The sequence below is a fragment of the Doryrhamphus excisus genome, chromosome 4 (genome assembly GCF_030265055.1).
Source record: "Doryrhamphus excisus isolate RoL2022-K1 chromosome 4, RoL_Dexc_1.0, whole genome shotgun sequence".
Classification (NCBI taxonomy): Eukaryota; Metazoa; Chordata; class Actinopteri; order Syngnathiformes; family Syngnathidae; genus Doryrhamphus; species Doryrhamphus excisus.
Window position 1 is genome coordinate 16,247,284 of NC_080469.1, and position 144,179 is coordinate 16,391,462.

General features: G+C 41.2%; 5 protein-coding genes across 19 annotated transcripts in view; 3 read left to right on the forward strand and 2 right to left on the reverse strand.

The window, feature by feature from the left end:
* Nucleotides 1-21,854, reverse strand: part of sema6a (sema domain, transmembrane domain (TM), and cytoplasmic domain, (semaphorin) 6A) — a 126,719-nt gene extending 104,865 nt beyond the window's left edge. For 2 of the 3 annotated variants that reach the window (XM_058070581.1, XM_058070580.1), the window contains exon 1: nucleotides 21,471-21,854. The gene's annotated coding sequence lies outside the window, so the exon portion shown is untranslated. The remainder of the gene's footprint in view (nucleotides 1-21,470) is intronic. The other variant, XM_058070582.1, reaches the window with a different exon arrangement.
* Nucleotides 21,855-42,798: 20,944 nt separating this feature from the next.
* Nucleotides 42,799-84,082, forward strand: LOC131128811 (dmX-like protein 1). 6 transcript variants are annotated; one of them, XR_009129710.1, is made up of 53 exons: nucleotides 43,606-44,008; nucleotides 47,083-47,252; nucleotides 49,023-49,148; nucleotides 50,411-50,488; nucleotides 50,837-50,915; nucleotides 51,006-51,135; nucleotides 51,253-51,319; nucleotides 51,437-51,621; nucleotides 52,804-52,972; nucleotides 54,919-55,048; nucleotides 55,148-55,324; nucleotides 55,412-55,647; nucleotides 56,749-57,454; nucleotides 57,617-57,738; nucleotides 57,914-58,003; nucleotides 58,308-58,410; nucleotides 58,481-58,594; nucleotides 59,224-59,442; nucleotides 59,537-60,780; nucleotides 61,042-61,300; nucleotides 61,618-61,754; nucleotides 61,836-62,022; nucleotides 62,131-62,241; nucleotides 62,694-62,863; nucleotides 63,091-63,188; nucleotides 63,277-63,442; nucleotides 64,246-64,374; nucleotides 64,586-64,712; nucleotides 66,560-67,311; nucleotides 67,382-67,480; nucleotides 68,022-68,189; nucleotides 68,709-68,900; nucleotides 68,983-69,059; nucleotides 71,262-71,383; nucleotides 71,571-71,828; nucleotides 71,885-71,923; nucleotides 72,070-72,278; nucleotides 72,357-72,505; nucleotides 72,650-72,735; nucleotides 72,832-73,033; nucleotides 73,157-73,274; nucleotides 73,573-73,632; nucleotides 74,818-74,904; nucleotides 75,029-75,147; nucleotides 76,343-76,490; nucleotides 76,778-76,838; nucleotides 76,994-77,121; nucleotides 77,554-77,631; nucleotides 77,855-77,946; nucleotides 78,527-78,579; nucleotides 78,651-78,868; nucleotides 81,584-81,947; nucleotides 82,337-84,082. XR_009129710.1 is itself a non-coding variant. In XM_058072074.1 (52 exons), the coding sequence occupies exons 2-52, from the start codon at nucleotides 47,166-47,168 to the stop codon at nucleotides 81,824-81,826; spliced, it is 9,204 nt and encodes a 3,067-aa protein (XP_057928057.1). In that variant the 5' UTR covers nucleotides 42,799-42,891; nucleotides 47,083-47,165; the 3' UTR covers nucleotides 81,827-84,082. The 6 variants fall into 6 exon arrangements, 5 of the variants coding, with proteins under 5 accessions (XP_057928057.1, XP_057928056.1, XP_057928059.1 ...); XM_058072074.1 differs by lacking the exon at nucleotides 43,606-44,008 and adding an exon at nucleotides 42,799-42,891 and having other exon boundaries at nucleotides 81,584-84,082; XM_058072073.1 differs by having other exon boundaries at nucleotides 81,584-84,082.
* hsd17b4 (hydroxysteroid (17-beta) dehydrogenase 4) lies at nucleotides 83,021-99,882 on the reverse strand. Its single transcript, XM_058072078.1, has 25 exons — nucleotides 99,611-99,882; nucleotides 99,075-99,128; nucleotides 97,471-97,578; nucleotides 96,219-96,278; nucleotides 95,956-95,977; nucleotides 95,825-95,871; nucleotides 94,791-94,875; nucleotides 93,294-93,481; nucleotides 92,953-93,044; nucleotides 92,834-92,858; nucleotides 92,574-92,702; nucleotides 89,912-90,027; nucleotides 89,146-89,258; nucleotides 88,961-89,084; nucleotides 87,577-87,628; nucleotides 87,436-87,507; nucleotides 87,258-87,361; nucleotides 87,114-87,179; nucleotides 86,957-87,026; nucleotides 86,770-86,876; nucleotides 86,003-86,089; nucleotides 85,843-85,926; nucleotides 85,642-85,777; nucleotides 85,443-85,570; nucleotides 83,021-84,535 (listed from the first exon to the last, which is right to left on the reverse strand). The coding sequence occupies exons 1-25, from the start codon at nucleotides 99,660-99,662 to the stop codon at nucleotides 84,446-84,448; spliced, it is 2,211 nt and encodes a 736-aa protein (XP_057928061.1). The 5' UTR covers nucleotides 99,663-99,882; the 3' UTR covers nucleotides 83,021-84,445.
* Nucleotides 99,883-102,114: 2,232 nt separating this feature from the next.
* pheta1 (PH domain containing endocytic trafficking adaptor 1) lies at nucleotides 102,115-130,398 on the forward strand. 7 transcript variants are annotated; one of them, XR_009129712.1, is made up of 5 exons: nucleotides 102,115-102,998; nucleotides 107,729-108,779; nucleotides 122,096-123,766; nucleotides 128,253-128,531; nucleotides 128,901-128,965. XR_009129712.1 is itself a non-coding variant. In XM_058072081.1 (5 exons), the coding sequence occupies exon 5, from the start codon at nucleotides 129,420-129,422 to the stop codon at nucleotides 130,269-130,271; it is 852 nt and encodes a 283-aa protein (XP_057928064.1). In that variant the 5' UTR covers nucleotides 108,598-108,779; nucleotides 122,096-123,766; nucleotides 128,253-128,531; nucleotides 128,901-128,965; nucleotides 129,379-129,419; the 3' UTR covers nucleotides 130,272-130,398. The 7 variants fall into 7 exon arrangements, 4 of the variants coding, with proteins under 4 accessions (XP_057928062.1, XP_057928064.1, XP_057928065.1 ...); XR_009129711.1 differs by having other exon boundaries at nucleotides 102,115-102,435; nucleotides 102,680-102,998; nucleotides 128,253-128,965; XM_058072081.1 differs by lacking the exon at nucleotides 102,115-102,998 and adding an exon at nucleotides 129,379-130,398 and having other exon boundaries at nucleotides 108,598-108,779.
* A 5,056-nt stretch (nucleotides 130,399-135,454) lies between these two features.
* Nucleotides 135,455-144,179, forward strand: part of sh2b3 (SH2B adaptor protein 3) — a 44,489-nt gene continuing 35,764 nt past the window's right edge. The window contains exon 1 of one of the 2 annotated variants that reach the window (XM_058072067.1): nucleotides 135,455-135,782. The gene's annotated coding sequence lies outside the window, so the exon portion shown is untranslated. The remainder of the gene's footprint in view (nucleotides 135,783-144,179) is intronic. The other variant, XM_058072068.1, reaches the window with a different exon arrangement.

A 144,179-nucleotide genomic window follows, 5' to 3' on the forward strand; every position in this document is an offset into this window, starting at 1 on the left:
GAAGGAAATAGGACATCTCTGCTTGTCTTTGTCTGTGGCCTCTTTGGATCTTTGTTTGGGTTTGACGAAAGGAACATGGCGTCAGCAGCCCACACATCACTTGTGTGTGTGTGTGTGTGTGTGTGTGTGTGTGTGTTTGACTGGCTGACATTTCTATGAAACCATTAGCAGCAACACACTTAAACACTATCAGAGCCTACTTGTCACATTATGTTCCCTAAAATGTGAACAACATACTGTAGCACTCTGTAGGAATTGCAGCATTTCTCATGGATTTATTAGGATTAGATTACATCATCTTTGGATGTTATTTATGAAAGAACCTGTGAGTACACCTCTCACATTTTAGCATTTATTATACAGGTTACAGGTGCTGCATGAGTGCTTCTGACACTGGGGAGCTGCGGTTCACTGTATCGAGGTACACGTCTAAGTCAATTTAGCAGCATTTCAGGCACACTGTGATGTTTCACGGCTACAATATGTTTAAATGGAGCAACCCAAACAAAGCATTATCACCTTTGTCACCTGTAATGGCTCCCATAAGGACTGTACGCCACCACCTATTGTTGCAGCCAGTGACGCAGCCATCTATTTTTATTAGTTGCAAGCAGAGCTGGCTGACTGTATACGCCAAACTGCTTCTCACTCCAGACTGTTGCATTCATGTGGCTTAATGAGGTAAGACAAGCCTCAGCTTCTCCATGACCCAGAAAATTTAGAAAGAAGACTTGAAAAAGAAAGCGAAGGAGCGAGCTAGCAAAAAATAGCCAAACCATAAATGGAAGCATAAATATAAACAAATGAGAATGCTGATCATTTTGGACGTGCTGGCTCATTAGGAACTTGAGAAGAATTCATCGTATTCTGCCATGATGAAACCCTCTCTCTCCTCTCGCTCACCCTTCCTTCACTCCCACCCGTCGTTCTCAGGGTCAATTAAGCTACAGTAACTAAAACAGCGGTGCACCCTGTCGCATTCCATCCGCTCCTCCTCACTGAGCGACTTTCGCTAAAACAAACCGGCCTTAAAGAATCCCACTCCTGCGGTCCATTACCATATGAACAACTCACTTCCTGCATGCACAATCAAGCACCTTGACAGAGCCTTTCGTGGAAACGTATTCACAGGGGGTATAAAGAGGGGTCTGTGTGTACGCTCCTGATCCCGCTCCACCTCTCTGCTCAGGCCATGCTTGGATTAGACCCAGGCTCCCAGCGCTGCAATATTTACCTCGCAAGGTGGGGGGTTTGCACACCTAAGAACGCATAAGCTCACAGCAGGGTGGCCAGGAGTGTAGAGAAGAGAGCACACATGCTTTGGTTAACGTACTGGGCATCTGACACATTGGGAGTATTTCACATACTAGAGTGCATGCACACTAGGCGGTCATGCCACCAGGCATAGTTAAAATATAAAGAAAGACTCAAAATAAGCTACAAAGCAAAGGCCACAGTATGTTAGCTCACTCACAAGTACAGTACATGTAGCCGAGTCTTTTTGTTGAAAGGATTACTCCTGCTCGTTATGAATCATAAGTGCCATTGTGCATAATAGAAATACAGTAATCCATCATTTATAGCAATTAACTCCTCCAACCAGTCATTTTTCAAAAGACTACCACTTCAGTACCGGCCATTTTAGACAATGTTGACAGATTTTTCAAGGCACACAGAATATTGCGTTCCATGGTTACATAAACATGGAGCCTACCAAAAGAAAGATTAGACTTGGGTCTTTCATAAGAAAAAAAAAGTTGTTTCTACCTTTTCTGTTCTTTAGTAATCAGCAGTAGAACAGAGGTAAGTTTCAAGAAAATACCAGTTCCCAACTAAAAAAAACTTTCACTTTGACCCAAATTTTTTGCATAAAAACACCTGTTTCTGCCCTTCTAAATAAAGCCATCTTGACATAAAATAACACCCCCATAGTCACCTTGACACTCATATTACTCATAGTAAGAGTAAATGAGCCATCAATACAACTCATTCTCGTGCATGTAACCTTAGAGGAGCCGAATGGCTGGCCGACAGGAAGTGATGTTGGGCTTCAGAGTTGAGTTTCAGCCACTATTTTGGCTCGTGTTGTTCGGGTGATCACATCTGGTGTTTGTATGTCAGTAACATTACTGACACCTAGTGACCAGTGTGGATTACTCCATATCATTCACAGTTTCTTTGAATGCATCTTCTGAATTCCTATTTTTTTGTATTTTACTTTATTTAACCACTATTATGCTTAATTTCAGCAAAAAAATATGTGAAATTTACATCAGTATGCATTTTTTTACTTATAATATGCCATATTCAACCCCCTTGCACAGCAGAAGACAACAGAAAGACTGTCAGACAACAGAAAGTCAAAGCTGACAGTAAGCACACAGTCGAATCATCTCACAGGTACATGAATAAAAATGAATGAAGTATTGGTGCCTAACACTCCCAATTCCGAGTTCTCCTGAATGCCTCAAGGCGCAAGGAGAATGGAGCAGAAAACAGACACAGCATGAAGTTGTTCATTGCTCTGTGTGCATCATATGAACAAATAAGCCAGATGATTATTTTATGCATTAAGAGTGTCCATCGATTTTCTATGCCGCTTATCCTCACTAGGGTCATATGCTGGAGCCTATCCCAGCTGTCGAGAGGGTGGGCGAGAGGCGGGGTACAGCCTGGATAGTAAAATTGTATTAAAATGTAACCATGGAAAATACACATAACAAATACAAAATACATCAATCAATTCATGATGTTCAATATTTAGAGTTAATTAAGATTAAAAGGTGTGCTGGAGATCAAATGTGTGAAGGGGTACGCCACTGTAAAAAGATGTGATAAATGCGATCGCTCCTCCCTGACAATTAGCACCTAATGAATGACTGAAAATATGCCACAAAATCAATACATGACCTCCATACTGTGGAGCAGTGTGAGTGCATCCTTAACCACTTTCTGTTTTTTACTTGTTTCCTAAGTTAAGTGTATATTCCCTTATCCGATGAATGTTGCATAATCCTTGTCCATGGAAAAAGCGCAGAGCAGATTGAACTTTTTCCCCTACCTTTAGCTTGTGCTGAGGCCGCCACAAGCAGACTTATTTTTTAAACCGGATGCCCTTCCTGATGCAAACCAGACCGGGAATAGAACCCATGCACAATTGAAAAAGGCTCTGTCAATAGTATTGTAGACAACAAATACAGTCTTGCGGCTAGTGAGGAAGCACACTCATAATTCGATCATTTCCCCTGCTATTGACTGCTTGCTAACCTTCAGGGCGGGTGGAAGTGATGCATTGCAAAAAATAGCCTTATCGGCTGAAACATCAACGGAGGGGGTGGGGGGAAATATCATATGATACTGTGAGGGCCATCCGCCGCAAGTTTTGTTGTTATCTTTACATTCGATCCATTGGGGGGGGGGGGGACTTTTTTTTTTCAATGGCTCTTTGTGGCAGCCTGCAGGGTAGACGGGTGTGCAGCAACACAATCATATCAGCAACACAGGCAAACTTTTTTAAACAAGAAGGAAACCAAGCATACATTCTGGACTCTAACATATCCCAACACACTCTGTTCTGCCTGTCATCACTTGACAATAAAAGAAGGAGGATGCCAACATGCACTAAGATGCAGCTAGAAAACATGACTCACTGTCCTCTCCACTCTCTAATGTTCTAATGAAAAACATATTGTCATTGAAAGAATAATGAAGGAGAACAGATGTTTTAGCATGTATCGTTTTAGTGCTTCGAGAAGAATTGCGTGTCTTTGCAAAGTGTGTGACTTCAGCATGAACTCGACTACATTGCAGATGGCAGCACAGGCCTTTTATTCTCTTGGCATGGGATTATATGTCATTAAGGACGACCAATTTAGGAGTGATGAATGACTTTAATGTATCCGAACGAGCATCTACCACGTGAAATCCGTTTAAATGTTACAACTTCATCAAACTTTCCATCCATCCATCCATTATCAATGCCGCTTGTCCTCACGAGGGTCGCAGGCGTGCTGGAGCCTATCCCAGCTGACTTCGGGCGAGAGGCGGGGTACACCCTGGACTGGTCGCCAGCCAATCACAGGGCACATATAGACAAACAATCATTCACACTCACATTCATACCTATGGACAATTTGGAATCGCCAATTAACCTAGCAGGGCTGCACGGCGGTCGTGTGGTTAACGCGCAGACCTCACTGCTCAATTCCACCGGTTCAATCCCACCCTCGGCCATCTCTGTATGGAGTTTGCATGTTCTCCCCGTGCATGCGTGGGTTTTCTCCGGGTACTCCGGTTTCCTCCCACATTCCAAAAACATGCTAGGTTAATTGGCGACTCCAAATTCTCCATAGGTACGAATGTCAGTCCAGGGTGTACCCCGCCTCTCACCCAAAGACAGCTGGGATAGGCTCCAGCACACGCCGCGACTCTCGTGAGGACAAGCGGTAGAAAATGAATGAATGAATGAACCTAGCATGTTTTTGGAATGTGGGAGGAAACATAGATGCTAAAGCAACAGAAGCTTAAATATTTCGACCGGCCATCACCTAATGGCGGACCTCAGCCCTGATCAGGACCCAGTGATAACCTTTTGCGGACCCGTGACCAATTTAAAGTGAATGGGAAATATAATAACATATAATTATGCTCACGGACCGACCATTAAAACTCATGATCACAAACATTAGTGCGAGTTATTATAGGCATCCAAACAGCAATTTTCACATGGATACAATCTACATCCGACCACAATGTCATTAGACTCCCTGCACATATCTGATATCAGATAGCAGAGGGGAACATATACAATGTACGCAAACCAGCACTATGTATACGCTCTACTGGAGGCAATGTGTGCTTTACTGAACTCTGAAAATATGACTTCATTAAGAGCATTGACATTTACATATGCTTTATTTAAATAACACCATTGCGATGCACAGTTCCAGATCGGTTCCGTTTTAATGCCACATTGAACGCAACAAACAACGAGGGTCTGTTATATTTCCTCCTTTTATCCCGGAGGAGACTGCAAAGTGAAGACTATGGAACAACATATTGTACAATCCAGAGATAAGATACAACAGCTTCTTTAACTAATGTTAGCATTTGTAGCATATGACGCCATAATGATAAATCTGTTCTACCAATGAGTTTGTTTACATCACACATATAGTATCGGTTGACCGGGTACTAAACATGGCAGTACCAACATCCCTGTCTTTATGCTTTAGCCCTGGATGGAGCTAACAAACCCGAAAAACCTTGCAAACCAAAGATTCAACCCTTAAGATATTGCATACTATTGCTGATATGCTCACCTGTGTGCACATTCCTGCATGCTTTATGCACGTGCAGCAGCTAGCATCTAGCATTACCGTCTAACAGTTTCAGGGCCATTAAAGCTTGTCCAAAGCTTATTACAGCTCACGCGTATTTGCTCATCAAACAACACCGTAAGAGGCCTCGTAGGAGGATAACGTTTCATCACCCGCCCTCCTCCCCTCAGGTAATAAAGTATGCTATTTGTTCTCTTACAAATGACTGCAATAAGATTCTACGCTGAGTCCAGCGGTGAGATTGCTATCATTTAAAAGGTAACCAAAGCTTCACTCTGTGAGCTCCTCCTGCCTCCCTCCCTCGCTTTGAGAGATATATCTCCTTTAAGCTCTATTTGCACCAGATACTCTGACTTTCCTCTCTCTCATGGCCACATCGTATGTACAACTCACTCGTGAAGACGTGCGAAAACACAAAAAACATACAAAGCGACTATTGATTGTAATCTGGCCATCCAGAAACATTTCTAAAGGCTATAAAAAGCTCCTGAGAATGCAGCTAACATCTCATCCACGAAAATCAATAGCTTTCCCAACCACTATTTTATTTTATTTTATTTTATCTCACAGGAATTTAAAATAATAAAGAAATCCAAGAGAAGAGGTAATAACTTTTGGCATTGATTGTTAATTTAACAATGCATCATACTGAGAGATGTTTCTCATATATAGTTTACTCAATTTCACTATAGTGGATGGATAAACTGTGAGGAACACCTCGCGGTATGATGCATAACTGTCTTGTGTACATGTACCTTCCCTCGCTTCCCTCGGGTTTGAACATGGTGCCCTGAATGAATGAATCAATTCAGATATGATGATCCTTTCATGGTTGATTGGCTTAAATTAAGCATGTCAAGCATAAAAATTGTTGAATGAACTTCATGAAGTAAAATACAAATACACGGCAGAATAAGCATTCAATTGTGAATGTACTATTCTACTTCGGCCACTAGGTGTCAGGAATAGTTCAGTGAGAGAGGCACTAGACCTGACTGTCAATAGAGGCATTTATTGCAGGTTTAAATGATCTTGCAACAGGCACATAATAACAACACAAGCTACTGTTGGGGCCATAACCCACGAAAAGCTAAAACTCAACTCTGAACCTACGACATCAAATCTGTCCGCCTGCCATTAATGTCCCCTAGGGAACACATTTACTGCGACACACATGAGCAGGAATTTCATTTAAATGGCTTATTTTCATTCTTATTATTATTGGGTAATACGAGGGTAAAGCCATTTACAATACATTCATGAGACAAAAGTAAGCTGTCCATAAAAAACAACAACAAGGAACTGCTCAATGTTATTATTATTATATCTTATTTTCACTATATGTGCTATATTAGGTAATACAAATGTAATAGTAACTATAGGGGTATTATTTCATGTCTAGAGGGCTCTAATTAAGTTACAAAACTTGTTAAAAAACTGTATTTAGAAGATTGTAAACAGGTTTTCTATGCCGACTAAAGTTATATTAATATTTATTAATATTAATATGTATAATAAATACATATATATATTTTATAATAAATATAAATATATTAATATATTATTATCAATATTTATTAATATTGAACCCTACTTCGCCAAAATCGATTTATCGAGGTCAGGACTCAATTAACTGTGACAGGGAGGGGCATTTTACTACATTGTTTTGATCATCTATGGGGAAAAATAGCCACTCAATCAACAGTGCCTCTGCTGGTTACAGCCTAGTAGTGCACTCCATTTTGCCTCAATTTCTACAAGACAATTAAAATTAAAAGTGTATTATTACCGTAATGACCTGAATATCAGACAATATTTTTACCAGCTGGAAAAAAGTGTCTCACAGGTTGTTAGCAAGTTGGCAAACAACAGTGCCAATCAAAAGGCACATTTCCTGTATTTGATCTCTTGAGATTGTGTAGGTGTACCTAATGTTGCGGCCAGCCGAAGTGGAGCTGTACGATTCACTAAAACGTACAGAATTTGGCATTGCAAATAATCAATTATGTAAGTCATCTCCCTTATGCTCTCCCCATCCCCCTTTCACATTTCCCTCCATTGAAGCTGCAGCCACGGCTCAGGCTGTATTTACTCCATTAATTACCTTCGTCTTACAGGCCAGGAAATCACCGTGGTGAAGGAGTTCGCTATCTGACCGCCTCCGGGTGGCACGAGCAATGAGAGCGCTCCGATAGAAAGTCACGCTGCATTATGAGAACGGTGGAGGTATAAGGACGGTCGGTAATTGAGGCCATGTAGGCAGCCTCTCACAGACAATCAGTGGAGTGAGAGGCTGAAAAGTGGGAATGGAAATAGCAGGAACCCCGCAGTCATCACACCTCATCGTGCAGAATGAAATATTAACTATTGGGATAACAAAAAAGTACATCTCTATGAGATAGTACAAAGCATTGAATTTTCTTTTTATGTGAGTCCACTTTCTCAGCTCACTCTTTTACCCACAGAATGGATTTGGTACTATTAACTCCAATTGTAGGCACATATATTTGATATACTATAATCCCAGAGTATTATAATGCCAAATAAATTAAAGCCTCAAGTTTCAAATTAAGGGGAAAACAGGTTTTAGGTGGCCTCGTGCTTTAATGGAGTTGCTAAGGAGCTTGTGGTCATTTCATCATGTGTACAAATGGTTCCACTTCCTCATTCCTATCAGTGTGATCATGTGCTATCTTGGATTGCACATTTACCCAAGTCTGGCTCCACCACACACACTTAAGTCCTTCACCTGTTAATGTGTGAAGCAAATGACTGCTGCAGCGGCGCCAGCAAACAACACATGTCCCCGCTTATCGAGCAGCCGCATGAAAACATGTTTGTTCTTGATAGAGTCCGTCCGTGGGGAGTCAAGGGATGTGAAAAAGTGACGTTCGGAGACCAAACCTGCTATGATATCTAGGTCAGAGCTGCACCTCAAATCTCCAAGCATGCCACCCTCTGTGTGGTGATGTAAGCTACTGTAAATGCAGCGTGAGCTCCGAATGGAGTTTGGTTCAAAAACAAAGACTATGAGAACAAAGCACAACATTAGGTACACCTGAAACCTGATTTCCATCAAAAAGAATCTGTCGTGGTGCTCAATTTTGATTGACACTCTCAGAAAGGTATTTTATTATAGTGTTTGTTGTTAATATTTTCACTTCTTTGTAGCTAAATGAGCTAACACTATCACGAGGTAGGTTTATTATCAGTAGGAAAGACCAATACGAGCCAAATCATCTATTAATTGATGTAATATTATGAGGCATCGACTGTGGATTAATTGTATCTTGAAGCAACTGAGTCAAAATGCAGTGTACTACTTGGCTGCAACCAGCAGAGGCGCTGTTTGTTTTGATTTAAAAAAAATTGAGAAGTTCCTATGCACTTCATCTGGAAATGTTCACTCTCTAGCCCATCTCTAGTACTGTTATACAATTTTCCAATCCACTTCATTTGTTTGGCTGTTAATAAAGGGGGCCCATTACGCTCATTTTCGGCGCTTTGTATTGAGTTGTGGACTACTGTACAGCAGCTACCGCTTTCTAGATCTTTTAAATTTCTGTTTGGTCACACTCCCAAGTTCTCCCAATGATTTCGGGACAGGTAGGGCCATGTTTACTAAGTGCAGGCAATCTGCAGCCCATATAAGGAAGTCCGGATCAGAGCCAATTCTCAATGCGAGAATACAATTTTGTAACAACATTTATAGGTCGGAAAAGAGGAATATGCTTTAACAAAAACGTAACACTAGAAACCGCCACCCCAAAAGGACAATAGTGTAAAACCATTAACAGGAACGGACTACAAAAAAATGCACTGAGCAAAAACACAATACGTAGATCTGAGTAATGTTGTTCTGAAAATCATTGCGGTGGAGCTATAACTTTTACTAAGAAACCATAGAAAGTTTCCCAGAAGTCACCTTGCATTGGAAACCCGGAGAAATACAGTTGGTCAAAAACAGGAGCACCAATAGTAAATCATTAACGAATGCTGATCCTCCATTGCTCTCATATGCTGCTGTAATGTGTTACTATCTTGTTACCAGGCCAGCTAGCATTACAAGATCTCATGTAGTGTAAGAGTGTAAGATCACATGTTCTCCGACAAAATAGATGGATAGATTGACACACAGAAAGATAGCTAGGGGATCATGCTCACCCACAACCAGTCGGCAGCACTCGTGCAGCCCCATACCATGACACTACCACCAACATGCTTGACTGTAGACAAGACACAGTTATCATGCTACTCAATTATGTTGAGTCAATGTTCCCTTCAAGCTCCTTCCTTCATTAATTTTCTACCGCTTATCCTCACAAGGGTTGCGGGGGTGCTGGAGCCTATCCCAGCTGTCTTTGGGCGAGAGGCGGGGTACACCCTGGACTGGTCGCCAACCAGTCACAGGGCACATATAGTAGACAAACAACCATTCACACTCACATTCATACCTATGGACAATTTGGCTAGCATGTTTATGGAATGTGGGAGTACCCGGAGAAAACCCATGCAGGCACGGGAAGAACATGCTTCCACACAGAGATCAAATCCAAATCCAACCGAAACTGAAATGAACACATTTATTCTGTACCATTTTGCAATGCAACGCAATGACTGACAGCCAACAACAAGCGGTACCGATAACACAATGACCAATAATGTCCAGCCAATGATAAGATCCTGTTTGCATGTATTTACTTACACAGACAAATAATTCATGAATAATTCATTTACAGTTCCACAACTTCTCACCAAGACAAAGTAAAAAAAAAAGTGGGCTGGACAACCTCTGTCCTGAGGTGTGCACGTCTGATGGCATTTTAAGTTGGAAATATATCCCACTATGCAAGCTGTACACTGACTACTCGACAGTATATCCAGGTTTCATTGTTATAATATAGTCCCTTGAAATGTGAGGGGTGTATTCAATTGTGTAGTAGATAGCAGACAGGATTTTATAGTGAGAAAACTTCATAAATTGCGTTAATACGCTCCAAAATCAACAGTCATCCCTTGCGACAGTGTCTAATCATGTAATGTGTCTCTCATGAAAGAGGAGCCGGGCGTTTAGCCATGCTCAGCTTCCAAAGTCAATTAAAAAGGGTTGAATTGCTGTGTGATATATCAATGCATTTGAGAGAAATAAACCTGAAATGAATTTATCAGTGAAACAGATGAGACAATCCAAATGCATTGATTGAGTATGCAGATGCAAGGCTCCTCGCTCAAAGAGAACCACAGAGAAAAATACATAGAATCCCTATAGTCTATTCACATACACACACATTTTTCACACACCTTCAGAGCCACTGGTCTTGCTGAATAATCCAGCGGTCCACAGGTTTCGAAAGCCAAGCAAAGAGGCTTCTTAACAAATAAGCTAAAAGGGCCCCCAGTAGACTGTGATGAATGAGTCAAGCCGAGCGTGCTGTGAACATTATCAAGAGTGTAGGGAAGGGGGGGGGGGGTGAATGAAGAAATATATTATCATGCAAGACACTACTCCTCTCTTCTTCCATGCTTCAGCTTGTCACTCTTCCTGCTCGTCAAAGCCTGCCTCGCCTCGTTACCTGTCCACATGCAGTGCACAATGTGTATGCGTGAAATAACGGGCCGGGTGGAAGCAAAATGCTGTTTATCTTGGCTTAATCGTGCCGACTGTTTGCAGTGAATCCCCTCGCTTCCTTCTTCTGCTAACGCTTTCAATTAGTGGCTCTGACAGGCCTACCTTGATATCCAGAATGCTTCTCAATCTCTATAACACCTGCCGGTATGCTTTGCACTTGTTATCTATATCATTATCGCGGCTGTCTGTCATGCAGCTACTATTTTCTAGCCTTTCCTCATCTGTTGATTTCGTAAACTAGAACAATCTGGCTGATGTTTACTATCAATAAACTTCTTAATCAATAAGTTGCAGTTGATGCTGTTCCATTCCAATCCTGAGCAGGAGGCAGTAATGCAAAGTGTCAAACAAATCAAGGAAAGAAGGATCTATAAAGTCCACTATTTCCATCCATCCATCCATCAATCACCCAGGACATATGGTAGTATACCACATGCATACTTATACGTAGTTATTGCGTAGTTATACGATGGGAGAGAAATGTAACGCAGAGGGATTGTGAGGTGAGATATTTTTCGAGGAAGCATTTTTGTGACGCAAATGTATTACTCTTTTGAACGCATATTGTTTTGAGAAGGTAAAATATGTAAAGCTTTAGTAAAAAGTAAGTAAAGAATACTTAAGTGTCCTCATCACCGAAATCTGACCAGATCTCAGCTCAGTAACAAGGGGAGGGGGGGGGGGTAAGTCATTGTTGATGCACTACACTACCAATGGGGGATTGTAAGGTCTAATTTTTTCGAGGAAGCATTTTTGTGATGCAAATGTATTACTCAGGGGTCTCAAAGTCGCAGCCCGTGGGACGCTAGTTTGAGGCCCCCACCTTGATATGAAAGTTTAATGTTAGTGTGACCTGCACGAGTTTGATATGGATGCTGTATGGTATCATGTACCCAGAAATAACAGCTTAAAGCTGTGTGCACACCGGATACAATTTTCGCGATTTTGCAAGGTACGACGCTGCTCCCAGATGTAACGATGCTAACTTGCTAATTGGGTAAATGGTAACGTTTCATTAATGTTCATGTTAAAGGTTAAATAACTGTTAATACTGTTAATTTGAATCTGAAAAAAATAATAATTTCTCTACCCACCAACAAAATGTGGTTGCTTAAATTTTCCTTTTGCTGTTTTTATTATATTTATTTATTACTGATTGATTTATTTATGGCTGCATGGTGGATGAGTGGTTAGCACGCAGGCCTCACAGCTAGTAGGGGGCCTTCAATTCCTCCCTCGGCCATCTCTGTGTGGAGTTTGCATGTTCTCCCCATGCATGCGTGGGTTTTCTCCGAGTAGTCCGGTTTCCTCCCACATTCCAAAAACATGCTAGGTTAATTGGCGACTCCAATAGTTGATGGCCTCACCCAGACCCTAGCTCCAGTGGCCCCCAGATAAATTGAGTTTGAGACCCCTTTTGAATGGATATTGTTTTGAGAAGGTAAAGTAAGTAAAGTTTTAGTAAAAAGTAAGTAAAGAGTACCAGAACTCGGCTCAGAAACGAAGTGTGGGGGGGGTGGTAAGTCACTGTTGATGCACTACACTGCCGATGGGGGTGTCATACAACTTCATGTGAGAAAAAAAAAACTCGAACTATCCCTTTAATGTCAATTGTGATATTATAAGTGAATGCAACATCAAGTCTCCATGAATGAGCATCACACATCCTAAGCTGGAAAATAAGATGAATAAAAACTACAATTGAACATAATCCAGGTGACAGGTTGTTTTTCTTTTTTTACAAAGCACATTTAAACAAACAAGACTAAAGTATTTTGTAGGAGACGCAGGATTTCCCAACTGTCACAGCAGACAATGTCAGCCACCAAGCAGATCAGCAGCTGAGTGCTCATGCATGCATGTGTGTGTGTGTGTGTATATGTGTGAGATGTGAGTAAGCCTTTGTGAGGCCTCCACTCAGCAGAGTGATGATAAGTACTCCCAGCCCGGCGCTCCGCATGAGCTGATGGACAGACAGGCCGGGAACACTGGGGGCCTTGTGGTTGGCCCAGTGTGTGCCTGTGTGTGTGTGTGTGTATGTGTGGGCACTGTGGTGACAGGATGGGTGGTGGAGTGGGGGGGTTGCATAAGTCTGAGCGTGTTTCCACCGGCTACGCCACCAGACCGTGCCACATGGCTGCAATTTGTTCATTAACTATGTAATAAATGTACACACACACACTCACAGAGGTAATATTGTTTCGAGTTCTGGCTGATTGGATTGTGAAATAAGAGGATACTCCAGGGAATCACTTGTAGTCTGCCAGCCACTGTGACCAACACTGATTTTTTTAACAAGGTTTCAGATAGAGGAACACGTGTAGTTAATATTTTTCTGTTTGCTTTTAGGGCCACTATGAATATAAACTCAAATAAGAGGAGTTGTGGAAGGTGTCACATTTGAGTGACTGTTGCTTTTTTGTAAACAGTATTAAACGTGCATGACTTGTTACAGTTAAGTATACTAAAGTCCTGGGAGCCCCTGGACATTACAAATACAGGGGGTGAAAATGAAACATGAAGTTGATGGTGGCAGCTAACACCCGCCATTACTCTGGGAAGACTGCTATTTCTGTTCTATGTAATTCATCCCAGGGGTCAGCAATATTCCGTGGTTAAGGACTATTATTCTTATTTCATTCTTAGTACCTCAACAAATGGCAAGTGAAATCAATCATAAAGTCACATAGTCATGAATTGAAACAAGAGCAATATGTTTACACTAGCCAAAGATCCTCTATATGGCAGGATCAGCTGATTTTTAAAGACATACTGCAAAAAGTATCGTCAAAGATCCTGTGACAGGAGTACTTTGGTGATTGTAGGAATCTACTGCAAAAATGTCTGTCGCTCCCAAGTTTTAAACAGAACTCAAGGGACGTTTTGATGTCATTCATAGCCCTGACATAGGTGTTTGCTCTCAGGTTCCTTTACATCAAACTCCTCCGAGCATGCCTTAATAAACCAGCTTCCCCCTGACTTTTTCAACAAAAACAGAAGCATAAAATTGCCCAAAATGTCTTGGTAAAATTGAGACTTCAGTTAGAGGCATATCTAATGAGTCTAGGCCAACCATGGTGGAGAAATCAATTGATTAAGCAAATCTGTACGAATTCCAAAGTCATCAAAAGCCCATAATGATTTATGGGCTTGTTGTTGTGTTGATCTGTGCTGATCTGTGTCTGTGTGTACAGCACCAACTAGTAAATATATTAGACTGCATCATCATCCCAATTAAATAAACACCTCATATTCAATTCAGTTAAATTTGAAATATAAAAACCTATTGTCTGCAGCAGTGACTTGCTAGTATGTTAAACTAAAATATCATCTTTATTAAACAACTAATATAAATTATAATAAAACACATACAAAGGTGTAAATTAAATTAAATTAAATTAAATTAAATATTAAAAATTGCTTTAAACTAACAACACTCAAATAAATTTGATTAAATATGCAAACGTATCCTACAATAACTACAGATTTTTACTCTCCAGCTGCGAATGATTAATATTAGCCCAAGGCCAATCACCGGCCAATCTGTCATCATCATTAGGGCATTAGATGAGCCGAGGGAGGCTTGTTACAAATGACCCCATGGCTCGCTATAGGTTCCCATCCGGTTCAAGGGCAACTCTTGAGTGTTTGCATCACGGGATAGCAAGCACCATGACGACCGCCGTAGAGGGAATTGACACATGAATAATAAGAGGAAAGGCTTCCTTTCCTCCATGTTTGGTCCACATGTGGAAGACAGCAGTGTGTCTTGTGGGAGAAGCAGCAGCAGCATGGTCCACATTCAGTGAGGATTATAGCGTATGGGGGCTTTGCGATGAGCATACAGATCACCTTACACACTGGCTTTCCTCTGCTTTGAAGCACACACTCTCATGCATGCATGCCTGCATCCGCATCCGCAGATGCACTGTTGAACCACACACGCCTCCAGCATTAATTCACCTGCTGCACCTGGGAATGCGACCGCTGTGATGTCACCTTCTCTACAAAAGGTAAAAGAGCACCTCGGTGGCATCCACACAATGAGCCAACACACCCTCTCACTTCCTCCTTTGTGCTCAGAAGGTCCATACATGGAGGAGCGTGCAGAATTACACAAACAATCAGGTATTCTTGGGTTTCTGCCCACCGGCTGTCTACCTTTACAATGACAAACTGTGTAGCATGATAAAGATGGCTTCTATGTGTGAATATGTGTGAATATGTGTGCGCTTACAGGATATATGTGTGTGTGTGCTTGCGGCTGGGTGTGTGTGTGTGACACACATTCAAGTGCCTGCCAGTTGGCTCCGGCAACAAACACTCTCACCGGAGAGGCTCACAAGCCAGGCACGATGCGATGAGACGTGGTGATCATGCAACCACCACATTAGAGCTAGTTTAGCCACTAAAGCGCCCACATGATATGATCACGGGCACAAGGGACATTAAGAAAAGCCAAAATCCAAAAAAGGAGCAAGCCCTCTGGAAAACATAGCATGGTGTTGTTGAGTATTCATTCAGCACAAAGAGGACCATAAATGAAAATGAAAATATAGTGAAAAAGGCAGGAAAAAAGCCTGCAAGCTTGCAAGGGATGGAGGAAGCAATAGAAGAATGGATGGGCGTGGTTTGGGATGTTTGGGTAGGTGGGATGGACAGTATGTGGATGGATAGATGGATGGACAGACTGATTAACTAATGAACAGACTTAGCGACCACCGACTGACACACAAATGAATAGTCAGACCAATCAATTCCCAAAATAATAGACGCACCAGAGTACCTGAAGATCAACAGACAGACAGGTTGAAGGATGGACTGACACACCAATGAAAAGAAAGATGGACTGACCAGGTGACAGATCAATACACAGATAGATAGACCGACCAATGGGCAGACAAATGGACCATTGGCCATTGGGACCAACAAACAACAAACCGACAATGGACATACAGGCAGATTGGCCAACGGACAGACAAATGAACCAACTCACTGTCCTACCGACTAATGGACTGACAGACAAACTAACTGATAGATGGATAGACTGACCAATCGACCAACCAAGTGACAGACCAATGGACTGGTCAGACAACCAGACTAATGTACAGATCAGATAATAAACCGGACAACCCACCAGTCATCACACCACTGGACAGATGGACCGACAGACAAACAGAAGCTGGGGCCTACCAACAGACCAATGGACTGAAGGCAGTGTGGTACAACCCGAAACAGGTACTCCTGGCATTGTAAACGTCCTTCCTTCTAATACGTCAGAGAGTAGAATGTGATTTCTGCATGATTTACTATCAAAGAGTGCAGCTGAGCATGAAACAGGAAGCAGAGGCCCATCAACATCTATTGCTCTGCTTGTAAACATGGAGAAATAAGCAGCAGTTTACTGTGCTGAAACACACTGGAGGAGCACCAGCACGACTACACGATTGCTAAGGCTGACAGTGAAAATATTCCACTCTCTTTTGGAGGCAAAGAGCAAAGCAGTAGCAGGGTGGTGCATGTGTGTGTATGTACGTGTGTGTGCTGTGTGAAGCACATTTGCGAGGGAGAGCATGAAAAGATGCACACGCAGAAGAGAAGAAGCGACTGAGGGTTCACCACTGAGATAAAAATGGAATCCATTTTGGTTCCTGAAGCACACTCATGCACAGCGCCAGGACCTGCTCAGGGTGTTCAAGCGCTTCCCCTCTTCCCTGCTCGTGCTCTGTTTCAATTGTTCTGCCTTCCCCTCACTTATCATTTCCTCCTCTCCTCTACGGTCACACCTCTTTCCTTGAATTCCTCTTCCTCTCTGGAGGCAGCTGGGCCCCCCAACACTGTCACAGGTCGTGAAACTATGGCAACGGAACGACAGAGAGAGAGAGAGAGAGGGACAGAGAGAGAGAGAGGGAGGAAAGCGCTTTCTATGATTAATAGATGAGAGATGCAGTGCCAATCGCGGGAGCCTGGGGAGGAGGGACGGATACACTCCAGCAACACCGTTCAAACATGTATGCACAAGAACAAGAACACGCACAATAGCCGGGAGACCCGCACTTGCCATTAGAAGCTCTTGGTATCCTCCTGGAAATTCAAAACCCAGCCACACCCGGGTCTGCAGAGGTGACAATTTCATTTCCTAAAGATTCCTTTTCAATTCGGCTATATCTACCCCATACCACCACTGGAATTGGTTGGAATTTCAACAGTTTGAAAATGCTTTGAGATAACCCTACTGGGAAAATGTCTGTCGCTTTAATGCTAATGAGCTGTGTTTCGTCTCGCCTGTCTCCGACAAGAGCGTCCGGATCTAAGAAGTGTGCACACTTTTTACATATGTATACACTGTAATTCTGCACTCGTCCAACGTAATAGTTTAGCATTTGGAATTGAGGGGACACAAGTGTTAGCAACACTGTTAGTATATATGTGAGCTACAACGGCAACATTATAGTCACGTTTTATAGCCACATCATGCTTATTTGCTGACATTTTTTGTTTGTTTCTTTCAGCTTTTTCCAAATAATCATACTTATAGCTCAAACTCTGCAGCTGAGTGACAGATCGTTCCCGATGGATGTATACAAAACACGAGGCAGGCTCATCTAGCAGTCAGAGGTCAGAGGTATCATGTCCGAAAAAGAAAAAGAAGAAGTCCGTTGTATTTAAGGGGTCGCCATAGATCCAGCACATATGGTGACACGGTATGGTTGGTTGGCATACACTGATGTCAATGAGAATTTCCCCTTCTGTCTTAACATAACCTTTAATATCATAACATGAATTTTAAAGTTGTACCTGAACCACTTGAGGACTAAACTGACAACCACTGTGTTCACAAACAAATAAACTACATACCTCAGTTAGCATTATCCACTGTATACAACACGTTTCCTTTCAAGGCCCACTTATTCATCCACAGTCACACAAAGCCCTCCTGCTTCTGTTGCTTCTGTTTCTGCTTCTGCATTCTGGATTATCTCTGTTAATGCTAATGCATTCCCTCCCCTCCATTCCATTTGACTAATGACAGACAACCAAACTCAGCTGTGACAAAAGCATTTCCACATGTTACATGGACCAGTGCGGTATTAAAGTACAACAATTCCATAAGGGAGCTGATGTTTTAAGCTGATTTGTAAATGCTCCGTGATGTGGATGTTTTTTTTATTCCAAGTTTGGCCTACAAAACATTTCTCCTACTCATTCTAATTCACTTTGTTTCAAACAACAATAAAAGCCTTGCCAAGGACGATCAGCCAAAACACCAAGAAGACACCCGGCCAATTCTGTCATTAACTTGCAATGCGTGAGTCCAGTATAATAACTGTTTTGCCTCGTCCTTCATGCTTCTGGCACTTCTGGCAACTGGCTCATTCCCTTATGCTAATGAAACAAGGATGCCCGTTGTTTGTTTTTTGTACATGGACTTGTATTCATTGTCTGAGTCGTTGTGAGGAACAACGCAATGAAGTCCTGTATGAGTACTCAACATGGATAACATTTCATGGCAAGAGATTAGCAACTGATTACATTGTCAGTGAATAGAGTCACTGTATGTATTCCCTATGTTCACAAAGCTAGCAGTATTGATTCGTGTTAGACTCGCTGTATATAAATCAAGTGACAAACATCATAGTTTTCTAATGCCATGCAAGAGACCCACATTATGTTCAAGATACAACAACAACAAGGAACTTGCCCAATGCTATTATGTCTTAATATTGCTTATCATGTTTACTGTAGGCTGTGGAGTTAGCATGTTCGAGCACTCCGAGTACTCCAGTTTCCTCCCACATTCCAAAAACATGCTAGGTTAATTGGCGACTCCAAATTGTCCATAGGTATGAATGGGAGTGTGAATGGTTGTTTGTCTATATGTGCCCTGTGATTGGCTGGCGACCAGTCCAGGGTGTACCCCGCCTCTCGCCTGAAGACAGCTGGGATAGGCTCCAGCACCCCTGCAACCTTCGTGAGGATAAGCGGTAGAAAATGAATGAATGTTTACTATATTAGATAAAGGTAGTATAAAGGTGACTATGGGGGTGTTATGTCATGTCTAATGAACTCTAATAATATTAAAATATTCATTTAGAAGGTCAAAAACAGGTTTTCTATGCTCTAACTACCCAAAAATAATTATCTAATTATTCTGTTGTGGTCCGGGCTGGGAACAAGGGAAGACTGTATCATGATTTGATAAACGGTCAGTGACATTTGGGAAAGCCCCGCCCATTTTCCCGTAAAGACATTTTGGTTGATAACAGCCATGTTTGTCAACCAATCTTTGCTCAAATTTTAAACACCCGTAAGCAGTGCTTCTCAAACAGCGTCATCATGTGTATCATGGTGTATTTGATAGACAAATAATAGCACAAACAACACAGTATTGAGGCATGTTTTGAATCATTTTCACAGGAGTAGAAGCGCCCCACCGTGAGGTTTCTGAATGTTTGACAGTATTTGCTCCAACACTTTCTCTTCTGTTATGATGTGTCATTTATTTTTCAGCCACTATTAACTGCACAGTACATTATTACAATATGATGGGAAACTGCAACGGAATGAGGCACACAAGCGAATGGAGAACAATAATACTATATTTTTGTTTTCATTGACAACAGTGATTTTACAGTCATTTACATTTTTGTCATTTCCCAACCAATAACAAAGCAATACTACCTCATGCTTTTGCCAATGGAAATGTGTCAACGTCAATGTTGAACCAATCTTTTCCACCTGTTCAAGTCTATTTGACAAAGTCAAATTCAACCTGAAATACTGTACAAGACAAAATTGTAACCTAGCGCCATGACTGAAACGGCCCGTTACCAGCCCGCAACCCAGAGATTGGAAACTTCTGCTCTGTAGTTTGACGCTCTCCTAACAAAACAAAAAAACATACCGAGCCCACACACACACCGACACAGACCGCATTAATAAAACATGCCTTTTATGAAATATGCATCAATGCACATACTATGGTATTGACTCTATAGTGAATGGGCAATGACAGACTGGCCTCATTGTTTAAAGAAAAGGAGGCCAATTCATTTGAAAAGGAGCAAAGCCGTTTATCAATTATTCAAAGGCACTGTATTCAGGCAGCATCTTTCCTCGAGTGGCATGTTTAAATACCAACTCTCTCGCTTACAGACACACACACATACACAGACGTGCAGAGTGTGACCAATTCACATCAGTCACACACAATGCCATCCCCATTACTGTTGTTAGGGGGATCGGCGGAGCCTAAATACAACACTGTGGTCAGACTTACTGTAATCATATCACAACATGTCAGAGTATTCATTGTTTGTTTTGGAGCCTCTCAAATATAGCATTTGAGTGCCTGGAGGGGAGTGCTTCGGAAAAAATCCTGCAATTCTTCAATCAAAATATGAATAAGAAGCAAATAGAAAAAGAAAAGAAAATACAAACAATCATGTCAGTATTTACATGTGAGTCCACTTTATAACCTGCTCAGAAGTTGAAAAAAAAAACAAAAAAACACTGGGAGTGTCCAGGATAGAAGAGGTTTTGGAAAGCGATACAATATCACGTAATCTGAATGAGAGTGAAAATAATAAAAACAAACATATTAAGCATGACATGATTATGTGATTATTTGCTTTATATTTCCCATGTTTACCATTATCCCTGTCCACTTCATAACCTGCTAACCAGGGAGTGTCTGGGTGTTGCCATTCAAGGCCACCATACCCCCACCCAGACCCCCCCACCCCCATCTCCCCTCCCCCTCCAGGCTCGGTTAAACATATAAAAATCTAACATTTCACCATATGACCGCAACTTTTAAGAAGTGTGCATATGCGCTTCTTAGTCAGAAATGTGCAACACTGGAGATCAGACATTGTGGACTAACTAGAGCAATAGTGACCACTAATGGTTTCAATGCATGATGCACTTGCAGGTCTCTGAACACACCCCATCTGCCCTGCAGCCACACTAACTCAATAAAGGACAATAAATGATCTATATATTTACATATCACACTGGCATTAATATTTCTAGTACCAGTGCAATGCAATACATAACATAAACACATCGCCTTGTTCACTGTTGACTCAATGAACACTGGTATATACAATAAGAGTTCAAACACCCAATCTATTATGAATATAGAGAGATTATATACCGTATTAATGTTGTTTTCTGTATTTATTCTCAAATCCTGTCTATAATAGTTTCCAGGAGACTGACTTATTTATTCTATATGGATAAACAACAAGAAGGATTAGGCTGAAGGTTTATGTCTGTAGAATACATTTCAACATAACATAGCCACCATTTGACCTATGCGTGTACATTTTAAAACTTTAACATGTTTGTATAAATGCAGCAAATACAAGCAGAAAGTGAGCTGGGTGCACTTGACGCCCGGCAAAAGACAACCAAAATCTTCCTCCCGTATTTCAGGCAGCAAAAAAGAGCGATACAAAGGGTGTATTAAAGTTAAAGAAAAAGCACACAATTCTTACCTTCAGCTCATGAATGGCCAGATCTTGAAATAATGAGTCGATTCTTGTCTATTTAGTAATCCATCCAGACGCGATTGTTAACGCAGTTCTCACCGAGTCACAACAATACGAGCGCTACTTTTGCTCTTGCGCGTCTCACCTTTTTGTGTGTGTGTGTGTGTGTTACATGCCGTGCTTAAATCGGAATATCCATCGCGAAATCCACACTAGATGATATAAAAAAATTACTAGATTGTTGAAAAAAATTTAAAAAAAGTCACCAGAAGAAGAAGCGGGAGTCCCGGCACTAGAGACGGGGGTGCGCGCAGCCGCCGACGGTCATCCTATTTGGGGATGAAGCTTCTTAGCAGACAAGAGCAGGAGCGCAGGCGAGCCCAGCTGTCACACACACACACACACGCAGACACACGCACACACATGCACTGGGAGGAGCTATGGCTGCAGAACGGGGGGCTATTGTGTCAATGGGTGCCAGTTATGGACAAGTGTATTTCTATTTTTACGCAGCGGCATTTCACAGGCAAGGAGAAAGCCAAGCTGCTAATAATAGTTTGGACTCTGGGAAGAAGAGCAAGGTGTGTTTAAAAATGGACTAGAATTAGCAGTCATGTACAAGTAGCAACACAAGATGCATACAAGAAGATATAGGATGAAAAAAAGTTATTAATATCAGCATTTGGGCTTTTTCTCATTTTTTAAATGTTATGTCTCCAATGTGCCACAGGCCCAGGCCACAAATGGCCCTCGGACCAAAACTGCTCTATGGTCAAATACAATCCCTGATGTAGTTCAACCCATTTGAAATCATGGAAATGCAAATAATCTGTTCCAAGCTTAAAATGTGACCTAACAAAGCCTCTAAGGAAAATGTTAACTTCCCGAAACTGACTTTTTAATAATGCTCTAAGACATTTGATAGAAAAAACATTAGATTTGATTCCCTTGATTTACTATCAATTCATTATTTTCATATAACACCGTCCCTCGTTTATTGTGGCTAATTGATTCCAGACACAACTGCGACAAGTGAATTTCCGCAAAGTAGGAATCACTATTGAATGAATATTTATGCAGTTACAGCATAGAAAACCTGTTTATGACTTTCTAAATACACTTTTTGACATTATTAGAGCCCTTGAGACAAACTGTGATGAAATGACACACAAGTCACTTTTCACGCTCCGGTTATTATTTGTTTACGTCACATTGCCCAGGCTACAGGATCGCTGCAGGGACATAACAGTCGGCTGCCGCTAGCATAGCAAATTACCATGCTAACTAGTTTACCTCTCCAATTTACTCATTCTAAACTTAAGAAATTGTTTGAAATGGAGTGGGGAAGAAGGACAAAGAAGCCAAAACTTACTACTTCCACTTGTAATGTTAGCACTGTAGCTCAAGAGCTATGCTAGTGATGGTAATGTTGCCAACAGGCTTCACTACACATCTTTAACTGGAACTCTGCTTACGATTCATCAGTCACCCACACAAGCGTAAGTTTGATCATTTTGTTTTCGTCAGTGAATAAGCTAACCTAGCATGCTCTTAAAGTGTGCCTGTAATGTTAGCACTGCATGTAGCTCAAGAGCTATGCTACTGTTGGTAATGTTGCCAACAGGCTTCACTACACATCTTTAAACGGAATGCTGCCTACGATTCATCAGTCACCCACACAAGCGTAAGTTTGATCATTTTGTTTTCGTCAGTGAATAAGCTAACCTAGCATGCTCTTAAAATGTGCCTGTAATGTTAGCACTGTAGCTCAAGAGCTATGCTAGTGTTGGTAATGTTGCCAACAGGCTTCACTACACATCTTTAAACGGAACTCTGCCTACGATTCATCAGTTACCCACACAAGTGTAAGTTTGATCATTTTGTTTTCGTTAGTGAATAAGCTAACCTAGCATGCTCTTAAAGTGTGCCTGTAATGTTAGCACTGCATGTAGCTCAAGAGCTATGCTACTGTTGGTAATGTTGCCAACAGGCTTCACTACACATCTTTAAACAGAATGCTGCCTACGATTCATCAGTCACCCACACAAGCGTAAGTTTGATCATTTTGTTTTCTTCAGTAAATAAGCTAACCTAGCATGCTCTTAAAGTGTGCCTGTAATGTTAGCACTGTAGTTCAAGAGCTATGCTAGTGTCGGTAATGTTGCTAACCATTAATATCAAAACTCTGAAATAATATAATGCTCAGTCTTAACTTTAATAATTAATGACAAAGCAAAATCAAAGATGAATTGTGTCAACTGATTTTTTTTTAACATTCTCAACTGTGAAAGTGTCAACAGCAAAGGCAGATATTGGGAAGACGTGTGAGGAAACGTAGCAGTCAGGGTAGGGATTCTAAGCGTTGGCACAATGAAAGGAAAGGGTAGGGTTGAAGAAAAATAGATATACTGTGTGTCCAAGTTACCAGATCAGATGATCAGAAGTTGGCAACCATCAAATGCCATCAAAAAAAGCCATTTTGCCTCCTTGCTTCCTTTTTTTTGCCAATTCTGGCCACTTTACAAACCCTCTTGGCGAATTATTTTCTCAAATGTTCTTCTGGTATTTGGAGACTTAAAAGTGAAAGCACGTACTGTTTTACTGTTACTGCCGAGAGGTCCACCCCGCCTCAAAGCTGTCACAAAGTCAGAGAATTGGTGATTGCAAAGTGTTGACATGAGATGGCAGAGAGTGATAGTATGTAGGATGGAGGATACTCTTCTTGTGCAAACGAGGAATACAACAGAGGACCAAATGGAAGATGAGGAACAAGAACTGCTGTGAGGCCTTTTGAGTTGAGACAGGCTCTTGGTGACAGTGGCTATATGCTAGGTGATTGAGCAAACTCAGCATAAGTGATCAGGGAAACAGACAGGAAGGTGTTAGGTGTGTCATCTACACAGAAGAAAGATGATAAGAGAACTTGGCGGTGGAAAAAAAAAGAACTCCAAGAATGTATAGCTCAAAAAAGACGAGCAAAGAAGAACTGGGATAGCTGTCAAGTTATTTTAGACAGTCTGCACTTGAAAAGGCTAAGAAGATCCTAAAGGATGCTTGATTAACTCTAGATTTTCTTGAGTGTTGTTTCACACCTCGACTATTTACAGGAGTAGGAAGGAATACAAAGATATGAGACTGAGGGTGAAACAGGGCATGAAGCTGATGAGCCACACAATGAAGCTCTGAGAAACAGCAGGAAGCAGAAGCAAGGCTAAGGAAATGGCTACAAATTAGTGAGCAGCAGTATGGTTTCATGCCCATAAAAAGTCCTGATGGAAAATAACAGAAGGAGTTCCTGTACATTGTGTCTTTGTGGATTTAGAAAGCATATGATAGCGTGTTGGGGATAAAATCTGGGGTGACAGAAAAGTGTGTTAAAGTTGTACATGATATGTATTAGGGCAACAGGTGTCACAGTTCCAGGTGGAGGTCTGAATGCATCAAGGATTGACCCTCAGCCCCCTTTTGTTTGCTATAGTGATGGACGGATAGACCTCTGCAGTGAGAGCAAAAAACAGTTTGCAGAAAACCCGGCGAGGTGGAGGAATGAGCTGGAAAATCAACAAATGAAGGTCAGTCATGTGTCTCAATGTAGTATCGGGTGGAACTGATAGGAAGGTGGAGGAGTTTAAGTACTTAGAGTGAACCCTTCAGCGCAACACAGAGTCTGGAAAAGAGATGAAGAAGTGAATGCAGGCAGGGTGGACTGAGCAGAGAAGAGTGTCAGGAGTCCTTTGTGACCAAAGAGCATCAGCAAAAGTGAAGAGATTTACAGGGTGATAGTGAGACGGTTCGGGTTAGGGCTGCTCTGACCAACAGACAGTCTAGACCAGGGGTCTCAAACTAAATTTACTTCAGGGCCACTGGAGCTAGGGTCTGGGTGAGACTGGGCCACATCAGGTTTTAAAAAAAAAAACGCATTTATTAAAAACAGAAAAATATACAAACTTTTTCAGTGCTTTGGTTCCGATTTTCTACAATAAAAGCTCTGATAAAACATTCCACTGTTCTCAAATATCTTAATTTTTATTTTTTCTGCACAAAATAAGATGAAAAATAAATAAACAAATCAAGAATAAAGAAAATCAATCAATCAGTAATAAATAAATATAATAATAATAATAAAACAGCAAGAAACCACATATAGTTGGTGGGTAGACAGATTATTTTTTTCAGATTAAAATTAACAAAGCATTATTAGAGCCCTGTAGACATGACAAAACACGACTATAGTCACATTTATACTCTTTTTATTTACAACATATTGCGCAACTGCAGGGTCTTGAGACACATGCTAACTCGCAAACTAGAGAGCTAGCGACCTAAACGGTAGCCTCCAAGTTATTTCCTTTAAACTTAAAACAGCCAAAAACCTACCACTTCCACACGGATAGGGAGGATAACTATTAACAGTTATTTAACCTTTAACATGAACATTGATCAAACGTAATAATTTTTTCTGGGTACATGATACCATACAGCATCCATATCAAACTTGCGTGGGCCGCACTAACATTAAACTTTCATATCAAGGCGGGGGCCTCAAACTAGTGTCCTGCGGGCCAAATGCGGCGTGTTTGAGACCCCTGGTCCAGACGGTCGTTTTGCTTGGATTTCATTGGTGAGTTTCAAAATTCGGTGTACTTTTTTTTCAGCCATGGCAGAAGCCCCCTTATTTGTCTGGAAGCTGAGAGTCATAAACAGGTTCAAGCCAGACAAAGAGGAGTTGCTGTAAGAGCTTGTAGGGGATGCAAAGCTGTGAAATAGGATAGTAATTGTTGGGATTGTGGGGTTGATTTAGAGCAGGGGTGCTCATTAAGTCGATCGCGAGCTCCCGGTGGATCGCGGAGGTGGTACTGGTCGATCGCTGGTCGATCGCGGCGTGACATTAAAAAAATATCATCCTAGCATCAATGCCGTCACTTGATTGATATACAGGGCAGCCATTCAGATGACAACAGAATGTTGCCCTTCGGGCGACCAATCAAATCAAACAACGTCTCTAAGTGCAGCAGAACTTACGATGTCAGCCTATCATTCATCCCCGTTACTTGATTGACATACAGAACAACCAATCAGATGACAACTGAATTTTGACCTTTAGGTCACCGCTCATGCGTAAACAACGATGCAAAGTGCTAAGCTAGTCGGCGAATTGCGAGATTTTAACGCCCTCGCTAAAGTTTATGGTCACTAAAATGAGTGAAGGAGCTGGACCAAGTAAAAAGGCAAAAACTGGACCAAGTAAAAAGGCAAAAAACATATCACTTCCATACGGATATGGAATATTATACGGATATTATGATACGGATATTATCCATGACTGATAAACATTTGGAAGTGTGCTTGAGGCTGGCTATCAGCAGCTACTGTCCGGACTATGCATCCCTGGCTGGTTCAATTCAGTGCAAGTCACAAAAAATTTTAATAGTTAATTATGTGTGTTTCGCAATATTGGCTCATTTGGTTATGTAAGGTACATCAACATACATTGTACGTAGAAATAATCCTCAATACATTTGAAAATAAATAGATGTTTTGCATTTTTGTAGTGGGTAGATCATTTTGACTCGGTCATTTTAAAAGTAGCTCGCATGCTGAAAAAGTGTGAGCACCCCTGATTTAGAGTGTGGACTGGCGAAGGAAGAAGGTGAAGTAGAAACTGCGGATCCATTCTATGCATTCGGGATCCGGATCTTTGGTGGAATGTTGTCAGGTCCTTGGGCTTTTCCCATTTTCAGCTGTTTAATAGCTGAAGAAAGCTACAAGGGTGGGTGAAGTCAATGCCTTGGACTGTTTCCTCCCATAGCTCCTTTCACTTGCAGGACAAGCCGAAAACTGTGAAAGTGTAAAAAGCAGTTCATGTATTTGGACTGTGAGTGGAAGGAGAGCACGCAAACGTTCTTGCTCTGAATCCCAAAAGGTCCCAACCTCCAAATTTCGCTTCACAGCGAAGTCCCCGACCAACTAACCTCACAGCATGGTGCCTCAATTCGCCTATTTTTTTTGTTCTTTATTTAAGTCATTGATTGCAAACTGGATTATGATTGAAAGCATCTGTCGTATGTTTTTAAAGTCTCACGTCTGTCAGCTCTCCTATGTTGTAGGTCAACCCCCTCCCTCCCAATCCTGCACCCCCCTCCATGCCAGCCACCTCACACACACATTGCTTGCGGTCGTATTGTCTAATCATCTGCTCCGATCTCTTAAGAACGACCATAAAATAAAAAGCCAGCAATGTTCAATAGTTTTCATGGTACATTACGTCTACAATCGAATGTCAAGCCTCTGAACAAATCAAAAGCAGCAGCAATTTGTCTGATACGTAACAAGCATGCTAAACACAACACATGCTCCCCATTTGCAGACAAAACAAAACACCCACCTGGAGACATCTATATTCCTTTTTTTTTTTTTTTGCGAAATAACAAGCCACCTGAATAAAAGAAATTCATGCATTCTGTCAGGCACCGCTGGCATCTTGTTACTGTTCCAGCTCAGTACAGTACAGTGCCTCCACATGGCCCCGTGCCAGACATTCTAGTCGACTCTACCATAGGACACTAATGAGCTCATGCCCGCAAGTCCTTTCTTCATCATTTCATTTGGTTTGAATACAATGCCCCAAAACAGGGTGACGTCAACATGTTTGTATTATGACACATCATTGACTGTAATGTATTAGGTAAAAAAACATTAATATGATATTGTTTTACAGCTTTTGGGGGGAGGCAGAAATTTGTTGGCATGAGGGAAAAGTAGGATATTTATAGTAGAATCTCTTAAAGGTTAAGTGAGTGTGAATGCATGCTTAAATCTTCTATGGCACTCCATTATTCATTCATTCATTCATTTTCTACCGCTTCATGAGGGTTGCGGGGGTGCTGGAGCCTATCCCAGCTGTCTTCGGGCGAGAGGCGGGGTACACCCGCATTACCATACCAAATGTAATACAGTTATCATCAAAGTTATACAATCATTAGACAAATGGTCATTGACTTATGGCCAATTAGTCGCTAAGTCCCACCATTGGCCCTGCAGTTTTGCTTGATGGAGACCATGTTTTTGAACATGTGCATGTTGGTGCCCTTAAAGTGTGTGCCAAATTCCATGATGATTTGACTAAACACTCTGAAGTTATACTTTGTGTTTTATTGAGCTGTGTGAGAAACGTCCAGTCAACCTGACTTATGGGGGTGAAATATTGGGCTTTCATAACAGCTCTACCATGTGGTGTATTTGCCAGAATCCAATTTATGTGCAGTGGTCCGGTAGCAGAAGAGTAGCTTAAACAAATACATACAGTCATGTAGAAAAAAAATGTTTATGTTCTTTGCTTAAGAGATACTATTATAATTGTGCTACCTGTATGTTAAGATCCCTCAGAAATATGTTTTGATCATTCTAGACTTCCTTCCACAGAACATAAACAAGTGGAAATGTGAAGTCAAACACCAGTCCAAGGCTAGAAAGGACTATTGTGGAGCCATGATACTTTCCTGTGGGGACAGAAGCCACATATGGAACGTTTTAGCAGTCAGGTGTGCAGGGTAGCCACAAATTGTAGATGTTTACCATTTTTTCCACTTTATACCTTGTGGCTAACATAAACTGACTCCAGTCTTCATTGATGTAGAAAGAGAAGAGGTATACCAGACTGACAGATTCATGCCCCGCAGCAGTGCTTTCAATACATGCCTGTGTTGTTATTATATTAAAGCTCAACACAACAGCATCTGAGCTTTATGTAGCCATGGTTATAATCACATGATGACAGAGGCAAAAGTAAAGTTGCAGAAAGAAGAATGTTGGGTGAGTTGTCAGGAAATGTGGAAGGAAGCAGCGTTTTGGAGGAATCCCTAGTGTGTGCTTGCTGTCTATCCCATTCCGGCTCATGAAGGTAGCTCTATTTCAAACGCCTCATCCCCACAAGGAGCCCCAAAATGTGCCTGGGACCACTTGTGTCCAAGGCATGTAAGGTGCTTGCATATTTTCCTGAATTCCAACTAAGCGGTCTTGCAAGATTAAAAACGTGAAAAAAGCGAGAAAAGATATCTCGTCACATAGACACTAGGACAGTATTAAGTAACTAACTGGACAATAGTTGAAAATGAACTGGATAATTTTGCCAGCCTCAATATACAGTATTGCCATGTGCATGCGTGTCTGTTTTCCTCATCGCTCGCCTCCAGGCAGGAAGAGGATTCATTCAATAACGCCATGAACGAGGTGAGCCTTTTTGTCAGGCATACAGTCTGTTTGTCTGAATGGGTGGAGGTGGGGCTGATAGCATACACACAGTGCTGAACAGTGTATCCTTATGAGGACAATGCAAGATAACAAAGTAGAAATGTAGAGTGTTATTCTCTCTGCCCACCTCCAACACTTTGCAACATTTTTCCACTGTAAAGTGTTGCCATTCTAGTATAAAACTCAATAAAATGACTAAACTGGCAACTAAAGTGAAATAACAAACAAAAGGGTTGCCACAGTGTGGCAAACGGCACTGTCCACAATCAGCAGTGTGTGCTCTGGCAAGAATGACGCAGTCGATGGCAATGAATGACCTTTATTGTGAAGCCACACTGTTAAGTTGTGGTACAGCTTTGTCCTTAATAACAACAGAAGTCAAAACATGACTAAGTTCATTCATTCATTCATTTTCCTATCCTCACGAGGGTCGCAAGGGTGCTGGAGCCTATCCCAGCTGTCTTTGGGCGACAGGCGGTTCACACCCTGGACTGGTCACCAGCCAATCACAGGGCACATATAGACAAACAACCATTCACACTCCGATTCATACCTATGGACAATTTGGAGTCGCCTTGCCCTCTGACCCCCAACCCTTCATCACCCACACCAGGGGACCTCTGTGAAAAGAGAGCCAGCTAAAGTAGATTGCATTATACTGTACTGTATGTCAGGTGTCTGTTTTTTTGGAAAACGAGCGGCGGGGTACACCCTGGACTGGTCGCCAGCCAATCGCAGGCCACATATAGACAAACAACCATTCACACTCACATTCATACCTATGGACAATTTGAAGTTGCCAATTAACCTAGCATGTTTTTAGAATGTGGAAGGAAACTGCAGTACCCGTAGAAAACCCACACATGCACGGGGAGAACATGCAAACTCCACACAGAGATGGCCGAGGGTGGAATTTAACTCCCGTCTCCTAGCTGTGAGGCCTGCGCGCTAACCACTCGATTGCCGTGCAGCCTCTTATCCTATTTAAAACCCCCAAATCTTCAATCTTGTATCATTAAACGTCATTGAAAGGTTGCTGCCAGACAACATACACCATCCTGTGATTGAGTACTTAGCAGAAGCCGCCCTATTTTCTATACCTCACCTCCTCTCCATGTGGAGGAGGCGTCAAAACAGTCACAATCAACAGCAATAAACACCTGATCCTGCATGACAGAGTGCCACATTTGTCAGGAAGTCAGTTGTATATGTAACACAGAAATAGCTGCAATACTGTTGCCCTGCAGCATTAATAGCTGACAGTAATCTCGGCGAGGTGTCACTCACACCAGCACAGGTTAGTATGTGATACATGTATGTACACGCACGCACACGCTCTCACAGACGTAGACATAGATCATCGCAGACACATCCGCTCACAGTGCACCCACAGTTCTTTGCAGCTCTTGGAACGAAGCGTACCAGAGAGTGATTGAGTGGGATGCCCCAGTTAGGAATTTAATGATGCCAAGATCCCTCGCCTACACACATACACACACAAGCGTGTAGCGCAAACACAGGCTCAGTGGTTTGTAGGTGTTGATTGGTAAACAATGGTAAATATTACTGTACGTACAATCATCCAGCATTGCATAGGGAACTTTGTAGTGCCATCCAATTGGCATGTAACATTCTTACACCATGTCAATTGGGAAGACAACAAAATATTTTTAATCATGCTTCTGTACTGCTAACAACAATGTTGCACAACTGGTAAAAGAAGTTTGTGAAGTTTTTTTTTTCTTATGCCGCTTATCCTCACGAGGGCCAAGCGGGTATGCTGGAGCCTATCCCAGCTCTCTTTGGGCAAGAGGCGGTGTAAAACCTCAACTGGTCGCCAGCCAATCACAGTGATGATGTAACTATGTTAATGATGGTGGATGTATGGGTGTAAATGAAATGTATTTCATAATAAATGTTTTAATTATAATCCAACACTATTTTTCTATTCACTCCTAGTTATTAATTAATTAACGGTTTACCAAAAATGTTGATGATGATTCATGTAATAGGACGTTAGTATGCATTAAATCTGTAAATAAAACTATTTGTGGGGAACCAAATTTCAAATGTCATCCCTAGACAAAGTAAATTATAAAATATAATACAAATATATTAAATATCATTTGCTGTTTATAATAATTAGGGATGTTAGAGAATTATCGGTATCGAAAATCTATATAAAAAAATGCTGTATACAACACATGTGTTCATTCCACCAATGGAGATACGTCATGTTACCCATATTGGTATTGGTATTGGCTGATATCGGTATCGGAAATATCGGCATATCGGCAACAAAAGCAAATATCGGACATTCCTTATAACAATAATAACAATAATAATAATAATAATAAAGTGAAAAGAAACACAGTCCCATCATGTAGACTTCTGTACCTTCATATTAATATTAATAATAATCAATATTATTATTATTATTATTATTATTATTATTATTATTATTATTATTATTATTATTATTATTATTATTATTATTATTATTATGAACTAGTATTAACTATAACTATTATTATTATTGTTATTATTATTGTCTAATTTTTATTATTATATGTTGTAATTGTACAATATTCTAACTTTGTCCTGGTAGTTGAATGTTTTCTTATAGTGAGTTGCATTTAAGGTTAGGGTTTGTAGTGGTGATACAGTTTTTATAATATAAAAATAATATATAAATGGAAAAATATATTACCGCCTATGCTGAAAAATGAACAAAAAACAACAACAAAAATTTATTGAATCTATTCAATAAGACCCAAATCAAAGTGCAGGTGTAACAATGTACGTATTGTTATCAAACAAGTCAAGATTGACATATTCAGGATTGTTAGGCCTTGTGGGAGGTTTGTGATCTACCGAAGACTCTTTGAGTGACATACTGTATCTGTTTGGCTTAAAATATCGAATATACATTAAGAAATACTAGTGTGGCTGGGCATAGGTGTGTGTTGGCTCTAATGGCAAAATGATGTAATGCATCATCCATACTGTATGGTACAGTGCACACGCGCACACACAGGCATGCACACACATGTGCAGACACACAGCTTGTCCCATCTGAGATTCCAAGTTGCAATGCTCTCTAACTGTCACTGCTAGTTACAGACCTATCATGCAGAAATGCTGACTTATTTATGGCTTTCATGCAAACGTGGGGAAACAGAGGAAACTGAGGCTGGCTGCCTGGCTGGCTGTATGTGTGTGTGTGTGTGTGTGTGTGTGTGTGTGTGTGTGTGTGTGTGTGTGTGTGTGTGTGTGTGTGTGTGTGTGTGTGTGTGTGTGTGTGTGTGTGTGTGTGTTTGTGCATGCAGGTAGTTGGGTGGGTTGAGTGCCTGAGCATGGGATCTCATGTCCCCCCCATTACCTCGTCTACATCATGTCCCCCCCATTACCTAGTCTACATCGCCTCCTCATGGGGCGTCATAAAGGCCGAGGGAGACAGAAAAAGGCAGACAGTCATGGACGATGTTGAATTATTGTTGGGTTTTGCTGTTTAATTTTAAATTGCATATAAAAGCAGGTATTTTTCCACCTTTTGTGCAACAGTACAGAGACAGAGTAGGGGGGACAAGTTGACCTGGCAATCTTTTGAGGTACAAAATGAAGCCTGTTTCGCACAGAGATCCCACAAAATTGGTACATGGCAGCAACAGTGGATGCCCCCTCCCGCGGCAGTGTCGGTTCAAACCCAGCTTCCACCATCCCAGCCATCCTTGGGCAAAACTTGCCTCCAGTTTGGCAGCCATGTTTCTATCCGTCGACCCCTGAGCTACATTTGTACCTACAGATGTAGATTACCACCACCAGTGTGTGAAGGTTGACTGGCAGTTCCACATAAAAACAAAATGGCATACTTGTTTACATTGAGAGTAAATGGTAACGAGGAAGAGATTAAATCAGGGCGGGGCTGCTGAGGCAGGACGCAAACACAAAAGGCAGGAAGTAGAAGTGATGAAAAAGGACTGTTTTCCAAAATAACACCATGGAAGACAAAAATGGGAAAAGACAAAAATAACATCATGTTCATGACAAATATACAGCTGCACATTTGCATACACGAATTCCACACATACTCCAAGAGCAGCTAGACACGATCTACAGATTTGTAGATCTTCCAGAAACTGCACCTATTCCAACTGTATTTCTTGGATGAAATAAGCAGTGATATTAATACAATAAATAATGGTGAGGCACACAATTTCTGATTGTCCTCTGTTTGAACACACAAATTTCTCTTTTGAAATAATTTGACATGATTTTTATCAGGCTATACGACATGGTAATGTAGACCACTTGTCAGTACTACCAATTATTGCTAAGCAGAGTTCACGGGGCTCAATCATAATGCAATGGTGCGATTTTTGCTTTTCTAAAAGCAAATATTATGGTGGTGTTTCATTTCATACCTACAAATATTTGGATTCATCCATGGTCACGCTTGAGTGCTTCACTGTGCTACCTTTAACACGAGTTAACTCATTTCTACACTTGTATTTCTGTTAATTCCAAAGGAAAAATGGTGTAAACATTCCTGCAACAGTTTTTAGCCTTACAGGTGAATTTCTGTAATCATATTGTAGCTGTGTATTTTTTCTTGGCAGTAAAAATGACTCATACCCCCCATTAAATATAGCAGTATAGCTTTGCCTCCCTTGTTGCTGTACAAATAGCAATCCAATGCAGGATGGGAATGATTATACAAGCTTCATTGGGAAGAAATACGGTAGCATATAGACGGAGGAAGCAGAGGCTCCCCTTGACATTTCATATTACGACCCAAATCTTTATTGCAGCTGTTGATCCTGATCCAAAATCCACATCCAGATTTGACCCCCTGCATTTGCAAGTTTGAACCTGACCCGGGAAGGTGGTTGTGGGTGATTTAATGGCATGTACGCGCTCTCCCTCCTGAATAAGTCATTCTGTGTCTGCGTACACACCCATAGTGCTCATCTATTTTTCAATCTGTCTTCCATTCTCACTCACGTTCTGTCTGCTCGCACACCGGCCACTATATTTGGCTTTTTTTTATAGATCTATCCTTCTTGTAGGGTGAAAATAGAATACAGTAATATGCTTTCAAAGGTTCAAGTCAGCTAGACCAGTTGCATGTGCTTTTTTTTGTCATATTGTATAAAAAGTAAGTATAAAAGTTATAAAAATTGAGTGTAGTGAGGAACAATCTATTACATTTCCAAGATGATCCACAATGTATAATTGCAGCCCATCATAATTGGAATCGAAAATGCTATATAGGAGAAATAATCCCAACAAGTCATAGAGTTTATATTTCAACCTAAATTTCCTGGCCCAAAAGTTCCCAAATTATCTTATGCGCCACATTTTTTGCATTTTTTTTAGATGGTCTGTTTTACTTTTTTCATAGATGCTACGATAGCAGGTTACCAAAAGTGTGATGATAACCATAGAACCAGAAATAGAAGGGTGTAGTACAATATGAACAATGCAATGTATTAAACATCTATCACTGTACCATGATGAAGACTACCATACCGTACCATCTAATACTGTACCAATCAATGGCTTTAGGTGGTTATAAATGGTTCATTCATTCATTTTCTATTCATTAACTATTATTATTCATTATCCTCACGAGGGTGGCGGGGGTGCTGGAGCCTATCCCAGCTGTCTTCAACACCCTGGACTGGTCGCCAGCCAATCACAGGGCACATATAGACAAACAACCATTCACACTCACATTCATACCTATGGACAATTTGGAGTCGCCAATTAACCTAGCATGTTTTTGGAATGTGGGGGGAAACCGGAGTACCCGGAGAAAACCCATGAGAACATACAAACGGCGCACAGAGATGGCCGAGGTTGGAATTGAACTCAGGTATCCTAGCTATGAGGCCAGCGCGCTAACCACTCGGTCACCGTGCAGCCTGTTATCAGTGGTTATCTTCTGAAATAATGTTAAAATGGCATTTAAATTAAAGGTTAAATGACAAAATACATTTACCGAGGTTATCGCTCGCTAAATTCAGAGGACATATGTAAAAATGATCAGCATAGCATAATTTATGTCTCCAACTGCCACACGGGGTCACACTGTGTTTTATTCCCAGTAGCACCTCAAAGGATCATTAAGATTTATAACATTAGCGCTATATCTTTACCGATGGTGACATTGGAGCATTAATGCCATTATGATCAGCTCCTCTGCATTCCACCTGAGACAAGACTTTGTCTTTGAGACATTAAATGATTGATGGCTCAGATGAAAGTGGATGTAGGTCAGGAGGGGTGAGGGTCGGCGTAAATCAGGATGGACCATTTCCATACATGGTGATGAATGATGACTATCGCAGGTGTATGAGTCCAGATTGCACATTTTACGCACATTTTCATTTCACGGTGTGTTTGGAAAGCCGGGACATTTGAAATGGTCACACATATCGTGTATCAGGATGTCTCTAAATCAATTGTCTCGCATCCGAGACGGTTGTCTGCAAGGCTGATGCCAAAACACAGAATGATGAAGATGAGTCAAAATTCTATGCGATCCAAAATATACATATAGTGAATGAAATCGCTTTGCCGATGCAGCTACCCCTTGTTGATAGCCCTAATTACAACTTTACAGTACATTGTTGTTTATCATGCACTATTCATGCTGACATTACATCTATATTGCATTACCTCTTGCCCCAGATTTTAGTGTCAGTATTTCTGACACACACTGGCTACCTCCCCTTTTCGACAGTGTTTCTCCTGTGAAAGAATTCCGTTTAATCTCCCGTCTGTGTGTGTGTGAAAGTAACTGTCTTGCAATGGAGAGATCAGCAGCACTAACAACAAAAAGGGGGCCACCGAGCTCTCTGTAGCGCTTGCCAGGCCATCAAAAGGTAGAATAAGAGCCAAATAGAAGAAGGATTTAAAAAAGATCCTAGAGACAGGTTGAAGGGCAATAAAGAGCAGAAGCTGGCGTCACAACAAGAGAAAAGCACTGCTGTCAGCATCGAGGAGGGCAGGTGATGGAATAATGACACAGGGAGGAGCCTGTTTGACTTACGTTGACCTTTCCCTGGATGTGGCTGCTGGGGAGGAGATGAAGGAAGCCCTTAACTGATGGGATATCCTGCCAACCTCGTCGTCCACCCACTTTTACCCGTCTCTTTACGGTCACCTCGGCAGGATGAGATGGCGTCCAAGCACAACACAAACACACACCAGCGATGACGCACATATGTGAAGGTGTGGGCAGACGGACACTCAAGGTGTCACTTGTACCAACACATAAATTCATGTTTGGGGGAAATGGGCCTCTAATCAAGTGAGACGTCAGCTAATCGTGCAAAACCTCATCTGAGCAAGTCTTCTTCTTTTTTGCAACACGTATTCCAAATGAAGGAGCAGCTTTAACAAGGAAAAGAACAATATACGGTGGAACCTTGGTTAGCGTCATTAATCCATTTCAGAAAGTACTCTAACCGAAAATGAAAAATAATGTAAATCCAATTACAGTAAGCCAAAGATGTCAACACAAAACATGTATTGATAGCTTTACAAGCATAAAACTATTTGAAATGCATATATATATGTAAATATACTGTAACACTTCCATGTAATAGTTGCAGTATCTTGTCATATGTTGATGATTTAAAACACTACAAAAACCTATTTTCTCGGCGCATTGATACACATACTTATGCAAGCTCTGTCAACAACAACAACAGCAGCGACAACACTTATGATGTCCGCTCTCCTTGAGATGGCTGTGTCTTCAGCACAAGACGTTCCAAGACGTTGCTCCAGTTCTCAGGTAAAGAACGACAAACAAGCATCTTGTTGAGTCTCTGTAGCGACATTGAGAGCTAGGTATCCTGTCCTGAGCCTGTCTGTGACACTGAGACTAGTAATTAGCGAGGCGTTGCGTTAGTTGGTTAGTATCAATGCGCCCTCAGAAAGAGGTTTTGGTAGTGTTTTAAATCATCAGTGTTAATGCATGACCACAGCATCTATATCAAGACATGTAACATTGTTAAAGGTTTTTTTAGAGGGCTTCATAGTTGAAATAAGTGTATCCCAATGACTGCTTTGTTAGCTAGCTCATATGAACTTGTTTTCTCGTATTATAATGCACAGAAAAGGGAAAGAAATATGTGTTCATATTTCACATAAGGATTGTGAATGAAAATCCCCCAAAAAGTGCAGTTCCCCTTTAAGGGCTGTGAGCAGTAAAGTAAATGTTTCTTTTAAATCCCCCAAATGTGAATGCAATAAATGTTTTGTCTGTGAAACAGGTTCCGAACCGGTTTCAACTCTAATCCCTGACTGATGCGTAGAGAACTGTTGACTCTCTCACAGTTAAAACACTTGGCATTTAGCGTTTTTGTTTTGTTTGCTAAAGAACAACGCTTGACTCTGGTGCTTGACGCTCTCAGCATCGGCACAATGAAGGAAATTAGATTAGAGAGCAGAAAGAACGCAGCATGAATCACCAACATGGAAAGCGTAGTGGTGTGCCATGCATCTGGTGCACACAGTTTGTTTTGTCACAAATGAAAAGCTTATTTTTTATAAATGTTTGGGGATATAAATGATCACGCAGAGCAGAGATGACTTACTACTATCAAATGGAAACCATTTTCTTGAAAAAAAAAAAAAAGTGGGGTTTTATTTGTCATTATGCTTCATTATGCTTTATTACTTCCTTATGTCCTTGGCTGTCAGATATAGTACTGTATTTAAGTGGGTATTTTTCCTGTGGTAAAGCGGTCCTCCATCCTCCTCCTACTACTACTAAGGGTGGCTACATGAAAGCATGGCCACACTCAAAGTCCAACCTCATTCTGGCATTCTCTTTTTACCTCCACATGCACTAATTACAGCTCATACAGGACATCAATATTACTCGTCAAAGCGCGGTTTTATAACACCACAACTTGCATTCATGGGGCCGAACACACACAGAAAAAATAACTAATGGATTAAACATTAGGAAGAACTGATTCATCCCTCAAAATGTGCTCTACGATATCTGGAGCGAGACCTCATTTTGACAACCAAGATTTATTCTAGTGGGTTTTTTTTTTTTAATCTTCTTTAAATCTGCATAAGCCAGCGTTCTGGTCGATTTTTTTCCAATGTAGAGACACACTCCACTTGCAAGAATGATATGAAGACTTCAGCCACTGAGGTGAAGTTATAAAAGTTTTATGTGCTTCAATACTGCCCTCTTGCGTCTTGAAGTGGAAAAACCTGATATTTCCAATTTATCTTTTCTATGGTTTGACGCCTGACAAAACGCTTCATTCATTCATTCATTCATTCATTCATTCATTGAACCTCCTCACGAGGGTCGCGGTCGTGCTGGAGCCTATCCCAGCTGTCTTTGGTCGAGAGGTGGGGTACACCCTGGACTGGTCGCCAGCCAATCACAGGGCACATATAGACAAAAAATCATTAAAACTCACATTCATACCTATGGACAATTTGTAACTCCAAATTATTTAAATTATGTCACCTACACGTGAAAAAGCATAAAATGTAAAAAAGGAAAATAAATGCACAGCTTAGGGAGCTCAGGTACTATTGTTGAGTGTTTTTTATTTGTCTTAACTCAACTTCTTACAGTATTCTCCTGTCTTGTGTAATATCCAGCTAAAAACACACATAAAAGTAAATACAAATCTGCTTTAAAGGGGACCCATGATGCTTTTCCCACTTTTCTGGCCTATAAATCTAGTTAGAATGTTCTATTCTCGTGTTAAACGATGCCAAAGTTTCAGATAATGAGGTTTGCGCAGTTCTGAGAGTGAGATCTGAAAGAAGTTTGGGATGGCTCAAAAGGCGTGATAAAACTGGGCCTTTGTGATGTCACAGAGGGGTGGACTTCCTTATATGGTTCATAGTTAGGAAGCACTTTGGGCATGTGTCCAATCACTGCGGAGTGGGCATGCCCAGAGCCGTGGGTGGAATAAATTAAAACAGACATGAAGCACGAATCAAAGGAAATACAGCTGGAATAAGTGCAGATTCTGGAAGATCGAGAAAGTTTTCTGTGTGGGTTATTGTGTGTAGCTGCTCTATAGGAGACCACAACTCAATACACAGGGTCGAAAAATGAGCATAAAGTCAAAATTTGGCAAGGATACCAATTGTATGTACACAGTATTTATGTATACTGATCACAGTGTGGGGGCTCTACTAACTAACTAACCTAACTTCATTTCATTTATTTCATGTTATTTATTCATAATCTGTTTTGTGTACTGCATACAGTGTTGCTATTACTAGAACCTTCATTTCCCTGAGGGCACAAACCCAAGAGATGAATAAAGTTATATCTAATTTCACATTTACTCACATCATACAAGAATACATCTAGTAGGTATCGACTTATTCTCGATTATACAACATCATCTCCAACATCTCCCAGCCATGACAGGTTTAGTGCTGTGAGAGCTATTTTATTACAGACATTAACCATACCTTTAAAATGTTCATTTCCCAGAGGTTGCAGGGTTTTGCCAAATAAAATCAGCAGCTACATTCAGTGAAATATATATCACATGTCCTCTAAATTTCTGATTTACTTTACTTCATCATATGCATTCATGAAAGACAGCAGTCGAAAACAATAAGTGACAAGCTATGCAGCATTTAATGCTCTTCTTCTGTGACCTACTTTCTCAATTGTTTCACCATCTTGACCGCCATGACAATAAACGCTGCCAACCACTACTAAAGTCTTGACATGTCAGCCATTTCATTATTCATCAGTGAAGTCTGTCCCTTTTATTCCCACTTGCATAGATTTGTTTTGAAGCATCCGTGCCGCTCTACTTCCTAATTCAGCACTCTTTTGGATCATTGCAATCTCAAATTTCAAGTAGTCAAATATGGTGAAATTTTCGCTGTGGCTATACAGTATCTCACACAATATCTCAGAGCCTTTATTATATGTTCTTAAGGAACATTCATTCATTCAATCACAGGGCACATATAGACAAACAACCATTCACACTCACATTCATACCTATGGACAATTTGGAGTCACCAATTAACCTAGCATGTTTTTGGAATGTGGGAGGAAACCGGAGTACATGGAGAAAACCCACGCATGCACGGGGAGAACATACAAACTCCACACAGAGATGGCCGAGGGTGGGATTGAATGGGTCTCCTAGCTGTGGGGTCTGCGCACTAACCACTCGACCGCCGTGCATCCCCTTCTTAAGGAACAGTATATCGAAAATACACTATGATATACTTTAGAGTTGTCAGTGTACACCATGATTTTTCAGTCGATATTAAATATATACTGGTATACAAGCTGTACACTGACTACTCCAAAGGTTAATTTCCATTGTATATTATTTTTCTATTGTATTATATCCAGCTGTTCAATTCAGATACAGATGATGACAATGCTGGATTTGTGGATGATTTGATGCATGCTTCTATGCCAAGCTCTTTTCAAATGCACTTCTGCCACCTTGTGGCCGTTTTTATGGCTCTAAAAGTGACATCCATTTGTGTGCAGTTGCCTCATTACATATTTTTGCCTCTCACACAACAAAATGTAAAAGACATATAAATACGTATGTCACTGGGATCAGGCGTTGGAGAAGCATATAATCTAAAAATAATCTAAAAATTTTAATGAAGAGCTTGCAACCAAAAGGCGCTAAATCCATTTTGACTGATTTCGAGAAAATCAATGATTTTTAATTACGCACATATCAATCTATTTGGTCATCAAGTCTATATTGCAAATGATCTATCAATATAGGTCATAAAAATGCATGCTATAAAAATCCTGCACACACCATGTATTTTATATTTTTTTTTAAGTATTTTTTTTTAGGATTTAGCGCCTTTTGGCTGAAATGATGGATTTAGCGCCTTTTGGCTGAAATAAATTTGAAGTCACCTTTAACTTCTTCAATGGCATTGTTGTAAAAGAATGTAAGGTGCTTTAATGTGCTATGCTAATAAAATAATTACAACACAGAAGCCATTCATCATCCACATTCCATGATGATCAGCTTTAACACAACTCAACATACCCAATTATACAAGACAATGGTACAAGACATGTCAATTACTGTACAGACAATTACTGTTTGTGTACTTAATGTTTGTGTACTTAATGTACACAAACAAAACAGGATGCGGACTGATACTGGCTTTCTGTATGTGCCAATTGTATTCTTCTCTCTGATTGGTCAGATTATCAATAGATGGGAAACTTGGGCCAATCAGAATAAAGAATAAAGAAAGGGATTTAGCTCCTTTTGGTTGAAATCTGAAATGGAAATAGCGCCTTTTGGCATAAGTTTCATATCACTTTTTTTCATATTTTTAAAAATGATTTCAAGACCAAAATATGTGATTTGGATACACATGACAGAGGTCTATTAAACTCATGAAAAACATGCAACTTAGTGAAAATTGGATTTAGCGCCTTTTGGTTGCAAGCTCTTCAAATACTGTACATCTTTGGTACTCTGTACATCTTTGGTACCCCCTCACACACAGACAGAGCAGCTAGGTGCCGCTCAACTTGCCTCACTCGACGACGACGCCATGATAAGATGTGACTTTGTATAACAATATAACACCACACCTTAGCACCATGCTGTCAGAGCCTGTCAAGGAGAACATTCTAGTTTGTTTCACTGAAGTTTTAGACAGCCTAGTCACGTCATGTAAGTTGCATCTCTGTGAGATAAAGATAGATGCAACTGTTAATTCACATGCCCATCATTATCAAATGGTTAAATAACAGCAATAAAATAAGTTTTTTGGTGTACACATAGCCCATATAACTTCAATGATAAGGTTAACATACATTAACCAGACAACATAATACGTCATTACTTTATTGATTTTGATATTATATTGAAAATGAATGGTTGACCTTCAATATACGTTGTATATACAGTATTTATTCCATATTTTGTGGTCAACAGCGACACCCAATGGTTAGTGAAGCAATGTCATGCACAGCACATCACCTCAACTGTCACCTCAAAAATAACAAATAGCATACAACGTGTTGGTGTTGCACACAATGACAGCGCGCCACCATGTTTTCTTCTCTGTTTTTGTTTTCCAAACATTAGTTGCTCGATCTTTCCATCCTTACATTTGAGAAGTTCTCTTCTACTTCACATTTCTTCAGGTTTGGAAGCTCTTTTGATTAATCAAAAAAAAATTAAAAAGAACTCGGTGCAGTGTTCATCATTAGTTTTCAAAAATCCCGTATGTCATGCAGTTGGTAAGCATGGCTCACATTCAGGTTTGTCCTGATTCAGCAGCTGTTGATTTATTTTTCTAATCTGGACCGTCAATGCAGAGATATTTTTGTAATATATTGTAATTACATTCCGATAATTACAATATATAACAAAAATGTCTGTTATGTGTTGTGCTTTTGTATGTGTTGCCATGAAAAGATGTGTTCCGGGGTTAGGGGAGGAAAATTTGGGTAAGGACAGGAATTGACGAAGGAGAACTTTCACAGAGTTGGCTGAAAGTTAGTTTGGCGTGGATTACAGCTGTGGCAGTACCCCGTGTTGGGAATTGTGGTGCTTCGTGGACTTAAATAATGTTCCGCCTATCTGGTCTGGTGTTTGTGCTTAGCGCAGAGTGTTACATTATAATACATGTAAAAAGCGTGGTCTATCGTTAGTGGTGTTATTAGGCCGCAAAAATCTAGCAAGATTAGCTTATAATGTGTGGCCTATTGCTTGGGGCACTGCAGTTCACAGTAATAAACGTCCTTAGTATTTGAATAAGACATTGCGTAAACACAGCTTAGCAGCAGGCAAATAATGAAAGTTGTTGGAAATACAAACCCTGCTGCGCTTCTTATTCTCCTGGTAAAACTACAAGTCCCAGAATGCATTGCAACAAAAAGTCTCACTATCATGACGCATCTACAACATAGGGGAAAGCCTACACTTCTGAAGCCTTCTATTTGCTAACCTTGAGGAGAGGTTTGTTCCTTCTGGTTAGCAACCAAATAATTAGCGTTGTCGCTTCCAGGATTGCTTAGTATGTGTCATGAGTGCTCTCCAGCTGCCTTTTTATTAGGGCTTGCTGCTGGTAAGAGGGCTTCAGTGGCGAGTAGCGCGCTAACCCCAGCTAGCTAACTGAAGTGGACCCGAATTGGAACCAGTTTGTGAAACAATAACTTAGGAGAGCAGCATTCATATAAGAAGACAGCCGTCCAAAAAGGAAGGGCTGACAGTGGACGTTAAACTGGCGGGACATTGCCCTAAAAGTGCACCACAAAGGTGAGTAATAGTTGACCTGGAACCCCGGCTAGCTTAATTTGACAGCAGTGTAGTCATGTTCCAACACTAATAGCGAAGCCAAATTGCAATTTAAATGTACGTGTAAAAGTGAATAAGCGAGATAAAAAGTGCGTATTATCTTAGTAAATGTTTGCTCGTTAGCCCTGCTTGTTTTAATATACTGCCGACTTGTCACATGAGTTACCACAGCACAGGAAACGGGACGTAGAATTGACATTTTTCTCAACCGGGGGAAGCGTTGTGTTGCTACCGCATTTTACATTCGAAAACGCTTTATTATTTATCTTTTTATTTAATGTGGTACACTACTCAACAACTATAGCTAACTTTAATACACACTCAGTGGACACTTGATTGGGTATACATCATTGGCTTTCATACTCTAGTGATACAACAGTAATACTTCCCGTTACTGATTATTATGCAAAAAAAAAACCTATGCTGTACTCGATGTACTGAAATATATCAATAGCAGCATTGGATTTTCTGCCACCATACAAATGCTCCCCACATTGCAGTATAACTTCTGAAGGGACAGTACTGTAGAAATTAAACATAGAAGTAGTCAGTAGTATACAGCTTGTGTAGGAGTCTAGATTTAGCCACTGAAAATGACTCAACACACAGCCATTGTTGTCTGAATAGCTGGCAACACAAGTGAGTAGCTGGATAGTTGAGTAAACCTACTGTCAAGCATGGTCTGGGGCTGAATGAGTGCTGCCATTCCCGGGGAGTTGCGGTTCATTGCGAGGAAACGTGAATTCTGACATGTGCTATGACATTGTGAAGCACAACATGATCCGCTCACTTGGGCAACTGGGCCGCATGGAAACTTTCCAATATGATAATCAGCTCAAACACACCTCCAAGATGACTTTGCCAAGTAAGCATAAACTGAAGGTGATCGAGCAAACAAGTATTTCTCTAGACCAATGAGCACCCGTAGCGTATCCTCGAGCGGAAGGAAGGTGGGATCGAGCATCCCCTAGCTCCGTGATGTCACATGGAGGAGTGGAAGAGGATTCCAGTAACAAACTATGCAGCTCCGGTGAATTCCATGCTCAAGAGAATTCAAGCAGTGCTAAATATCAAAGGGGCACACACTCCATATTGATATTTTTGACATAATTTAGACATATCCGCTGGACACACTCACTTGTGTTGCCAGCTACAAGCACAGGCAAGTTGATCACTGTTGTTATTTGATGTTTTAGGTCATTGGATAAGTGGCATTGTAGCGGTGGAATATTAACGAGATCTTTCACACATCCCCACAAGTAAAAATCACACACAGCGTTGGGGGTCTTGCAGGCCAAGCACAAGGGGCAAGGTCTTTGGGCCCCCTTCCATGCTTGAGAACTGAAGCAATGCGTCATGAAATCGGGTCATTGTTTTGAAATAACTGCTATCCAAGCTAGGCTGCACGGCGGTCGAGTGGTTAGCGCGCAGACCTCACAGCTAGGGTTCAATCCCATCCTTGGCCATCTCTGTGTGGAGTTTGCATGTTCTCCCCGTGCATGCGTGGGAACTCCGGGTACTCTGGTTTCCTCCCACATTCCAAAAACATGCTAGGCTAATTGGCGACTCCAAATTGTCCATAGGTATGAATGTGAGTGTGAATGGTTGTTTGTCTATATGTGCCCTGTGATTGGCTGGCGACCAGTCCAGGGTGTACCCTGCCTCTCACCCGAAGACAGCTGGGATAGGCTCCAGCACCCCCACGATCCTCGTGAGGATAAGTGGTAGAAAATGAATGAATGCTATCCAAGCTGTACCCTTACTACTCCAGGTTTATCATTCCAGGTTTTCCATTCATAATCATTTATCATTTCAATGGTATTGTCCCTTGACAAGACTAGTGCGTGCTGACATGTGACGTGTATTCACTTTTTCTGTACTTACTTTTCACCGCAATCACTTAAATCATAAATAGACATAGTATTTTTGGGTGGGGGGCTTTTGTAACCAAATTGTCCATAACAAAGCTGACTCTTCCTCATGTGGCTATTAAAAAGACTGGCATACGGAATTGTGTGCTTTTTTTAAAATCAAAGTAATAAACCAGATCAAATCACGCCTTGTCACCAAAATGCCTGCTGTGCTTCTTTTATGTGGTTTGTGGCGTTAGTGCACAAAGAGCGTATTGTGTCAAGACGGTCTAATAGCAGAAAGGTCACAATGTGATTTGAAACAACTTTATATGAGCAGTGGATGAGGCAACAATCTACATTTTTTTTCCACTTCTGGTCCAATCCCAACAATGATCAGACACCCCAAAAAATATCACACACAAGCGCTCAGCCAGACATGTTCATGGCTTCACAGACAGTCGGACACAGAACGTCCTGGTCACGGTATTATCATTATTGCTGATTTTCTACGCGGCTGTAAGAAACTCCCCTCTACAAGTATGATTTTGTAGGAATCCAAACGTTCTGTGTACTGTTAAGAGTTTTTGATGACTTGTGTGGCTGTGAACACATATGATGGAGTGCTTGTGGGTGGGTAGCATGAGTGAGGAGGATGCTTAGTGCACAGCCGTGGCTCATGGATCGGAAATTTCCAATACATGAATTACGCTGCCATCGGAACCCAGAACTGTAATTTGCAATCGATTTCAGTCAATAAGGGCTTGACATTTACAAAAACAGAACATAAGCTAATTTTACACAGAATGTAAAGGCCAGCAATTTTTTTCTCGCCTTTGTTTCGGGGTTCTTGTTCTGTTGAAAATGGCACTGGCGAAGAATGGAGTGACAAAGTTTTCCCACAATTATTTAGCCGTCAGCACTGTGACGTCACTTCAGACGCTGGAGCTGGTGTGAAAACATTCCTGCAATATCCAGCCACACTGGGTTCTGTGTAAAAGGCACCAGCTGGATGATCGCCAGACCTTCGATTATGCCTCTGTTGCGGTTATTTTGCGGTGTCTCTGTTTAAGACAGTCCACTGACAAGCTCAGTGCTTGACGATTACAAACAACACAAAACATCCTCTGTTCATGTCACCGCACTTCATCAGTCCCTCCCTTTTCCCCTTTTTCTCTCTCACAGCCTGGCCACATCAAGTTTCAGGCTACAGATGAAGATGAAGACCAATGTGAGAAAGTAGGAGGAAGGGGTCATTCACAAGAGTCATGAATCTTCATCAGGTCCTCACAGGGGCAGTTAACCCCGGGGACAATTGTTTCTCTGTAGGGAGCGTCAACAATGTACCATTCACGGTAAGTTACATCATATATTTCTTCCCACCTCACTCGTTGACAAAGTAATATTGTGTTGTGTTATTGTGTATTTTTAATTAATTAATCGGAGTGTACAGGTACAGTTTGAGTTACAATCAGGTGGAATTGACAAGACTAGTGCTACTGGTATAGTACAGGGATACGTGTAAACAAGGGGATGTTTATACAAGACCAATTTAAACTAAAAATGGATAAAGATCATCTCCTATTGGCTGTTAATTTACACGAGAATGCTGTTTTGTAGCCTGAAAATGTGTGTTAAGTGTTCAATTATTTGCTACAAGGGACGCTGCCAACTCCTGGCCTGACATATGCATATTACAGCATTGCAGTGTTTTATTTTGTGTGTGAATGTACTCTTGAGGAGTGAGCATGCTGTGGGTTTTGACTTTGTGGATTAATTTGGACTCTTTCAACTGATTTCTATTGTGAAATGTAATGCCTATCAAACATAAAGAGGTGTGACTGCAATGCATGCATACATGCAACATTTTGTTTAATCAACTGGCGAAATTGACTGTACTAGTGTATAGTATACAGTCGTCCGTCACCACTTTGCAGATCAAATATTGAGGCTTCACTCTGTCATGGTTTTACCAAAATATATTAATTACTAAATCATGCTGGAGCCGCACTGTGGACTAGTGGTTAGCATATTGGCCACACAGTCAGGAGATCTGGAAAATTTGTGTTAGAATTGCCATTGGGCATCACTGTGTGGTTGTTTGCATGTTCTCCCCATGTGTGTGGGCAAAAATGGCAAAATTAACTAAAGTACATGTAAGGTATTGAGAAGATGAAAAGAAGCATGCAAAGACCGTATGATCAATATGTAGTACTCTGCACTGGTCACTAGGTATCAGTAATGTTTAGTGAGACACACAAACACCAGACTTGATGACCACAACAACAGGCTTTTATTGCAGATTTGAATTATTTCACAAGAGGGACAATAATCCTGAATAAAAAAAACTACTGTTGCTTCAGTAACCCATGCCAAGCTAAAACTCAAGTCTGAACCCCCAAAGTCACTTCATGCCCAACCGCCAGTCAGCTGCCCTTGGGAACACACTTAGAGCACGCTTATTTACTCTTAGTATGTTTACTGTATTAGGTAATATGAAGGTAAATGTTGACTATGTTAGTCCATGCCGAGAGGGCTCTAATAATGTTTATAATCATACTTACAAGGTTGAGTTCCTTATGCTGTAACTAAGAAAATATTCCATTGATAAATAAAGAAATTCACTTTTTTTCTATTTACACTTATTGGCAATACATCTATTTCTACTTGTTTGTCTTCCCACTTGCATAAGGTCACATGTTCTTATAGTTGTTTTTAGTTTTTTAGTTACTATGTGAGTCCCACCCCGACTGTCGACTGTGGTATTTCAAACAAATGCAAGCTTGACCACACAGGATAAGAAATAGCAAAGGACCCGTGGTCGTTCCACTAACTTAGCGTTATTGATTGCTGTGTCATTAAGATTCTAGTGCAAAATCACTTCCTCATATTGCAGGAAGTTCTTGTGTGGCGTTCAGAGCTGTGACGCAAAGTTTATCCCACTACCGGTATTCAAAGCAAACGCTTAAGATACTGATACTGTTCTGCAAATTTCCCCACTGAGGGACGAATAAAGGCATATCTTATCTATATTGGATAATAGATCAATAGGGGAATAATTTTTTTCCTCTTGTTAGTTGTAATCTTATCTGTGTGTCCTCTTCCACTTGCGTTCCTTTCAATAGGCCTATGCTTCTGGCTGTGATGTGGTCATTTTGGGCACCGACTTTGAACGAGTGCAGATCATCCCTGGTGCCAAACATGGCAACATCCAGGTGGGATGCGTTGACTGCTCGCTGCAGGGAGGACAGGTAGTGTACAAATCCTGTTGATGATTGTTGTTTCCACTTCATATTTTTAAGAGACGTTGCTAAGAAACAGAATAAACAAACCATATTGACGGCCTCTTTTTTATGCTTTTGGCTTCTACACAGTGCTTGTCATATGCCTTGGTTATTAAAAAAAAGCGGGGGGGGGGGGGGTAAAGAAAGGACAAAAGAGGCGGCGCTATGTCCCTTTCATAACAAAGATTTATAGAGAATACAATACACACTATAAAAACTACAAAACTGAAGCCTAATTGTGTGAATGTGATGGTTTTGAGTTTAATGTTTACACATTATAATTTTTGTGTGTGTGTGTGTATCTGGTTATGAATTCTGCAGATGAAATTTGCCTCACAATATGTCAAAAGTTTGCGCACACTTTCTTGCGCCATTAAATGAGGATGCCGTGTGTCCAAACCTTTGACTGGTACTATATGTGATGTTTATTATTGCCTAGTCATGCCTAGTCATGGCAACAATCAGAATCAATTTTACATTACAAATTACCTTGTAAATATTACAGGCAAGCTTAATTTCATTCATTTTGAAAAATGTGCTTATACACCCTTTATCAGCCACCCCGTGATCTTAAATCCAATTCAATTGGACCTGAGCCCCTTTCACATGCCTCTGGCATGGCCTTTGTTGAGCTTACAGGTCCGCATAATTTCCCCCTTATTGCATTTTGTGTGAATGTGCGCATGTCCATCCGTGTACGTCCCCACATGACCCTATTCCATGTTGACAGTATGCATATTATGTACACAATTTGAGAGACTGCCTGCCTGAATGTTCTTTGTCCCAGAGAAATTATTGCCCATTGAAGCTGTTGAATATCGTGAGCATGGAACACCAACTATGTGAAGTCCTCTGAATCATTAGTGGGAAGTTTGCATGCGGTGCTGACTCAACATCAGCTTTTTATAGGCGTGAGGCATTTTCAACTTGTCTAGGGCATTTTTATAGTAAAGGTAAATATATAAGTATAAGTAAACAACTTGTATAAGTAAACAACAGTATCCCGCCCAGATTGACTGTAATGTGCAGAACATTGGTGAAGACTTTGCATTGGCATCTGTGGCCGTAGGCAACCTCCTGATGTAGTTTTTATTAACTCTACAAGAATGCAGTTGCTGCATTTGAATAATAATCGAGTGCTCATAATATTGTATTTTTATAATGAATAGCATGAACTGAGCTGGATAATTAGTTTTTCCTTAAAACATTTTCCTTTTGTCTTTTGGCAGATTGCAGCTTCCTATGGAAGCATTGTATGCATTTTTGAGCCAGTTAAGCATCTGGACCAAAAGGACACATCTTTGACAGTGAGTAGGCTTTCATTCACGTTGTCCAAAATAATGGGACAGACCCAAGACTCCAACCCAGAATGACCAGCTAACTACATGTACCACTGTGCTGCTCCACAGTAAAACATGGTGAAATTATAAATATTTAATGACATAATTGTATCATTTCATAAATGATTCCTGTTGTGATATCCATTCAAAAGCGTTCTTCATCATCATTGTTGGGTCTGGAAAGTCAAATAATTGTTGCACAGTATCTCTTTCAATGTGGTTGCGTATTAAGGCCGTAGTCAGTGTGGCCTGATCACATGCGAGTCATGTTGCACCTGATAATATTGGTCTCTGTTTTGTTTCCTTTTTGCACAGAAGTTGAACTGCCAGTGGCAGAAGACTGGTCAATTTGTTTTGCAGTCTATAGTGCACAACCTGAAATGGCACCCCAAAGGTATTTGAACATAAAACAGCAGGCTTTACATAAAAGATATACTGTACCTTCTTATTGATTCTAAATGAGCGCCTGTGTCTGTCTATACAGGGAGCATGCTTTTAACTGGCTCCAGTTGCCTGCAGTTATGGTCTCATTGTGAAGGAGGGAAAGACACTGAGGGGGGACAGCAGGCTGAAAGAGACGCTCTTTGTAGTTGGAGGTGCATCTGGCAAAGCAAGTATGTAACAAAGTGGCAGTATGTTTTCTGTATTGTGCCATTTCGGTACTAATGGGTTGGATGTTAAGTTTCTTTTCAGGTAATGCAAAACTATTCTTTTTTTTTTTTTCTCGATAGGACGGCCTCTCCTGTCAGTTTTATGAAATTTTCTCCTGATGGAGAATTCTTTGCTACTGCTGGTCAAGTAAGTTCACGAAAGCATGATTCTCGCTGATCAGTTAATTTAATAATGTAATGATTATCATATATATATATAATAATCATATATAGGACTCTGCTTAGTTGTCCTTTTTACCTTCAGGATGACTGCCTGGTAAAGGTGTGGTATAGCACAAGTAAGTGGAAGTCTGGGATATTCAGACTGTTCACCCCCCCGGAATCCAGTGTCGACTTCCAGGGAGAGCTTGCCTTTTCCTTTGTGTACCTGGCCCATCCACGCTCGGTCATTGGCTTCTCTTGGAGGAAGACCAGCAAATACATGCCACGGTATGCATACACTCTTCACTAATGTACGGAAGTGTAAAGCTGATGGAAATGTCCATGATTCAACATTTACTTTTACTATTGTGGCAATGCAGCAATGGCTAACACAATAAGGAATTTGCACAACCTGTTTTACTGGGGATCACACAGTGGCATGAGGTGATCCCTGTTAGCCTGCTAATGTGCATACGTATGTGTCACTACACTGTATGTCTGTACAACAGTTGTGGTGTATAGATAAGTCAGCAGACATGCATGTCTCCGCCAGACTGTTCTTAAATTCTAAGAATACCGAATATGTGTCATTGCACAGCGACTGCTTGCACTAACTTATGCACGTGTCTTTTTGAGGAGGCAAATGCTGATGATGGTTTTAACATACCAAAGGAGCTCGTGGCAGCAGTAGGCATGTCGGGCAGTAATTTGACTCACTAAAGAGTACAGAGAGCATCTCCCAGTAGTGTAATTGTAGTGTTTTCTTTAAGAAAGCTCAAGCACTCTACCCTCGGCAGTGTTCCCGGATGTGTCAGTGAACAATGGATTCCAAATAATTTGCACCTGAAAGAACAGAGTGGCTCTAAACTACTAAGTCCTAGAGCTGAGTCACTTTTCCTGTTATGCACACACACACACACACACACACACAAAACCCCGGGACCAAACTTTTGGCAGGAGGTAGCAGCAGCATCAGGTATTGCCAGCTACTTCGGACTAATGCCAACTTATTAGCCTAGACAACGGCAACAACGGCAACCTGGCGCTCTCTAAGCTGTTTATAGATTCAGCAGAATGAGCACATGAGTTTGTTGACTAGCCTTAATCATGTTCCACCTTGAGCACTTATACTGTATTATTGCTCCGCTGTGAATGACTGCGCAGTATTCTCTAGTTAACAGACAGATACTGGTAAAACATCAAATTATCAAGTGTGTTTTTTCGGAAAGCTCAAACTACAGTGTTTGATAAGCAAACAGATAAGCTTATAACAGATAAACAGATAACAGATAAGCAAAAGAGGGAAAGTACACCTAACCACACAGCCTGTAGCAGCAATTAAAGTTTTAATTTTGCTACTGTAAATTCCTTATTGCCACAATATTATTTCAATACTATTCCTTTAATTACATCACCATTGTGCATGTTGTCATAGTGATTTATGACTTGACCTTTCCTTTCTCCTTACAGGGGTTCAGTGTGTAACGTCCTGCTCACCAGCTGTAAGGACAGCGTGTGTCGGCTCTGGGCGGAGACTCTGTTGCCAGGTGACAGCCTCCTATCTGGTCACCATAGCAACCAACACACTGATACTGCCGACTCGTCCAGGATAAGCAATGGGAACGCACAAGCACCGGATGTAAGCAACGACTACACTCAACAAAAATATAAACTCATCATTTTTGTTTTTACTCCCAATTTTCATGAGCCGAACAACTTTTTTATGTACACACAAAGCCTCTACAAGCATTTATGATTCATAAGCTATCCACCTCACAGGTGTTTCACATCAACATGCTGATGGGACAGCATGATTATTGCACAGGTGTGCCTTATGTTGGCCACAATAAAAGGCTGCTCCAAAATGTGCAGTTTCACTGGGTTATGGTCTCGGCAGGCGTGTATGTTATGGACAACAAACATGGCTACATTTTATTGATGGCATTTTGAAAATAGAAAGCATTTTTGGGATGCCGAGGATCAGCATGTACGGTATTTGAAGGAAGTTGTGGTCACACCAGATACTGACTGGTTTCCGGACCCCCGAACACCCCTATACAGTCAAACTGCACATTTTGGGTTGACCTTTTTTTTTTGGCCAACCTAAGGCACACCTGTGCAAAAATCATGCTGTCTCATCAGCATCTTGATATCCCACACCTGTGAGGTGGATAGATTATAAATCATGAATGCTCAATAAAACAGATTTAGACAGACCCATATTTGAGCGAGATGGGCCTATTGTACACATAGAAAAAGGTTTACCTCTTTGAGTGTATGATAACTTGATCACACACTAGATTAGTAGGGTTTCCCAAACTCACTGTATATAGCAGCACTTTCTCTTTGAAGGCTGCCGTAAACTTCAGCTTTACAGGTGCCATGTCTGCACTGGTAGTTGTCTTTTGTCCTAAAGGTGAATCACAGGCACCACGCATGGAATCTCTTTGAGTGAAAATCATTATTTAAGGGAATACAAGGCATCTTGGAGGTGTGTTTGGGTTTGTTATCCATGCGGCCCACTTTCACATGACACTACCACCGCCATGCTTGACTCAAGTCACAATTATCCCGCTCCCCACTTGTTGCCAGCTATTTAGACAATAATGGCTGTGTGTTGACTTTTTGTCAGTGGCTGGTAAATACTATCCTGCTAAACAAACTCCAACTTTAATTTCTATAGCACTGCCCCTTGAGGAGATAAAACATGGTTGCTGAAATGTGAGATACGATCTTGTGGCATAGAGCAGGTGTTTTTGCTTTAATTGCATTTTTGTCCTATATCACCTCACTTACAAGTCAGCGTATACTATTGCTTATACAGTACTTCACACAACAGAGAAACCCAAACAAGCCTACTGTGAGATTCAAACAGCATACAGAAATAAACAGACTAATTGGTTATCAGACATGAAGAAAGCTTTTGAATCTTTGTTTTGATATAGGCTGTCAACTAGAGAGAATATTGGCCTCCTTTCTGCAGGCTGTGTACGGTATGAGCCGCTTTAATGACAGATGATGTAGCTAATATTCTGCATTGAGTGCTTTATTATATTTTATAACATCTTTTTAGAACATGTTCTATTTCGGTATACTCAACAACATTATAATTGTATGTTTTCCTATATGTTACTTAGTTTGATGTACAGCCTTCAGTTGGCTTTATGAATAAAGTTGGATATGATATTCACAAGGCGCTGAAGACTGTATGAAATATACAGGTGTGCGTAGCCAACTCTAATCATACATGTATGTAATTATTATTTATTAAAATAAGAACCATCTGGAGGACCCACACATTTTTGATTTAAGGTCCTCTCCAGCGGAGTAAACAGTCTTGCAAAATGTTGTGTGAGAAGTTCTTAATGTTGACTAGATTATACGCATTCCTACATTCATCTCCTCAGCAGCATAACCTGAGCTGGTCTTGAGGCAACATTTCTGTCAAGCTCTGTTGTACCACACCCATACTTAACTACTCATTACCAGCTTACTGTTTTTTATTGCTTCAGTCTAATTGCCTTTTATTTATTCTGTTTTTTTCCTTTTTTCCTTCATCCTCCGTTTTATTGGGATGTTTCACAGCCCTTGCTCACTGGCTACTTACCCCACAATCAAAATCGACATTGCAACCACAAGAAGAGCAGCAGCAACCTTCCCCATGCCAATGCGCTCTGTCACTTTCACATAGCTGCCAGCATCAACCCTGCCACAGGTCTGACTGAAAAGCACACATGCCACAGACAAGTACAAATAAATGTTCCACATTTATCTGAGGCTTTTATTGATTTTGTATGCTATTAACATATTTCAGACATTCCACTGCTTCCCTCCATCTCCTCACTGAGTGCTGTGGAGGATGAGGAACCTGGAGGTCTTTTCACTGTCCATTGGCTCAACAACAAAGAACTTCATTTCACTTTAGCAATGGAAGTCTTCCTTCAGCAGATTCGTGGCAGCCTAGAGCAACAGAACGAATGCTCTCAAGAAGGTACACATATCTATTCAAATGGGTTAACCGTAGGCCTCTAGTTTAAGGCGTGTGCTCATTCCAAACTATTTTACATCTTTCTTCCAGACACTGATAACGAGGATAACTTTAATCAGGAAGATGACAGGCCAAGTGACTCTCAAGGACCTGATGTCCTGGAGCTCCCACTGGCTGCTGTGGATCACCATGTGGACGTGCGTTTGGATGAGTGGAACAAAGGAGCGGACATGCTGTTCAGCATCCATCCCATGGATGGCTCCCTGTTGGTCTGGAATGTGGACTGGTTAGATGAATATCATCCCGGAATGTTTAGACAAGCTCAGGTAATTGTCAGGCTATATTAACACCCAAACATGAATGTATTCAGGGTTCCTAAGCAAGTATGGAAAATAGAAACTCAAGTATTCATGTTACCATGGTTGTATTTTTTAAAAGATAAAATTGTGAAACATAATAAATTAAAATAATACATTAAAAAAAAAAAAAATTTAATAAATATTTGATAAAATAATAAATTTCTCAATATATTTTTTCAAGGTGATTACTAGGGCAGCTAAGATGTTTGTGTGAGAGCACACAGTGGGAAAACATTTGGGAGGATTGATAAGTCAAATGTCTAGCGCTCTGCTCTTATCCTCGTCCAATCCTTTGTATGAGTTACTTTACCTATAATCATTTAAAATATGGTGACATCATGACATACATATAGAATAATGGAAACACATGATTAGTTCCATAATTTATTTGCATGATATTAGGGCTGCAACTAATTAAGTTGATAATTCAAAGCTTGTTGTTTTGAGTGATCAGGTGTCTAAAGAATTGAATACTACAATAGTTGTTGATTAATTGGATGGATGAATCACAGATTCCTTGATTAATTGTTGCAGCTCTAATGATACACATCTATTCCCTGGAATAGGGAAAGAGAAAGGAAGGAAAAATGAACCCTTGATAAAAAGAACCCAGAAATAATCCACTCAATGTGGGTGTTCATTTATCTGAAGCAGCCCAGCCTTTCTCGTAATAACTTTCAATCCACACCTTCAGACCATTACTGTATATTCTGATTATATTTGCATTCAATTCACAAGTCTTCTGATGTGTTTTTATTAAATTTGAAGTGAGAACCTTAGACTTGTAGCTTGAAATCATTGAAAATGTAATTTAAGGTGGACAACCTGTTTTTATTTGATTACATATTTTGATTTAGGCACTACTTTTGAGTATATTCACTTTTTCCTGTTGTTCCTGTAGAGAGCAAGAGAGAATGATTTATCATCTGTGTTCACATAATATTTGTAATTATTTTATTTTTAAATAATTCATTTATAAATCATGTCATTGGTTCTTGACATTGAGAATGACTGAACTCCACTCATTAATTACGTTAATTACTCATTAATTACTTCTCTGTCTCCCAGGTGTCATTTGTGTCTCGTATCCCTGTGGCGTTTCCTGCAGGGGATGCGATCTCCCTCAGCCACAGCGTGGTCATGTATGCTTGCAACAAGAACGTGGACCTGGCTATCCAACACGGTAGACAAAGACCACCCGGAAACACATTACCCCAAACCAAATCTGCACTTATTTCTTATGGCCGTCAAGTAAAAGTCGCCCCCAGCAGTAGTCTTCGCCTGAGCATATTCACCCCCAACGTGCTCATGATCTCCAAGCATGATGATGGCTCCCTCAACCAGTGGGCAGTTAGTTTTGCAGAGGACTCCGCTTTCTCCACGGTGCTCAGTGTGTCTCACAAGTCAAGATACTGTGGGCACCGCTTCCACCTAAATGAACTGGCCTGCCACTCACTGCTGCCTCTGCTCCTCACCACCTCACACCACAATGCACTGAGGTCCCCTGAGGCGGACAGTATTCTTGCACCCCCAGAGGTCTTCTCCTCTGGGCTGTCTTCTTCACACGGCTCTCGACCCAGCCGGTTGTCCCTTGGGGGAGTTTTGCAGGATCCCAATGCTATCTACAGCGAGCTGATTTTGTGGCGGGTCGACCCCGTGGGTCCGCTATCCCTGTCAGGAGGCGTGTCTGAGTTGGCTCGGATCAATTCTCTTCACGCCTCTGCTTTCGCCAATGTAGCCTGGCTGCCCACGCTCATCCCCAGCAGCTGTTTAGGTATGGATATTACTCATTTTAACTATGGTATTTGCTCAGGATTACATCCCAGTACTACTCTACAAATTGGACAAGTTTTTGATACATTTGTGTTCATTCCTATAAAAGACATAAAGAATCCTATTCTGTGGAAAGACATATTATCCTCTCTTGTGCCGCTAGGTGCGTATTGTAATTCTCCCAGTGCCTGCTTTGTTGCAAGTGACGGCCACTCACTCAGGCTTTATCAGGCCGTGATTGAAGCCAAGAAACTCCTGAGCGAGCTCTCCAATCCTGAGATATCAGTAAGTTTACCACCTGCACTCCCCAGACTCCCCTGGGTCATCGTCCACTCCGCTAAGACAGGTTGAAGTACAAAAATATCAATTCATGTCTTCCATTGCACCTTGTCGCACATGCATTGAAATACTTAAGTGTTGTTTTTTTTTGCTTTTTGCTCCTTTGTTTATTTTACTTCAGAAATATGTTGGCGAGGTGTTCAACATCATCAGTCAGCAGTCCACGGCAAAACCTGGGTGTATTATTGAATTGGATGCTGTTACTGACTTTGTAAGTGCACAATACATTGAATGGATATGTTTGTTTGTGCAACAGGTTTCTTCATATACCAGATCTATTTACACATGACTTGAATAGCGGTCTCGGTTTGTTGCATGGAACATTCAGCAGGAGTCTCTTCACTGTGAAAGGTCAACCATGAAAAAAACCTCAAACTAAAATGCCTCATGTCCCCCGGAGTGTTATATGTACAGTATGTTTGTGTAGGTAATGTGTCAATGTGTATCTACAGTGTAGTGCATGAAGTATGACATCTAGCGTCTTTTGTCTTAAAGGCTGCTTTTGTCCTTTGCAGCAAGGAAAGGAGACACAGCTCCTTCACGTGTTTGAGGAAGATCTAATCCTTGGCAGTGAAAGACCTGACACAGTGGAGGAATTGTTGAATTCATCTCAATCTGGTAAGGACATTATTTCATATAAAGAACTGGATCACAGGTATTTACTGTATATTCTTTTTTTGCCCCACAGCACAGAGCAAGCCCATCTTCACTGCAAGTTTCTTCCTTGTAGTTGTTGAAATAACCCCAAGTGGTCGCTCACTTTTACAGATGTGGCATCTTCATCTCGCTGCCAAACCCGTCAGTAAGTACATTTAATAAGACTATTATCAACAAATCTCAAGTGCTTACTAGTGCTTACTCACTTGAAAGCACTAGTCTGGAAGACTTCCAGAAACCGCACTATGACTAATAGTGTTTTTAGCCCAGCACTCCTGGTTCTGAAGGCCCTGGGCTTATTACATTGACATGTTTACTGAAATCTGATTGGACTAAATAATTGAACGTACACATACATATACTGGTACTGTAAATTAAGTTAATAGACTTTTGGGAATTAATTAAAGCAATTTAATAGAACAACTAAGATATATTAACTTGTATATGTTGGTCAGTGCTTCTGATAGTGTTTAGGCCAGCAGAGAAGGCTTTGAAACTACTGGTGTATTGTAAGTAAGTGCATTGGCCAAAAACTAGCATTGATGCAGGAATTTACAGATTTCATAAGCGCTTTCAGTTAGCCCTACTGGGAACACACTGTTGTGTGTCTGTGGCTTTAATGCTCAAACTGTTTGTCCACACCTTGCGCTGACTGGCCCATATGTTGCCTCCGTTGCATTACAGTGGACCTGTAACATGTTCTGTATGTTTAAATAAAGCGGAAAAGATTGACTCATAACGGTCCCCATTCCATTGACTTCCTCTGACCCACAGATGAGACATTCACGGCCAAATATCCCCTCACAGCTGCTTCAACAACCCGCTCTCAGTTTAACTTTGAGACCTTCAGTTCCCTGATAACTCAGAAGAGTAAACCCTGCACATCCAATCTGCAGAGCGCCTGTCGCCTCAGCCTCACCACACAGCGGCTTTGCAGCCAAGAGTTGCCTCTGCCAGCAGGAGTGGAGGCCATCAGCATTACACCCTCAGCAGGTGTGCAGACGTGCGCTGTAAAAGCAAAAGAAAATGTTTGTGCATGCATAATTTAATTTATTGCTTTAAGTTAAGTTATTGTCTCTTCTTCTAGGTCACCTCAGTGCATCATGTTCAATGCCAGCTGGCCGTGTGCCATACCTTCTTGCTACTTCCTGTTCTGATGGGAACGTGCGATTCTGGAGGTGTACCGTCACACCATCGGAGACCCTCAGTAGTGACAATTTGGTATATCGGTGGGAGGAGTGGCCTCTCCTTGTGGAAGACAGGCTTCCCAATTGCAGTGCCGTGAGTGTGCCGGGTCGTCCCATTCAGGTCAGCTGCTGTCACACAGGGAGGATTGCAGTTGCTTACAGGCAGACAACACCAGATTTGCCTTTGAAATTGACACCTCAACTCAACTCTCACACACTGCTGACTTCTCCTCCCGCACTCGTTTCTTCACCTTATTTGCACCACAACAACAGCCACACAAGCCAGCACGTTCCTCCCACCATAACAGTGCAGAACAGCCCTAATCTGTCCTCAAGCCCTTCCCTAGCAAACAGGAGAGAGCAGATGGTCTACATCAGCATCTTCCAATGCGAGTCCACAGGTGGTTCCCAGTGGATCCTAGAGCAGACTGTAGTCCTGGACGAAGCAGATACTGTAGCTAGCACAACTCCATGTAGCAACATCAACTGGCCTGTTCCAAATGAGCACTGCCTTGGTTCTTATAAGAGTCTGGTTCACTTAGACTGGGTCTCCCAAGAGGATGGGTCACATATTCTGACTGTTGGCATTGGGACAAGGATTTATATGTATGGCTGTATCTCTGGCAAGCCCCCTGAACTCTGCCTTTCATCTGATGCCAGTAGAGACCAGTGCTTGTCCCGTCTGGTTTTGCTTCGATCTGTCGACCTGATTTCCTCTGTTGAAGGCTCACTGCCCATCCCCGTCTCCCTATCCTGGGTACGTGATGGCATTTTGGTGGTAGGCATGGACTGTGAGATGCATGTCTACTCCCAGTGGCAGCCCCCAGCACCAGCCAAACCAAACGCTGCCGTTGTCCAAGACACAGACATTTGCAGCAGTGTGTCCTCCATTCTCTCTGCAGTCAGACAAAGCCAGGAGGAAGGTCTTACTCTTGGGCCTTTCAATTCCTTACTGGCTCCTCCTAAAAAGGCCCTTACGAGGTCAATGATGAGCCTCGCTCAGAAGCTAAGTGGAAAAAGAACAGCTTATGATCTACCCATGGAGATGGAAGATTCAGGACTGTTTGAAGCAGCTCATCAACTCTTTCCCACACTACCACAGTATCACCCAGTACAACTATTGGAGCTTATGGATCTGGGGAAGGTGAGTATGATTTTTTAAATTGTATGATTTTGGAAAAATTTGATTTCTAGTTGTATTGTCACATCTTCAGCCGAGATTTTATGTGTTTTGTAATTGTTCTTGAGATAGTCCCATACAAAGTAGATGTGCTGAATCACTTTCTTAGTTAAATATCATCCCACCCCATATATACGCCCACCGCAACCACAGAGTGAACAGATTCATAAAAGCAGGCATTGTTACACATATTAAGAAACGTTTTTTATTTTGAATGCCACTTAGGTTCGCCGTGCCAAAGCTATCCTCTCCCACCTGGTGAAATGCGTCGCTGGGGAAATAGTAGCTCTGAAAGACAACGCCACCAACCCAGAGAAACGTGTACGCTCTCGGACCATCAGTGCAGGAGGCAGCACGGCCAGGGAACGGAAAATGTTTGGCAAAGAAGAGAACTCCACACCAGATTACACAGAGATCAGCTCCATTCCTCCTCTGCCTCTCTATGCCCTTCTTGCAGCAGATGAAGATACTCCCCCAAAGCCTGGTCAGTATTCACTATTTGAGCTAATATTTATTTGCATTAAGGAGTGATACTCATTATCTGGGCAAAAACAGAAATGAAAGATATTTTATTTTGAATCTTATAGACTTTTAAATGCAGCATTTTTGTTGTCATATTGCTTTTACTTATTGTGTCTTTGGGGATGCACAACTATAAAGCAGAACATACACAGTATCCGCATTAAACTGCTTGTTGGTACTGTAATTCAATTGATCTGTTTTTCTGCCTGGCCTGAGGGTATTTTGGCAGGAGGGAACATCTCACGTAATTGAGTTTTTCCATCTCGTGTTTTCTCATAGAAAAAGTCGGCAGTTTGAGTGGTGATAGTGGGCATGGATCCAGTCACACAGACGCTTACGATGAGTTATTTCACACACCCAGCATGGCGGATTTGGACCCTCTGGATCACGATGAGCAAGAAGAAACTGGGAACAAGGTAAGCTTATGGGAAGGACGATTTTTAGTTTTGAGGTGAGGACCAGAGTTCATTTGTTATTGTCTCATTTCCTGTCTGTAGGTAATTGACTTGTCCCAGTACAGCCCCACATACTTTGGCCCAGAGCATGCCCAGGTTCTCTCCAGTCATCTCCTCCACTCCAGTTTACCAGGATTAACCCGGATGGAGCAGATGTCTCTCATGGCACTGGCTGACACCATTGCTACCACCAGCACAGACCTGAAAGACAGCCAGGGCAAGAGCAAAGGTACTGCAGCTGGACGAGAACAAAAGATGGATACATTCCTTCCATCATTCCACATTCCATATGCTGTGGAAAGATTTTCAAACGTGTTATTCATCATTCACTCTCCAGGCGGCGAGACGCTAGATGAGTGCGGCCTAAAGTTTTTGCTCGCCGTCAGACTACACACCTTCCTCTCGACCTCTCTCCCGCCAGCACACCGAGCACAGCTGCTACGGCAAGGTAAAGTGGCCTTCAGTTGACACGCTGGCTAGTGTTCTAATTGTTCTCCTGAATTATTAAGCACTTTTTGTTTTCAACTTGGATGCTCTTATACTTAATTTACCTTTTAACCAGCTGGGCTTCTTTTGACTTCTCCTTCTCCTTGGCCCTAAGAGTGGTTGTTTAGAGGTGGAGGTAAATAAAAGCTGGCAAGTAAAGTTACCGAAGGCCTGTGTTGTAAACTCTGAACATAAAAGTCTTATTGAGAGATGAGGGCAAGGTACTCTATTTATCAGCTTTAACTACCACAGTAAAGTTACCCTTGAACAGGTCACTACTTTCTACATCTGTAAAAGTCAAAAATCTGTGTTGTAGATATACAGTATGTAACCTTTTGTTCATCTGTACTTAAATGTACCTAAAAATACAGCAACTTGCCGGTACCACCCAATGTTCTTTTCTGCACTGTCCAGGCCTCTCGACGTGTCACTATGCCTGGGCTTTCCACTCGGAAGCTGAAGAGGAGCTGCTTCACATGCTGCCCTCCCTCCAGAAGGGTGAGCCCACTTGGCCTGAGCTGCGGTCCATGGGTGTGGGCTGGTGGCTGAGGAGTACCAACAAACTTCGCAGATGCATTGAGAAGGTTTGAGAAGACCGCCACCTTTTTTATTTTTTATAGTTGTTGTTGCGGTTAGAATAGTAATATTACCACATCAGTTATAGCATTTGTGGGGTACTTATATATAATATAATATGATAGATGATAAACCACAATAATACACTGAAATCACCCATAAAGCTATGCCTTATTCGGATAGAACTGTCAAGAGTATGACCATGTGAGCACAGTGTCTTTCTCTCCTATGTCAGGTTGCTAAGGCCTCTTTTCAGAGAAGTAATGATCCTCTGGATGCAGCTATATTTTACCTGGCAATGAAGAAAAAGGCAGTGGTTTGGGGACTGTACAGGTACCATTTCTATGATCTCCTTTACCCCGTGCTATCCTTGATTGAGAGACAAATGAGACGGACTTAACCGATAGAATCTGTCTTCTAGATCTCAGAAGAATCCCAAAATGACAGAGTTTTTCCGCAACAACTTCAGTGAAGACCGGTGGAGAAAAGCAGCACTGAAAAATGCATTCTCTCTGTTGGGGAAGCAAAGGTTTCATCATTCTGCAGCCTTTTTCCTTTTAGCTGGCTCCCTGAAGGATGCAGTGGAGGCAAGTGGATCACAAGACTTAAAAAGAACTGTGAATATGAGTAGGATGTCTACAAATGTATTTAGCCATGAGCTAGCAAATCATCTACCCATCTCAGCAGTAATGATCTTCATTTTTACTGTTGATTCTGCTGATTTTTTTTTTTTTACTTGCGATATGTCTGTTTAAAGTCGTTCATTAGTGTTTCCATGCAGACCAGGGATTCAGACTCTAAAGGCATACTGCTCTTTGGTTAACATTTACTCGTGACGGTTATTTCTGTTGACAAAGTCCCTGACGCAATGAGTCATATTTTTTAATCTGGGTGAGTAACTGGCCCTTCTCTTAGCACTTTATGCAAATGAAGTTCATCCAAGCAAAGAGCTATCATTGATTTTGTTTAGTCTTTTTGGCTGGAAGGTAGTTTGATTGAAATGCACCTCCGTACTACGGACAAGTATAAAACTGCACCTCATCTTACTTCCACTTTGAGTGAGCTTTGGGACACATCTATGCTCATTTTGTTGATACGCTTCCTGTAATTCATTCATTCAATCATTTTCTACCGCTTATCCTCATGAGGGTCACGGGGGTGGTGGAGCCTATCCCAGCTGTCTTCAGCGGTGTACACCCTGGATTGGTCGCCAGCCAATCACAGGGCACATATAGACAAACCACCATTCACACGCACATTCATACCTATGGACAATTTGAGTCGCCAATTAACCTAGCATGTTTTTGGAATGTGGGAGGAAACCGGAGGCTTCCAGTAATTGTTTCATGAAATAATATTATTGTATTTGGCTATGTTTTTTTTTTCTCAGGTGTGTTTGGAAAAACTTCAGGACCTTCAGCTGGCTCTTGTGATATCCAGATTATACGAGTCTGAGTTTGAGACCGCATCCACCTACAAAAAGATCCTCCAGAGACATGTGTTGGGACACGATAAACAGGTGCGGCTTTCAATGTCACACGCTCCAGCATGCTGTTGTTTTTCAACCGAAAGATAAATCTTGCATTTGATAAAAGGAAGCGGGTGATATTTTGATCCTCCAGTGCCCCCCTTTGACAAGTACGATGCAAATGAAAGTCTGTGTTCCTGACAACCACAAAGCAGTGTTTCAATGAAGCAATGAATGAATATTCAGCTTTTCATATTTTCAGATATCAATGCACCAGGATCCATTCTTGCGGAGCATGGCCCACTGGGTGCTGGAGAACTACAGCAAAGCCTTGGACACTCTGATGGAGCAGACTGCCAATAACACAAACTCTGGGTCAACTGATGCCGGTAGGTAGACTGTTTTCCTTGGCTAATTGACTTTACAATTGCATTTACTCAAGGAGCTCCATTAGAGTACTTACCAATGTGGAGCACCATCAAGCTATTTATTGTTTTCCTTAGTGTGAACATGAGTCAGACATATTGTTGAGAACCCATACCAGTGTTGAATTTGTATTAATTGACCAATATTTATGTTCTTGTTGCATACTAAACATATACAATTTGACAGCTGTGTTTTAAGACTGGGCATAATAACCATTTTGTTGATCGAAGTGCATGAATTTGCTGCAAGCAGCAGAGCAGATATTGAATCAGTCTCATCTATATTGCTTTCTAAAAAAACAAGGCTTCAGCTATGGGCATTGTTCTTTTTTTTTTTTCCTAGTGTTGCTCCGAAGCATTTGAAGTGTGACGTTATGTTTACCTTTGGTAAATAGCGCATCAACATTGTCAGAAGCATCATACAGAACAGTGTTCTCTCATAGCAGGTTAAAAGACAGAATCCAAGATAATTTCACTGTGTGTCTCAGTTCAGCTATATTGTGACACTAAAATAAAAATACATTTAATTGCATGAGATGTCTTGAACAACTGAACTTAATGTGAACCATACAGATGTATTCACCATACCCAGGTCAGATCCCTGTGCTGCACCCTTCATAAAGTGCAGATCAATGTTGACATCTCTGGTGTGACAAAATATGAAAGACTTCATTTATTATGAGATACCCTTATGGATTTTGCAGCATAATTCTTTCTATTCTGCTTTTGTGAACTGTGTGAAACCTCTGAAAGATTTAAAGGTGCTGTCTGCCTTGGTTAGGTACTGCATGGGGGAGCGAACCCTCAAACTGAATGGTAGGCGAACTGCCTATAAAACATATAGTAACACATATGCAATGTATAAAACCTTTTGAGACTACTAAATAATGATTAGATCAATTATTTCCCTTTTTTCCTACTAAGTATAACTTCTGCTATAGACATAGGCTAAGTTAATCTGCAATAGAAATAATAAAGGGGAAGTTGCATATCAGTGTGTCGCTGGAGACATTTCTTCAACACATACCATGCCGTGGACGTACAGCGAATCGGGAGGGGAGATTAATGTCAGCTGACTGATGTCACATGACATATACAAAGTGACGTTTATGATGTGGGTGACACATGCAATCAACCCACACTAACTTTGCAGTCGACCGGTAGCTCACGATCGATATAATGGGAACCGTTGGTGTAGGGTGTAACTGAGGCGACTTTCAAAACCCTCTTGGTAACTTATTTTCTCAAAAGTGACTAGCATCATCGTTGGGAGATTTTTCCTGGTATTAGGGGACATAAAAGTGAAAGCACATATTGTTCTCAGTAGTGAGTGCACACTGTCTGCCTCTCCTGGAGTCACCACCTCGGCGATTAGTGTGTCACAGACCCCAAGCACATAGCCATACCGTACTTCTCGTCATAAAATATATTGCTTTGCTGGAGTTAATTACACGGTTTTTATTTTACTGCACAGTAACTTGCGACAGACTCGATTCAAAACTCGCTCATTGTTTTTTTTTTTTTTTACGTGCAGTGAAATTCACTGCATACACTAGCCTACCTCCCCTTCCCTTGCTCATCCAATCAGTAGTCAGAACCCAGTCTAAATGTGCACGCTCTACAGACGTTCACGTGACCACCAGGCAGCGCTGAGTGAAAGCTGTGAAGGCCAATGATCTTATTGATGTCAACATTTTTACAAAGTTTAACTTAGTGACAAATATAGACATTTATGCTTTCAAGAGGGACAGCGCATGTAATAGCTGTTAGTTTTTGACACTGACAGATGTCCTATCATGTGTGTTCACTAGGTTCCATGCTCACGTCCTCAAGTAGTGCTGAAGTTTTCAACTTTTACACTTACCTCTGCACCCATCCGCTCCTCCTCCGTCGACATTTCAGCTCTTCCGATAAAGCCAAAGTAGCTCTGACCGCTGAGGGGCGCAGGCCTGATTCCATTAGCTTGGAAGAGCGAAGAGTGTTTTTCACTGCCGCATACGCTCACTTGCAAGCGGGCTGCCCAATGCTGGCGCTTGAAGTCCTCTCCAAGATGCCCAATGTCCGCAAAAACTCCAACCAGGAGGCCACTGACCTCAGCACTGGTAGTAAGAACCTGCTAACATCAGAGCCAGATTGGTCCGAATCTGCGCTGAATGGCTATGAGTCAGGTGGGGACAGCCACAGCCAGTCGGATTCAGTGTTGAGTTTTGACTGGAGCCAGCCGTCAGTGACGCTCCCGGATGAGCCTCTGGACCTGAAGTGGGACAGCGACAAAGATGACAACGACGAAGAAGAAACTAAAAATGGTCAAAATGTCAGACCTACAGACAATGTGTTCCACGACACTCAGGACGCCATGTTGCCTCCAATGGAGGCCATCGCAGGCGAGGATAATGTCGACAGCGACGACTTCATTAACCCTTCTGAGGACGTTATGGTAGCCCAGCTGAAGTTTACTACCTGCTTGAAGATTCTGACCAATGAGCTCAGGACACTATCAACAGGGTATGAACTGGATGGAGGAAAGCTACGTTACCAACTATACCAGTGGCTGGAAAAAGAGGTAATTCACACAATGGTGTGAAGTTGTCTGTAAACTAAATGCTAAAGCCTGCATCTGATCTCCTTGGCAGGTGGTAACTCTCCAGCACTGTTGCAATTACAAGCCCTCTCTTCCAGAGGTGTCTCACCCAGATGATTCACCGGTGTCTGGATTGGTTGAGGATGAAGTGGTGGGTACTGGAGCTTGTCTCCTCTGGGTCTCTGAGATTTTCATTCGGTGGAATTACTCTTGTAACGTTCATTAAAGACACCATCAAAGTGCATCATTAAAGTTACGCTCTACAGTAAACATGCAGTAGTCATTAGTAAGGACTATTAAACTTTTTAATCTTGTCACCGTAAGCATCTAATCAAACTGCACTGACGTCATTTAACACTTCTATTCTGCTCTCAACCTCGATGGGAGTATCTGGGGTTTGTTATGACATGCTTTGATATATTAACCAGCGTTGTGATTCTCAATTCATTTATTTCTGCGATATTTTGGCCCTCTGGGAGTTTTTCTGAGTGTTTGTGTGTCACCGGAGTCATTTATTATACACAAGTAAAGCTGGAGCTTGTGCGGATCGCATATATTGTGTGTTTCAAAACAGTGTATTGTTGAGCAGAAGTTTATAGTACTTTTATTTTGAAACACCCCCTGCACCATAAATACATTTTGCAGGCCTAGTGTGTTAATTACATGATGAAGCACATTTGTTTTTTTTCCAGGCCACGAGTCCCTGTAGTGACAGCCAAAGGAGCAGGAGACATTGGCTGAAGAGCAACCAGCCCTTACTGAGGATGTTCCTGAGCTACTGCAGCTTGCACGGTTCCCATGGTGGTGGACTGGCCTCTGTTCGCATGGAGCTCATTTTATTACTTCAGGAATCCCACCAGGTCTTATAGCTTTTTATTTTGGCTCGGCTTTTTTGATTGAACAAATTTATAAGTGGAGCCTGTTGTTGTGATGACAGACATCCAGACCTACTACATATTAGACATCACCACCTCCTGAGTGAAATCCTGCCTCAGGCTAGCTGAGTGGAAGTTTCAGTCAGAAAACAATGAAAAGAACTTTGCAAGTGCTTTTTTATTTTCCTGCTTTTGCAACCAAGGAATTAAAGGCAGTTCATCCCAGCGGTGGTCCCATAGTTTTCTCCTTTTGTTGTTGAGGAAACAACAGTGCTTTGTGACTACAGTCGTAGAGTGTAGAGATTCTGTTAAAAAAGTCCTTATCAAGGCAACGAGATTCTTATCAACGGAGTGTCATGCACGTACAGGGCATCTAGTAAACACATAATAGTCGTTCTTTCTCTCGGTGTCCTTCATATGAAGCATCCTGTCTTATGAGCATTATGGAAAATGCTCCCACTTTATACACTTGCCAATACAACTTGCTGTGTAATTTCTCCACAGGACAACTACACCTCGTCAGCTGTGACAACATGCTCTCAGCACACCTCCATCCCTCTCCTGATGGCGTGCACTGCCAACGTGAAGACAGTGGTGGCCAATCCCATAGTCCACCTGACCAACCTGACTCATGACATCCTGCAGACCATCAACTCGCTCAACTCCCCTCCACATCCCGATGTCGTTGACAATGAGGTGAGTAAGGTTTAATAGTATTTCCACTGGTTTTATTGTCACGTGCTGCAGTGACATTTTTGCCTGTTATGTCTCTTTTCAGATATATGTAATGCACACCCTGGCTGCTTCTTTGTCTGCATGTATATACCAGTGTCTCTGTGATGGACACTCGTACAGGTAAGTTCAAGCAACCGCAGTTTTAACCTTACAAATTCATGGAAATAAGATCATCTTTCTGTGTGACATCTTTCCATGTACTAATTATCCCATGTTATGGCGTGAACACTTACGGCTTACTGACTGGTGCTACAGTATATGGACAAATGTTTTTTTTTTCCCCTCTTTAAATTTAGTGGGTGCGGTGCGTCTGGAAATTACGGTTCTTCAAAAATGAATGCAAAAATGTTTTCTCACCTCACATACATTTCCCGCTCAGTGTACAGTATGGCATGTGTCTGGTGTGTTATTAATGCACTGCCTGAGTCCAACTGTGTTTGTAAAATATCTTTATTACAAAAGGTTACCATTTCAGCATTTTTTCAAAATGGAAACTGGAACCGGAAGCCAGCTCTGTTGCCCTTTTAAGAGTCAAGATTTGTCTTGGGTCTTTCTCTTTCTATGATGTCTTCAGCGGTTGGCTTGGTTACACAAGTCTCTGCTTTTCTAATTGATCATGACTGCAAATTAAGCAACCATGAAGCCAAACAAAGTTGCCAGCATTTTGATAAAGAAGGTGAGAAACATGATCCGGCACATTTTCATAGGATTTGCATTATTTCTTATTGGAAAAATCAATTTGGTTCGGAGTGTGTTTAGATTTGAGTTGGACTTGAGTTGTGGAATGGATTTAATGATGCAAACCGAGCTTTCACTGTAATGATTAGGGCCGCTATGAAAATGAACATTGGCATTCTTTTGCTGTGTCTATGTAGGCTTGACTGACTTGCCCAATTTTTAGTGTGCAGCAGCATCTTTCTGAGAAACATCTTGAATTCTTGACGAGTCTTCAAGTAGCATCAATATAACTTTTTAATATTCCGCCATATTCGACTTCACTGGTGACACCAACCCCATTGGGTTACTCGGTTAACATTGTTTTCCTCCTCTTGCTGGAAGATTTGCTGAGGCAGAATGAAAAGAAATAAGGGGCTTTGTGGCACAGTTAACCATGCTTACATAATTATGACAAAATGAGATGATCTTCTTTCCGTTTGAATGACACTGGTTTTATGAATAATGCGTCTTTAAAAGATGTAAAAAAAAAAAATGCAGTGTTTGAACCGATATTTTGTCAGTGTTGGCTTAAATTCTTAATTAGATTTGTGGCAAATGGGAGATACATTGTTTATTTAAGATGGTAAAATGTTACATGTTACCCAGTCATTGTGACTCCAGCAGCAGGGATTCTAAGAGAAAATCTTTTTTTGAAATTATAAAAAATTTGGCTTCCAGCAGTGCCGCTGTGTGAATTTCTGCCATGTTTCCTGATGTTGTACAGACGCAATTTAACGTATGCTTGACCAGGCTGGTACTCGTGATGCTGTAAGCGCTGTCAGCGTAGAGAGATTTTGGAAGATAAGAGAGAAAGGCTCATTATTTTTTTAAAGTCAGCTCTTTAAAGATTGCTATTTCAATATGTACAACATTTTAAACTATGTAATTAATCGAGGACTTGGCTTTTTCCCATTTTCCCCATCTGCCATATACTTACGGTAATACACACACCAACCATCACTGTAATAGTATTGGGAGTTGAAGAGGCTTAACTAAATGACTAGCTCTGTTTCTAATTTAACATGGTCTTTGTAATGGTAATAGGGACATTTTAAAAAAGTGCGTCATTAGCCTCAGAGGTTTGTTGAAACCATGCTTCTGTGTTCTCTTCCTCAGCGTTGGAGCGAGCGAACCAGAGTGAAAGATGGTCTGAATTTTTTACGCGCGCCTTGAGTGTTGACAGCTCTCTGTTCAGTGTCTGTTGTTGTTAACTGCGCTCATGTGACCTTTAGTGTGGCTGACCGTGGGGAGCCAGAAGGTTCACATAAACCCTTTAATCACATTGACGGTGTGCACAGTGTGCGACTTAAGGGATTCTGGTTCTTCTGTCATCGCTCTTGAATGATGCTCTCTTTGACGTTCTTGAGTCTTTCTCCATAGAGGCTTTCAGAGGAATTTGTTGAATGCTGAAGAACCAACCGAGGCAGAACAGAGAGTCTTTTAGGATGTTACTAGACCACTATGTTAAAATCTGGTTGATTATTAGACATTATTGTGTGATACATTTGTGTTTCTTCACTCTCTCATAGTGTGTCCTGTCAATTCAATGCCATGTTTTTAATGTTTTAATGTTACATTGCAAATGAACTTTGTCCTCTCTCGCAGTCACATGAACCACTTCACAGGGATGGTGTATCAGAGCATCTTGCTGTCTCAGAAGCAGCCAACAAAACCTGCGGGCATGGATGAGACGATTCAGCCAAACACTTCTCCTGCACAGTGGCCAGGTAACTAAGGGTGTTCATGTCTGCCACATTTGTAATTTATGAACTTCAGCAATGTAATCTCACCCACATCAGGCCCGAATCCTAAACTCCCAAGGACTTAAACTCCAAAGTTTCACTTCCTTAACGTCTCACTTACTTTTCTAACTTTTTTCCTCCCATGTTGGCCTCCTGTCGCAACGCTCTGCAGGTATCGCCTCCATGAGCCGTCTGTTGAGCTCAGCAGGTGAGGAGAGTCAGCCAGGTCTCGCCGTGCTGCTCTGTGAAGTCCTGACGGCTGTTTATCTCAGCCTGTTTGTTCACGGCATGGCCACTCACTCCAGCAATGAGCTCTTTCGCATCATGGCCCATCCTCTCAGCAGCAAACTCTGGGTGACTGTGTTTGGAGGAGGTGCACGGACCCCCGTGACTGAGAAAGCAAACAGTCCGGCAAAAACAACCCCACCAGGTGAGTGAGTATGATGATATTAATTAATATAATAATAATTATTATTTTGTTTATAGTTTTCAGTGGTTTGGAACTACACCTCATTATGATGAGTGGTGCGTTCATATTTTTGAATATGTTTTTTACAGTTCATTTTCAAAATACAGTTTTCCACTGCTATAATACACATGATTAAATTAATACTTGGCTAATGTAGCAATCATAACTTTGTAGCGTGGTGTTGTACTGTATTTGTCTACAGTTTCACCGGGCGTAGACACCAGCGAAAGAAAGCCCAGGCGATTCCGTCTGCTGTCGTCACGCAGTGCATCGAGGGAAGAGTCCAATATCGAGAGGGACTCCCCTTCTAGTCCCAAGCCTGAGCCCGTTGTGGACCAGGAGGCCACTTCCATTTTCAAAGAATGTTTTGTACCCCCAGAGCTCAGCATTTGGGATTACTTCATCATGAAGGTATCCCTGAACACTCAAAAACAACTATTACCATACAGACCAGGTCCTTATGATTCTTGTGGTCTTATGTTCTGCTAGCCATTCCTGCCACCGACAGAAAACAGAGTTGAATACGACTCAGAAGAGAGTCATGGCAGCGAGGATGAGGATGAGGAAGATGAACTTGATGATGATATATTTCATCCCAGCTCTCCTCAAAAAGAACATACAAACTACAATTCATACAGGTGGATATTTTTACAAGCACTTGCACATTCAATCGTGCTTAGCTTATGTGTACTGTATGTTGATAGACTTTGAATGCAACTTTATAGCACTGATATTTCTTATGGCAAGTTAAAATCCCTATAAACAATCATATCTCCTTCCAGTTGGTGTTTAATGCGCTTGGCAATGGTTCAGCTGGTGCTAGTCAACCTCAAGTCATTCTACCCGATGGCAGGATATGATCTATTGGGTCAGTACTCACTGGCTTGAGCAAAACATCCAGGAAGCTGCAGTGTTGCCGTATTGTCACGCTCTCGCCATCTGCTTTTAATTTCACTTGGCACAGACCTCCCTGTGGGCTCCCCGCTGTGTCACAGTGTGCTGAAGACGCTGCAGCGCTGGGAGCAGGTGCTGCAGAAAAGACTGGAGATCTTTGGCGGCCCCCCCTCCACGTATATCGCCACACACTTTCAAGACGAAGCGGTCACACCGGGCCCTGCCATTCTAAGGCACAAGGTTCTGTTCGAACCATCCAATACACCATTCAGGTACTTGAATGAGGTTCCAGTATCTGCTCAATATGACACTTGCATGGAAAGAACAATATGTCTGACTGATATGTCATGAATATTTATGGCACAAAACAACAATAATTTCTAATTTACCTCCAGGACGAACCACCATTCAGCCCTGCCTGTCAAGCGTCTTTGGCAGTTCTTGGTAAAGCAGGACGAAGTGCAGGAAACCTTTATCAAAAACATCTTCACCAAGAAACGGGATGTGAGCCAGGTAAATGATGCATTGATGTTGCACAACTGAAATAACATTTTACTTAAGACCACAGCTTTTATTTAACCACACTATACCTATCATTATTACTTTCAATGAACTCCTTTATTTTGCTTTGTTTGTACTGTAACTGCATGTTGATGCATTCATTTCATTCACATAATTGCAGCCTGTTTGATTAACGCCACAATAATTCATTTTCTGTGTGTGGTTGTCTGCATGGTCCCACCACTTGATATGTGTTGTGTTGTATGTGTGTGTCTTTTCCCCTTTGTCATTCTACCTCCAAAATCATTAGTCGGTTGAGGACCAGACTGATATGAAATGTTCAGGGATGGACGAGACGGGACGCCATCAGGTACTGCTGCTGCTGTATACAGTAGATGAGTTATTGGGAATTACTAGAATAGACTAAAGTCATTTTATATGCATGCTGTGTTTTTCTATTTTTATTGGGGGTGTTATTTTGCTAAATCAACATATTTTACTCCAAGACCAAGTTTGTTTTTCTAGCAGTGAACCAGCATACTGGTGTATGCGTGTGTGCTGTTAAACCTCATGAAATACAGTATAACATCCTCACCATTCAGTAGTGTGGGTGGGTGGTGCAAAGTTAATTAAGGCTTATAAGCATGAACATCACATGGCCTATTTTCACCCCCCTTGCAGTAGAATAGCAAAGATGGCCTGTCCTCTAGCTGTGATGTGGACAGAACTGGAGCGCATTCATTTTCAACCACAAAAAATGAGGCCAGTGTTTACGATTAATCTGCATTTGAAGTATAAATCTTAAATTGCTCCAGACCCCGAGCCGCCTTACTGAACACACACGCTGCCTCGTAGCTCCCTCCTTTAGCACATTGCTAATTGTCCCAGTCTTTCAGAGGACCGACCTGCAAAGCTGAATAGATTCTGATTCATGGACCCCACGCTGTCGCAGTCGATCTGCATCCCGCGGAGATTATGTGCCGTGCGTAAATGGCAAACCACCATATTTAGATTTCTGCAAGTCAAGTTGCACTTTATCTCATTTGACAGAGAGAGGCACGGCCGTTTCCTCTTGAATAAATGCTGTAAAGACTGTGATTTAATCTCCCGCTTGGAGGGTGCATCTCATTTTGAATAATTGCAAAATAGCATTATAACAGTCACCTCACTGGCTCTGCTCGTGCTCATTGCTCAAAGGCTGTTGTGCTCCTGCTGTCTTGTGGTACTAACCCGGTTATGTTGCTCACTGGGGGTTAGTAGCGCGGCCCGATGAACCCCCACATGTCCTCCCCTAACCCCTCTAGGCACAACAAACCAGCACATAAATACACTGACTGTGTGCACGGTGTTAAGACACAAAGAAGCAGGCCCCAGCTCGTGCTTTGGCTGCTGGCACGTCAGCTGTTATCTTCGAAAGAGAAAACAAAAACAATTTGACACTTTATTTATCCTGTCAGGTCACTTGCTTTGTAGTTGGAAGGAAAATGCTTTTTGAAGTTGTGGCTGCTCTTTGCTTAAAGAAATCTTGAAAGTTGTGATGTGAACGTGTGTGCAGACTGAGTCTGATCTGGGATGCCCTGGAGGGAAGGCCCGCATCATTCACAAGGAGTCAGACATCATCACGGCCTTTGCCATCAACAAGGTACAACTCTCTCACACGATACTTATGTCACAAAAATCAGTGGTGTGTTACTATAAACATGCACACACAACCAAAGTGACCATGCTGGTATTTCATCCACTCTCTCCTTTGTTTGTGTCTTCAGGCAAATCGTAATTGTTTAGTCATGGCCTCTACACATGACATTCAGGAGTTGGATGTGTCATCCATCTTGGCCACACAGATCTTGACGTGGATCGATGACGAGGAGGTCGAAGCTAAAGGGTAAGCAAGGGGGTTGCCTTTTGTTAGATAAAGGCTGGATTGCTGCCATTTGGGCAAAATGCCTGTGTTTGCACCCTGCAAAGTCTCTTTATATATACATAGCATTCCTGGTACCTTATTTCCTCAAATAGTCTGTATTGTCTAAAATGTTAACAGAATTAGTGCACTTTAAACCTAGGATGAAAAAAGTAATAAATAATTTAAAAAACTTCTAATCACATGTTAATAGTAATACAGTGTTGTGGTAAAGTGTGGTAGGATCATAACAGTGGATCATTTCAGTGAGTGGGGCCATAATACAACAGTAGAATTTACTCTGTATTACATTTCGTATAATACACATTATTTCATTATGTGTACCCAAAATTACTTGAAATGTGACTCAACATGTATGCTGTTACTGTACTGTGCCTATCAATAAAATGTATAATAGTAAAAACAACGTTGTAGGAAATGTATTTTAAAGCATATCTTATTATTTACTATTATTTAAAAAATTATAATAAAAAAATACACTACAATAAGTGTATCACCCCCAAGTGTACTACTAGTACTCTCGACAGTTCAGTAAATAAATGTCCCCCAGCCATTTTTCAAGACAACCCCCTTTAGTTACGGCCATTTTAGATGATTTTGACTCATCTTTCAAGGCACACAGAATATTGTGTTCTTGGGCTATATAGACATGGTATATACAAAAATAATCATTTTCTACCTTTTTCCATTCTTCAACAATTGTAACCTTCTGCATGCTACCTTTCTCCACGTTCTTCCACTTCTTCCCTGCTGTCATGTATGTTTTTCATTCACATGCCACCTGGTGGCTGTTTTTATGACCTAAAACTGCTCTAAAAGTGACATACATTAGTGTGCAGTTTCATCATCACCTCTTTTTGCATCTCACAATATCGAAGGATTGAGTCTTTGGGTTTATAAATAGATCTTTGGTATTGAATGAGTTAATAAGATATTACAGTCGGGGAAAAACTGTCCATTTTTTCTGTTTGTGTTACAAAGGGTTTCAAGCAAGGCTCTACTGGTTTCTCCAGAAAAGCACAGCTTGTTGTAAATGTCGCTTTCATCCGCAGCAGACGCCATAATATCCATCTTCACTTCTGGCTTAGTTTCTGTTCCCTTTGTAAGATCCAACTACTTTGATGTCTTCTAGAATAGCTAATTGTTCTTCTCTCGGCAGAGTGGCCACTGATGACTTCCTGGTGGTGCATGCACGTGACGACTTTGCCTCCCTCCATGGCACCACGCCGTATACTCACAGCAGCCCCGGCACACCCATCAACATGCCTTGGTTGGGGGGCCATCAGACAGGCCGCGGAGCCTCTGTGGTGAGTTCCAAAGATATTTATTGTATTGTGTGAGCTCAAAACAGCTGCAAGAAAGACAAAAATGAGTGTCTGCTGGGGTACCTAATGTAGTGGCTGCTGTGTCTACAGTGCACCATAGTAATGCATTACAGAAACACTTCACTGACAACTAGCACTTCAGCACGTAAACACAGTTTCTGTGTAAAGGGCAAGAGCGCACTAAAAAAATGGGTTGTTTACCACAGTTCATTTCTGCATTTGCTCATTAACATCTTCTCCTCCTCCTCATTTTCACCTTCCTCCTTCAGATGATCAAGAGAAATATCAACAATGTGAGAAGAATGACCTCCCATCCCACGCTGCCGTACTGTAAGTATAAGTATCTGTCAGTCCAAAGCTGAGTGCTTTAAATCTAAATGATGTTATTCCTCTTGTAGCAAGAGATTGTATTCTGCTGCCCTGTACTTCTACAAATGTATATATTGGAAAATACCATTTAATTTTCTTTCATGTTGTTTATTCAGACTTGACGGGGGCACAAGATGGGAGCGTGAGGATGTTCGAGTGGGGTCACTCCCAGCAGATCATCTGCTTCAGAAGTCCAGGCAACTCTAGAGTGACCAGGATACGCTTCAACCACCAAGGAAATAAGGTTACATTTTGACCCTCGCCTATTTAGAACAAACTATTCTTAGCTTGGCCGTCACAAACTCACTATGATCCGAGCCTGTCACACGGAGCGACATTTTCACACATCCTCTCCCAACTTTTGCCATGCTGGCACGAAGCGCAGCAGAGAGTTGACTTCAGCACACATTGTTCTTCGGCTGAGTGCACTCGCCTCCAGCTAATCATTTCCTCAGATGGTGCCTCTTCAACCTCATTGTCGTCTCCTCTGTCTGCTCCGGCCACAGAGAGCAAGACACACTTAAAGAATTTGCAAACATTTCTCCAGCAATTACATAAGCAATGCTGTGTCACCTGAAGGGGGCAATGAATCCCAGCAGGTGTGCCGGTGTTGCCTGCTGTGAAACAATGGAGCATTCCGACATGATTCTAACCAAGTGGTTGCTGTTTTGTGCAGTTTGGAATTGTGGACGCTGATGGCAGTTTGAGTCTCTGGCAGACCAACACGAGTGGAGCCGCTCCCAAGCCCTATCTGGTAAACATACAGACCAGCCTGTTCAGTCATGTGCTTGTGGTTTTCCTTTTCTAACATTTGTCTTATCCTTTTTGGGTCAGTAACCCTCTGGTGATGTTTTACCCCCCCACCCCCACCCCTCCCCCCTACTCGTGTTTTCATTTTGTTTACTATTCTGCTGCCTCTCGATTACTGTCACCGCGACTAAGCATCTTGTGTGTGTGTGTGTCTCTGTGTGTGCCAGACACAGCAGTGCCACAACAAGACAGCTCATGATTTTGTCTTTGTTGGCTCCTCCTCCCTTATCGCCACAGCGGGTCTGTCCACAGACAACCGGTAACAACTTCTACACAATTCTATACAGTGGAACCACTAAAGTACAACACAGTACTGGCCTCTAGTAAGCTTTTTTCTCCATTGGAAATAATGAAGAAGGAAATAAAACATTTCTAAAGGAACATCATCATCATTAGTGTAACAATAAGATTAGTATTAAAATGCAAAACAACAATAAATTGAGTAGTTGCCTTTTGATGATACATAAATAACAACCGATATAGAGAAGATTATACATTTACATTTTACTGAGCAGCCAGGACAGAATGATAGAATGCCAATGATAGAATTCCCTACACCACCATAACATGCATTTGTAGGTCCATAGTTATTAACGTGTTTCCTCTTTGTTGCGACTGGTACTCTTGTGGTACCATATCACAAAAAAACTAAAGATTTCTGGGCGCTTTTGCTACTGCGAGCTGTATCCGTCCAGAAAATTTAGGTCAAATTCCGCAGGATTTTTTTTTCAACCTCAGGGGCATTCAACTTTAGAGGTTCCACGATATAGACAATGTATTTTTTATACGTTTCTGTACAGCAGAATAACAAAGGGTTTGTTGTATTTGCCACGCTACAGGAATGTATGTCTGTGGGACACTCTGGTCACTCCCGCTAACAGCCTTGTTCATGGTGAGATGTCAACACTCATGAAATGACATCATCACAAGGAACTTTTTACATCTTATTTATTCCTTCTCCAGCCTTTTGCTGCCACGAGTCCGGCGCCACCGTGCTCTTAATGGCGCCCAGGCAGCAGCTGCTCATCACAGGCGGGAGGAAGGGCTGGATCAGCATCCTGGAGCTCCCTCACAGACACCAGCGCCAGAGCTTCCAGGCCCACGACTCGCCTGTGAAAGCGCTCGCCGTTGACCCGACCGAAGACTGCTTCATTAGCGGGTCCGCCGAAGGCAGTATTAAGGTACCTTGTTTTTGAACTCCATGAGGAGTTTTCATCTTTTGTGCGTTTGCTGGTTGAGAAAATATATTCGGAAAGTACAGTATCTTGCATAATGGCTGTGTGGTGACTGTTGAACTCCCAATGAAAAAAATAGTCACAATGCAAGAGAATGAGGCTGGGAACACGTCGAACACGAGTGCATGTGGCATCGCAAGGTTTTTAGTGTGTCTAAAGCAATTAATGTGCGGTCCCGATCTGGCCTTGCTCACTGGCACTTCCATATTACGTGTATTATTCGCAGTAGCGATGCCATACCTCACATTCTCACACTTCCAACAGGGTAGCGAGAAATATTGTTTTAATCTCATGAGATGTTGTGACACCCCTACTGACTTCTGTGGCATTGTCCCTTGAGTAGGTATTCTGTAATAAAAATGCTGACAAGTCAACGGTGCATTCACTTTTGTGAGATACTGTAATCATACGATGACATCATAATCTAATCCAAATCCATATGGTTTAAGATGTATACTGTATCTGTCAGCTCTCATTCAGTTTTTAAAATGTCTACGCTTGTGCAGGGACACAAGCTGTTCGCGTCAAAGCAAGTTTTAGTGCAATTGACAGCAATTTGAACAGAACATGGAAATATCTTTTAATGCGTGCTGATACCTCAGATGTCATTTCTCATCACTTCAGGTTGGAATTTAATGTAGGAGTTGTATTTCATTTTGTTACCTTGATTAAACTTTACCTCATTTTAGCTATTAGGATTCTAGGAGCTTCCGCCGAGCTCTTTGTGTTTGTGTTACTTTCAAGGTCGTGCTCCCCTGTTAGATCATCAGTAACCACAGGAGGAGCAACATCATCGTAGTGTTTCTTCACTCGTTCTACATTTCACCTGCAGTGCCTGATTCCTTCGAAAAAAGACAACTTTTTATCATCAGACCAAAGCTTCTTGTGTTAAAGTCTGGCTCTTGTTGTGTATGTAAGTAGGAGCGAGTGTCAGGGTTGAGACCAACCACCTTCTCCTGTCCATAACATGACTGACAGCCAACAAAGTGCAAGGCGGAAGCGAGGGGAAAGAAAGGAAAGTCTTCTGCTTGAAATCCAAATGACTCGTCTTCTGATAGCTCGGGATCTTGTGAAGTCTTTCATTTCACATTGAAAAGCAACATGGGGCTTTTATGTGTTTGATGGTCGCGTATGGCGCTGCCAGATTACGTGGCATTAATTAAGTCATGTGTACAGAACAGCCTGTGAAGGAGCTCATCAAATAAAAAGTCTCCCATGCTGGGATTTTAAACGGTGCATCAAGTTACTTGGCGGTTCATCGTTCAACTGATTGCAAGGATGCAATGTAAAAGACTGCCACATTATTGACTTGAATACTATTGTCTTACTTTCTCTTGATAAAGTAGACATTTTATGGTTATTTTTGATGAGGTTGGCATTTCATCAAGATTTTTTGGGATCTTGTCGAAATTGACAGAGCTAAGGTTAGATCGAGGTCTGCCTTCCAAAGTCTAAATTCTCAACCTCATTCAGGACACTTAGCCATCCCGGTACATTGCGCTTTAAATGCTAGTTGTTAGCATGTTAACAATAGCATGTTAGCATTGCTAGCAGAATAGCATTTTTAGCTGTTTTCAAAAGTAGAAGCACCATCATGCTAGGTGTTAGCTTGCTTTCATTAGTGTGTTAGCATTGCTAGCATACTCGCGCATAACAGCATTTTTAGCTGTTTTCAAAAGTAGAAGCACCATCATGCTAGGTGTTAGCTTTCTTACATTAGCATGTTAGCATTGCTAGCAGACTAGCGCATAATAGCATTTTTAGCTGTTTTCAAAAGTAGAAGCGCCATCATGCTAGGTGTTAGCTTGCTTACATTAGCGTGTTAGCATTGCTAGCATACTAGCACATAATAGCATTTTTATCTGTTTTCAAAAGTAGAAGGACCATCATGCTAGGTGTTAGCTTTCTTACATTAGCGTGTTAGCATTGCTAGCACACTAGCGCATAATAGCATTTTTAGCTGTTTTCAAAAGTAGAAGCACCATCATGCTAGGTGTCAGTTTGCTTACATTAGCGTGTTAGCTTTGCTAGCATACTAGCGCATGGTATGATTTTTAGCCGATTTCATAGGTTGACAGTTTATATAAAGACTTAGCATTATCATGCTAGGTGTTGGCATGCTAACATTAGTACATTGGAATTTCTAGCATGCTAATATTAGCATTGTAGTATTTTTAGCCATTTTCATAGCCCGATACAAACACTTATCACTGTTGTGCTAGGTTAGTATTGCATTGCATTAGCGCGTTGGTATTTTTAGCATGCTAACATTAGCATAGTAGCATTTTTTTTACCAGTTGGTAGCTTGACACTTGTATAAACCTTTGCCACTACTATGCTAGGTGCTAACATTAGCAATTCTAGCATGGTGGCATTAGCACAATTGCATTTTTTGTAATTTTTTGCTTTCTATTTTAAATTGTTTTCTAATTAATTACGGTCAATAATATGATATACTGTATATACATGTATGTATTTATACAGAATCTATATCCATTTACTACATTAAATTGTCAGGTTTACAAAAAAACATATTTTTTTAAAGTGTGGCGGCTTTTATTTTGTAGTGGCACACCGCCACAATAAATGACATGTATCGGAAACCCTGGTAGTGTATTTTGGTGTACTCCTGCTAACAAAACGATTCCAATGTGCCGTCAGGTGTGGAACCTGGCCACGCAGTGTCTGCTCTACAGCTTCCCCAACGAACACGCCCGCCAGTCGCTCTTCAGGAACTTGGGCACGGGCGTGATGCAGATCGAGGTGGGGCCGGCCAATCACATTTTCTCCTGCGGCGCCGACGGCACCATGAAGATGAGGATCCTGCCCAACCGCTTCAGCACCAACAACAACAACAACCACCACCAAGGCGACCTCAAGAATGACGTTGTCAAGTTCATTTAGCTGGAGGGGGCTTTTCCATCCTGTTCCGGTTCTTGGTTCACCAGCTTGAGCGCTGTACTCCAGAACCTGAAGTGGACACAGGGTGTTTTTTTTCTACAAGACATACACTGCCATGGTGGAGGTGAGAACGTCTTCATCCTTCATTGATTGAAGTGTTCCCTGAAGTGCTTTAAGATAAGCGTCACCACTCTCCATCCAGCTAAGGGGGAATCTCAAGTTTGTCATCTAAAGCACATTTGAATTGTGGGGAAGTAAAACAGGTACTGGTCGTACTGCTGCCAGAATTTCCTAAGCTTTTTTTCCCCCCGGACCCAAACATACTAAAAACATCTTGTATTGTCTTATATTGTACATAAACAACACAGAAGGCAGCCATTTTATACGATAAGTCCTGCTTTATGATCAGTAAATCAAATATATTGACACACAGCTCACTTTGGGAAACCCTGCACTACGCCAATGGGGAAGTAGTCCAGTATAAATGCCTGTACAAATGACCTTTATTTCCAGTGTTGTGACGAGCTGGGCTGGCACACGTGATGCACCCGAGGCAGGCAAGGCATCATTTGCACATCAAGGTGAAGCTAAGTAAACAATAATGTAAATACCATGTACAGTACATTGATATGATTCCACACCTATTGTATGAAGTGTCCTTAATCCTTTGACCACTGCTGGCACAGTCCTGACAGCAGTCCTCATCCTTAAAAGGTATACGAAAGTTGCACAAAAGTAGCTTGCATTTCATTTCACAGGCTTTTTGCATATGTTCCCTAATAAGCTGAAGAACAGGTGAGCTACATTTAAAGTGGTTAGCTGGACAGTACAGAGGCTTTCTTCCAATAAGAGCACACGCTGCATTATATCCTCTTCATTACAGTGGTTTCTCTTTCCTGTTGGAGAATGACTTCTTTTTTGTGCCACTATTAAAAACATTGTAAATGTCACATGGAAGGAGAATGCTGAATACAAACAAGCTACGTAATAAAGTGTTAATATTACCCCAAAATGTTGTCATATTACAATTTTACATCATTTTGTGAGAATAATGTTGACATCCAAAAGTAAAGGCATCATTTGCAAGATGGAAGTCACAAGATTACAAGAACAATGTTAAAAATCGTGTGACAATGAGGAAAACAACCTTACATTTTACAAATGTACGGTCATATGGCTAGAAAAAAAGTAATTATTTATATAGTCATTATTATTTAAAAACCAAAACATATGGTCATAATATTACGAGGACAAAGTCCTGATTTGGCAAAAATAAATTCATGTTATGACGAACAAAAAAAATCATCATTTTACGAAAATAAGGTGCTAATATTACAAGAAAATAATACGTTTTTCTGAGATTACAGTTGTCATTTTGCCAGAATGACACAGGTTTGCATAAATTCATGTCGAGGAAAGTCATTTTCAAGGTCACAATTTCAGTGAAACCAGATATAATATTAGAAAGGTATTTGGTAATATTGTGAAGAAAAAGTTGATTAAAAACCAAATTATTTTATGATTATTTTCATAGAAATGTTTTTTCCTCCTAAAATTGACTTTATTCTCATAATATATCAATATTATCATATTATTGTATTCCTTCTTTATCATATTACAGCCTAATTCTCCTAAGATTACAAAATGTGACTTGTAAAATTGTAACGTTATTCCTCACAATATTGAACTGTCATATTACAATTTAAATAATCATAACGCTACGATTGGACGTGTTCAAGCTTGTTGTCCGTGTTTTTCTTTTTATTGTATCTCTACAGGAGGGAGTATGTTTTGTATAAAGTAGAAAGAGGAGTCATAGAGTAGTTGTACTTTCTAGTAAGAGAAGAGCGGGTCAGCCACTTGCTGAAGAATTGTGTACATTTATTTATGAAACTTGTATTGGTAGGAAAAGGCACATGGCTGTTTTTCTCTTTGTTTGGTGATTCAGGCCTAAACAATCACTGTGCAATTTGTTTTTTCCCCCTTGCCTCTGGAGAGTGTATGTGGAAAAAGGACTGGTAAACCCATCAAAAATGAATTTTATCAAAGGCAACAACTGTGTGCTGCTTCTACAAGAGGATGGAGAGAGAGATAATCAATTTCTATCCAAGCAAACAGCTTGACTTTTCTTTTTGGAAACAAGCTTCCATTTAATCTTTGTTCTTACAACTGTGAATTGTGATTCCATTTTACAATGCAGTACGAATTGTATCATTAAAATAAATTATGCAGAATAAAATATAGAATGCAGAAAATTGATTTGTTTCGTCACATTGTATGATTTAAAAAAATAATAATTTTGGGGGGGATGAATTAATGTTTCATTCCTAATTTCCCACTCTTACGGTGGAGGAGTTTCCCCTTTATCAATGAAGTCAACATAAAAAATTAGTTTGTTTATTTAGTGAATTGGAAAATAATTTTTCTGTACAGTTTCAGTTCATCAATACAGTTTTTATGTCATTGTGACTTTTTTTTTTAATGGGGACAGATGCATTCAAAATGAGCATAAAGTTAAGCACAGCAATCACATTCCGGACATTACTTTCATTCATTCATTCTTTCGATGAGTGGACTATCCTCTATCCAGCCACGTGCATTCCATCCTGGAGAGGCGGTCGCTCACAGCCTGGCATGATCCTTCAGGATAACCTCCAGCTTTTGACTCAGCATGACATTTCCTCGAATCTTAAGTTTCCCAGAAAAGAAGGCCTAGGAAAGCAGGGGAGTAAAAAAAAAAGATCTTTGAATGAGGCTGCACTCCATCATGGACACGGGGGCAATGACAGCGGAGTCGTGGACCAGCTAATCTTTCTCCAGTTGCTTGAAGGCTTTTTAAAAACACACCAGGATCAATACGGAGCGGCATGGCCGGGCATATAAATTGATGACGAAGACGGCCGCTGCGTGTAACAGATGAAATGCTGCAGAGATATCAAATGGTGCCCATTGATTAGCTGCTTGAAAGAGGCCTGTGTCTCTTATGGACTGTGATGTGATGAAAGGAAGAAGTCTTTACAAATTGGCCACTTTCACTGACATCTACAAGATGGGGGGAACTCTCGGGAGGATAAGGTGGGGGGACAACTTCCACTCAAAATCTCGTTATTTCAAGAGCACAGTTGTCAAGGTTGGAGTTACTACTTTTTAATGCCTGGAGATGAGAGAAGCTGTAACACCCCATACTTGGTAGCAGACTCACTCTCATTTTTTAATTATGGCTGCTAAATAACCCACCATGGGGTCAAAGAAATTTGCAAGCCCCAGCATTTTGTTCAATAAGGTGAGGAAACACTTATTCCTCATTTGGAATTATTTTGCATTGTTTTCTTCATGTTATTTCCTATGGAAAAAACCCATGGGAAAATGTGCATCGTGGGAAAATTTGCATTCTGACTCCGTGGTTGGTGCACATCGGTCTCGGCAGTTCGGCTGTCCAATGAGCGCCCACAGCTCGCGTGTACCGTGCCGAGTGAGCTTTTGCGCCGTGCTTGAAACACACTGATGTCACTGAAAGGAAAGCGTTGTGTTTTCTCGTCATTTAAAGACATGCGCTGTGGGCAGAGGACACATTCAGGTGGTATCCCTGTGACACTGCTTTTTTTTCCTGAAAGTTTACCTTCTGAGGGTTGACTTTTCCCAGCACCACGTCCATAAAGTCCTCATCTGACACGGTGAAGGTGACGTCCGCCTTGCCGCCGTTGGGACCGGGATGCAGGGCGCCACTCCCGTTCTTTAAATCGATAGCTGTAGATGATAGAAGATGATGGTTGATGGTTACAGAGGCCACCATGTGAGATCAGAAGTTGCACACTCACTCCACTCTGCGGCATTCTTGCCGTCTTTGGTGATCTCCCAGCCAAAGACGGCGTTGACCTTCTTGACCAGCTCGCCGCCAGACTCCTTTATCCGACGTCCGATCTCGGCAAACACCAGCTCGCTCTGAAGGCCGCCCTGCAAAAACAGATTTTTACTGCCTGACCTTCCCGGCTTCCCTTTTAGAGGAGGCTTTCACACACCTGAGGAACACCGGCCGACACCTCCGCCGTTTCATGTAGATCCACATAAGCGCCTGCTAGCACAACAGCGCCCGTCTCCTTCACCTGGAAGACAGAATAATAAGTCACAAGCAGAGAAGCTGCTCCTCACTGAAACCTTCCCTAGGTTGTGTTTACTGACTTTACTCTGGATGTGAACTCTGTTGCCTTCCTTCCACATCTCAGTCTGTAGGCACTGACCAGGCATCACTGGCTTCACAAAGCGCACCTGGAAAAAAAAGACATAAAAAGTTTGCTCGCACCGCCTGCCAGTTATTAATGATAACCGCCACCATGAAATATACTGTAGATACATAATGATCCAATTGGCACAATTTCTCGCATGTACGTGTTCTGTAATCCATGCAATTTCTCCCCCCACCAGTTATTAATGATAACTGCCATAGTAAAATTAAATACTCAATAGTACATTGCCTTATGCACACAAACAGTCAACATAATTGGTGTGATCGCTCCTCCCGCCTGTTAATAAGAAATGATAACCACCCCCTTGCCACGAAGGCAAACAGGCACAACTTAAAGGGAATTAATACAGTCGCTCCTCCTTCCAGTTATTAATGATAACAGCCACCACCTTGCATAACATCACGTCACACAAAGAGTCAAAACTCAGAGTACACTGTCGCACATCGTGGACTAATGCGGGCGCTCCTCCTACCAAAGCCCGCCTCCTGGTGTGCGATAATTCATTCAATCGCTCCTCCAAATTTTAAATAACAAATGCTCGAAATAAGGCACCAAGTCAAAGCCCACGCCCAATCTATGCCTGGCTGCTCCCGCCAGTTATTAATGATAACCACCACCTTCAAGATGAAAAGACGAGAAACAGGAAAGTTGCAGTGAAACAGTGCTGTGTAATGATGATGATGCAAGCTGTAGAGTACACACCTTGATGGCCTTGAACCTGGCGGGGTCGTTGTCAGCAAACTGCTTGAGGACATGTCTCGCTGCAAAGCCAAACGAACACAAACCGTGCAGGATGGGCGCCTGGAAGCCTGCAGCAAGATGAAAGATGGGGAGGGTGGGGGGGGTTCTCACATGTTTTTCATGGGTCCCAACATTTCCAAAGTCCTACCTCCCATGGCGGCAAAGCTGGGGTCAATGTGGAGGGGGTTCCAGTCGCCGCTCAGGCGGTACAAGGCAGCCTGGGGGGCCCACAGGAAGGAGACCACGTCAGATTTCAAAGAACATGAAGAAAAGGAGATGGGATCTAGTAACTCGTAAGCCTTTACCTGGTCTCTGGTGGTGGAATCCACCAGCACTGCATCTGGCGCCCGCTGCGGTGGCTGCACCACAGCCTGCAGGGAATCAAACACACACACAGCATGACTCCTTGTTTGTTAATCCCCATATCCCCTTATCACTCAACACATTACCTTGGCTTTCTCAGACGCTCTTTTGCCTCCAAAGCCTCCAGCGCCGACTACAAACACCGAAAACTGGTTGAAGCAGATGAGCACGTCGCCGCTGTAGGTGTTCACTGGAGGAACACACACGAGGAGCGTTTTTTTTTTTTTACAACCACGACATCCAGCACCACTTCCTGTCACTTACCATCCAGGAGGATGAGAGCTCCGGAACCTTTATCCAGCACATCAGCGATGGACGCTTCCGAGGTCAGTATTCCTTCAGAGTGATGTCAAACATTTAGATTGACGTCCGTGCTCTTAAATGTGGAGCGTTGGGGGTACGTACCAGAAGTAGGAAGAGGTTTGTAGAGCTCCAGGTAATGTTCGCCATGCAACACCTGACAACACATGAAAGTGAGGATCAACACTTAAGTTCTTGGCCATGAACTTGAACTTAATGAACTTCGCCATGTTTTACTTGGTTTTTGTCCCTTATTTTTTATTATTTTATTGGTATTACTTGATGATTAAGCCCCATTGGAGGGTTTAGGATAGGTTTCAGGTCTAGGCCAGACTAGGCCACTCTAAAGTCTTCATTTTCTTCAGCCATTCAGAGTTGGACTTGCTGGTGTGTTTTGGATCATTGTCCTGCTGCAGAACCCGAGTTCGTTCCAGCTTGAGGTCACCAACAGATGATGACCGGATAGTCTCCTTTTTTGGTAGACAGCAGAATTCTTGGTTCCATTTATCACAGCAAGTCTTACAGGTCCTGAATCAGCAAAACAGCCACACTACCACCACCATATTTTACTGTTGGTATGATGTTCTTTTTATGAAATGCGGTGTTACTTTTTCAGTTGATGTAATGGGACACACACCTTCCAAAACGTTAATCTTTGTCCCATCAAACCATAGAGTATTTTTCCAAAGGTCTTTGTTGATCATCAAGATGTGTTCTGGCAAAATTGAGACGAGCCTTAATGATCTTTTTGTTCAGCAGTGGTTTTCATCTGGGAACTCTGCCATGCAGGCCGTTTTTCCGTGTCTTTCTTATGGTGGAGTCATGAACATTGACCTTAACTGAGACCTCCATTTCTTTTGATGTTGTTGTGGGGTCTTTTGTGACCTCTTGGATGAGTCGCTGTGCTCTTTGGGGCCATTTTGGTTTGCCAGCACATAGAAAGATAGACGCTGCATCGAGGGGTTTTGGTCTACTGCTGCAATATGTCAATGGATGTGCCGCCATATTGGATGTGTCAAGGCTGCGCTTACTTTCATATAAATAAATATTAAGTTAATGCCTCTCTTTATGAAAGCAACTGCATTTATTTGAATTTACAGCACATCCAATATGGCAGCAATGTTGACGTATGGCTCAGCGCTCGATACTGCGTCTAGATATATGTCTATGGGCCAGACGCTACTGGGAAGGTTCACCACTGTTCCATGTTTTCGTCAGTTGTGGATAATGGCTCTCACTGTGGTTTGCTGGAGTCCTAAAGTTTTACAAATGGCTTTTACCATGTAGTTTGTCCTTTTTAATCCTACAAATTTTCATTGAAAAACTACATTTTGTGTTCAGTTGTGTTGTCACTGGCTAATATTTAAATTTGTTTGATGATGTGAAACATTTAAAGTGACAAACGTGAAAAAATAAATAAATCAGGACTGGGACAAATACATATTCGCACCACTGTACATGCGGAAGGAGGCGGCTGATATTTGCTAACCTGTGTGACGTCAATGTCAAGTCCAGGCACTGTGCTCAGGCCGCCGCTCATCATGGCCGCCTGAGAGGGAATGACCCCGAAGGTGGGGAGGCAGCTAAAATCTGGGTGGCCTTCGTACAGGAACCTAAAAAAATAAGATAATTGAATAGGAGCATGTGTGTGGCTGAAGACACCATCTTCAGTACCTGAGGTGGTCGGGGTCCTTGGTGGACATGCCCACGCCCAGCGCGTACAGGATGCATTGCATGTGTGAGAAGCTGAACGTAGTCTGAGGAAGTTTTTGTCCCACTGCTAACATCTAACACACAGAAAAGCTTTTCACGTCAGTCTTGCGTGAAATGTGCTCTGATACAGTACCAGTCACAAGCGTGGATGCACTAACCTCATAAGAATACACTACAAAGGAGGCATTAAACCTAATAGATACATTTCTAATCATCAAATCAGCATCTGTGACACCCTCATAGTGGCCTGCTTCTTCATTAGTCTCATTAACAACCCGCCATTCTGGGCTTTTGTTCACGCCGGTGCCGCTCAGCCCGCACAGCTTCCGCTTTGTACAATAGTGACCAGAGGCCAGATGAAAACGGCTCCAAGCCACTGGAGGAGCCTTTTTAATTAAGACTGCAGACATGAGAGTCATGCTGCTTTTCCATCGCTTTGATGCAAAAAGATTGGGAGTCCAGTAATGAATCATTAATATGCTCAGCCACACACACACACACACACAGACACATAAATGTATGTACTACTTATCTGTACAATCAAATGAAATGGGGGGCAAAAAAAAAGTCAGGTTGTTGTTGCATCGTCTTGAAATGAAATAGTGTGATGATTTCAGTGTGAAGTAAAGTGTGTGCGAGCACCGCGGGCACATTTGACAGATTAAAAGCATGCACAGAATACGCATGCAAGATAAGTTAAAAGGCAGAGTTAACCACTTCTACTCACAGGATTGATGCCAGAGCTGGAGGATGCCGCAGCAGCAGGACCGGCAGTTGGGCCGGCGCCAGCATCGTGCCCCGACTCAACCTTAGACAGCACCGTCATCATGGACTGGAGAGATTCTGAAAAGAGGGGAGAGATTAAGGGGCTGTGGGGAGGAGCGGATGAGCAACAGAGTGATGGGGTTGACTTGCATGGCTTGTTTTTAGACGAAAAGTTCATTTATTACCGTTCTTGCATGACTAATGGAGTCAGTGAGTGCAACATTTGAAGCACCATTGAGACATGACCTCTGTTTAATAGTATACCGTTTTTTTACCCAACAGACCCAGATCAAAACTCAGACGTATGGTGTCAGAAGTGGGATGGTTCATTGTGAGGCGGTGTGTGGACTTTTTTCAACCCAAGAGACTCAGTTAGGTAATTACATGAATTCTAGAAGTAAACACAATCTTTGTTTGCATTAACTCAGGTGTACGAACATGTTTCTCCTTGTATCGATTAATCAATAACAGCAGCGCTTCTACAAGACGGAACAAGACACAGCTCGGGGACCGACTAAATCTCACTTATAGAATTAAAAGGAGACTTGTCGCTCATTGGCAGGTAGTTATAGCAACAAGCCTCGGTAATAAGCTACAAATGAGGCAGCACAAAGCAATGCTAATGAGGCCGCCTTGCTCCCGCTGGGCCCTGCCACCCCCGTGCGATTCAGCGCAAAAAGCGGCGTCTTCCTTGCCAGTGCACGTCTGAAAAAGGGATGCAGGAGGCGGCCGAGAAATAATAAATAATAATAATCAACACACTACACGCTGCTCACCTATACTTATTTCCTCCACCGTTCTTGACCTCTAACCACATATTTACTCACTATGCTGGAAGCAAACGCAGGAGGAATACAGATGAGGAAAAAGTAGGGTTGGATCTTTTAAAGATTTTTATTAGGAACAAAAATATTGAATACCGATGCCTGTCTCTAGCATAGGTAGATCAATCATAATAAACAATAAGGCCAATTGTTTAGGCTAGCTGGATGATTGAATGGAAACACCTCGTTTCCACATGTTGTGCGAGCATCAATAAAATTCTGATTCACTGTTTTTGGTCTCGGATTTCTGGCTGGAATGACTGTATTTTATACTATTTATGCTATGAAATTTCAAAAGCAGTTCCCTTAAGCTCAATGTAAATCTAAATCTGTTATAATAAGTGAATGTCCACAAAGTACACAAAAAATACTGATAAACAAAATATTTCCATAGTTAAAGCGTAGAACACCTGTTTATAAATACAATGTTGACCATTATTAGAGCCCTGTTGACATGAAATAACACCCCTATAGTCACATATACACTCACATGACCAAATATAGTAGATATAATCAGAGAGAAAAAAAAAGCCATTTAAGACATAAATAAGACTCGTGCACGTCTGTTTCAATAAATGTCTTTGGGATGTGTGGAAAGGAAGTGACGTCAAGGATTCAGGGTTGAGGACAGCCACAACAGTAGCCTGTTATTATTATGATGATGATGATGACTATTAATATCGTTGGCTATCAAGTCTGCATGTTACTCGTGACAGCTTGTGGCCAGTCTGGACTACAGCTCATTAACGTCTTGCATTGCCTTAAATTTTGGATTTTGACATTTTATCCTTGAAAATACTTAATTTATCCCAAGAATACATAATATTTTTCTATTAAGTATTCATAATAGGCCATAGTCAACAACAAAAAAGCTATCATTTGTTACTGAATTTTTTTTTTTGAAAAAACGTGATAAAGGAGAGATGTTCATACTGCAATGGCCGACTGTACACGGTGTCCGCTCATCCTTCAAATTGAATAAAACCATAAATGGCTTCAAAGCAAACCATCCCACTTCTGACACCATTAGTCTAAGACGTCTCAGTCTTCAAAATCAGTAGGATTCTTGCTGAACATGAGCGCCCACAAAGACCAGATTCCACCCTCAGCCATCTCTGTGTGGCGTTTGCATGTTCTCCCCGTGCATGCGTGGGTTTTCTCCAGGTACTCCGGTTTCCTCCCACATTCCAAAAACATGCTAGGTTAATTGGTGACTCCAAATTGTCCATAGGTATGAATGTGAGTGTGAATGGTTGTTTGTCTATATGTGCCCTATGTGGCCACCAGTCCAGGGTGTACCCCGCCTCTCGCCCAATCCCCACCCTTGATAAGCGATAGAAAATGAATGAATGAATGTTCCTTATGTACCCCGCCTCTCACCCAAAGACAGCTGGGATAGGCTCCAGCACCCCCTGCAACCCTCGTGAGGATAAGCGGTAGAAAATGAATGAATGAAAGCTCCCACAAAGCAAAATACAGAACGGTCCCTAGTGTCGATTTTTTTTCCAGGTCCAAACCAGTCGTGGAAAGAAAATGCCAGTACCCAGCCTAGTACAGAACTGATCTCTGACAAAAGCTGTAAAAACAAGAGACTCCATTTTATGACTGATGTTGAGAAGTCATGTTAAATTGTGTTCATATCTAAAAAAAATATATATATATAATATATATATATATATAGTTGGATAGCTTTATAATGGATACTCCGGAGTCACCCCTTTGGTTATTCCAGCCAGGATTGAACTCCCGGTCTCTAACCTCAAAGCCCTCGCTGCCCCTCATTGCCGGAGCATCACTGACCTTGCACTGTAGTCAGCTTGGTGGAGTGAGTAAAATCACAAACTTGGTCCCACTGGTCCCTGACAGCCTCGGGAGTCATGGTCTGGTTCTTCTGTCTGGTGGTGCAGCCCTGTGTTCTCTCCCAGCGCACTGCACACATGCACATTAAGAGGTCATTTTTAAGCCTGTCACATGCTGCACTGGTGGAGCTGTGGGCTAATTAACATCACAGATGCATACAGACGTTTCCTCCGGAGGAATAAAAACCAAAAAACACTCACATTTGCCAATCCAGCCTGCGCCAACCTGAAAGCATATGAATCATCCAAATGTTGGAACAAGTATGTGCTGTACTTCTGTCAAGAGAAACAACAGTGGGAGTAAGACCTCACTGTGTTACCTCAAAGAGTCCTCCGTTTTCTTGGCATTGTTCATGACAGAGCCAGAGCACCATGGGAGCCACGTACTCCGGCTTCAGCGCCGCCACGAGATCTAAATAAAACAAACACAGGCGCTACAAACGACAGCCTCCTTTCAGGGCACATCTGCCATCACAAGGTTGAGAATCACTTCTGCTCCAGTGTTTTTGCACCGTGTGTTGTGCTAAGAAGACATTTGCTACTCACACATTTTAGGGCAGAACGGTGCCCAAAAATACCAGCAAGTCTGTGTATATTTTGAAAGATTACTTTTACGTTTTCTACGTTTAACCAAGGTGGCAGTATGTCCATTGTTACTTACCAGGAGGCATGACCGATTCGGTGAGCCGCGACCCGGCAACAGGAGCGATGGTGTTGCAGTGGATGTTGTACTTGCTGCCCTCGATGGCCAGGGTGTTTGACAGGCCCACTAAGCCCAGCTTGGCGGCGCTGTAGTTGGCTTGGCCGAAGTTGCCGTAGATGCCTGCAGCCGAAGCCGTCATGATGATTCTGGACGGAAACAATCTGGCGTTAATGCGGTGTGACAGGCATCACATTGGAGTCAATGGGAGGGAGATGGTTTACAATGAGGTATGACATGATGGACGAGGTAGCTGAGGTCAGAGCTTCATTAGGAACTCCCCCTTGTTCTGCATTTAGCCAGACCCAACTGATTTTTAATATCTGAGTTAGCTTAGGTCAACAAACATCTTATTTATGTCACCTGTCAACCACCTTCAAGACTTGGGTGTATTATGTTAGATAAAACCCTACCTTCTATAAACCAGCCACATTTACTCCAACAATCATCATTAAATAATTAGACTTCTTCGTCAATGTACCAACCCGAAAAATGACAAAACGGCCCAGATAGCCAAAGCCAAACATCAAATAATCGCACGCTCTTATCGCTTTTCTATCAGGAAGAACCAACCCATCCCGTTTTTGTAACAGCGTCTTGAACAGGTAAGAAACCTACTGATTTTATCATTATAGCAGGTCTAAAATGATTAAAGTAGATAAAATCAAAAGGTCAGAGCAACTTAATCCTTTCATATCCTCTCCCATCATCACAGTGTAAATCTAATGTTGACTTTTGAGCAGAATCAGCACCTTCGGTCAATGTGATTGGCATTGCTATCTAATCCTAAGAGCTGCATAATCTAATTTGCGTGTTTTTTCCTCTGGGATGATGTCCATGGCTGTCTGAGCCTTTTATTACAATGCTATTTTTTTTTCTTGTAACAGCATGAAGTCAACTGAGGTCACCATATTAGGAACTGATTTACATATTGATTACTTGAGGCTCCAAGACACTGCTTTTGGTGATGTTTGATCTGGTTGTATGTTGCAACTTTCTATTAGTAGAAGTAATAGATTGATACCGTACTTTATTGACATGCTTTGGACTATGCAGGTTAACTAAAGACACAGATAACTTATGACTAAAAGAACTACAGTTTCAATGCTGCTTAGAGTGCAAATCAACAAAGTAGTGAAGCGGATGCTAAAATCACATTCTGAAGATATGACAAATCTTAAGTATGTTTGATCAAGTGCATTCTTATATTGTGATGGAAAAAGCGAATCACGTCACATCACAAGAGCTAACGATTAAATACAATTTTGTGGGTTGGGGTTATATTCAAGTAGAGAGATTCCTTTGTCATTGAAAATAAATACAACTAAAATTCACGCACAAATGCGAAATGTGAGGCATAAAAACGACACAATAACAAACAGTACCAAAAAACATTCCATAAAGTAGTCCCGATTTATCACACAACGCACTAGTAATACATGATGGTAGCGGTCTTACCTGCCGAATTTTTGTTTTTTCATATGGTTCCAGGCAGCACGCGTCACTAAAAACGAGCCTCGCAGGTGAACTCTGTGAATAAGGTCTGAAGGACACAATTGTAGGGGTTGAGATGAGATGACGGCACATTAAATTGACATTTTCACAATTCAGTTATATCTCATGAAAACTACAGATGAGTAATTGTTTTTTTTTTATATTAATATATTACATTTTAATTATTATATGTCACGGTTTGTTCTTTTTTTGACCAAAAACTAACTTGGACTTAACAGCACCTCTGCTGGTTACTGCCAAGTAGTGCACTCAGTCTACCTTAGTTCAGTGCTTCTCAAATAGTGGGCCGTCCGGTCGAGGTGTCAGACAGGCAAGGAGAAGCAGGGACTTTCATTATCTGCCTGTGCTTTGTGTGAAATGTGTGAAATCATCTCATGATTTTAAACCTTATTTAACAATGAAACCTTAAGTTTTTGACTGCTTATAGATGTACATGCATGCACTCTATTACGCACAAAAAAAACATCTGTGACATTTGCATGGCTCTGTGTAAGCGAGTGCTATTTTAACAGATCATGTACAGAATGGTACAGAATGCCTGATTAGGCAGCTGTTAGATATTTTGGCTTTTCCTGACACATAATGTTTGCCCATGCAGTTTCTTACATTACATAAGCAATACATTTGGGGCACTTATTGTAAACCGTATAATATTTTCTGTAATATTGCTAATTTATTTTGCAACATTTAATGTTTTTTTTCCTTGTAATTTTACATTTTTTTCTTGGAATATTACAATACTTATATTAGTTTGTTTTTATTTATTGATATATTTGGTATTGTATTACCATATTGTAGTATATTATATATATATTTTTTAAATAATACTTTTCTTAATAATAATACTTTTTCTTGTTATATAACAACCATATTCTCATAAAATTAAAGTTTTTTTTTCTTGTAGTAAGTCAAATTTATTCTTGCAAAACTTCATTCTCTTAAAATGTGAGTGGGGTTAAAGGAGGTAATTTCCTTACCCCAGTCCAAATCACTTGTCCTGGCAAATGACCGGTCTCGGAGTATCCTAACCAAGAGGAGAGGAATGTTCAGTCTTTGGTGTAATGACCGCCGTGATGGATTTCCAAAAAGACACAATAAAATGACTTACCCAGCATTGTTTACAACAACATCTGAAAAACAATAATTATGAAATATATTTACTTTATTAATAAGATACATGCATATAACAATCAACTGAATACAAAGGATTGTCAGCGTGGTGAACAATAACATTGACAACAGCTCTGTCCCACCAACAGTGAGCCAACGAGTACTAAAGCCCAGCGCTGGAACTGAGAGCTAGCCATGATTAATGGTATTGATCACTCACCTGTTCTCGTCCCGCTTTGACCGATCAATGAGTTCACTCACCTATTCTTCCAAAAGCATCCAGAGCTGCTTGAATGAGCTTCTCTCCATCTTCTACAGAGTCTGTGCGTGCAGGGAAGAAGGCCACCATGGTGGGGTAGAAAAGCCAAACTTTAAAAATGTGCAGAATGAGTGATTCTCTATATAAAGTGACCGAGCAGAGCATAGGAGAGTATGTGCGATGCAGGATAAAAATGCAATTACATTGAACTATAACTTCTACTAATAGCCCCTGAAATTAAACAGTATATATTATGGTTAAATAAATACAGAAAAAGTTAACCTAATGTTCAATCTTCAGTGCAATCATCTGCACTCACAGCAGTAGCAGGGTTAGCGCCATTAGCACATCTATCTCACGTCCCCCATGACAACAGATAAACATGGTTGATACCGTTTTCATACAGCAACCTTTATACCGTCTTTTTTGCTGTTCACTCCTGCTATGCAGCCTCTCCTCCTTTGTATCGTCGCTGAGATCTCCGATCGCTCTGTGTAGCGAAGGGGTGCTCAAATCTAACAGCTGCTCCCAAGTGTAAACAATGGAGCAAGCGGCAAGCTACAAACGTTTAAGGGGTCAGTATGGCACAAAAATACAATAAAAAAGTAATAAATGAAGCACTATTAAACACTAAAAACGTAGTCGAAGACAAGGAGCTGCTGTAACTAGCTTGCAATCCCCCGATTCCATCTTGAAACACAAAAATTCAGTCTATATTCATATGAATGATATGCTTATTTTTGATATCGTGCTTAAAAGAATATCGATATCACCCGGCCCTATGACAATGGTTCACCCTGGAATTTTGGGGGCATCTGAATCCGGAAAATTGTGGATGAGCCCAGAATGTTGGACTTCTGCCAACATTTTCCAAAAAGAATATGGCTTAAAGGTCACGCAAACCTTCACTCCCCTTGTGCACCATGTCCTGGCTGCTCAGTATCATACGTTACATTTTATTCATAGGTCTTACTTGCACTTTATGACAGTTAGACTGGTTATTATGGCTGCAGATTGATTATTTAAATTCTAATTGATTCCTATGGGAAAACACTGCTATGAAATTAGAACAGCGTTCTGGAACAGATTGTGTTCGACGTCAGTCGTTTCAGTGTATTATGTAACAAGATGATAATGTCAAATCTGCTCTCCCACGCAGAGATGTTAGGATGTGCCTTATTTACGCTGCTATATTGGCAAGGTAAGCATAAACAGATATCTTGACAAGATGGAGGATAGTCCAAAAGTTCTCACCGTAGTTGGCCACTGCCTTGCCTCCCTTGGCTCTTATCTCCTCCACAACCTTATCAGCAGCCGCAGAACTCTTACCGCCCCCTTTAGTGTCTGCCCCAAGGTCATTCACTTTAATGTAGCAAGAGGAGAGAAAAGATTAGCAATAAATGGGTGAGAAGTACAATTCTCCACCGGTGATTAGGGCAGTTCAGCTTAGCCTCGTCATACGCTTCAAGGGCAAGTTCATCAAAGATATAGCCAGGCATGCTGAAATTTAGATGTTTATAGCTTCCAGCATGTGTGCTTAGGCTGAGTCTAAATCACTGCGTCAATCAATACATACCGTCAATACAGCCTATAATATGCTATGATGTATCCTCTTAAATCCCAGAATGCGGCATAAGATCACAAGTATGCCACTGTGACATAGGGTATTAGCATAGTAGCATGATGCGCCCCTGCTTAACTCGAGCTTAGCAGCGTACTATGCAAATTACTGCTCCTTTACAGTCAGCAGTAATGCAAAGCTAAAGAGTTCACCTCCAAAAGACAGCAGGAAATGATGCCTTGGAGAAAAGAAAATAACCACACGATACGCTACAAGTAAAAAAAACACAATAAAGCTTATATCCAATATTATGACAGACTATCAGGGATCTATTGAAATGAAAAATAGTATTACTGTATTGTATTGTATTACTGTATTTTCAATATTAATGTATTATTACAACCACACTCATTTACCACTACTTGTTTACCCTCACATTATCATGGTATACATTTTTCCCCCAGACAAATTCCAATGATATTCAAATTGCAAATTGTTTACTCTCGCAATGCTCCAACTTCATTCTTGTTCTTGTTCAACTCTGTGCTTGTAAAAAATATGTTTTTTTTCTTGTCATATTCCAACTTTATTTCCCTACAATTGCACATCTTTCATTTTTTATGAGTTTTCAACATTTTTTCCTTGATATTATACATTTATTCTCTCACAATTAGGACTTTATTCTCTTTAAATTGTTTTTTTTTTTTCCTTGTAATTTTTTTCTTGGCATATAGCAACTTTATTCCCCCCAAATTACAGGCCTTTTCTCTTTATATAGTGAATCTATTTTCATATAATTTTGATTTTTCCCATGTAAAATAAAAAAATATGATATGAATTGGAATATAGTAACTTCATTCCCCTAAATCACAGACTTTTCTAGCTATATTACATTAAAGCTTCATTTTTCTTGCTAATTTTTTTTTATTACAGTGTTATATTGGGTTTTTACTGGCAATACGACATTACAATTTTAATTCCCTAAAATTACTTGTTTCTTCTCATGCCATGACTTAATTAAGTTCCTTAAGTTCCTTTTAAATACAGCCTATTTTGCTGTAATATTACTTATTAATAACAGTATTTTTGTCATTTCCAGTGAGTCTCCACAGGAATACAATTTATTTGTGGTAATGGGTTGCAGGTGGGATGAGGGGGCATCACAATACTGTACATGTATTCAAAAAAAAAGTGACAATTCATAAGAGTTAGGTTGATAACGCCCTCTGCAATCTTCTCAGATGCAGGCTTACATAAGTCCAAAAAGAACTTGACATCCAAGAGTCCATATATTTACCTATAACAGAGGCACCTCTTTCTGCAAAAGCCAATGCATATTCTTTTCCAAGGCCTGCAGAGATGAGGAGACATCAAATTATTATTTTTATCCAACAGAGTAAACACACAGACACACACTGATTGTTTGCACGCACCCTTTCACACACTTGGCTTGGTTGCCCAAGTACTTTGAACCATGCAGTCGACTGGAAAATATGCCTCTCGGCAGATTTGAAGTATTTGCCCCCCAGCTCAATAGAATATCTACAAATGCGTTACATTACTTCTAAAGAGGTTATGTTATTTATGTGGGATCGTTTACTTTTTTGGTTGGTTTTCTAAATGCAGACTTATTAGCGAAGCGGCAACATGAACAGCTGACACGAGCAGAAAGGAAACGCCTCTAGAAGTCTGTCACAGTAAGGACATGACTGAGTGAACAATGTGACCACTAGCTTAGCATACTAAGCTAACCTACTTAAAAGTGAGCATACATAGCATTAGCATCGATGACAGCCAAGCTAACAGCCAGCAACGTTTACACTGTAATTGTACCTCCTCCGGCGCCTGTGACGAGCACAACTCTTCCCTCAAAGGACAAAGACATCGCTGTGAGATGCTTATTCTTCGGAGCTGGACCACTAGTGTCAGTTGGTAGTCCTGGTGTTGCCAATGTTTACTAGTTTGATAAGTTCTACTTCCGGACTTCCGGCAAAATGGCGATAGGAGCAGTCCACGTCTGACGACGCTCAGACGAAAGATCGCCAAATACTTATTCAAAACGAGCATATCTCTGACAAAGACAACCTCGACTTAAGAGTGCGTTTGTACAACTTCCACACACAGTATGTGTTTCGCCAAAACGCTAACGGAAGAAGAAAAAACATCGGCTCAACAATGGCTACCGGTAATGCTACGGTAATATAACTCAGTTGACGCTAGCCTGCTAGCTAAAAGCAACGATATGTAAACACACTATTATGCCACACCAGAGAAGATTAACATAATTACCAGCAACAAGAACAGCCTTCAGTCTCCATCCAAGACAAAAAAAATCGCTGAGGACCAAATTGCAAGACCAAAGTGAAATAAACGCAGAAGGAAATTATGCTTCTGACAAAGCGAAACCAAGTGTTGGAAAATAATGCCAGTGAAATTGATCGTTACAAGCCACGGTGGAACTTGTGTCTTAATGGAAAGAAGAACAAGAAAACTGCTGACATATTACCACGTTGGATGGAAAATGTGGACTTAGTTGTAGACACGGTGCACCGCCTCGGACGGAGGATGGACAACCGTCCAAGACAGTTCATCATCTAGTTCGCTAGAAGACATCACAGGGATGAACCACCACCACATATGCAAAGAGATGAGGATTAGATTCAGACAGGACCTCACCAAAGAGAACAAGCAGTCTGGCCAAAATAGAGAAGGTCTGATGTGTGTCTCCCAGGCCCTTATTAGGTACATAAAAGTCCCGAAGATGACGGCATAAGTTAACACAGTCAATATTGAAAGAGTTGAAGGAGTTGTGCTCCGGGTTAAATTCGAGTCATAGGCACTCGGCATCCAAAGGTGCTCATTTTTGACCCAAACAATGGCAAGACAAAGCAAATTTCAGTCATGGATTTAGGACATGGGTGGGCAAACTTGTTGACACGCGGGGCTTATTGGGTTAAAAAAGATTTGGTAGAGGGGCTGTCTCCGCATCAAGCAGAACGACATACTCGCTCACAGTGCAACGAAAACACAACACAACAAATGAATGCGTCACAAACAACTAAGCGCCAAACAACACATAAGAAAAGTTATTTCTGAATGCCCTCAAGGTATACTGGGTATTCCCGCCGCAACAGTAATATGAACAATAAAACATATATCAAGAGTGTGTTAACTTTTCCTTGTTTATTTATCGGACAAACTCCTCAACATATTTTGCAATCTTGCAAAATGTTTGGAGAAAATACCACAAGTTACCCAGCATGCCTTGCGATGTAAATATATGGCATGGGTATTGCATGAGATTGTATGCCCACATGGTGCAGTAGATAGATTACATTGTGTGTTGTGTGACGTGTTGATGTGTTGAATTGTTTAGTTGGCTTTTTTGTACAAACTAAAGATTCCATCCGACTATTTTGGCAACTCAAGCATGCCACAATAGCACTGCAAGTCTTGTTGCCAGTTGCCCACCCCTGATCTAGGAGATCTGCAGGAGTGGCTGCATTTGTGGCCAGGTAAAATGATTCATTCTGACACTGATGTTAATGGCCATTGGTTAATATTGTTTAACATCGGAAACGTAACCATTCTAATCGATATATATGGTTTCAACAATGACGCTATGAACAAAGTTCTTTTAACTAACCTAGCCTCACAATGTGAAAACCTCAAAATTCTCTAGTTTCAGTACGTCTCAGAAAGAAATCACTGGAAAAGGAGCAAACTTATTAAACAACTATTTCATGTATGTAATCATCCTAATCCTACAGAAGATGGCAAAAACAAATCACGAATGCTGCAGTCTGAACTAGATGAAATGTACATGAATAAACCAAAAGGAGCCTTTATTAGATCTCAGGCCAAGTAGATTCAAGAAGGACAAAGGAACTCACCATATTTCTGTAGGCTGGAGAAAATAATAGCATCGAAATGTTGATCATAAACGGTGTGGAGGTCAGAGATGAAATGAACAGGATAGTACGTATCCGAAGAAGTCTTTTCAGACATTTGTTTTTGTTTTTTTCCTTTGTAATATCTTTGTAGTAATAGTAATCTTTGTAATAATCTTTGTAATATGGCTGCTCCTGTGTTTATATGTTCTATATTTGATTGCGCTACATTGTATTGGCCCTTTGGTTGTTTATAAAGTTTGTATTTACTTTCATGTTCCATACTTAATTGCGCTACATTGTATTGCCACTGTGGTTGTTAATAAAGTTTTGTTTGTTTTTTAAAACGGTTCCACTTCCGCAATTTCCAGAAGGCGGTGTTAGGAATAACCAATCAGAGGCCAGTACGGAATAGCAAAATAATTAGCAAATTGATAGTTATTTTAACTCAGTCGTGCTTAAGGTGATATGTTTAATATTGCTTTAGTGTTATAATACACACAAACAACATAGACAGTTCAGTTGCAAAACATTCAGCGAGGAAGAGGAGGGGCGGGAGAGAGAGAGGGAAAACTCCTCTCTCCGGTGTCGCTTGCTGGCTGCTCAGACTCTCCAAGGAAGCCGTGATGGAGACACGATGAAATGGACGGGGTTGACTCGGAGGAGCTGGAGTGCCGGGCGTTTACAAAACGGCAAATGTGCTTTATGGGGTGTCAGGAAGCGTATTTTATTACAAAATAGACGAGGATGTGGAGCACGGCATCAATGGTAACTTCCACTCTGTTCACTCTGCTTCTCTTTTCTTGTCCGTGGCTTTTCTTTACGGCCACATTGTTTACAAAATGTTGAATTTGACACGCTTATGTCGTGAAGGATATTCGTGGATGCTTGTTTTGTACCTTTCGATGGCGTAAGGTGTTATAAAAAGAACCACAAACCCAACCAAACTCGATATTCTTTGATTCATTGTGACATTATGGCACAATATTTACATCTAAACGTTGTGTGTCAGACGTCAGTGCGCACGCGCAGGGGCGGACGGCTTTAGCTCGCCGCCTGCCAGCCAGTCGTCCTGCGATGTAGGCGCACAAGTGGAGGAGAAGAAGGCAAACTGAGGAGCGTGGACATGGCGACAAAGTGTCAACAGCGTGGCGTGAAGATGATTTCACTCAGGCGGCCATAAAGTGCAAATCATGTCCGGGACAGCTGATGCAGACGGTGCAGAGGGAGCAGTCTCCAAAGTGCAAGTCAAGAGGGAGATCAAGACCATTGTGGAGAATTTGGAAACCATCCTGGGAGACCTCAAGGATGTGGCCAAGGAGCTCAAAGAGGTAAATGCGCACACACAGATGATGCTTTCCGGTAGTGGAGATGTCAACCTCATTACCATTGGGCCTGCCTGGAACAGACAATGTGACACATAAACGTATACCTTGCTCCTCCCACTTGCCCCTGAAAGGCAGGTGGAACAGGCGGAGGTGTGAAGGCACAACATGGTCAAAAGCTGAGGTTAGCTGGAACATAAATAGTTTTCTTTGATTCAATACCAGTTTGCTGATTTTGGCTCAAATTCACAAAAGAAATGACAAATAGCACCACTGTGCTGGCATGGAAAAAGTTTCCTTCGGTCAAGACATAGCATGGTATGCTGCTTGCTGTTTTGGACTGTGTAAAAAGTAGCAAAATGTGCAAAAACCCACTGACAAAGCAGAGCTGTTTTGGCGTTGACATGAACCTTCCTGTATTCAAGATGGAGAATAATATATTGCTTGCTGAATTGGACTCACAATGTACCAAACCTGCAGATAAATAGCAGCACTATGATAGCGCAAAATTTTCTTCCTTTATCCCTTAATGCATGATATGCTGCTTGCATTTTGCTTACATTTTGACTCAAAATGTGGCGAGAACTGCAGACAAATAGTGGTTAGCCCTCCCAATAATCTCACACATGGGCTTTGATGAATTTGTATTCTTTTCTAATGGAGGCATTGTTTTTTACATCCCATTTCATCACATCCAGACTGTCCACGGCCACCTGCCAGCTCAAACTGCACCTTTTATTCCCATCCACTGCTTTATCTTTATCCCTCCATTCTCCTCCACTCATCTTCATCATCTCTCCTCTTGAACTCTAAGAATCTTCCTCTGCTTTTATCTCAAGCAACTTTCTCCCAGCAGGCACAGGAGATAAATAAGACCAAGAAAGCGTTATAGTCATTTTTTTCTCCCCTCCTTTCACTTCCCATTTCCCCCCTTTGTTGCTGGCAGGAAATTGCGCATTTATTTGGACACCACGCAAGCTGAAAAGATGCCTCGAGGGGCCGTTGCTATCAATGCCAGCGTTGGCCCTATAATCCATTTGAGAAGCATGTATCTGGTAGACAGGGGGGAGGCACCCTGCACAGATGCTTGGCACAGGCCCGGATGGTGCCTGGCCTACAGCAGCGGCTTCACACTGGGATACTGCTCTTTACGTCTTGCACGTGTCCCAACAATTTATCCCTTTAAGGAGCGCGGAGAGACTTTAGCTCCATTACTTTTGCTGGCCCTGCATTATCCTTCTTTTTGGCTCCCAACACACTGTTTTCCTCTCATTGGCATAAACACAAACACAAACAAAGGTGATGGTGTGGGCCAGACAACAGGGCTTACTAAAAATGAATGGCAGCCAGTTGTTATTGTCATTTTTTGTGAATGCCTCAGCAAAGCGGATTTGAAGTGAGCTTTGTACCACTCAATGAGAAGGTGTGTATAAACTTTGAGACCATAGCTGTGACATTGTAACTTTTCTTGATTACCTTAGAAGTGTTCATACACCTTGATTGATTATAGTAGCAAAAAATCATCTATAGTAGGAGGGAAAAACTAAACCACAAGGCAAACCAGAAGACCTCAGAGACAGAAAAGTGGTAAGACATTATTTTCCTAAAGCACACCGTGCCCCCTTTAATACTTCAATCATACCATAAGTTATCTGACCTGGCAGGAAGGCAGGCTGATGTTAAATGTCATTCAAAAGCTCCATTCATCTGTAATGATTGTCTTATTTTTCGAAATTGCAATGAACTGGACCCAAAATGCAAACAAATAGCGGTGCATTACTGAAATGGAAATAAGCTTCCCTTATTAAAGACTGTGCATGATATGCTGCTTCCTGATTTTAACTTAAAATATGCAAAACAGGCATGGCAATAAGCTCATTTATACAGTTTGTTGATTTTGACTCTATAGGGTGGTAAAAATGTAGACAAAAAGCGCTGCTTGGCTGGCAATATTATATTATATTTATTCAAGACAGTGCATGACGTGCTGCTTGCTAATTCTGACTCCAAATGTGCAGAAACCTGTAGACAAATAGAGCTCTGCTGACACAGAAGTATCTTTAATCAAGACGGTGCATGACATACTGCAATGCCTCACTGAACTCCGTAATAAGAAAAAAGAAGACGCTGACACAAAAATGTGAAAAAAATCAAACTATGGAAGGAGAAGATACACAAAAAAAAATGGTCAAAACTTGGATTTAATGAGAAAAGTGAAACTACTAAAGTTGAGTTAAGAACTGTCCAACACATTGTTAAAACATGGAAGGACAGTGGGGAAACTTGGGGCCCTGAATTTCCCATCATCAATACAATATCTTGGCCAAATATGAATGCGACTCTGAAGCAGAAGTTTGTGGAAACGATGACACAGCCATTGTGTGAGTTTTTTTGGGCCATGCAGCCAAGCAGTGTAAAATAACTTTTTGTATAAATCCCATGACTGTGTATGTAATCGAGTACCATTTTAACAAACTGCAGCTTTTGTGACTATTCCCTCTGACGCTGAAGAAGCATTGAAAAGCAGCAGATAATAACCAATCATACAGCTTTGTATTCCTACTAAGGATGGCACACTTGTTGTTGGGCTTTTGTTCATCTCTTTGGCACACATTGATTGCTGGCAGTTGAAGCTTGGTGGAGTTTAATTCCCTTCAATACTCGTGTTGCGTGTATTTATTTGTGTGTGTGTGTGTGTGTGTGCATACCCATAACAAATCTCTCACACTATTTCTGTCCTTTTCTTCAACAACACAACATTGTCTGCAAAGATAGTTCTTTGGTGTTTACCGCTCACAAGACTGCAAATTCTTCCAGGTAATTCATTCACTATAAATCGCTCTTTCCTTGCCCCAATTTCCTCAATTTTGACATTGGATTCTGCCATTATGCATTCATCCCATGTCCCCCTCTACCTTGGTACACCATGTACAGTACAACCACCGATAAGTGTTTGCGCTGTCATTTTGTTGTGTTATGCTTCCAGGGCTGATATCTGATGTTATTTGGAAAACCTCAGGTTGTCCGAATGTCATGGCAACAACAGAAACTAAAAAAACACTTTTTGCCACCAATATTCCCCTAATAATTGTGTATTCAACTGCTTTTCTGTGTCTGATTCTGTAACTCAAAGGTGGGTAGTAGGATCAGTATGACTCAAGCCAAAATACCGTGGAACCTTGGTTAGCATTTTTAATTTTTCTGACTCAAACCAAAACGGATGTTAACTGAATCAAATTGTACCATAAGAAATAATGTAACTCCAATGAGTCCGTTCCAGAAAGCCAAAAATGTTAACATAAAACATGTTTTACAATTTATACTACAGAAAACAATTCAAAATGCATATAAATATATATCAATGATGAATGAAAGGAATAAATAAACCTGATCTGATCCAGACTTGTTGTATTGTTATGGAAACATGTTAATTTGATTTAACAAGGACCATTCCAGAGTATTGGTCAAGGTAATAAAGAGAAAGGTTTGTTTATTTCAAACATGGCTAACATAATCACATTCAGGAACACAATACTTACTTTTGAACAGTTCAGCATGTCTGAAAAGAGTAGCGAGAAGATTCAACATGGCATCCAAATAATACAATTTTGTTTGGTAGTTGTCCGCTTCATAAGACGCAAGGACACAGTGAACAACAACAAGTGCTGTCACAGTCTTTACAGCAGCGGAACACGTGTGTGTGCATGTTTGACTACCATCCAGTGTTCTCTGTGTGTATGACTACAGGGGAAGTTCTGTGAGTGGCGTGTGTGTGAAAAAGAAGCTGTCTCTATGAGTGTGGTGGTTCTTATTGTAACACTCCTGTACCGTATAGATACAGGCATAGAGTAAGAGTAAGTCATACTCCAGATCTGGAAAAGGCTGGCACACCAGGAACTGTAGACGTTTGCAGCCAAGAGGAGAGTAAAGTCCGCTTCAGCTTCCTGAGGAAGAAAAGGAATTTCATCATGTCCATCCATTTTCTATGACACATGTCCTGACTAGGGTCGTGTGGGGGGGGGGCATGATGGAGCCTATGCCAGCTGACTTTGGGAGAGAGGAAAGGTACACCCTGGACTGGTCCGCAGCCAATTACAGGGCACATATCGACAAACAACCGTCCACAATCTCATTCATAGTGTAACTATGGACAATTTAGAGTCACCAATTAAACTAACATGAGTACTCCGATCTCCTGACTGTGTGGCCAACATGCTAACCACTAAACATTATCCGAAATAATGACTTGTTAAATAATACATGAATGAATTCATGAATAAACAAGCATTCTGCTTCCTCCACATACCTCGTAAACCCTATATTTGTACTCTTTCTTAAAGTGGCTCATATTAGGGCATTGTGTGAAAGGAAGTCAGTATTCAAATGGAGAAATCTAAGTTTGAGTTGCAAATAACATTTCCTTCCGTCCGTGATGCTGCACAGGATCGTTGCAGTCCATCACTCAGGTGCGAGTTTGGCAGGCTCCGGGCCATTGCCGTAAATTGCTGAGCTATTTTTCTCACTACAGCGAAGGTGTCAGTGTGATATCTCAATCGATTTTTAATCTCTTGAATCGGCCTCCTCGATCCTCGAAAGTGAAGCCATTTAAAGGGTATATATGCAGCGAGCGTTTTCATGAATTGATTAGGATGAAGAGATACAGACACTGGTGTTTAATATTTATCGCTATTTCCCACAGTTGAGGTTTATTATTCTGCCGTTCCTCTCATCGCCAGGTCGTCCATGACATTGACACGCTGACGTGCGACCTGCAGCTGGAGGAGGACGGTCTGACGGACAGCTCCAAGACGGACACGCTCAACTCCAGCTCCAGTTCTACCGCCACCACCACTACTACAGCCTCAAGCCTGGAGAAAATGAAGTTTTTCGCCGATGACTGCCTCTCCAAACCCGCCCCGCTGCCCACCATCCACTGCGGGGTGCTGACCGTACACAAGAAGGCACACCCACCCTTGCCACCACCCAGACTTACCTCTGTGAGAGCCGAGGATCACAACGGGAAGAGTCTGCCTCACCCAACGCTAGTGTTGTCAGGGAATCCGTCCAAAGCTAACGGATCACTATTGAAGAATGGTGGCGTTTTTCCCTTAAAGCCAAACCGGGACTTGTTCTCCCCTACATCATGTTTTATTACCAATGACGGCGGCATACCGGAATCAGGTCTGGTACCCACGCTGCCCAGACCTATGCCTCTGCTCCACCATGAAAAGAACAAATGCCCCAAAGCCCCCAGCAGGGAGCCCCGTGAGAGGGTGCGTTTCAGTGAGAAGGTCCAGTACCACGGCTACTGTCCAGACTGTGACCTACAGTACGATGTGGATCACTCAGAGCTGCACTTGCAAGCCGAGCTTAACGACACGAGGCTCAGTCCTGTGCACTGTTGCTCATCTTTTTCCCCTCCTCCGCTCCCCCATGACCTGGAGAACGGTGGCCTTTTGGTCTACAACAGTTTTCCACCAAAGGCCAACACCCCTTCTCCTCCTCCTCTACCTTGCGTACCTCCTCACCCCGCTTCCCTCAAACCTCAGAAAACCATCCTGCGTAAATCCACCACAACCACAGTTTGACGACAAGCCCCCCCCCATGTTCTGTGTAATTTCCACAAACCTGAATCATTCGTAGTGTTTTCTACTTAGCCAGCGCCTTCTTCTCCGGTCCAATTTTTCGGATTATTCATACAGAGAGAGGCCGGAAAATGGGAGACAAAAGGAAGCGGAGTGGGATCACATGGGCTCCGAGAAGTATGCGACAGATTTGGACAAAGCGGTGAGTGTTTGTGTAAGTGTGTTTGTCAGGACAGGGGACGAAGGGGCAATTGCATATGTGCACTGATGCATATTTGGCTGCGTAGAAGTTGCTTGTGGATATTCACACATTGCTTTATTTGTGGTTGCTGACTTCGAAGGTGCTCTCTGTAGTTTACATTTAGGAATACATGTGACCATACATGGAGCACAGATGTCCTTTTCTCCGAAAAATAAAGCACAGCAGGGTGCACATTTTGACAAATGTTTACCCTTTCGTGTGCAGCAGTAATGGAGTAGAAGCAGGTTATCCATACAGTTACTGTGTAGTCTGGTGTTTGTGGAGCAGCGATTGCAAAATATAAAGAGGTGTTAATATTTCAGAAGAGAGTGGGCTGACTGTGCTCAAACTAAATTGTATCTGTGTCTGTACGGAGGCTCCTGCTACTAACGAGTCGAGGGAAGTTACGTCAGAGAGCCACTGATTAATTCATGCTTTGTTGAAAGAAAACCAGGAAATATGCTTCCCTTACATTTCACAGCTTATCATTTACTGACACATGCATAGTCGGTCAATAGGCCATAGTCTCACATCGTGACTAATCCTCAAAAGTGCGAATCGCTAATGAAAGAGCTCAACCAGTCCCACTTTTCACCTTGACCACTTCTGCAATCTGGAGTTGGGGATTATAGAATATCAACAGACATCTTGCACGCACATTGCAAATAACTACTGAAAGTTTGAGGCGGGAATTGCTACCCAGATGAACACTGACAAGGAACGCATACCCACACATCTAACCTTTTACCCAAGTTACCTTTCTTCACAGTCACAATTAACTTTAACAGGGCAATATGTAAAATAAATTGTACCCCCAATAGTTCTGACAATAAAAATGTAGCCCTGGTGTGTCCAAAGTGTGGCCCTGGCAGGCAAATTTCAGCCAGCAGCTTGTTTTTGTAACAATAACATGATTTATTCATGAGATATATAATTAGATATACACTAATTAGCTTTGTCGCCTATAACACAAAGTGTGGGTGTGTTGCTCTTGCTCAACATGGACTATGACCTACAAAGGTCATAGTCGTCTTGCTGCGTCTTGGCTCTCTTGTCTTGTCTCTTGAATCAGGGCAAAAATGTTCATTTGCCGGTAAGAGTAGTCAGTCCATAGGAGCAGGAGCAGTTGGAGGTGCTGGGAGGTGCTGAAGATGGGAGGGGTGCTAAATTTCTAAGCATTATAAACCCGTCCACTCTATACTCGGCCACTCTACACACATGCATTACTTATGTTTATTGTCAGCTAATTATAGCTGGCAAAGGTTAGCTGTCATAGAGTGTACAGTGGAACCTTGGTTAGTATCGTCAATTTGCTCCAGAAAGTCTGACTCGAATCAATACTGATGCTAACTTCATCTAAATTTCCCATTAGAAATCATCAAAATGTCATTTATCCCTTCCAGAAAGCCAAAAATGTTAAGACAAACCACATTTTTAGCCAAAAATGTTAACACAAACCACACCACACAAACGTTTTTATAGTTTTACAATTATAGGATGTGTACAAATACATATACATGCTGAATGAAATGGATAAATGAACATTTAAGGTTAATTTTACCTTCACTGAAGACCGAGTTTAGCCTATCACAACCACACAATGATTTATGTTTAACGTTAAATTGTGACAGCTCTATTCTTTTAAAGCACTATTAGTAACATACACCGGTGATGCTGTTCTTATATATAGATATATTTTTAGATTAACTCATTCAATACCAGACAAACGCCGTCCCTCTCGGTACTGGCCATTTTTGATGATTTTGACTGAGTTTTCAAGGCCACAGAATATTGTGTCCTAGGGTTATATAAACATGGTATATACCAAAGGAAAGATTACAATCTCATCTTCCACCACAAAAGAAAGTTTGTTTCTCCCTTTTTCCATTCTTTAGTAATCAGCAATAGAACATAGGTAAGTTTCAGCAAAATATAAGTTCTCAACAAAAAATCTTTTACAAATAACACCATGAACTATTTACAAATTTCCCATTTTTTAACAGAACTGTGTGTGCGTGCATTTTCACACGTGATTTCCCTTCGATTTCTCCTTCACGCAACACGACAAGATTACTTTTCACTTGCTGGTTGCTGCAGAGCATGTATTTCAATGGGAGAGATGCAGGCTGATCTCTTTTAAAATGTATGTTTTCGTCTTAAAACTGCACCAAACACGCTCTCTTCGATGCAAAGTTGCATCATCACCTCTTTTGGGAGCGAGTGTTTGCGTTGAAAAAAAACATATAAATACATCTTTGTTAGCAAAAGAGTTGTTTTTTTTAAAGTCTAATTTAGAGCCTCTTTAATGCTACTTTATGAGCTTTCATATTAACAGAGCTGCTTTGCTTGTGTGTGAACTGTGTGTGCACTGTGTGTGCATGAGCGTGAGTGTGTGTGTGTATAAAAACACATGTCCCCTGGGCCGACTTGGGGAGACAGCATCCCCTGGAGTGGGCTGAGAATAGTAGCACCTTCCTGGCGGTGATGCCCTTAATTAGCTGCATTAGTCTACAGGAGATAACGCACAGCGCCTCACACGACCTTTGTTCTGACATCAGCCTTCACTAAGCTATAACTGCTGCATCTTTTTTTGACCCTAAATACAGGTAGAAGAAAGGAAATCTGAAGTGAGTCAGAATGGAAAGTGGAAATATAGGGCAGTGGTGTCCTTTTTAGTAGAGCATTATAAACAATTTGCTCTGGAGATGATTTTTTTTTAATTCATGTTAATTTTCACCCCCCACATCTGTTATCATCTTGTTTGTCCATCTGTTAGCATGATTACGCAAAAACCACTGGACTGGTTGAAATTAAATTTAATGGAAAGATGCAATGTGGCCTGCATACACAGCATACACATCCAGGAATCTGACCTAGTACTGTATGTTGTTATTGTTTTCAGCTGCATATTTTTGCATATTGATGACGCGCATTCTAGTCCATCAGAAACATATACTGTACCAAGAAAGAACAACATAACTGCTGATACATTCTCATTGCCAGTATAGTTATCTTAATTTGTCTGCATTTGTGTGCAAAAAGGTAACATTTTATGGGTTTTTAACAATACTCAACAGTCAACACTGGACAAAAATTGTTTCTCCGTCTTCTATTTTGGCATAGTTATGACAGTTTTGCATTCAAAAAAGCTGCACAGGGACATAAGAGACAGTAGTGCACGCTACGAACTGGTTTGCAACTGCTAAACAATTAATAATAAAGGGGAGGAGAAAATGTTTATTACATATTAAATATTGCTTGTTGTATTTACCTCCATAGTGGGGGTGGTAACTGACTCAAGAGCAGAGAAGAAGAGCATCAGTTAGGTGTGGGGCAGGGGTCTGTGGGCGGATGTGCAACACTGGGGTTCCACAGGGATGCATGTTGAGCCCATTCCTGACATGTAATCCCTTTAAGTTTACATGTCGACTGTCAACAGTGCGCCCGTACCGCCACTGCTTAGTGCTAACGAGTCAGTTAACGCCGTTGCTATCTGTGCCTGAGATTGTGCAACATAGCACATACCTGTGGTTTGAACACATCGAAGCCCAGTTCCGATTGCGAGGAATAACACAGGACATGACCAAGCATTTCCACGTATTGGCCACGTTGGACCGTCACGTTCTCTTATATCAGGGGTGCTCACACTTTTTCAGCATGCGAGCTACTTTTAAAATGACCGAGTCAAAATGATCTACCCACTACAAAAATGCAAAACATCTATTTATTTTCAAATGTATTGAGGATTATTTGTACGTACAATGTATGTTGATGTACCTTACATAACCAAATGAGCCAATATTGCAAAACACACATAATTAACTATTAACATTTTTTGTAATTACCTGAGTTTACTTTGATGACTTGCACTGAATTGAATCAGCCAGGGATGCATAGTCCGGACAGTAGCTGCTGATAGCCAGGTTAGCCAGGCAAACGCACTTCGAAAAAGACATTGTGAAAAAAAAGTCCACCTCCCATTCCGTATGGAAGTGATATGTTTTTGCCTTTTTACTTGGTCCAGCTCCTTCACTCATTTTAGTGACCATAAACTTTAGCGAGGGCTTAAAATCTGACGCAATTCGCCGACTAGCTTAGCACTTTGCATCGTTGTTTACGCATGAGCGGTGACCTAAAGGTCAAAATTCAGTTGTCATCTGACTGGTTGTCCTGTATGTCAATCAAGTAACGGGGATGGATGATAGGCTGACATCGTAAGTTCTGCTGCACTTAGAGACGTTGTTTGATTTGATTGGTCACCCGAAGGGCAACATTCAGTTGTCATCTGAATGGCTGCCCTGTATATCAATCAAGTGACGGCATTGATGCTAGGATTATATTTTTTTAATGTCACGCCGCGATCGACCAGTACCACCTCCGCGATCGACCGGTAGATCGCGATCGACTTAATGAGCACCCCTGTCTTATATTGTAGGAATGGTATGAGGCACAATTTTAGTGGTTTTGAAACCGTGGCGATTTATTCATATCATGATATACCTTGAAACCACTAACAGGCCCATGCCTAATCAGCAGACTGGTGTCATGGCTCTTCTGCCGCTTCACAAAAAGAAGGTTCAAGGTGAAGGCAGCAGCGGTGGTGGCCAAGTTGGACAGGTGCGAGATGCAAAAAAAAAAAAAAAAAAAAAACACACATCAAAGTTCTTTTTTTTTTTTCCTTTCCTCTGAGAATGGAAAATGTCCAACGGTGCCATCTGCTCAGAACTGGCAGTACCGTACGCCCTCCTCCAGTGTGCAGAGGTCTGCTCAGAAATGGCCTTTTGTCACACATACGCAGTCTGATGTTACATAAACACACCAGCCTAATTGTGCAGTTTGGCCCAAAAAGATGCTAGTTTTTAAAGACAGTCACATGTATGGCATGTAAAAAAAAAATCACAACACCCCTTTGGCTTTGTCCGGGTGAAAATGTGTTCACACATGCACTATTACTGTGTTGCCTTTGCATAATTGTTTTTCAGTTTAATACACCACATTGTGAAGCCACTATTAAACCCCTTAAGTCGGATTGACTTGAAATTTCTCACACTGCTCAATGCGCTCTATTAAATTTGGTACACACCTTTAGGGGACTGACAAACGCATGTCTGTAAAATTTAAGCAAGATTACTTGAAAAAGATGGCCGCCATCAAGGAAAACATCCTTACAGGGGTACAAATAGGACTTAGCAACTAATTGTCCATCAGTCGTTTATCACTTGTCTAATCATTGTAGAACATCAAGGATTTTTAGCATGCCCTCCAAAGCATTCTGAAAACAACTCATAGTGGGTCATGGCATAGCCAGCCCTGATGGAATCTGATTAGTATCTGCAGCCTTTTTGGACAAGCAGTGTCCTTATTGAGTTGGATATGCTTACTGATGACTAAATCCAAATCCATCACGTGACCCTTGCTGGCCTTCCAATCCCAACATCTAGATTATGGATCACTATAAAAATGAGCCAAGAGGGAAAGAGGATGGTGGGTAAAAAAAGAAAAAAGACGCACACCATGTGAGAGAGAGTGTGTCATTTCATGGTGGACTCATGTTTGTCCTCAAGATGATTGCTGTCATCAGAGAACAGCATTTCCAGTATTTATGATGTCCTATTGGGACTCTAATGAGTCTGGCGGCGGCGTGTTCCCACTTACACACACTCAAATTCATACACACTTGAGATGGACGCAGTTACAGCATGGCGTGCGGCCAATATCATTAATAGGCACAACACATAAGCACTTTGGCTGACGTACTAATGTAGTCGCTGAAGAGGAAATTGACACTTCATGTAAAGCACTGCAAGTCAGGACTCTTCTGCTTTGTCATTTTTTTCTTGAGAATAGGTATTTCATTTATTTTTATTCTGAATTAACAAAAATGTGTAGAAGCCGGTTTGTTAAATTTTGCTTCGGTGTCGCTGTCAGGCAAATTGGCGTCTTTATTCAAGACAGTGCATGATATGCTGTTTGAAGAAAAACAAACACTGGATCATATCAGAAATCTGCATGCATATACTTTAGAGACCCTACAATGGCATGAAGTGATCAACGTTATTACGCTTGCATCACATGATCAACGGCATATGCTACCATATCACGATGGGCTCGTTTTTGTTCCTTTTCCTTTCGGTGCTACACTGGCTGTTGTGCTGTTGCCTAAATAACAACGTTGGACTCTTTTGAGGCTAAATTACACTTGAAATTAAATTCTTCATACTTGTGTAAAAATAAGTTAACCACTGTTAATATGAAGATGTAAATGATGCAGTGCAACTGCTATGGTCTGCAATGATAGAGGGGGTTTGTGTCATCGATGCTCATTCTTGTGATTGTCACACAACTGTAAAAAAAAAAAAGCGAAAACACTTTTTAACTCATTCAATCTTGGCCATTTTTTATGATTTTGACTGATTTTTCAAGGCACACAAAACATTGTGTTCTTGGGCTATATAGACTCTATAAAGACTCTCATCTTTCATCGGGAAAAGTTTGTTTCCACCTTTTTCCGTTCTTTCGTAATCAACAAGAATATAGGTAAGTTTCAGCAAAATATCAGTTCTCAACAAAAATAGAGAAAAGAAACATTTCAAGCATAACCTTCACTTTGACACAAACTTGGACATATATATTTAGCCAAAATATGTATAAGGTAAACAACAATTCCACAACATGAACACAAAAAAAATATGTCTTTGGTAGCCAATGAGGTCTATAAACTGCAGGTGTCCACATCGTAACATAGGATATTTAGTACATGGAAAAATGTTTGAAGTTTTTGATTGATGGCTTTTTTCCAAATAGTGAATGTAATACAGGAGCACTTTAAACATCAGACCACATCTAACTATGTCATTTAATTTTACAGTTTTGTTGTGTTTTTTTTTTTTACTAAATAAGACATCCGACTTGCAAGTCATGTTGCCAGTTTGTATGTTAAAAGTTGAAATACTTAGAAAGCAACTGGCGGGCCGGATTCAAACGCTGCTCTACAGGGTGGGCAAAAAGAAGGTTATAGTTCATTCTTAGACATTTCAACAACCCTTCTTTTGGGGGGTGTTGCCAAGAAAAAGGCCAAAATAAAATGCCTTAGACACTCACAGATCACGCACAACAGTGCAACTTTCCATGTTAGCGGTTTCTACTGAAAACATTTTGTATTTAACACAGAGTGGTTAAATGGTGTCATAATGCCTGTAGTGCTGCCAATTCAAACTGACCTGTGGGCTTTTTTTCCCCTCCATTGGAGTATGATTGAGTCCGATGTATTGTGCAGCGCTCGACAATAACGATGTACCGATGGCCCGGGGCAAGTTAAAACAAAATTCAATAATTCAAGTAAATCCAATCAGTGATATTCCTGTCGGGCAGGTGTACTTTGGCATGCCATACTGCCAAGAGTTTTTTTTTAAAGCGGTTCTTGTTGGGTGTTGGTAAAACAATAACTGCGTAATTCCGGTGGTAATTTGCAAACCAATGCTTGCAAATCTTGAAATGGACCAATCAATCGTTTATTTAGACCGCGGCCCGCAGTCCACAGTCCGCGTTTTACCCACACCCGTTCTGGTTCGCGATCAACCAATCAGCGATCGTTTGACTACGAAAATCTATCATGGCGTCTCTGCCAACATCGTCTAATTCATCGTTTAAACCACAAGAAATGATAATAATTTAATCTTTATTTGAGATTCTCATGTGATGCCACAAAAATTAGATGATATCATTATGGCAGTCTTTTCATTTTACATGCGGCAAGTTCGGGCAAGTAGTTCTCACCTTAAGGATTCCCCATGGCCAAGTCATTTTTGTTTTTAATGTCGAGCCCTGTTGCGTATGGCCATGAAAACCACGGAATCATCCAGTCTGCCAGATAGGTGAACATTGAAGTTTTATAATGAATGCTTCATTTATTACAGTTGCTTTTCCTGTAAAAAGTCATCTGTCAAATCTTATCTGCTTTGAACAAAATGTGCTATGTTGTGCGCCTGCGGGGTCAGAAGCGGTAGTGTTCAACCATTCAGTTGAATTAAACTTTAATTAAACCCTTTCATCTGGGGTATGATCCCGATCATGCAGACGGCAGCGTTGGAAAAATGAACACAAAAAATCTGTTGAACATGTAGAGACGCTTAGCTCTGTGTTCTCCGGGTGGAGGTGGTGTTGGAACAGCGTATGAAGGACAGGAGCAGGGTCTAAGTGTCTTTCACTTGTGTAATGTCAAATATTTGGATGGGGTTGTTACGGGCAGGGAGGAGGTGGATCTTCGCCGCCTCCATCATGACTCAAGACTGACTCAGCCGTGTTGACCTACCCCTTACAGCAGCTCGCAATTGTGCTCCATAGCCCACCTCTCCCTCTCTCTTTTCAGCTCATGTCTTCCTTCGTGTCTTTCTTACCGTCCCCTCAGATGATGCACAACTCCCACTCAACAGCAGCTGTATGCATAACAATGCTCCTGAATTGTGTGTGTGTGTGCACTCCATACATGCCGGGTGGGCTTTGGGCGCTATTATTACTATTATTAAATAAGACATGTGACACTCAGCAGCACAACAAAACAACCTTTGGCTGCCTTTCAAATGGTGTCTTTAATCAAACAGCCCACCGTGCCTATTTGTCTTTGGCAAAAAAAAAAAAAAAGGCCTCGGCTGTGCGTGCATTCTCCACTCGATAGCTTTAAATTACAAATGGAGCCTCTCGGGGTGAAAACATCTACTCTCGCTCATTATGCTTTCCGCTGATAAATGACACCCCGGCACGTTGTGTGTATTCACTTTGAGCGGCGACGCGATGAAGTGTAAAAGCTAATTGGGCAAATGATTACACCTGCTGCTTCCGTAATTAACTCGAACACACTGTGGCAGGCCATCTACACAGACCAGTAATGCTCGGAAAGTGACAGAAGCTGGACTTTTGATCACTGCCGCCTTGCATAGCAACCAAAATGAATAGAGGTCTTTCCTTGACGTCAATGAACAGTTAAAATATTTAACCTATGACATTTAACATCAGCTACCTATCTTGTATATGATCTAAAATCAAACAATGATTAAAAATATATATACTTTTGACAGTTATACAATAACTTTGGGCTGCACAGGCAAGTTGTTAGCACACAGGCCTCACAGCTAAGACACCCGAGTTCAATTCCACACTCGGCCATCTCTGTGTGGATTATGCATGTTCTCCCCGTGCATGCGTGGGTTTTCTCCGAGTACTCCGGTTTCCTCCCACATTCCAAAAACATGCTAGGTTAATTGGTGACTCCAAATTGTCCATAGGTATGAATGTGAGTGTGAATGGTTGTTTGTCTATATGTGCCCTGTGATTGGCTGGCCACCAGTCGAGGGTGTACCCCGCCTCTCGCCAAAGACAGCTGGGATACGCTTCAGCACCCCCGCGCCCCTTGTGAGGATACATGGCAGAAAATGAATGAATGAACAATCTGAAGGCAAAAGACCAATTATAATTAATAATTCATTTATATTAATTAATAATAATTTAATTCCAGACCTTGGACATACTGAGCAAGCCAGATTGTTGCAGAATGATAAAGTCATTTTATACATATATATGACAAAATGAATCGATGGAGGCTGCACGACGGTCAATTCCACCCTCGGCCATCTCTGTGTGGAGTTTGCATGTTCTCCGGGTACTCCGGTTTCCTCCCACATTCCAAAAACATGCTGTGAGTGAATGAGTGTGAATGGTTGTTTGTCTATATGTGCCCTGTGATTGGCTAGCGACCAGTCCAGGGTGTACCCCGCCTCTTGCCCAAAGACAGCTGGGATAGGCTCCAGCACCCCCGCGAACCTCGTGAGGAAAAGCGGTAGAAAATGAATGAATGAATCAATCGAGAGGAGCCCTCGGAGAAGGCCCAAGGGTAGACCTAGGACACACTGGTAGGACTATGTCTCATAGCTGGCCTAGGAATGCCTTGGTGTCCTCTGAGTGGAACTGGAAGAGGTGGCCGGAGACTGGGAAGCCTGGACTTCCCTGCTGAGACTGCTGCCTCCATGACCTAACCCAGATAAGAGAAAGTACATGGATGGGCAAAAAAGTGAAAAAGAGCAAAGACAGAGGTTTTGTTACCAGTGGGTGCCCACTAACACAGGCTGATTCCGGTCAATCAATTCATTGTTTGTTGCAAAGGATATCTGTATTACTTATGTAAACTTTGACCTCCACTCCACAAGAAACCCGCCTTGCTAACCTTTAACCGCTTGGTTCAGACATCCTTCAAAACCGATACCATTCTTGTTAAATGGCCTTCTAAATTACTTGCTTCCGTCTGAGGCGAATGTTTGACTTGTCGCTTGTGTCTTTAAAAACGTCGAACTGCCACTCACACTCACAGAGCCTCTTTGCCTGTTTTCTTGTCATTTTCCAAGCTGGCAAGTGCAGGGCGCGCCATAAAAGTGTGCAATAAGGCTCAATAAACGTGTCAAGTGTGAGCTACGCACACATCGCCACTGAATATTAATTAGCTGCTATGTCTCCTTCTCGTCTGCCAAGAGCTTGTTTATGCGTTCATTGTACAGCCTCAATGCATCATTCGCTTTGATTTTTTTTTTTAGTGGCATGATTGAAAAAGACAATTTTATGAGGGAATCATCAAAGTGAACCAAGTAAATGTGGCCTTGCTTGATTAACTTGCATTTTGGAACTCTAGCACATTAGCCTTGGATATGATGCAAGAAATTCCATGTGTGTCCTTGCCTGCATGCACATTTGTTTTATTTTGCTCATATTGTGGCCAGAGTTTTAGCCGGCAGTGAAATGTGATTAATTTTATTTTTTTAAGATGAGTGTGTAAAATCTTCCAAAAGATGCCATATCAGGCCTTGTTTGTTGTGGTAAAGATGTCTCCTGCGACACATGGTGGTATCAGTCATAGTATGAGTAATTACGGCCACAGTTCTAATTTTCCACAGGGGGGGAAACTGCAGCTTTACAGTTGCTATATCGAGTATGTTTTTGTTGTAAAGATGTCTACTGTGACACATGGTGGTGACTATTTTTGTTAGTACTTCGAAAAAATACTATTTCACACCCGTAAAAGTCAGCTGTACAGGTATGTCATACAGGGTTTCCCCAAGGATGTTTTAGGAGGATCTACCCCCTACTGCAAATAGAGAATATTCATTCATTCATATTCTACTGCTTATCCTCACAAGGGTCATGGGGGTGCTGGAGCCTATCCCAGCTGTCTTCGGGCGAGAGGCGGGGTACACACGCCAGCCAATCACAGGGCACATATAGACAAACAACCATTCACACTCACATTCATACCTATGGACAATTTGGAGTCATCAATTAACCTAGCATGTTTTGAGATTGTGGGAGGAAACCGGAGAAAACCCACGCATGCACGGGCAGAACATGCAAACTCCACACAGAGATGGCCAATGGTGGAATTGAACTCCGGTCTTCTAGCTGTGAGGCCTGCGTGCTAACCACTCGCACACCGTGCAGCCCAACAGAGAATATATATTTCCTACATTATATAAATATGATTATTTATGCGGGCTGCACAGCGGTGGAGTGGTTAGCGCACAGACCTCACAACTAGGAGACCAGGGTTCAAGTCCACCCTTGGGCATCTCTGTGTGGAGTTTGCATGTTCTCCTTGTGCATGCGTGGGTTTTCTCCGGGTACTCCGGTTTCCTCCCACATTCCAAAAACATGCTAGGTTAATTGGCAACTCCAAATTGACCATAGGTATGAATGTGAGTGTGAATGGTTGTTTGTCTATATGTGCCCTGTGATTGGCTGGCGACCAGGGTGTACCCGCCTCTCGGATAGGCCGCAGCACCCCCGCGATCCTCGTGAGGAAAAAGCGGTAGAAAATGAATGAATGATTATTTATGCACATTGTACATGTATATAAAAAGTATGCAAGTTACAAATCAGATACAGATACAACATATATCCATCCATTTTCTATTCCACTTCTCACGAGGGTCCCAAGCATGCTGGAGCCTATCCTAGCTGTCTTTAGGCGAGAGGCAGGGTACACCCTGGACTGGTCGCCATCGAATTTCAGGGCACAATTGACTGATGTCACATGATGTCTACAAAGGGCCATTTACTGTAATGATATGTGTGACGACCCACACAACGTTGACATTGCTGATATAGCATATGGCCATTCATAAAACGTATTACTGAACGTTGTTGTCATGTAATTTAAAAAAAAACTTTATTTTGCCGCTCCACCATCAACCATATCATGCAAAGTGTGTTGTGGTAAAGACTCAGGGTGTCACAAGACAAGATGCGACCAAACCCGAGATTAGGTCTACCAGACGAGACAATATTTTAATATTACTTAAGAAAAGTAGAATGAAAAAACCTGGCACCAGTCCAGGGTGTACCCCGGCTCTCGCCCAAAGACAGCTGCGATCGGCTCCAGCATCGGCTCCAGCATAAAGGATAAACCGGCATCCCACATTCCAAAAACATGCATGTTAATTGGCGACTCCTTATTGTCCATAGGTATGAATTGTTTGTCTATATGTGTCCTGCGATATTAGTGTGTTGTGTATTGACGCCGGCAAAATGTTCAAGCTTATTTTCATTTATTGTGTGATTTATTAATCAGCTATTGTGCCAGGCCTAGCGCCCATGAACGAGAAAATGTTAATATTGTGACACCTCACGTCAGGACGTCATGGTAGTATCTGCCGTTATTAAGCTTTTAACAGCCATAGCACAATTGTTTTCCTGAGGGGAAAGACACCGTGTCTGCTCTGCCTGCAGTGTGTGCTGAAGTTGTGTAGCGATGTCTGTTGTGTCTTAAATGCGTCAAACTGCGTCAACTCCAGCTTTACAGATGTCATGTGAGCTTTGGATTTACAGGTGTCAGGCATGATCTGTTGGCAGTGTGCCCCCGTGATAATGACCTCTAACTGTGACAAAGGGTGTGATCAGTCATATTGTGCAGCTAATTACAGCCACACTTTGAATTCTCCTGGGGTGGAAACTCCGGCTTTACAGATGCCACATCTGCTTTGCAGGACTGATTCAACAAGATGAAAAAAGTAGCCATTAAGACTGTCTTGTCACGAAGGAGAATGTTTTAGGCTTTTTTGTCCATGGAGGGAAATGCACCAGATGGCTCATTAACAGGCTGGGTGGTGTGTGTGTGTGTGTGTCACCATACTTTCATTTCCCTCAGTGCAAATTGTTGTTAGCACTCAGTCAAGTGTCTCTTGTCTGTGTCATATCACATTGTGGCACTTATGCCTTTGCTCTTTTTCATTCCACCGCAGGTCCCCTCCGAGACCCTTCAGCGACACCTGCAAGCGGGGTGCTCGTTTGGGCGGAGGCGAGGAAACCAAGCATCAATCTTATTTTGGAAGGCTGGCGACCAACAGGAGATGAATCAAGGCTGTGAATTTGGAGCACTTCAACAACAACAACATTTTCAGGCTTAGTGAAATGAGGGACATTTCCCTGTGGGTTGTACTCAAAATATTGGGTTCTCAAAAATACAGCGGCACATTCTAAAAATCAACAGTAATGTCACAAGAATAAAGTCAAAATATTATGAGGAAAAAGTTGGAATCTAACAAAATGTCTGAGGACCATGTTATAATGTAAAGAAAAATAACGTAATTTTAGTTGTCTAAGGTATATAGAATATAGAACAAATATATAGAAAAATACAGTATTTTTTTAAGTTGTAATATTTTGTGAAGTAAACAAAACAATTGATAAAATTTACATTTTTGGAATATAAGGTCTTGGAAAAAGTTGTAATCTTACAATAATGTGCAAATATAAGAAGAAAATTATAATAAACAGTAGACATTTTTAAAAAGTGCTGTAATTTTACAATAATAAAGTCAAAATATTAAGAGTAAAAAGTTGGAATCTAATGAAAAGTCATAATTTTATGAGGATAATGGTATAATATGAGGAAAATATAGAATATATAGAAAGTTTGAAATATTTTGCGAAACAAAGGTTGTGGAAAAAGTTACAATCTTGTAAGAATGAAGTCAGAATGTAAGAATAAAATCATAATTTATTAAAAGTTTTCAATAAAAAAAAACAGCCGTAAGTCAAAATATTCATTCAGTCATTTACAAAAATAGTTGCACTTTTACAGGAATAAACTCACACTATCGTGATGAAAATTTAAAAAAATAAAATAAAAATATGTAATATAGTATAGTATATATATAGTATGTATTTAATAGTATGGCAATAAAGTCCTAATATTATGAAATGAATTTAGAATTATTAAAGATGAAAGTCGAAATATTTGGCAAATAAAAGCAAAAAATGGTAATCAACTGTTTTTTGTTAATATATAACTTTTAACATATTTACAAAAAATCAAAGCAGCTCCTGCGTCCTTTCATTTTTCACGACATGACCCTCGCTGGAAAAGGTTTTTATATAACATTTTTATAAAGCGATATGAATAAGTGTCCAATGGAGACGCAGTAATCTGTACGAATTAGCAGTTCCTGGAGGTCTCTGCTAATTTCAAATATGATGTCCTGCAGCATATGCACGTTACACTTAAATAAGAGGAAGATGAATGATGGTGGCTGCTTTGTGTCTAAACAATATATCCATCATACATATCACTAGGATGTGCCAAGCAAGCTACCGGTGTGTTTTCTTACTTTCTGCCCCGCCCCCACACAGATAAAACAATGCTGATTCTGATGGAAGTAATAATTTGCATCAAATTTTTCCGTGTATGCAAATCTACATGAGCATGTTTGATATCTCTATATTTCAAGCATTTTTTTTCTACAGAGACTTTTAACATTTGAATAGAGGATATTTTTGATATCACGACTGAAGACGACTGAAACATGTCACTGCGCCCCGCAATCAGCGGGAGGAGAGACGCTGTGCAGACGGAGAATGAAAGTGGAGAACATCAATGGCGTGAGGAAAGAAGCGCTGCAAGAATGGCGAACGTGAGCGCTCACTTTGTCCTTCCTTCACCGACTTTTTCTATGCATTTGACGCAGAGAGCCCACTCTGCTCCACACACACACACACACATCGCTAACATGAACAATAACACATTCTCATTTTGTCAGTACAGTGGAACCTTTTAAATCAACAATTGACTTTTACGCTTTAAATGAATGAATGAATGAATGAACTTTGTACTATATGAGAGCTCAGCCTGCATCTAATGACTAAATCTGTGCATGTGATGTGCTTTTTCTTGAGCTTTTGGGATTTTTGCAACACTTATTCAAAAAAAGGTTTGCCGTTACAATAGATTTTAGCACAGCACAAACGGCCTCACTTATCATACCTCATAAATAGGGATGTCCGAATTATCGGAACCGATAATTAGCGGTCCGATATCAGCATGAAAATGTGATATTGGTATCAGATGTTTTTCTAGATAATAAAAATGCTGCATACAACACATATGTGTTCATTCCACCACAGGAGATATGTCATGTTACACCTATCGGTATCGAAAATTGAGAGTTGGACAATATCGGCATATTGGTTTTCTGAAAAAAAAGCCAATATCGGATATCCCTACTCATAAGGTCTAAGTTCATCCAGCATAAAAGGATTCAGTCTTAAATGCGGGTTTTGCTTTTTTGCGACTTTTTTGCAACACAAAAAAGTCCACCGTCACGCTTAACGAATAAGATTCCATCTAACCTCACAAGATTTCAATTCAGCCAATATCAAAGGATTAAATGTGTGATTTGCTTTTTCTTTGGATTTTTTGCAACTCTTTTATACCAAAAAAGGACCACTGTCACACTAATACGCAGTTCACATTCCCTCTTCATATGTTCTGCTTCCCTTTGGCTTTTTCCCCCCAAAAAGAAAAGAATACACTGCAAAAGTAACAACGAGCATGGAGGTTTTAGTTTGTACATTTTGCAATGTTTTCATATGACATCTAGTAAAGTTAAGTGTTATGGTTTTTTTTAGGTCCTAATTGGAACTTAGCTTTTCACTTGTATGACAGTAACAATGTTAAAATGTCACATGGGAATACACACAAACAATAATATTGTTTTTGATGGTGACATTTTGACTCTGGAACTCTGGAACTTTTGTTATCTCTAATGGGAATAATTGCTTCCAAATCCAAACAAATAAACGGATTGTGTGTGATTTTAGAGGTTCCACTGTATAACTAAAGCATGGAAACCAAATACAAAAATGGATATTCATACGACTCGATGATCAAAAGTCAGCAGTTCAGTTTGGATCAGTAAATCTAAAAATAACATGTAAAGAATCCCCCCCCCAAAAAATGAGGTACATTCTATAATTTTCCCACTGGAGTGTCTCATAAAAGACATCTGTGATGTTTTTGCTATATGTGTCAGCAAACTGATGCAGAAGCAATGATGAGAAGTAAATACTTTGCACTTCAACTTGTCTGTGTGTCATTTATGCTCATCTAGTCTCCATCTGTGCTCTCACACTCTCAGAACTTATAGTCAAAACACAGGAAATGAAAGCATCCTCCAGAGCATTGCACGATTAATCATAGTTAGACCAAAAGCGGCGTGGGGCAGATCTTTTTTTCAAGGGAAATGGAAATGGCATCGGCAGCTGCATCAGTTAATTGCGAGATTAGTGTGATGAGACCACCAAAGGCCAACAGCTCTCTCCATGAGTTAGAGCAAATTCACGGTCAGCGGCAATATGGCTGCTATTATAAATGTGAAGGTCAGGATAGGAGAATTTAGAAGGCTATGGCGACGGCACAGAATGTCAAAGGTTATGGAATATTTGAGAGAGTGGAGGCGAAAATTACCTTCATGCTTTTAAGAATGGAAAGTGTTTTTGAATGTACAGTATACACACGTACAATGGGATTTAAAACTCTTATACTAAGGTCAATAGCAATATAATTAGAATCCGTCTGTCAGGTGTTATGGACTGATAAATGTTTCTGTCATCACCTACTGATGTTTTCCTACCAGTCTACCTACTACCAACTACCTGTTGGACATCTGTCATTTAGTACATTCCAAATGGTTAGTCATCACTCATTTATCGAGGTTAACCAGTTCCAGACCCGACCACGATAAGTGAATTTAGTAGTATTCAATATTAATAAATGCAATATTTTTCTTAGAAAGGGCTGCACAGTGAATGAGTGGTTAGCATGTAGGCCACACAGTCAGGAGATCGGGAAGAAGATCTGGGTTCAATTCCGCGCTTGGACATCTGGAGTTTGCATGTTCTCCCCGTGCATGCGTGGGTTTTCTCCAGGTACTCCGGTTTCCTCCCACATTCCAAAAACATGCTAGGTTAATTGGCGACTCTAAATTGTCCATAGGTATGAATGTGAGTGTGAATGGTTGTTTGTCTATATGTGCCCTGTGATTGGCTGGCCACCAGTCCCCGTCGTCCCCCCCGTGTACCCCGCCTCTCACTGAAAGGCAGCTGGGATAGGCTCCAGCATACCCGCGACTCTAGTGAGAATAAGCGGCAAAGGATAGATTTTCATAAAAAACCTGTTCATTAGAAAGGTCCGATATTGGCTTTTTTGCCGAAAACCGATATGCCGATATTGTCCAACTCTCAATTACCGATACCGAGTATTAGTATGTGGCACATATATGTGCGGTATACAGCATTTCTTTAACATTGGTTTTCACAATACCGATATCAACCGATATTGCATTTTTATGTTTTATGTATGTACTTTTAAGTATCGGTACCGATATTTATCAGACATTCTGCTGTTTATGACTTTCTAGACATTTTTTACAATTATTAGAGCCCTGTAGACATGATATAACACCCCTATAGTCACCTTTACACTCCTGTTATTCTGCGTGAACAACGCAGTGCTCAACTGTAATGCACAGGCTAGGGGAACCCAGCAGGAACATAAGAGACGGCTGCCGCTAGCATAGCAAGTTACCAAGCTGACAAGTTAGCCTCTCCAATGTAGTTATTCTGAACAGAAAGAATTTCAAACGAAGTGTGGAAGAAGGACAAAGTAAGAGGCCAAACCTTACCACTGCCACACTGAATGCGAGGACAACTACGTCATGCCGGACATGACACGGAGTGTGAAGGTCATCTAATGTCATGTCTCATCAATGTAACATTAGTGATCCCTCATGACTGGAATACTACATATAATATACAATATTTTTGGAATTACCATCCATAGTAAAGCATGAAAAAGTGGGCATTTATTTATTCATTTTATTCAATACAGACTGCAAAAATATTGGCCTCATTGATCCAATACATAAGGTACTATACCTGCAACTCCCCAGGATGGTTTGACCTGGACAGTAAGACTCCTCATTGCATGGAAGATCAAGACTGCTGCCATAGCTTACTTGTGTGCATTTCTCTACCCAAAGTCTTCTGGCATCAGAATTGCCTCATGCATGCCACCACTGGCACCCTGAAGGCAGCCTCAGCTTCCAGTCCAAATTTGTACCATTGTAAAGTGTCAACTCACATCTGTTTTGTCAAGTGAACAAGTTGGATACGCGTCCATTGGTACATTCATTCATGCATGTCACTCTTACTTGGCAAGCTGCTATGGCGGAAGGCTCTCAAGGCAAAACATGACAATGCTTCTAATGTGCAGGCGGCCAGTGTTGTGTACCCGAGGGCAACAGCGTATATCCATATACCGTGTGTGTGTGTGTGTGTGTGTGTGTGTGTGTGAATGTGTTGGTATGCTTGGGGTTGTGTAGCTCTTGTTGGAAATGATCTTCAAGTTCATTTAGATAAGATTTGCCTTAATTGGCTGAAATTAAATGTTATGAATATATGACATGAATTAGAAAAACACCTGGTGTGTACAATTACAAGGGATCTATCCATGCACAATGAAAATTATATATAAAATTGACCATATCTATTTCATAGACCATGAAATAGATTTTATATGTATATATGCTATGTAACGGGCGGCACGGCGGTCGAGTGGTTAGCACACAGACCTCACAGCAAGGAGGACCAGGGTTCGATTCCACCCTTGGCCATCTCTGTGTGGAGTTTGCATGTTCTCCCTGTGCATGCGTGGGTTTTCTCCGGGTACTCCGGTTTCCTCCCACATTCCAAAAACATGCAAGGTTAATTGGCGACTCCAAATTGTCCATAGGTATGAATGTGAGTGTGAATGGTTGTTTGTTTATATGTGCCCTGTGATTGGCTGGTGACCAGTCCAGGGTGTACCCCACCTCTCGCCCAAAGACAGCTGGGATAGGCTCCAGCACCCCCGCGACCCTCGTGAGGAAAAAGCGGTAGAAAATGAATGAATGAATGCTATGTAACATGCCTATAGGGTGTCATTATCAGCAAATGTTGTTACCTTGCATTTAAAAATAAGTTGAAGTATTCATTTTGTCTGAACTGTGCACTTTTGTGTAAATGTTGTATAATGTCTGTACATAAAGTCTGTATATTTTTACTTTTTTTGTATCCATGCAGCGGTTGCAGTCACACATTTGATAGTCGACATCCCACCTTTCCAAGGGCAGCGATGGGATACGCTCGTTTCATGTTATTCTATTTGGATGCCACCTATACCAGGAAGGAAGGGAAGCAGCAGTCACATATCCCGCCCATCTAACTGGTTCCGTTAATAGAACATGAGCGCTCCTTGTTGGTCATGTGACCTGGAAAAAAATGGGAGAAAGAAGGAAGATAGATAAATTATTGTTCTAGGATTTCTAGGATTTAACCGAGACGAAGCATCTTTTGTAACGGGTAACGTGTTTAAAGCTAACATTTACGTTGTCCATATTGTAATCGGGTCGCTAACGGTGCTAGCTGACATCGCTACTGAGGTTTATTGTGTTTTTGTGAACTCTGCCGCAGTTAAAGTGTATATTGTCTCGAGCCAGTCAAACTGGGGAAACGGTACACCGCGAATAACAAAAATTGTGTACTAGATACTTTGCTTGTATACTCTGTCTTTTTACTTCAACGTTTTTCCAGTCTGAGCAAAGTGCTGATGTGCCAAAAAAAGGGTGGCGACAAAGCCTGAATCATTACCTGGGTGTAGGACATAACAGCGACATGTTATTTTCCATGTAACATAAACTGTTGTTTTAGTCATGTTTTTTTGTGAAATAGTGTGGAGATATGATATTTGAAGGTTTGTAAACAAACGATGATGGACGCAGGAGACAACTTGGCACGTAAGTCACTAATAGTTTTAGATGAGTAGGGTTTTTCATATTTCATATGGTGGCCTGGGGCGTTTATTCACTCAACTGCAGAGAGAACCTGGTAGCTAGTAGGGGGGCTACACTTCCACCTTCAGTTATTTTCATTTTGTATATCATGGCAAGAATTTGTTATACCTTCACATATTTCATATTTACCTCCGTATCCAACAAGATATGGATATCTATGTATGAGCCTGTATATATTTTTCTAAAATTCAATCGTGAAATTATGAGTTTAGGTAAAGAGGATGCCCTGTGTTGACTGTGTGTTGTTTACCAAAGGCTGTGACCCAGTTTATGGTAGCGCATGTGACTCCAAAGCAAAGTTTATCCTATTGTGAAAGACTTAAATCTGAAATGTCTGCCTTTCCAATGGCTTACAGATGAATAAAGCACACGGCGAGGAAGAAGAAGAGGAGCGACGATGAAGCTGAACGAACGCAGCGTGGCTCACTACGCCACCTGCGACTCACCGCCCGACAAGACAGGCTTCCTGTTCAAAAAGGGCGAGCGCAACACAGCCTACCACCGCCGCTGGTTCGTCCTGAAGGGAAACATGCTCTTCTACTTTGAGGAGCGTGACGGACGCGAGCCCATCGGTGTCATCGTTCTGGAGGGGTGCACCGTGGAGCTCTGCGAGTCGGCCGAGGAGTTCGCCTTCGCCATCAAGTTTGACTGCGCCAGGGCTCGGGTGTACAAGATGGCGGCTGACAATCAGGCCGCCATGGAGTCGTGGGTGAAGGCTTTGTCACGAGCTAGTTTTGACTACATGAGGCTGGTGGTGAAGGAGCTGGAGAGGCAGCTGGAGGAGATCCAGGAGGCTGCAAACGGAAGCAGGGCGAGGACATCCAAGCGAGGGTCCAAATCAAGATCTGGAGCATCTTCAACATCATCCTCTTTGTCATCATCATCATCAAGCTTCTCTTCCACATCAGCTTCTAGTCAAAAGAACCACCAGGATGATTCCCAGCTCATATCCGGATCTTCTAAGGAGAACGGTGTCGCGTGGAGCAAACCACACTCGGGCTTAGCCAACGGTTCCTCTGATGTAGTGTCCTCCTGTGTGGCCTGGGAGGGCGGGGGTCAATCTGGGAATGGCTGCATGGGGATGGGTCACAGGGCCAACGGGGTGAAGGCGCCACCGGTGCCACCCAGAAGAAGAGGAGCCTCTCTGGAGAGCCCCGTCTGCCCCGGCACGGGATGCTTTACCAAGCTTCATGACTGGTACGGCCTGGAAGTGGAGGAACTGAGGGCCCAGTGGCTGCAGAGCCAATAAACATAAGGAATCTAAGCATATGTCATTCCAGTGGCTGAAGCCTATCTCAACGGACCTAACGCAAAAGGGAGACAACATTCTGGACTGATTACCAATCAATCTCAGTCAGCTGTGTGAACCACTACACTAGTAATAGCAAATACAACATTCCTTCTTAACAAATGATTTGCTTTACCTCTGAGAGAGGACTTATTGTAATGGTGATTGACACTACATCCTGTCTGGCACAGGAGGGCGAATCAGTCTTATTTACTAGTCAGGTTGGTATAATGCAAAAGAATCCATAAGTCATCACTTTATGACACAAAGTAGTGTTGAAGATGTAGCTAAAATTCACTGCATGTCTTAATATGTAATTATAATTTAGTGCCTATACTATATTTACATTTACCGGTACCTACCGTGACCCATATCTTGTGAACACAACACATACTTTTTAGTTTGACTTGGCAGTCAACTTCAGCATTACGGTACATTGTTTGCGCATTTGATGATCGATGCACCCTCTTCTGTTTGAGTTGAGTTGTTCAGGTACACCCTAGGTTCCCAAAGTGGGGTACGCATACCCCAAATAAGTACATTTGAGGATTATTTTGTGCATTTGCAGTGTTGAATCTTAAAGAATCCATGCACTGAGGCTTTATCATTGGTTTAATGTATTTTTTTTTTTTTTACTTTGGATACTGCTTTATCGTGGTTGTTAAAACATTCCCCTTCGATCTGGTATTAAATGACTATACAGTCTTAAACCATAATCATTGTGAGTGGACAAAAATGCACAAATTGAAGCCATTCAAAGGGTAGAATGCCAACATCAGACTGGAATAAAAGGTATGTAGGATGATTATCTATTTCTTAGTGAAACTGTATCAAAACGTGGCAATGTAAAACACATTTTTGACCCGGAATCACTATAAAATTCATTCATCAATTAATCATTTTCAATATTTCTTGTTAATTAAGCAGGAGTAGGGGGTGCATTGCTTCAGGTCAAATGTATTAAGAGCTATGCAGCTGCAAAAAGGAACACCAGAGATCGACTAACTCAACAAACTAGCCAAATTATAGCTAAAGGGACTTTTGGAATTCTGTATACTATTATAAAGGATCCTAGTAACTTCTAACAGCGTCTACACTGTATAAAGTGGAAATCTATGCTAAAATTTAAATCTTTTTTTCTCACCAGCCACCTCACCTTTATCTTAGACCAATCAGGTTATGTTAATATATCTATACATAAGGTAAACTTAAAGTAAACACATTTTGTATGATAAAAGTGCCTAGTAAGAAACATTTTGACTTGATTTCCACTAATTGCAGTGTAGCACAGTTTTCCCTATCTGGGGCAGCCCTAATCAAAGTCCTCAGATAGCCATAGTAATTGATGGAGCAAATAGTATATTATTACATATTATGAGCATTTGTAGGGCTCAGTTTCAATTCCCACATTCAACTTCAAGGACACAAGTTTTGACTTTCTGGAAGTGACAATTGCAATATTTATAGGTTTTCTCTTCTGTAGTTTTTTTTGGTGAATTATAACAACTCCAGTTAGCTGCACTGCATTTTGCAGTTAAGTATGCTAAGTGTAAGCATGCAAGTAGGCTGGGTTAAATATATATTTTTTGCACTTTTTATAACAGATCCTGAGGTTTTACCAGTTTTTACTATTTCATGGCACACTTGATCAAATGCTCTTCTTGGCTGGAGTTTGATCACCGTTGATCTAGAGCTTGCTAAAGAACTATAGAGTTCATACAAAAAAAAAATGAAATGGCTAATATTTTGCATCAGTAACACCCTTATTGTATGTACCAGGTGTACATTCATCATTCACTTGAAAGGAAAACTGCACTTTTGGGGGGGGATGTTGCCCATCATCAACGTTCATGTGAGACATGAACACATGTCTTTTTCTGTTGAGTTCTAAAGATATAAAAATAGATTTTAAAAATTAACATAACAGGACACACCTATTGACCTGATACATGTTGTGACCTTCCTGTCCTTCCTGGGTGATTTAATTTCACAAAGCAACATAGAAACCAAACTCAAAAATAAAGTGGCAAGTGGCCCAATACATTTTGAGCGCAGAGCTGATGCACTGTGAGGAATGTGTGGTGAGGTTAGTTGCTAGCCGGCTAGTAGCTAGCCGATGTGTGGCGAGGTGTCACTACACCAGGAAAGTAATTATTTGGCATAACAATGTTGCTGTAGCGATGCAGGTCACATTATGCACTGTACTGCACTTTTTTGGCGTTTTTTGAAGGATTTTCAAGGGCAAAATTCCCCCCAAACGTTTTCCCTTATTATTTTTTTAGTTGACGGTAGGCTGATGATGTATTTCCATTCTATTTTTTCCACTACAGTGCCAGTTGTGATCGAGGCTTCATTCAAATGTGAGGATATTTGTCTCTGTGCGTTTATTTTCCGCTTACTCTGCCATGACACGTATTTGAAGTGGGTCACATGGAAGAATGTGGAAAATTTGGTTGCATGAAGCGTAGTAGTGTACATCTAACAGTGCCTCCACGTAGTAGTGTAGTGTGTACATATGCTTTTGCAGTCCATGTGAGTCGAGAAACAGATACGGATAGGTGAAATCATACTGTTATCACATGAGATGAAGACATTAGGTTGCTATAAATTGTTTTTGCTAGTGGCTTGACATGCTGAGGTTTACAGGATTTCAGTGGTGTCCTTTGTCATTTGGCTGCACAATCAAATCATGTCGTTCCTTCACAGTTCACAAAACCTGTGTTATCAGTGAACATCTAACCTCATGTTTCCTCTTCCATGTTGGAAGCACACCAGCGCCTCCACGGTGACTCAGTCAGTGCACATTCACAAAGCATTTACTTTGCTGCGGCCTTATGTTTATTTTTATAACCATTTTCCAGTCAAGTATTATTATAGGACCAGATTTCTTTTCTTTTCTGTTTTGTTTTTTTGTTTTGGCTCGTTTCTTTTTTTCTTTGAAACCTTTAGTGGCTGGGTGGCTTCATCTGTGTTGATGCACAACATTATTATTAATACATTATAACATTATTAATCTGTTGATTAACCTTACAAATCATGATCGTTAAATCACACATTGTACTATGATGACAAGTGCCAATTTGTTAATGAAAATCTCAAATTTAATAACATCTTAGTTATTAGTTTAGTCATTTTTTATGTCTTTGCAAATGTCTGTGTTTATTTAAAAAATGTGTTTATAAATGGATCATGTTCTGAAAATCAGTAATAATCAAATATACTGTAATGATGATGATGGTACTCTCCAATATGTTTAATCACTTCTTCAAACAACCGAATAAACTATCAACGTATATCCTTATTGTGAATGGTTTTATTGTTTAAAAGGTGTGAACTTTTTATTCATTCTTTAGATTTAGGAACATGAACAGTGTTACGGCCTGTTGCGACAGGTTATTTGACTTTACGGCATTACAGCTATTAATGGCTTGTACCCATCGACGTTCTTCGAAATATTCCGGCGATTTCCGTTTTATCTTAACGACGGGCTACTAGCTAATTGGTTAAACACATTGTGAACTTTACTGACTTTATGACAGTCAGTCTAGAACCCAAGAGAAAGGCACTTCTGTCACCGTCGGTGACAAAAAAGTGCGACACAAGCACAAGATACAGGTAATTATGCTGCAAAGTTAACTACGGAGGATAGTTAGAAACGGTGAGTTAAGGTACCGTAAAAGTTAAAGTTGCTAAAGTTGGCCAAAGTCTTCATATGAAGCGAAATTGACAAATGAAATTTCATCTTATTTTAAAATGTGTGTCCATCCACAAAAAAGCCAGCCAAGTTGCATCTCTCAATATTATCTTTGTTGTTTTCCATTATAAATGACCACACACCGCTTCACACACGGGTTGGTGGTATGCCACTTATGAACACTAAGCGTCGCTGTGCATCAGTTTGACCATTCACCGACCATCACTTTGCAGAATTGTATAGAGTATAATACAAGTAGTGTTATAATACAAATAACACAAGTTTTTAGCTTTATGATGTGAGTTTTTCCAAATATTGTTGAGATGTTATGTTTTTGTATGTATAAGGTGCATGTTCTCTGAGGCTAATCATGCAATATAGTATATACTATATAATATAATATAATATAATAATATATTATAATAATATTATAATAGTATTAATATATATTATATCATTATATTAATAGTATTATTAATAATTATATTATATTACATTATTATAATACAGTTGGAGAATAAAGTCGTAAATTTACAAGTATTATGAATAAAGTCGTATAATAAAGTCATAATATAACCTTTGCCCAGGGCCAAAGTGCACACAAGCCCCCCTTTTCATAGCTGTCTCAGGCAATGTCTGTTATGATGAGTATTAACGTATTAAAATAATCTGAGATTTTGAGGAAAAAAGTTGTAAATTTACTAGAAAAAAAATGAATATTACAAGAATAAAATTGTAAATGTATGAGAATAAAATCATACATTTATTTAAAAAAATATGTTACTGGCATTGCCTTAGACAGCTACAGGATGAAAAGGGGGGACTTATGTGAATTTTGGCATATAGAGGGGGCGGGCTAAGGATGGCAGAAATGAAAAGGGCTACACGTAATGTGTTTGTGCTCAACTGCACTGTTTTGCTGCAACGTTATAAATAAAATTACATTAATTTCAAGATACTCCGTCGTAAATGAAATTATCATTACACTTGAGTTTATGCACCATGTGGGGAAATGCTATTCCTATATAAAGATCCAATAGTTGAACTTGAAATATGAATTATTGAAATAATTTCATTTAACATTAATTATGAATAAATTATGATTAATTGCAATTTACATTACAAAAATATACAAAAAGAAAATAAGATGCAAATGAAAAAAACTAAACGAATATACCTTACAAAACAATATATTAAGACAGGAAATGATAAGTGAATAAGTTGAGCTTTATTTTGAAAAACCGATTTACTGGTATTGTGCTTCATATTTGGAAGGCTTAATGTAATTTAGGATATTATCAAATTATCAAATTGCTATTTTTATTTATCATATGTCTTTATGTTAATTGATTATTTTAGCCACATGATGTTGACCAAGGAGTCAGTTGGCTTTCTGTGGAACCTTTATTTTGGTGAGGCGGAAGTAGAGACGCGCCGTTGTGAAATTTCCCCAACTTGTCATTGTTGGACAGTGGTGGTGGTTTTTTTCGGTGAGCGGAAACGAGGGGTCGCCACTTTTCTTTCTTTCCGCGTCAAGTTCGTGCCTGAAAAATCCCCCCCCCCTCCTCTTTTTTTCAGTCGGGGAGACATCGCCAAGACAGTCACAATGGGAGCCAGCGAAGAGACGTTTTGGTCCTCGTATACTTCTTCCCGCTAACTTTCTAGTCTTTTTTGAGTCACTTTTAAAAAGTTTTTTCGCCACATGTCCGTTATGCGAAGTCCAAACTGTTGTGCTGTCGTCGTGCTGCGGTGCGTGCCCATCCGAGATAACGGAGGACGTGAGTATGCTACGAACACGCTGTTTTACTAACTTGAAACTCTTTTCACAACGTGTCCTTTTCCTAACGTGTTTTTTTCCCCAAATCCAAATTCAAGTCATTAATTGTGCTTATGTGAACCTTTAAAATGAACTGGTATAAACTTTGGTATAAACGTTCCGTGAAGTGCTTGGCTTCTCATCAAGACGTTAACTTTCCATATATTTGTATTGGAAGTAGCACGTTATTGTGACGCTGCCCTTCCAAAATTTGATCTTGTGGCTGTCACCATGGCAATGACGCACACATTCTGTACAAACATGCAGCAAAATTAGCATCGGCATGTAGGAGCTAATGCTAATGTTGTCAGTGCAGATAAGCGTTAAAGGTGCCCAAATTGCTATGTAAACATGGCGTGAATCAATGACAACCAGCAGGTAGCATGCTACCAAGCTAATAAGTGACACCTGCGTGAGCAGTACCATTGTGTGTCACAAGGGGCACCAGGGAGTCACTAAAGCACAAGGAAGTACACAGCAGCAAGTTAGAAAGCTAACCTGCTAGCACAGTGTTTGTATCCTAGGTGCAATATCACTTTGTTCCTCAGGAGGTATTTCTAAAGCACAAGGAATTACAAACAAAGTGCAGTACCACTTTGTGCCATGAGAGGAGTTAGGTAGTTGCTGCCGTACATGAAAAAAATCTAATGAGAAATGAGGAAATGCATCAGGTGTTCATCAAAGCTAACATGCTAACCAGCCGGTGCAGTGTATGTACTTTGCGTAATACCACAGCACACCACAAGAGGCTTCAGAGAGTCATCATCGCACAAACACAAATGAAAAGTATGCAGCAAGTGTGCACTGAACCTAGAATACTATCTTACGAACTAGTAAAACATATTTGTGTCATCTGGGAGTTGCTATCGAGTGCAAAAAAATAGCCCTGTTTTAGTGTATTACCTCTGTGAGCCACAAGCAGCATCAGGAAGTCACCATGGCACAAAGAAGCCACTATACTAGAATCTCAAATCCACTGAAGCTAAAATGCTAACCCACTAGCACATGTTCTATTCTGTATGAATTATCACCATCAGTCCCGATTGTTGTCCCCATAATAAAGGAAAAGGAAAGTAATGAAACACGTCAAGTGCCCACCAAACTAACCCATAACCCCAAAGCCTGTCCTGTGTGTAATACCACTGTGTGCCTCTAGAGGCATCATGGAGCCACCATTCCACAATTGTAGCCAGCTTTCACCATTTTTTTTCACTTTTATATCATAATATCAACTTTTGTATGTATTTACACAAAATAATACAAGCACCATTTATCTGCAGCAGCGGATGTATAGGCTGATAATTTACACCCCTGCAGCAGTGGAAGGCATGTGGTTGCGTCATGTCTGATTGAGTCACTCAGACGTGTCTAAAGTGAAAGATGTGCCTGGAGGGTGTGGAAGCAGCAGGTTAACTGGTGTAAAGTGTGATTTATGACTTGATGTTTTGTCACACATCATTAATTGCCTTTGTTTCTGCTAGTTTTTGCACGCACAGCTTTGCTCCTATTGTTATACATAGATGCACAGATAAGCATAGATGAGCATTGTGCACTTTGTTGGACTTGTCTGTGAACTTTTATCGTTAATTTAAAGACAAAGTCAACTTCACCGGCTCGCTTACAGACCAGTACACGTGACACCCACCTCATGCACAATATTTATTGTATGATTGTCCCACAATAAAGACACATAAACAATACTCTGCACATTCAGCGAAATGCTATATTTGTATTATTCTATAATGGTCCTGCGTCACTTACTTTTCTTCTTTTTTCATTCTTACTCTTGTACTCTTGTATTGTACATTTTATTTTTACGCTCTTAAATTGTTACTATCCCTGTGATTGGTGGGTGTACCCCGCCTCTCGCCCGAAGACAGCTGGGATAGGCTCCAGCACCCCCGTGACCCTCGTGAGGAAAAGCGGTAGAAAATGAATGAATGAAATTGTTATTATATAAGACTCTTGTGTTTTTTTCCACATCTCATCTCATGATAGGCTAATACAATGACCATAAAGACTTGAATCAATTAGCTCTTCCTCGGTCCTCTGGGGTTCTAAGAACTCTGCAGACAAGACCACGAGAGAGGCCGCAACGGCACAGCAGGGAGGGGGCAATGGACAAAGGAATGGAGTTAATTGACTGACTGATTGGAATATGAGTTGTGGTTTTTAAGAAGAACGAAACAAATTAGGCCGTTAATATCGAAAAGAAAGACACTGTATGTTTGGGAGTAGAACGGAAACTATAGACACTGTTTGGAAGTGTGGCTGTGTCGGAATTGTGGATCCCCCCCCCCCCCCCCCCAAGACAAAAAACACAGAATTCCCATCTTAAGTTCATGTTTGTTTTGAGGCAAACGCATACATATGGCCTTCAAAGCAGACGTAATTAGAGAGTCCTCATTCTCCGAAGTGTCCCTCCACCGCAATCTTGTTGCTGTGTGGGTGTGGAGGGGGTTGTTGATTACAGGTCCGATTTGTAGTCGCAGCAGTGTTGAAAAGCATGTGTGTACTTGTCTGTTCCATGGTTGTTCTTAGCACGGAAGGAGACACCGTCAAAGAAACGCATTTGTTTCTTTGCTGTTTAGCCACAGCACGGTTCCCCAAGCTTCACGGGCACATCTTGATATATTTCTACATAGATTTTAGTGCAATAGAGATGTTGTTTTGTGCAGCAGAACTGTCACAAGAAGTAAAAGCATATGTGTTATCACACAAGTGGGAGGACAAGCCTTAAACCTGCTTATTCCAAAAACATGTTCAAACATGTTTAAAGATACGGCGGAACATATGACGTTGCGGCCAATCCTTTATGGCACATTATGTAATTTGCTCAAATGTACAGATGACTTTCACCATACAGCAGGGGTGTCCAAACCTTTCCAATCGAGGGCCACACACACAAGCGTTTTCAAAAATGCTTAAACCTGTTCGGTATAGGTCAATATACGCTACGCCAGGGCTGCTCACTTTTTCAGCCGTTCAACTACTTTTAAATTGACGAAGAAGAGCAGCCATCAAACGGTTTACTTTTTATTCTATATAAATGGGCACTACAACTGAAAGTAATGTTATTAAATATAGACATCTTACCGCTGAGTTAGTCTATCTGTAATCGGAATAATAAAGATGATAGTTGGCTACACGTATGTTGCTGGAGAAATCCGTTCACTGCAAAGACGCAACAGCCAATCAGGAGGGGAGCTGACTGATGTCTTGTGACATCTACAAAGTGACGCCACCTTTTGTGATTGACCGCAAGCTCTCAATTGACATCATGACCACCCGTGCACTAAAGTATTTCAAAAAAACTTCTACACAGAATAGCCAGCATTTTTTTACTTGGCACACGCATTTTAACACTTGAATATGATTGTGCGCTTTGCTGCACTCAGCGTACGCATATAACTGGGTTTAATTTCGCACCAGAGTACAGTACGCATGAAAACCTTCCTGCGTAGCGTGATGTGACGTGACATGGGGAAAAAAGGCTAGAGTTTGCCTCCGCCAAAGCCCCCCCCCCCCCGATTTCAGGCTATAATAAATGTGACTGTTGTAATGCATTCATTAGTTCCAGCTGTAATTACAGTGTCTCTTTAATTACCTTTGTTCACTCGCAAACCCGTACATTTAGGAATCAGCATTCCCGGCACCACAAATTTGCGGAAGTTTTTTTTTTTGTTTTCTCAGAAATTTTTCTTCAGCACAAAACTGCACATTTCCCCCACTCTGATAATTTATGTCTAGTATTAATGTCTAGTGACATTTTGTCCCAGCCTGAAAACGCAATCACGACTGACTGGTGCATTGAATTGGTATGTTTTTTTTTGTTTTTTTTTAGCCCGGATTAGTGGGCATGTCCTGTCATGTTGGCAACATCAAACGACCCTGTGTGTGTGTGTGTGTGTGTGTGTGTACTGATAATACATGAGTGTGCTACAGTACATAGACCAGCTATGTTGATTAATAGGACAAGAAAGTTTGAAGGTTTTTAATACTTTCAATGTGTAGAAATATACAATTATTGAAAGTGTGCCATTTTCTAAGCACCATTTGCTCAAAGCTGTCTAGAAAATGTGCCTCCATAATTGGACTTCCAGGAAGTCAGATGGCTGCCAATGATTCACAGTTGAATTATCCACCACCACCATTCACCCACCCGCGTATCTCTCGTCTCCAATATTGTCAAGAGTTTTCACAGTTTGCAATTAATCGAACAGTTCACACGTAGTGATGAGTCATTCCTTAAAGCCTTTCCTGGCTCAGCAAGAGACGGCGTCATATTCCCAGGGTGGAATATTTAAGCTTGGCTCCAGTCGTGTGCCTGATGGATTGTTGCTTTCAGCTTTTTGTGCAAACAAGCGCGTGTTTAAAGATTCCAATGATAAGTTGTTGTTTCATGTTCTTAGTTATGTAGTGTAGGGTTTGGTTTGCAATAAAAGCTTTGTGCCCCTTCAATAGCCATGTATACATGGACCCAAATATTCCAATTGCATTCAGTTTATTTGCTCAAACAGAAAGAATGTAACCTTTGTATACACCTCATTCCGAAAGAAAATTGCCAATCCCAATGAACATCTAATCGAATTCCCAGGGGTGGAATATTCCTTCCCCAATACGATTGAAGTATCTTGTACCCGCTCAAACGGAAAGTTGTCAGGGTGCGTTCTTCTTGTTTTTCGTGTCGTGTTTTTCTTCTTCTGTTGTTTATTGGCGGTTGGCAAGCAGCCTTCTATACTTTATTCATAAGTCCAGTTTTTCTTTAAAAAGAAAATATGTATCTATATAAAACATGTGCCGAATGTAATTATAAAATATTAAAAGAATTTTATCTTTTCCTGTTTAAATTTATCCCGGGTGCGTTCTTTCAGCGCATGCTCAGAAATGACATAACATGCAGCTCAAGACATCATTCAGTTTTAAAAATGGAGGCGAGCAATTGGCACTACACTGATTTTTGATGCAAACTAAATTTCAAGACTGGACGAACGAAAAACTGGCAATATGGAGTTATTCCAACAAGTATAGAAAAACTCGGAAGTCGGTATCACGTGATGTTGATGTTTACTGTGCATGCCCCATTGACTATTCTGTTTGATTATAGCGGCGTATGTAGACAAGAGATTGGAATATTCCTTTCCATGTACACCATTATTTTCGGAAAAGTCATTCGGAAAGAGGAAAAACTCCTCATGTAAACGTAGCTAATGTCACGATTGTGTGTCATGTAGACTTAAATAACGCCACTTGTGATAAGACTAACTGTACAGTCTTTTATTTGCCTTGGAGAAATTCAATAACAAAGTGTTCTTGTTGGAGTACAAACACTGACATTGTCAGTCTGTAGAAAATTAACCTGGAAAGATTAAAAAAAAAATCTCCAATGTGTTCAGATTTATGATGCATTAATTTTATAGACTGTGCTGTTATTTAAATCCTGAAAACTGGATCAATCTACTCCAGGGTCAACCTTTTGCCTTCATAAAACCTTCATAAACTGTACAGGCATTTTTTAAATAAATAAACATACAATGTCAATTATATTTGTGGTGCTCTCTATGGGTTGTGTTCAAAATGCTTTGGGAAACACGCTAGCATACATGTACAGTAATCCATCGTTTATCGCAGTTAATTGGTTCCAGACCTGATTGTGATAGTGATTTCCGATCACGTGATCAGATCGGGACATCCCTAATTTTCACCCTAGTGTGTTCAGCTTTTTAGGAGAAGAGTGAGCTTCCACAAACACGCACATACAGTGGAACTTTAATCTCGACCATAATCTGTATGACTTTATACGACATTTGCCTAGCTACATCAGGCGACCATGTGAATTGTACAACAAGATCAATGGGGATGCTAATAAAGCTCTTATTGTGCGTTGTATCCTCAACGATTGTCTGTGACGCCAGATGCTCGTTGCTGGCCTCGTTCCCAAACTTCACATGTGTCCATCTTTCCAAAACGTTCCCCTACTCAACTGTGTCTGTCATTGGATCTCTGGAAGTTTTATTATTTCCTTAACATGCCAGGTTCAGTCTTTGGGGGGCATAATGATTGACTGCAGACGGCTTTTATTATTCATGCTGGAAGAGAAGACATTGTTTTACGACTATGATCATTTATCGACTTCTTTTCATGGAATTGTCTTGTCCCGCAACACGTCCATGTATTGCTTATTCTTCCAGCCCTTGCTTGGTGCTTTTCAAATTTTCCCAGCGTGCCTCTTCGTTCCCAGACCACGGGAAATAGTCCAAGAGCTGCAGAGCTTTATTTCTGTGCGTCGTAAGAATAGCAGCATTGTGTCGTGGCCGAGCGTGCATTGTTGTGGGAATGCAGAAACAAGCTAGAGAATGGAGAGGAAAAAGAAAACCCTCAAAACTTTTGCTGACCTTACGAGTGTCTACCACCTCATGTTTGCACTTGTTTTTCTAGGTGTGGAAAAAAGGGTCTTGTCACATATCAAAGGAGTTTCCTCAAGCCACCCAGAATAAAAGAGTTATTAAATGCCAAGCATCCGACAAAGGCGGTGGTTTAAGGTTGCCGTGGCCCCTCAGCGTTGGTATTTTTGCTAAATTCAAGAGTTCGGTGAAAACTTGTGCTGCAAAGTAGCCGGCGGCTCCTCTCGTTTTTTTGTTACCGCAGACCAGCTGATGCTCCGCTCAGGTTGTGGGAAGTAAGTCTAAGGTTATCTCATGTTTCAGTGTCGCTTCCTCCTTTACAGCGTGTTCTTCAATTATGCAAGCCATGTGATATGTTCAGACTCAAAGCGCGACGGCGTCTCATTCACACAATGGCCTGTCCCCTTATATCTTCTGCCCAGCATTGAGACATGATGCTCTTTCACGGCACAGAGCTCCTGCTGGCCTTCCACAGCGGCCTGTCGCGCTCCATTATAAAACATGAAGTGAAAGTTACAGGAAAAAGGTCACATGGTGTCTGTGCTTCCTAACTAGTGTGTTGGCTAACATGAAGCGGGTTGTTTGCCCGTAATAACAATAATGAAGGGTTGGATAATTCCGGTTCTTTTTATTCCCTCCCCCACTTCTATTGACAGACTTGCATAATAACTGCTATTCTAGCCTTTTCCAACTGTTTTTGCTTTTTCATCATGTAAATATACACCAAATGTTCCACCCCCACCCCACTTGCATCAGATGTTTGAGAGCCTGGTGAGTTCTGACCACTCCATCTTTAGATAAATGCCTTGAAACGCCAGAATGTTTCTTAACAAAGAACTGAAAGGAAGAATCTGGTGTATAGTATAATGGATTTTTGGAGATGGTATTGGATGAGCCATCTGTCAATCATCCATCACCCCATTCAGCAGATGAGTCATAGCGTTTGTCTTCCATGCTATTCTTCACTCCTTTGAGCCATGAAATACACCTCATTTGACAAAGCAGGAGGGGGAGAATGGAGGAACGTGTGGAGCACTAACAGCCTTCAGTCTTCTTGCACAGTTTGGTGTTTCTGTGATTTTTTTTGTCAATTTATCCTATGCAACATTTGCAAAATTTGGACCTGAGCATAAGGTTAATTGTACAGTGCTGGACTTGGGTGCAATTCCCCCTACCTTTCCTACCATTACTGCAATTTCTATGACATAGTGGACTATTTGCAATCTTATTTAGAGTCATTCTGATTTATATATTTTGCACAAGGCTGCTGCTGTCATGGATTTTCGCAAGGGTAGCACTCACATGAATGAAATGGCATGGCTTTAAACAGACTTCCCCATACTTGTCCACTCTCCCTCCTCTGGCACAATTCGAAGATGTGGGCTAGGGCGCGATTAAATATGCACACACTTTCAAGCATAAACGTGTCAGAGTCGTAGAATGAGTGGAATACGATCACAACTTAATGATAACCGACACACTTCCTAATAGAAATAACATACAAAATAATCTAACACAAAGAGACCCACTAACCCATAACGACTTTCATGTTCGCATTTAGTTAATGCGATTACTCCTCTCGTAAGTAATTCATGACAATCGCAGCCTTCCACAATAGAAATAATCACAACGACTCTAAATAAGACTGGAAATAATTGCAGTAATACAGCAGTCTATAAGTGATGGCACACGCATGCTCGGTGTGATTTGGGGGGGGCGAGGAGAAGGAGATGGAATCCGGCATGGCACCAATGACGTGGCGCGAGTACTCCCTGAGAGAGAGCACACAGTCTGTGTTTTAATTCATCCCTACAGTGTTTGATGGGGTTTGAGGTCAGGGCCCACAATACTGAACAAGTTCTAGCATGCCTCTGTGGACTACAGGGGGTACAATCATGCTGGGCCGTCGCTCTGCACAAACTGCAAATTCGGGGAGACTTGGGGCGTACTCACAC

Excerpts from the sequence above, each read along its gene's own strand:
- LOC131128811 (XM_058072074.1), top strand. The coding sequence starts at position 47,166 with ATGAATCTTCATCAGGTCCTCACAGGGGCAGTTAACCCCGGGGACAAT. Across the intron at positions 51,136-51,252 it reads AGGTGCATCTGGCAAAGCAA|GACGGCCTCTCCTGTCAGTT; the intron begins GTATGTAACAAA and ends TTTTCTCGATAG. Across the intron at positions 78,580-78,650 it reads CGCTAACAGCCTTGTTCATG|CCTTTTGCTGCCACGAGTCC; the intron begins GTGAGATGTCAA and ends TTCCTTCTCCAG.
- hsd17b4 (XM_058072078.1), bottom strand. The coding sequence starts at position 99,662 with ATGTCTTTGTCCTTTGAGGGAAGAGTTGTGCTCGTCACAGGCGCCGGA. Across the intron at positions 90,028-92,573 it reads CAAGCTGACTACAGTGCAAG|AATCTCTCCAGTCCATGATG; the intron begins GTCAGTGATGCT and ends CCCTCTTTTCAG. Across the intron at positions 85,927-86,002 it reads GAGTTCACATCCAGAGTAAA|GTGAAGGAGACGGGCGCTGT; the intron begins GTCAGTAAACAC and ends TCTGTCTTCCAG.
- pheta1 (XM_058072079.1), top strand. The coding sequence starts at position 129,420 with ATGAAGCTGAACGAACGCAGCGTGGCTCACTACGCCACCTGCGACTCA.